A 144,179-nucleotide genomic window follows, 5' to 3' on the forward strand; every position below is an offset into this window, starting at 1 on the left:
AGATTAGCATAGTAGGATGTCAAGGGTGAGAATATTTGTCCTGGACATCCGACATTAATCCCCATTCCTTGTGCAAGACCTGGTTTTTATGGAAAGAAAAGTTCCTTTCTCTCTTTAGAATAAGTTCCCTTAGCTTTCACAGTTCACTTCTAGTTGGTTTAAATACAGTAAGTTTTCTGTTTGGACTGAAACCTGCCAATAACCACCGAAAAATCTCACTTGTCTTTTATATGTTAACATGTTTTATTTACCTAAAAAAAAAGTCTGACTGAGTTCAATATTTGAAAATTCTAGGATTTGGGAAGGAGGAAGGGAAGCTATATTTCAAAACCAGAGAAACAGTTCAGGAAATTCCAGTCAGCTCCACTCCTTGGTCCTGTGAGTCTACTTTAATTAGCACTTCCAGCTGTCCAGATTGTTGCTAAGAAGATAGTTCTAGAGAACTAGATCAGCAATGTCAAAAATGTTGATACCTCAGGATTTGAGAACAAAACCAGCTTAAATGGAAGAATCTGTTAATTAGACATTGAGACGTTCAGGAGTAATCCCTTTGCTGAGAAACTTGATAACACTGGTATCCACTATTTTGCTTTTTCTTAAATAAGTTACATTGAAAGGCTTCACCAAATTGCATATTTTTTTTCCTAATCACAGTTTACTTCCTAATAGTAGTTGACAAACAAGAGGTTACAATCTTGACTGGTGTTTAAAAGCTTTGCCGATCCTTCCCTTTAAAGGTTAATTTAAAATAAAGAAAATGGGCCACCTTATTCTCTCATGGTAGTTCTGTAATAAAAGGTTGATTGTTCAAGCAGCAGCATTCAATTATTCTGTTTCTGATGCTATCTACATGTAAAAAAATCTAGCTAGGCTTAGCTGGTCCCTGAAGGCTTTCCAGTTCTAGCCCTCAGTGCAAGGATGCAAAACAAAAATTAGAGCCTCGCAATCAACATTCAAAATGTCAAGTATTATGTTGTCAAGTTAAAGAATGAATTTTCTTCCAGGAATATCAGATACAGAAAAGCTTCTGGCGTGTTTACCCCTTTTTTTAGTGAAACTCATTCTTTGAATATGTTTGCTGGAGAAAAATAATCTAACTAGGGAAGACAGAGTGGCAGCCAGTGTTCAGATAAATTGCCCACAAGTGTAGCCCTCCAGTTCTTGTTGAATTAATCATGATACTAGACCTCTACAACAGACATTGAAAGCATACAGTATATGTATGTAGCATACGGTATAACTGAAGCAGAAAACAATTAGTTCCTTATCTGTGTTTTTATTTTTTTTTCTCCCCTACAGGAGCTGGGATGCTCAAATAATAGATGTGCAGACCAAGAGCAATGAAATTTATTGCTCTGATTCTAATGGTTGAAAGAAAACCAACACTGACCCTCAAGAGTTTAGGGAGCAAAATAAATAGAGTTTTAGAATTATGCATGAACACTGAGAGGACTAACATCCTGCAAACATGGTGAGATCCAGTGTAAAATAAATCACTTCTCAAAGGGAAAGTGATGTGAATGGCTTGAACAACTTTGAAATTAGTGTTAATTTTGATAGCAGCATGAATTTTAGCCCCACATTTCCTCACTTTTACTTACTGATCTTCTAGGTGGAAAGCTGAAAAGACAGGAATCTCTCAGAGGGAAAAATAAATGCTGTTACAGTGGATCCTCACAAACGGCAACAGGGGCTTTGCAAAGTAACTCTGGCATTGGAAGGAACCTTGGCAGTGCTGAACAATCAGATAAAACACTTCTTACTTGTAAGCCAGTTGAAGCAGGCCTCCTAACAGACCAGTGCACAGGTATGTTCTGTTCCTTTAAAATATCAACTGTCATTTAATAGAAAGGAATAAAATAGGAACACAAAAAATACAGAATGCTGTTAATACCACCAAAAAAAAAAAAAAAATTATGGTTTTGCCAAAAAGTGTAAAATTCCTTGTTTCATGATTAAAAAGTTGTGTTCAGTGGTTTGAATGTGTGGTTTACTAATGGTCTTTTTTTTTCCTTACCAAAAATAAATAAATAAATTAAAAGATGCTATCTGTATATCTTATCATGTTGAGTGACAGGCATCGTGTTCTGATGACCTGCAGTTCATGTTTGCAAAACTCTGCCACATTTCTTCTGCCATCTTAAACAAAAAGTCACCAGTGTTTAAAACATTTACATTGAAAGGCTTCATCAAATTGCATGTTTTTCCTAATCAGTTTGCTTCTTTTCCTAGTCAGAGTTTAGAGGACATGAAGGCTCCACAGAGCCTGAGCCAAGATACACATTCCAAGAAGCCCATGGAGCCTGTACTGTGACACACTTATACTGTGAGTGGAGGCACAATAATGCACAAGAACAGTTCCTTTGGGTAATTCATGTTTCCTGTATTTATGGCAGAAACTCTCCCATACTCCTCCTCCTCCCTCCCCAGCTGCTTCAACCCCTTGCTGAAAGGTAATACCACAAAATCCAGCCTTTGTTATCCAGTAGGAGAGCAGCAGTAAACAATTCATGGACAATAGCCACCAGACATGTGGAAAACACTTCATTTTTACTGAATGGCCACATGCAAGTCCTTTGCTAATTAGAGCTCCTGAACATTGAAAATAACTATAATCTGTTTGCTTATTGTTGAAACCCCATGGTTTTGGTGGAATGGAAGATCTCTTTAGAAGCTCTTAAAAGATCCAGAAATGTTTGGATTTGTTTTTTTTTAAAAACCACTTCAAACTGGAGTAATTAAAAATACAGGTTAAGAAACAGCTCGACACTGCCAGGTACTAGGTCAATAATGACAATAGTAGTAGGACAATAATGACTTTTATGGCTTTTAAAAGTATTTTGTGTCGTTCAGCCTCTTGGTTGTTTGGCAGACCCCAGCAAAAACCCTATTTCCAGCTCTGAGAGGGCTGTGTTATCTCCTCGACTCTTGTTCCCTTCCCGCGGCACTTCGCGGTGGTTCCTCTCCCAGGCGATGGCAGCCAGGAGGGACAGTCACCGGCAGCTCCAGCAGGGCTCCTGCCAGCCTTTGCTGCCCGTGGAGCCGGGGGTGACAGCCTGGAGGGACGATGACGGCCGGCCCATGGGGCTGTGGCACACAGGACGGTGGCTCAGCTTGGCTCCTCGGCTGCACTGGAAGCAGGCGGGATAGCAAGTGTGTAAAAGTCCTGGATGCCAGGAGATGGTTTTGAGAGGGGACGCGCTTTGACCCTCGTTCCCTAGCGCCGGGGATGCCTCGCACCAGCAGCGCCGGGTCCCGCCCCGGGGGCACGGCGGGAGGGCTGGGCGGTCTCGGGGCGGGCGGCCCCGCTCCGGATCCTCCCCCCGGCCCGGGTCGGGGCGCCCAGCACCCTCCTCCTCCCCTTCCCCCGCGCCCGGGTGGGGGCTGCCCGCGGCGCCGGGGCCACACAAAGCGGCGAGCGGCGGTGCCTCCGCGCCGGCCATGGAGCCGCCCGTGCCGCCTCAGGAGCAGCCGCCGCGCCCGCGCTCGCACACGGTCACCACCACCAGCAGCTCCTTCACCGCCAACCTGTCGGCCAGCTCCAGCACCCTCGCCTACGACAGGGAGTTCCTGCGCACCGTGCCCGGGCTCCTCATGGTGACCGAGATTGTGAGTGACCCGGGGCGGGGGGCGCGGAGGGGCGGGGGAGCCTCGGCCGGGCACCGCTGGGGTGAGGGATCGGGGCGCTCCCCTCCGCGCACCGCCCGCTGCGCCTGCCGGGGCTCCGTGCCCGCGGGAGCAAGAGAGGCTCCGCGGCGGGGACACGAGCGTCCCGCCGGGAAACTGGAAAATCAGCGCTGGGCACACGCGGTCTGTTCAGCCTCCCGTAGTATCTGCGGTATCATCACGTCCCGTAGAGGAAAGACGAGTTTTGGCAGACCGGGAACTGAGTTTTGGAGACTTTTCTGTAGCCACATTGGTTGTGTATGCTTCGCACTTTATAGCGCACAAATAGTCATGACGTGAGTGTTAATTAAACAATTTATCTTTGTTTCCTAGGTCAATAAAAAATATTTCCATACGCTCTTAGTGCCTAGATACACCTGTGGAGAGTGGGAGATTAACTGGCACCTTTTGGGTTTGGTAGTGAATTTGTTTTTTGCAGGTAGTCCATTCGGTGTAAATGAACGTACAGAGGGCCAGGCAACGCTAAATTCACTTGCCTTAGTGGTAGGTGGTGAACAGCACAACGCCAGGATCCCTCTGCAGGCCTGGGGGCCCTCAGTGTGTCGAGCAACAGACACGCAGCATCTCCTCTTAAAAATGATGTGTTTAATTCCACTATTAATGATTAAAGATCTTAAAGAGCTGGCTGCCCCAACTAACTTTTTGAGTTTCCTGTGTGAAGTTTTTGTTGTCTTGAAGCTTCAAGGATTAACTTCTCAGACCACATTCGTTTTCAAGGCTTGAAAACATTGTGCTTCACCAGAGCAGTGGAATGGCTGTTGGTTTTGCTGACTTCAAAGTTAAAATAACTAGGCAAAGCTTCAGGCCGATATGTGATGTAGGACCTCTGGCAGGAGCAGTACCATTGGAGAGAGGATGCACTGAGATGCCAGATTGTTGTGCAAGCCAATAGTGATGAGGCTGTGAAGTCAGAGCCTGCTACCAGCTGGTACCCTGTTTGCCAATGTCCTTGGGAGTTCTGTCGATATCTAGTTGATAGGTGATTGTAGGCTTGTTTTGGCTGTTAAATACAGAAGATGTTTCACTGTCAAAGCTGTGGTAGATCTGTGAATAAACAAGTTTTTGAAAGAATAGCTGCTTTCTTTTCCACTCTTTTTCAGTTAGTAATTACAACAGAGTTATGTACCTTTCTTGTACTTTATCTGAAGAGTGATCCCACTGAAGATTGTTACAGAGGTGCCCAAGGCTTTTCCCAAGCCCTGCTGGAATGCCATATATTCATCCTGGCTGTGAATACTGGATCAGCTGCACTCACATTGAGCTACATGGCCACAGGGCATGGACAGGCTCTTGCTTACTCTTTGTTGGAAGTGTGCCTTCTAGTTTGTGTTGGCAGGTTGTGCAGCTTACCTTTCTAAACAGTGATGATGCTTTTTAGAGGGATTTTGTTTTTTCTCAGCCATTCCTAACTCCTAGAATAACTGTAAAATGTGAAGATGAGCGGTACCTGACCAACTCAAAGGAGCTAATAAAAGTCTGTAAGGTAGATTAATTGTTACTGGTTTGTGATGGTGTATTTTAGAGAACAGAGTACTGTTCTGATATGAAATTGAAAATTGTAGGGCAGGTCCTACAGAATATCTACTGATAGATAGTGCCTTTAAGGAAATACTTCTAGTTCTTAACTCCACTTATTTTAAAGCAGCTAAAGTAGCTGTTCTTCCGTGAAATTAAAGAAAAACATGTTAATGTAGACCTTTATATGGAATTAGCTGAAATAACCTCAGGTACTAAAATCAAATAGTGAGTTTACACACACACACATATATATATGTATGTGTGTATGTGTGTATGTTTGTATGTATGTATATATATATATATATATATTTGGCATCAGGTTTTGGTTAAACATTTTCCACCAGTTCGGTATGTTTTTTGTTGTTGTTTTGTTTTGTTTTTTTTCCTGAGAGAAAATATGCCATAACAGAGCATGACTAGAGATCCCAAGATCTCTATTTCAAAACCTTCTGTGCATATTCAACATTATTGGAGTTGGGTACCCTAAATCAGCCTGTTCTGATTGTTGTGTCTTGCCTGCACCAATTGGACCTTCAGGATATTTCTGACCCTTGGTACTGATCCCCCAGCTTATAGCACGATCCCTCTGCTAAGGATTTTCAAACCTGTAAATAAGAGCAGCATGTAATTCAGTCTCAGGAGTTGCAGTCTGGTAGATCCTTTCCAGTCTAATCACTGAGCTCTAAAGAACAGCTGCTGTGATAGGACCATCCCTTTGCTTCTGGTGCCCTTCTCTGCGACACCTTTGACATGGACAGGGGAGAGAAGTGTTTTTAGTAATATCTGCTATCAGTGCAGCTACTCATCTGCCAGATCCCATGTCCATGTTAAAGCTGAGCTAGGGGCATAAAACAATGGTGCTAAATGCTCTGAGAGTTTGCACTGTGGGGCTGCATAAATATTTGATTATTGCTGCTGTCAGTCAGCAATGGGCCTCCAGCAGGAGGGGTGCAAGTCTGTGTCTCCTGGCTCTGAAACTGGAGCTCTCTTCTCTGTGTAGGCAAGGGGCAAATCTGTGTTATTCTTTGACCAAAAAGAATGGAAAAGCAGAAAGTTATCACATAAATGAAACATTCTAGCCCTATAAATGAAGGATCTTGATCAAGTTTTGCTCCCACTTCCCTAATTTGCATACTGTGAAGATTAATTAACTGCTGTGTGGATTTCCATGTGTGCTGGTAACCAGCCTACATCTGCACTGAGACTGTGATTTAATGGCACAGTAAATTCAGCCTAACAGTTCCTTCTCAGAGATTCTTTGTAGTCCTGCAAAGCACTGCTCTGCTATTAACTCAGTCTGCTGTTTCAAATTTGTTCAAAATGAGTTAGCTTTATAAAGACAGGTTTTATGATGGATCAGGTATTATCTGTCCTTTATGTGGCTGCTTTAGAGCCTGTGTAAATGTGGGATGAGGCTGACTGTGCCTATTCAGCAATAATAGAGTTATGTACCTAAACCTGCTTCAGCTTAATTCTGTAATGCCTTTCAGTCTAGCACTGCACACATCTAGAATGAATGAACTCAGAAATGCAGCCTGAAGTGTAGGCTAAATTACCTGGTGCTGACAGATTTCCATTGCCTTTGACGTCTGCCTCCAGGACCAGAGCAGGTGCAAGGTTTCCTGCCACTTGCTTGGAAAAAACTGGGGTCAGTTTATTTCAGTGGAAAGAGCAAAATAGAAAATGCCTCTGGGTTTCTGAGAGGCCTTTGGAAACTGGTGTAAAACGTAACTTTGGTGCATGGAAGGAAGTCTAAAGCACTTATTGCTGGACAGGGCAGGGGCTTCTGACTCAGGAGACTTGGATTTACTGGCCTTAGTTGGCCACTGACTATTGGAAATTAATTTATCTGAATCTCTTAACTTCTTAGAATATCTCATCCTTTCATGGAATATGTGTACTAATCTTTGTAAGGCTTACTGAGATTCATTGGTGAAAAGTAGTATAGAAGATGTAAGTGGTGTTACAGAAAGTCTTTAAATGAGAAAATGAGATGTCAATTGCTGGGTTGACACTGAAGTAAAAATACACCGTATAAAATGATTGATACTGATTCCTACAGTGTAGCACCACCAGTCCCCCTGGAGGATTTACAGTTTCAAAATGAGCAAGTACAGCGATTTCTAGAGATATCTTTTGAGTGTTTCTTTTCTGTAAAATGATGGCCCAGAAAAGCTACGTTTATCTTCCTGGGACTTTTATGGCCAAGAAAAATGATGGCTAGTGATACCTTCTCAGAGCTTTAAATCAGCTTCTCCAGTCAAACATTATGGATCACTTTGGGGAAGTGGAGAGTTTTGTGGTTGCTATGGATGTAGTTATAAAAATATTTACTTTCTAGCAGGATGACATTGATCTCTTCAGATTGTTGCTTCACATCAGTGTGTTGCTAGATGAAGTCTCTTGTAAAACTTGCACTACTGATTTTAAGGCTTGTGATAGGTATTTGACCTTGACAAAAACAAATACTTATATAGCTTGGAAAGGTTTAGAAGGTTGTTAGGCTGCTGCTGCACATGAGATATTGTGATGGTCTAAATTTTAGTAAGTTGTAATTACAGTTGCATTTCTTTATGCTGTTCTATGCACATTATTCTTTGAAATACCCAAAATAAAATAGATATTTGAAATAGAAGCCTGATAGCAAATTATGTACTTTATTAGCAGCACATAAAATTGTGGTTCAAATTTATGTTTCTGGACAACAAAAATAATTTTGATCACTGGTTCATTATTCTTCTTCAAATGTTAGACCTTTGAAGGTTCAATTCATAAAGGAAATATTGTTGACTTTGTTTATTCTAGTAGACTGGTGACCCTCAGAATATTAAATAGATATTGAAAGTTATGTCAGATCTAAGATATTGAGGTTGCCCAACCAGAACAACTGGAAATGTGCAAGTGTTTGTTCAATAGATGTTTTACCTTTTTCTTTTTCCTGAGAGATGCATCAAACTCATCTACAGATATTCAAGTGTTGAATTAAGTCAGCAATAGTCATTTAAATGTTAAGGAAAATAGAAATAATACAGTGGGGATGATCTACCATGAAAAAGCTAAAATACTAAAATTGCACTTAAAGCTCTCCTTGCATTTAGCTTTTTCTTTTAGTCTTATGCCCTCTCTGACTGCAGTTTAAAGTTTTATGTATATATACCATCTTCCTCCTGCCCTCCCATTTTGTGGAATGACTCAGAAGAATAGCTCAGAAGCATGAAGGGAGTTTCAAAGAGCCCTTTTCCTCACCTGAGTAGCAGCAAGATTTTCTCTTCTTTCAGGAGCGGTTGAGATTTTTTTCTTTTTTCTTACAATGCGATTTTTACTCCAGTCATAGTGTGTCTGCTTGCAAGTAGTTGACAACACTGAGCTACCTCCTGACGTGTTGAACAAGTGCTTTGCCTAGAGGAGATGTACACAAGCACATATTTTAATGTTATTCACTTTGAATTACTGAATGGAAAAAACCAAACCCTGTAGTGACTAGTCAGTCACTTCATCCAGCAGCTTCATGTTCCTATGCATGAATGAGAAAACACACTATATAAAGTCTCAGCTTTCTCCTTTGGTCTTGATCAGACAAAACTCTCGCTGAAGTCAGGTTTTAGTTCTGCCTTTTTTAGGTGGTGTTACCCTTAGCTGTCTTTAGTGTACTGAATATACACATCTATACGATTTCCATCTTCCTTTAGGATCATGTGGTTATTTAAAGTTCCGTTTCCTGTAAGGTCTTTGGTTTCCTGGACAAGATCAGGGTGTTTCCTTGGGAAGGGAGAACTGTTTGGGGGACACAAGAAAACAGAACCTTTTGAACGTGTTCCAAGTGATGGCAGAGAAACAGTGTTAGGGCTAAAGTGGTAGGAGGGTGAAAATGTCTATTAAACTGAATGAAGATACTTTACCAAAGGTCAAAAATGCAAAATATTCTCAATACGTCACAGTTAAGGTACAACACGTATGAAATGTCATTATCTCTTCATGAGAAGAATGCTTTAAAGTCATACTTAAACATCTAATTTATTGTTGAGTGGGTAGTGAATATAATATAAATCCTTCCTCCTCCCCCCATCCCAAACTCTAGAATTATTTTTTTTTCTTTGGTGCCTTCAAAAATTCTTATGCACACAAACTTAATTTTAAATAATCTTTTTGGGCTTCAGTGGCCTGTGTCTGTATGATAGTGAAATGTGCAGTTCTCCCATTATTCCTAATGGAATAAGCAGAGCTTCCCAGGTGCTTAGCTTTAGCATGATGCTGTGGCTGGGTGTGAGTCATGAGGGTAAATGCTGAGGTGACCATCATGGTCTGAGGACAAAAGTCGATGATATAGTTGCAAAGAGACTCTGACTGCATTACTGAAAGTTGCCTTTTTCCAGATATGTACAGGAGTCCCAAATCCCTGGGTAATCATACTATGGGAAGTCTGTGCCTGATGGAGATCCCTGATAATGATGGAGACACCTGATGGTGCATTTTTCCTAACATTAATTCAGATCCCAGACTTGTCTTTTCTTTGTGGTTGTTAGTTTGGTTTTCAGTTGGGATTTTTTTTCTCCCATTGTGTTATATTCTTTTTTTTCTCTTTCTGCACTATCATTCCTGCTTTCTGTTTGTAAATATTTATTATACACTATTAAGACCACAGATTAGAGGCTCTTGAAGCAGTGTTTGCCTATCCAAAGAACCCTGTTTTCCATGCAGTGTATGATGAAGAGGTGTATTTATTGGCACTGTAGTAAGAATGTGAGCGGGAAAAGGACACAGAAAGAAGTTGCCTATGGGTCACACTCAATTCTTGAAAAATCATTAATGGCCCCCAGGTTTCTGAGTCCATTAACAAAATGCTGCTTATAGAGCAAAAGCAGATGCCTTTCAGTCCCTGCCCTTTGGATGGGAGCACTCCTGTGTACCTGGGGAGCCTGCTGATGTGTCTGCTGTGTTCTGTGCTCTGAACCACCTGTGTAGCACCAACAGACAGGGTTGGAGCAGTGGTGCCTCAAAGATTCTTCTTAAAAATTGCATTCTCAAAACCACAGAAAAGTTTTCTTGGAGACTGTGAACCTTTCAAAATGGCAAGTGTGGAGGGAATGATGATGTGTTGTTCTTGTCTGCTGATTGCCTTCTCATTCAGCCTACTGTTCTTTTCTGTTCTCTTCTGGGAATAACAGTGCCATGTATTTTGTTTATAATGGTCCTGTAGATAAAATGCATATATATATACATATATATATATATATATATATATATGGGTTTTAGCTTCATTTTATTTTGCATAAAGTACTGTACTGTGTGTATTGATATTGTATTGTGTGATATTGCTGCAGTTTTTTCCCCTTTGAATTCTGAAAAACAGCAGAAAGTGTGTCCTTGCAGAGAGGACCTAGCCCTTTTTTTTCTAGGGTCAAACAGCAAATAGCTTTTAGCATCCATCAGGCCTTTGGCTAGGTAGTTCTATTCCTGTGGCCTGAGCCGGTTCCCCATGGAAGCTGCTGGCACTAATTCACCTGCCTCTGAAAGGACCAGATCAGGTTTAAACTCTTAAAACTCTGGTGTAGGAGGGACTGAGTAAGGAAAGAATCAAGTCACTGCTTTCAGTGGCACCTGGGACTGGTCCAAGGAAAGTACGGTGTTATGCTTAGGTTAATGAACTTCAGGAGGCTGAGCTTCTGGTTTTATATGTATTAAAACAGTATCCAGGCTTTGCCAGATCTCTTCACTGCACAGGCTCGGATCAGTCTGGGTCGTGACTGCATTTTTGCCAAGCTAGAGCGCAATATTGATTGTTTACACTGACCCTTTTTGTGAGGTATGGGTGTGCAGATGGCATTGATGCAACCACAGGTTTGCTGAGAGAAAAATCTTCAGAGCAAAGCAAAACCAGTTTCAACAAATTGGAATTGTTAGAGGCATGCAGTCTGCACGGTTTGTTCTGGGCAGCCAAAGTGTTTCTGGTCTGATTTAAGATGTGCTAAAATCAGATTCAGTAGAACTGAGACAAAGTAAATAGGCATGGTAGCAATCAGCAAGGTGTCTGTCTCTGGATATATCATAATCTAGTTATAAAGAATAAATAAATTGAAAACGTTCCAAGTAGGACCCTGGAAAGAGGCCACATAGGAAAAGCAGCCTCTCTGATCGTACTCTGGTAATCACTTCTTGTGTTTAACTGGTAGCCTAATGGGCACAACTTCAAAGGAAATCTGTCAAGAACCTCTGCTTCATACCTGAAAACAAGAAAGGTTTGTATCAACAGCTTTAAATGTGGCTGCTGTGTCCAGGCCTGAATTTAAATATATTCAAGGTGATGCTGTTTTTGCACAGATCCATTTATTTAGCCTCAAAGTTGTACAGCTGTTAACAGGCTCCCTTTTCTTCTTTCTTTTTTTTTTTTTTAATGTTTTTTTTTCAGTCTGTCCCTTTAATATATATTTTAGCATATGTTCTCTACATTCAACAATATTGGTATTCCAAAGGCTTTGGCTCCTATGGCGGGTAATGGCTGAATGGGGCAGCACAGTTTTGAGAAAAGTATGAGGAACTGTAGGTGAAACTTAAAAAGGGAGACAGAGTGTTGCAGGCAGGAATTCAGCACTGGGGAAACAGGGGAAGAGGTAAAAAAAAAGCCTCTAACAAAAGGAAAACCTATACAATGTGTCTTTAAAATGGCACTTCAACTGATAACATCAGCTTTGGTTGTGCCCAGCCAGAGACAGCCACTGTAGGGCAAACTGGCAAGGGTCTGGTGAGAAGGTGAGTCTGTGGTGGATGCCTGTTACTGCTGCTGTGGATTGGAAAGCATAAACAAGTGCACAGTTGTCCTTTACAGGCTCAGGACACAACTATGATACATGCTGGGGAGAGTGATGCTATAATTAATTCAATCCTTAGCGGGGAAAACAAGACCGAAAAATTACAGTATTCATGCTGATTTGGTTGTAGTTTAGTTTGTAAACTGTGATGTACCTTGCTATCAGGGACCCCACGTGCTTATTTCAAAGAGTGTATAGGTATTTAATAAACAATTAAAAAATTATGTTATTAAGGTCTTGGAAATTAAGAAGCATCAAAATTGGTTTTACCCTGGCAGTGTTGATTTCATATTGAATTGTGTGCAGGTACTGGAATCCAGTCAAAATCTGGTTGATCATGTTATTTTTATCAAGAAACTCCTGTCATAGTCATTGCACAGAAGAGCTTTTCTAGGCGTGACTGGGATATTGTGCACACAGCATTGGAGGAAGTCATGTGAGTAAGGAAAGGGATTATTCAAAGGGAGAGGATGGTCTCCTGGCTAATTGCTTCCTTAGAAAATTTGATTTTTATCTTCTGCTTGTACCATAATGTTCCTATGGGATGCTAGACAAGGCAAGTAAGCCCTACATTTCATTGTGTTCACTTTACTCCTTGTTTTCTGAATCCCCAACCTTGGGTCTGAGTTGCAGAAAAAGCGATTATTGTCAGATGTGTCTGAAAGTGAGTAGGAGCTCTGTGTTCTAAAGATGCAAAATGCAGTGCCATAATAAACACTGTGGAAAAAGAGTTTTCCAGAAATTTGGCAAGAATTGGCTTTTGATCCTAATTTTAGTGCACTGTCTACAATTGGGATAGCATACTACTCTAGCTCATAGAGATGTGTTTAAGAGTTTATTGATCGACTTGTGGGACAATACAGATAACACAGAGTTTTTCAAGAGCCCAAGCAGATGCAAAGCTCTGAGCTGCAGTTCTGCAGGCCACACAAGTAAACAGGCAGAAAGCAAAATAAGGGAAGGCTTTAGTTCTGAAGGAGGCTTTCCCTTCTGTTGTATGCAGGTGGTGGTGTGGAGAAAGGGAAAGTATGTGGTCAGAAAATTATAGATTATACCATACTGTGTACTTAACCAAGGATAGAATTAAGATGTGTGAAGAACTTGTTTCTGGAGGTGTTGCATATTTAGCTGCAAGTATTTCAACATGTTTGTCTCTCTCTCATCCACCCCTCTGCCTCTGTCCCAAGTCCTTCTCTTTTCCATCTCTCTTCTGTAGTGGGTTTGGTTTTTGTCGTCTCCCCACCTCGTTTCTTCAAGCCCTTTTGTCCAGCAGCTCAGGGCAACTTGCCAAAGGCCTACTTTGCATGATTTTCATCTGCTGTTCTTCAGGCTTGACAGAGAAAGTCAACATAGAAAATGCAGCTTCTACACTAAGAATTTAGCAAAATGGTGTTTTAAGAGAGGAGGTGTTGGGCAACTGAAAGAACAGGCTCTGCTCAGTAAGAGACATCCGTCTTTAATGGTTTCATAAAGCTGTGGGTGAACAAAACTATGAAAAATACCGTAGTATTTTAGAACTGTATTAGAAATACTGATAGCGATACAGTGATTTAGGAGGTTGTTGGTGAATATTGTGACATGTTTAGTTCTTGCATTCATCCAGAATGCAACTTTTTTAAAATGAAAGGCATAAAACAGACTGGACAGAGCTGGATTTTTTGAGACCAACCACAATCTTGTGGTGATCACAGTGAAAGATGAAAAAGGCTGAAAAGCTCTTCAATGTAAGAGATTCAGGATGCATGGAAAAGCAAGATCTCTGTTGGAATTTCTGATTGATGCTTCAAAACCTCTGTATGTGCATAAGCCATGTTCATTGGACTGTGCAACACAGTCACAACAGTTATTGTGGATTGCCAGTTGACCTCCAATAAATATTTCCCCTTCCCCATGCTGTTACTAAGATATAGCACAGTACAAATCAATACATTAATTGGTGTTCTTTTTATTTCTCCTAATGCATGGGAATGAGCTTGGATGCCGTATAAAATTCATGCTAGACAGAAAAACAGTTGTTATTGGGAAACTACTATATTTAGTTTTGGAAAACCACAATCCTTATTTTACTCTTTTGAGTACATTCTTATATTGCTGGGACTTAGCTTTAAAGGGCAGTGTGCAAGAGGAAAGTAATGACCTACTTGAAGAGACAGCTTCTCTTGCGGTGTGTTTTCTGTTTGAAATATGTAAAGATGTATAAAATGTGAAGGTGTATAAAACTAATCTTGAATATACGACGCAGGCCTGTGGAACTGTAATTTAATGATGAAACTTGCCATGAGTGAAACAGTGATAAACAGCTATATGTTACTAGGTACAGTTTCATTGTTCCATTTGGTATATTGAAAGAATTTTCTGTTTAACTTCTCAGCAAAAATGGTAGGAATCTTAGCAGGAGAATGAGGTTTCCAAGCATTTTTTTTCAAACTGGAGATTTCTTTCTAGACTTTGGCAATCGTGAAACGTGACCAGACACTTGTACAAAGAACTTGACATTCTCTTTATGCAGTAACAGACAACTATCTAGCTAATGTTTGCCTGAAGTAAGCAAGTCAAGATAATGTGTTAAAGGTGAGATGGGGTCTCTTGTAAAGTGTTTTACCAGCTCAAGTTAAAATTAAACTGAGTACACAGTGATAAATGAGAAAGAATTCTCTAAGCTTGGTTATATCTAATTTTCACTTTCTTATTAAGCTCTACAGTGGAATGCTAGTCTTGGGCAAAAAGCAAGAAAAAACACAAACCAAACCAAACATCCCTCTCCCCCCAAAAAAAAACTCCCAAAAAAACCCCAACCACCCTATAGTATGCCTGAAGTGATTTTCACTCTATAACTGAGATTCATTTCAAAATGCTTCAATTTAGGTCTCAGTTTAAAAAAATGGTGGATTTTTTAAAGTGAATTTAAAAAAAAACCACTTAATTTTGACTTGTGTTGGTTGTTGTTTCTGTAGATTACAGATTATATGGACAATGCACACAAGCAAGAAGATGACCCTGAGAACTGGTGCAAATACAGTCCGGATGAGTTGATGGGAACAAAATCAGATTAACATCTGATGTACACAAACAATATTGTTATGAAGAGAAGGTTATAATGAATCAGTTCTTGATGCTATTAAAACCTGTTGTGAATTTCCCATTGACTTCAATCAACCCCACATATCTGCACACGAAATGAGAAGAACACAAAAGCCAACCTACCGTGAAGTCTGTGTGCTCTAATCAGCGCTGACATTGTTTGTCAGACTCCTAAGGACCAGCAGCTCCTTTCCGAGAGTCGTTTCCTATCCACTTGTTAGCATCTGGTAAAGGGCGGCTCTGGTGTTGCTTCCGTTCAGCGCTGAAGAAAGGGGTATGCCCAGAAACTTTCCCCCCTGGTTTCTTCTGCCAGGGCTATGGATTAGTCCAATAAAAGAGATCACTTCCCTTAAGACCTTTCCTCTCCAATACCCCTGCATGGAGCCCTCACTGTCAAATTAGATTGAGATTAGGAGGAGCCTAATTAACAGCTTTTACCATTGACTGTGGGAAAATAAAAGTTACAGCTAACCCACTTGGTACAAGATTACCCCAAAAATTCCCTGTTGTGCTACCTGCTTCTTGTGCACAGTTTCTTTTGCTTGAGCATCTAGCTGATAGATGATGAAAGGGGAAGCTGTTCAGATCAGATCCATTGCTTGGACATGCTCTTTTATAACCCAATTGTCTAATTTATGTATTTCTTCAAAGCTCCCTATAGTCAGGTATCCCACAGTACCTTATTTTGTAATGAAGCATTGATAATTTTTTTTTCATCCACATCGTGATTCGATTAAATCCTATGTATAAAAACAGCTCAGCATCACAAGTATCAATCTAAATGTGTTTATTCAATACAACAAATGGGTTTGTCCCTTAGCTGTCCTGCCTTAGCACTGGATTATCAAACGATATATGCCTTTTCCTGTATCAAAGACAAATTGCTATGCGTGCTGTGTTCTTCCTTTTCCCTTTGTGTGAACTAGCAAAGCTCCCAGCTTGTGATGTCTTTCAGTGTTCTAATTCCTTTTTGGTTTCTTGGTTTTATGTGCTAAGACCTGCAATACTGTTGGCAGTAGGAGATTACACTACATGACTCTGTGTTTGCGCACATTTCATCATAGTGGGCTGAGTTTTCAGTGTGTGTGGATGTGAGCATTTTGATATAGCAATAATTCATAGCTTGAATAAAGGGGTATCTGCAAAGTACTACTTTTTTTTAGAACTACTTTATATATATGTAATTTTTGTTTAAGTTATTTTGAGGTTTTTCTCTTTTTGATTTGAAACTAGTAATATCAGGCTTTGCAGGGAAAATGTGCTACGTATCTCTGACTGCACACAGACTTTTTGAACAAAAAGCTGCCATGTCATTATACAGGCTTTCCCTTCCCCCCCCAGTGGGAAAACAGGAACTTCTGAGGGGGCAGTAAATAGCTGAAATACTCAACAAAGAGCACTTGAACAAAAGGCTGGTAACACCTCTTTATTGTATCTGCACTATTGCCATTCTAGAGAAGAAAATATTGAGCAGAAGAAAGCCGTGATCCAAATCTGAGGAAATAGAAAGAGGAAGAGGTGTGGAAGTTAGCTAAGTAGATATAATTTAGTTGATTGTGTATATTGGGATGCTATAATATAAACAGCGCTACAGGAAAAGGCTCGGATTTTTCAGAAGAGCCTTTTGGGTGGGAAGGGAAAGCTGTAAGCTTGCATAGATATGGAGGCTTTTTATTCAAAAAGCTTGTGTGCAGTCAAAGATATTTAGTGTGCTTTTCCCCCAAAGCTAGTGCAGAGCACACCCTTACTCTGCCTGTAACCCCTCAGCAACTTGGCTGTTGCTACCTTACCTGGAGCTCTCCTCCTCATAACCTTGGGGTGTGTGCTGCATCACTTGCACTCATAAATCGCAGCTCAGATGCAGACAGCCTTCGACAAAGCCAGTGGCTGCATTTTTGGATATTGGTACTTTCAGCTGCCTGCACCGACCCAGCAGCTGACCCGGTCACAGCTCCCCTCAGCTCAAGCCATGACGTGCTGTGACCTGAGCGCAGCAGAGGTGGTTGACTTGTAAACTGTTCGGTGGTGGAGTCTGACAAGGTGACTGCCCTCCATTTATCTGCCTTTCTTATCAGCCACTGGTCGATACTGTGGGAGCCTTGTCTTCCCTTCTCACAGCTTAGTCTGTGCATGAAACTGTACCCTGAGACACTGGAGCTGGTGTCCTGGTCTGCTCACTTGGCTTTGGCAGTGCAGGAGACGGGTGGAGGTTGGATGGGATGGAGAGCAAGGAGTGAAGGGGATGGTGGAGGTTGGATGGGACGGAGACTAAGGAGTGCAGGGGGTGGGTGGAGGTTGGATGGGATGGAGAGCAAGGAGTACAGGGGATTGTGGAGATTGCATGGGATGGAGAGCAAGCAGTGCTGTCCCAGTCCAATAGTTTGATGCCGTGCTGAGATTTCCCTGAAATTTAGAACAAAGTTCTAGCCTGGGCTAGGACTGTGGGCACACTTTGCTAGGTACGTTTTGGGGCTGTACCAGCTTTTGGTCTAACAACGTGCTCATCTCTCAGGGAAACTTCCCTGCTGACAGAGGAGCTGGAAGGAGAATATGTGGGAAATACCTTTCCACTAAGAGGTGTAATTGCTCTAAACACTTTCAGGCATGCGAGATTCACTAATCTGTAGTAATCCCTGTAGTTTGTAGCTGTTCTGACATCTGCGAGCCATATTGCAAAATCAGATTTAGAGGAGAAATGGAATCAAAAATTCTTGAAAACTCAAAATATATTAGCTGTGTTATGGGGACAATGAAGCATGAGTGAAAACAGTGAGAGCAGCAGCTCTTAGCATTTCTATGTTTATGCATTACGGGAGGCAAATACAGAAGTTCTGGTTTCAGGCTGATAGCTCATAAATGCAGACAGCTGACAAGGTCTCCATGCCTTACTGTTCACTGCAGTTCACATTCTAGCCTATGGTGATACCACAAACCAGTGATTTGTTTACCTCAAATATACTAAGCATTAGAGTGCAGTAATTGAGGAGCAGCTTTGTCTGCAGTCACCCTTGCAGGGCATTAACCTCTGGCACAAGAGCAGAGCAAACATCTGAGGGACATTAAGTCATTTCTGCTCACATATTTAAATCTGGATAAGCCAATGGATTGAGGTTTTTTTTTTTTAACTTGATTGGAGACTTTTTTTCTTGCACTGGAAAGCTGACATTTGTCACCAGTTGTTTTGTTCTTTGTTTACATAAGGCCCATTGAAGCAGTTGGAGAACATTATACCCTGCCTCACACACAGGCATGTATACTTAATTTATGACTTTGGTAGTTTGAATTTCGAGTGTCAGGTATCCCACAGACCTTTTTACTTTGTTCTTTTATGCTGCATGCACTGCTTGAGTATTTATTGTGGAGAGCAGACAGGCTGTGGGAAGTCCTTCAGGCTTGTGGACTTTTTTCTTCAGAACCTTGAAAATAAAGTTATGGAGCTTGAGAAAAAGGAGTTCTCTAAAAGCATGACTGATGTGTACAGTTGTTTTACTTGTTTGGCCAATTAATTTTTTTTCATTTGGCATTAATATTTTCACTAGCATTTAATTTTTCATCCTGAAGTTGCTTTAGTACCCTAAATATCTCTGCAAAGCATTAAATGTGGAACAGTGGTAACAAGCTTTAAGTAAGCCTCTGTTAAAAATTTAATGCTGTATTTGTTCTTGATTCCTTCAAAGCCAGCTCTTTCTACTACTACCACAAAAAGAATAGAGAGAAAGATAAAGCAGAATTAAAAAACCCAGTGTAGCTTGTTGCCAGAAGGAATGCTAGTATTTGTGATTATCTCTTGTTCAGCTGTGTCTTGTCAACAATTTTGAATATGGCTCTTAGTTCAAAGTTAGCTTTGATATATTGGTGACAGATGGACATTTTGGAAAAGGACATGACTTGTAACTGACTTCAGAAAAATTCAGATGAGAAGTAGGGTTGGGGTTTTTCACCAATGAAAGCAGTAGACATTATAGCAGCTTTTTTTAGAGACAAGATGAATTTTATCATTGCAACATTTATGCCAAGGTGTCATCTCTTTCCAAAAAGAGAGTTGAAAGAGAGTTGTAAGTTGAAATCTTTATGCTATTGGCAGCGTGGCCAAAATGGTCCTTTCTGACAGTGAAGTCTTTGAACACAAATGCCTATATGCAAGTGTTAAATATTTATAGGCATGCAGTTCTTCTGTGTTGTTATTGCAAAGTGTACTCAGGAAAGAAAGCAGTTTTGCCAGAGAAGGAAAAGGATTTTTCATTGAGGTGCTTCTACAACATCAGTTGTAGAAGTTGTAGGTTGATCAGTCTTTGTAAAATCCTTAATCTTTACCTAAAAATGTGAATCATAGTCCTAGGTTTGTATTATTATACCTGGGACTCGATTATAGAAGTAGTCAAGAGATACAGTAAGCTTCTAAATGGCCAGACAACAACAGATCTGAATGCAGACTTCTTTTCTTATATCTTTATCATCTTATTTTCTCCTCTGTTTGTTAGGCAAAGGGAATTATTTTAACTTTTGATGACTAGAAGATTCTGTCTCACAGCAAGAAAGAAGTCTGAACTTTACAAAATAAATTTTTGCAGTTTTCAGCTGTGGAAATTAAAAGATACTTTCAATCTAAAGATTTTTTTGAATGAGCAGTTAAAGGTTTCCTTCTGTTTAAATGGATGAGGAACGCAGCAACAGATTTTCATAGCAGATACTCCCTTTGAATTTTCCTTTGCATCATATCTGGCTTTATGACTTTGTATCTTAACTATGGGAAAAATAAAAGTTATTCCCAAAGAAGTAATAATATTCCTATTTTCATGTAGCAGCTGAGACTTGTGAAACAATGCTGCATGCCCACTAATTATAGGCATCTCTATTTACATGGCCTAACAGGAAGGTGGAGATGTAAAAATAGCAACAAAGAGCCAGTGACATTATTAATAAAGCAGCTGTATACAGCATTGTTCTCTTGAAAAACGTAGACACAATTTAAACAAAGTGAACTACATAAATAATCATAATTCATAAGTGAGCATTGTTAGGAATTCTCCTTTAAAAATAGTTCACTTTATTAATGTACAAACGATGGCTAAACGACTTTTTTTTGCGGGTGTGTATTTCACATGCACGTATGTTAAAAGTAACTTACAAAATCATTGCAATTTATTGAGAGGCTGGCATTTTTCTACCCTCGGGAACTATATCCCTTCGGGGAAGCTGGGAGGAAGGAAAATAGAGTGTTGCAAAACTTCTTTCAAAGGAAGAGTTTGTATGTCAATAGAAGAGGCAATATCAAGGCTGAGGAAGACTTTTCATGTATGTGATTCTATCAGATCAAAAGAACAAATCCTTCCTGCCATCATGCTCCATTCAGAAACAGTAGTAGTTGTAGTAATAAAAAAAAATATTAAATAGCCACATTGGAGAAGACACGTTCAGACAGACACAAATGGCCCTGTATATTTTGAATTCAGAATCTGCTTCTGCCCTTTTCCAGTTTAAGTAATAAAAGAAAAAGTAAAATGAGATTACAGACATTTAGAGATTACTGCATCTTTTTTCTGGTTTTTCTGTACAAGGACAATCCAGTGATTGAAGTCCTCACAATGAACTTCTCAAAAGCAAGATACAAACATTGTATTCAGTGAACAGGGCAGGTTAAGCCTGCACATTTAATTTGTGTAAGTGCTTTATGAAGGAGAGGTAGTATTCAGAGCTCAAGGGCTATACTGTGGTCTTCACCTCCAGAAATATGCCTCTACTACCTTAAAGCCCATAGTCCTTCTCAGGAAAACGCTCATGTGTTTGTGAACCAGTTGTTTGTGTAAAGGAAAAGGAATATGTTAAGCTTTTTGTCTGCCCCACCCAAGACTCTGAGCTGGAAGGGGGCAGCCCTATCTCAGAGTTAAACTTCAGCTGCACTCTGGAAGTCCTTTCTGTCTTGAGGAGACATGTGAAATCCATCATCAGCTGACATTCTTGGTGAGTGTGAGGAAGCTTCTTCCTTTGTCCAAATCTCAGCTTCATGTCCCAAAACAAGAATTCAAAAAGCCTGCCAATGTGGTTTTCCTTTTTTATTTTTAACTTAAATTGCCTCAAAGGAGCACTGCAAGCTCCTTTAAATCCTTCCACCAAGTAGCTGATGTTCCTGACTCATGTGAGCGACCTCTCAAATCTGCACATAATTTTATTGTATGAAGACCTAAAATTTAAATCAATTAAATCATATGGCATTGTATGAGTGCAATGATAGGTCTCCTCACAAATCAACTCAATAAATTGCCCCTGCATCTCATGTGAGTCATATAGGATTTATTTTTACTTTTTTACTGCCTGTATGAGGACAGGACTGTTTAGAGAACTAACTTGAATGTTAATTCTCAAATAAATCAGTTACAACTTCTACTCAGAACTCCAAAATGTGTTAATATTCGAATGTTAAATAAAAAGTCATTCAGCCTTGTAGTTCCACCAATCTTGATTTATAAGCAGGCTTTTGAAAAGGAAAAATTATTGGAATTTGAAATTTAATTGCTACTTTTAAATCTGAAGGTGTTTGTACTGAATCTTCAAGTTTTTTCTCAAAAAAAGCCATCACCTCTATAGGTTGCACAGAAGCAGCCACTGGGAAACAAAGAAATACATATCCTGTGTCTTGTGTGTCTCCGTGTGACTATTTTGCTTTGTAATTGTCTGCTTTAGAATTCATCCTTGAAGGCATGGTTAAATGAAAACTTGCTCAAAAAGTAACTGAAAAGGCAGATTATTTTATATTTGATTCTAATGTGCTATTACTTTACATTCTCCTTTCTCTGCTGCTGAAGGGCAAAATGCAGCAGCAATTCCAGTGAGTAATTCCCAGCTCCACAATACTGCAGTGTTTGCTGTAGGAGAACCACTTCAGTTTCCTGACAGGGCTGGGAGGAGAGTGTGAATTTGGAACCAACAAGCATTTCTGCACAATATCAGTGTTTCTCTCTAGGAAATTCTAGGTGGTGGGAGAAACCCCTGCCACGGCCAGGCCTTGCTGAAGGGGAAGGAAAAGGGAGTGGCAGCAGCATTCCTTTCAGTAGCATCCCTCGGGACTGTGAGAAAAGAGGCTGTCTCCTCTCTGGGGTGTTTAGATGCTCCTGTCGACCTTTAGAGATTGAGCCCTGTGCAGGTCATTGCCTTGCACTGTGTCATCGAGTGCCCTTCCAGAGAGGTGAGTTAGCTGCTTAGGCCAGGCTGCTTATCTCCAGTAGCGTTTTGTGCCACCCCTCTTTATTTTTACATTACACTGTGGCCCTGATGGAGCCACTGATAGCAGCCACCAGCGTGGTCCCAGTCAGCTGCAGCAGCTCTGAGCTTGCAGGATTTTCTCCTGGCTGCCCAGCTCACTGTATCCTGCATCAAGGTGTTTCTTTCAGACTGTAGAACGTGACAGGCACAGACAAGGCTGTCTTCTGCTGCCTCTTTGTAGATTAAATTAATGTATGCATAGTAGCCTGTATAAATGACTCTGTGTGTGCAGATCCCCGGGCAAAACACAAGACTGAGTTAGAATTTACAGGCATGGGTAAGCAGAACTGTGCTCCTGAATGCAGCTCTCAAACTCCAGAGCATTTAATGTGGAAAGTGCCCTGGGACAAGGACCAATCCTTATGCTTTGTACACATTTTAATGGCCTGTTAATGATCAACCTGCACTCTACTGAGAAGATAAATTTCATGATGATATAATTCAAGCCAGATTCTTCATAGTTGCTTGAGATTATTTCTTGTAATTCTGCTTTAGAAACAAATGATATATTGATGTGGCATGTGATCATCTCATCCTATTCTGTCGACACTTTTACATCTTGCAGTCCTCGGCTGCCAGAGATGTTTGCAGGAAAGGAAGGCAAATTAAAACCAGAAGTAATGGATCTGGTCAGTGGTCTGTTTAGCTCAGTCTCTAATAATCACTGATACTGAAAACTTAGGAAGAAGTGTAAGAAGGAGCACATACTGCACTTTTCTTATCTGTTACGGTTTTCTAACTTCTAGAAAACTGCACATGTAGGAATTTCCAGTGCTGAAGATTGCTGACTATCCTGACTATCATGTATGTATATAATATATACAGACAGGCCTGACCTGGAGTGTGTATGATGTTTCCTATGGCATTCTGTGATTTGGTTATGTACTGTGGGTTTTTTCTTCTTTTTGATTTTGTTTTGTTTTAAAAGACCATTTCATTCTGTTTGCTTTTCATCTTTTTGTGTGATAATTTAGCAGGGTGCTCCTTGTGTCACAAGTCCTAACCTACTCCTCACTCCTCTCTTTATGCCACCTGACATTCTGCAGACTTCTGTCATATCCTCTTTCAGTCTTCAACAGAAAATTGGATCTTTTTTTCCAGCTATAATTTTCTTTTCTTGTAGGAGCTGTTCTCTGTGCCTTGAATAATCCAACTGAATCATTTTGTAAGTGGAAGGGAGGAATGAGCAGAACATGCTCAATGTGTGGGTACACCATTGATTTATAAAGCACTCTGGTGTTTTCTCTTTGGTAGAGGTTTTTATTACTTCTATTTTTTTCCTAAGAATTCCTAATCTTTCATTGTAACAATTCTGATGTCATGAACAAAATTTACAACCTGAACAAACTCTTATTTCTTGTTAACCTTCTGAATATCCACTACTCTGCCTCTAGTTATTAACAGAACTTCCTGAGAAACTGTAAGAAATCTGTTGTAATGATTTCATAATTTTGATGTGGTATGGTTGTGTTTTCCAGAAAACATCTCTTGGGTTTTTTTAATATAAGCTACCTCCTGAAATTTACTGTGTTACTGGTGTTAGCTCTGGTCTCACACATTCCATGCATATTTCTCAGGTGAAGCAACCTGTAATATGCTGCTGGCATGGACAGCAGGATTTTCTTACTGACTCCCACCCCTGAGTTATTTTTCTGGGATGCCAGATGCAGTGAGCCGAAGCACCATATCACAGGACACTCCTCATGCATGGACTGCAATAGGGAAGGAGCACCTTTGTAATTTAGACCTTTTTAGTAGGTGGTAGATTACTAAGGTGACATGAAATTGGGTGTGCTGCTGCATTTTGCCCAGGTGCTGTTGTCTTTATGCCTGGGCGGGGCCCATTCTGATTAGAAAAAGAAGTTTCTCAGTTGCACACCTCCCTCTCTCCGCTCTTCCCAATGAGACTTTATGGTTTCTTGGGCACCCCTGAGTGCTGGCTCTGCCTCCCAGTGTGACTCCTTTTGGAAGTGCAAGCTGATACCCTTATTTACACATGCTGTGGCCAGCTCAGTGCATCCTCCCTGCATGGCTGGTCTGGATAATGAGCGTCACCATCTGAACACCAGGACTGGACTTTCTTTACTGGCTCACACATGAGGAAGTCTAGTCCCCAGTTTTTTTAGGCAGAGGTGCTCCTGGACTCTTTCTGGGGGATTTGGGGTAGGTGTGGGAGTACTTCCCTGCTTTGTGGAGCTGTGGGAAAGGCAGCAGAGGTATGTCAGTCCTTGAAGGGCTTTGTCTGAAGTCTCATTCCGGAATAGGTGTGTTCACTATTGAATGAAGTGTCTGCCAGAAGGCTTTGACCCATTTCAATCCTGGGTCAGGAGGTTTTCTGACATGTCATAGGATTTGGACTAAGCTCTGGGGTGAGAGAGTTCAGTCTTTGATGAAGACATACTTCTGGAACATATTTTAGCACGTGCTGCTTCCAGCAGTTTTCTTTCTTAGGAAATCTACCCTGAACAACAACTCTGGGGAGCAGGGTGGTTATCTCAAACCATGATCAGCACTATTTCTAGCCCATTTAACCTGTGGTGAGGGGTGTCTGCTGGTGCTGCCACAGAGCCAAGAGCATGACAGACATTTTGAAGACTGGTGGGAAGATTCAACACTCAAACTGGTCGCTTCAAAGTAATTAAACAGGTATTCAGACAGTTTTTAGAAATTCTGGGAAAGCAGAAGAGGCTGAATTTTGGACACTCATTGGGAAGAAGTGTTTTCAAAGCTAGGAGAGGCTTGAGACCTTAGCTGTTGCTTAAGTTTGATTCAAATTATAAAATTGGTATGTCCACTATGACAACTGACATACTTCTGTGAGCACTGTGGGTTTGAAAAATTTTTTCTAGCAAGGCAAAGCCCTGAAAAATCTAATAAGGAGGGGACAGTAGTGACTGGCTGATGTCAGATCATTGTTATGTTTGGTGATTGAAAAACAATGTTTGAGACTGGGAAAGAGAAGCAGTAGGGTAAGGCAATGTATTGAATAGATTATTGCAGAGTACATTCACATGGCCCTTGAAATTTCAAAGACACTTAAGCAAGGTTCTTATATCTTTAAAAACCATGGCCAAAAAATATTTTTGAATTTCCTCATCTTTTCATCTTTACTCAGAGCTAATAGAAATATTTTAAGTTTTCATCTTTCTATTTAAAAACATGCTCATCACCTTTTGTCTGACTGCAGCACTAATAAGATTTTTATATTTTGTAGTTTAGTCTGGATTGATGTTTGATATATCCAGTAATTGTAGATTTTCACCTTATTTTTTCTTACACTTCTGTTTTTGTTTGTTTTTGGGTTTTTTTTAAGTAAAACACATCAAGTGTTGACTAGTTCATGGATAAACCTACAGTTGATATTGCTTTTCTGCCTGGTATGGAAGTGAACCTGTTAAAGTTGCTTTGGGAAGACACTCAAACTTTGAATTACCCTTGTGAAAGATTTTATATATTTATATATATATGTCTTATTTTGAGTGATCCTTCTCGATTTGCAGGGGTTGCACTGTATGGAAATTGCCCTGATTTTACTGCTGGGCAAAGTGCCCCTTTCCTAAAGAAAAAAGCAATGATTGTGCTCGCTCTAGTGGCAGAAGGCAGAATTGTTGTATGTCACTTCATGGATGATCTGTGAGAGCACAAAAATTCTGATTTAAAGATGCTTTTTAAGTGCAGCACAAACATTTACTCCATTTAGCCTGAGCTGGACAAACATTAAAAATAAAAAAGTAATTGTGTATCTGTAAATGATCTGCAAATAAATCAATAGATCTGTAAAATAAAAGCAGCTAGAAATAATACAATTAAATCTGCCTGTTCCTATGACTGTCCTGGGTATGTTTTACAGGAGCAGTAGAAGGAGAATTCTCTTTTCCTGACTCCTTTTTTTTTTTTCCTACTTAAAAAACACACCAGCAGCGCCATCCTGATAGGTAACCAAGGGAGAAAAGGATGGAGGTTGAGACATTCACAGGCTGCTTGTGCTGCTGCTAAGGTAGCTCCTAACTTGTGATTTAGTAATGAAATTATGATGTGCAATAACTTAGAATGGTCTCTCTGTCTTCTAGTCATAAATCTCCTTTGCTAGGAAGAAGAGGCAAGATGTCTTGCTTTCTCCTTGCTGGATGCTGTCCACATTTAGGTGGCTTTGCATACAGGAGGCAATTCGTGCTGCAAATGTACAACTCTTTTAGTATCCATCTGCCATCCTTGTCATCTGTGCCAGCAGCAACTCCATATAAATCCTGCAGTGCTTATGGTTACAGGAAACATCTCTTGGATAAAGGATAGGAAAAGCTTCTGGCATATATATATATATATATATATATATATATATATATATATATATATATATATATGGCTTTGTTTGGTTTTGTTGTTTTTTTTAATTGATGAGAATCGGGTTTTTCTTCATGTCACTTCTGCTACAATGAGACTTATTTTATTGTGGAAAGGATGTATAGACGTTTTTAACCTTGTTGCTGAGTTAACCACTCAGGAGAAATACTGGAAAATTCCAAACCCTGCCATCAATGGAGAGGAGTTGTTACATCGTAGCATTTTTAAACGCAGGTTGCAAGTACAAAATTTCTTTTGCAGTTTTTAAGCTGCTTTAAAAAGTGAAACTGGATACACAGATTCAAGCTCACACCTGCTTTTATATCTGCTAACTTGTGACAGCAGCCAAGATATGTCTCATGTACTAACAACAAAGGCTTTTGTTTTTTAAGTGACTAAATAATCTGATACTTTTGAAGTTCTCAACACTGCAGAAGAATTATGGCACTTATTTATGGGCTTGAATATATAATTAAGCATCTAGTTTTTAATCTGCACACTGAATAATGTTGGACTTTGCTACTAAGTTTCTTCCTTCTTATGGTGTCTGCCAGCTGCTGAAGTAGGCATTAGTGCATTTGACATATTAATGCATTTTAGTAATGGAGGTACCTGATCAAGCAGCAGCCAAATGACCACAAAATAAATGTCTGAGTTTAAATCAGAACCTGCCATAAACAACAGAAAACTGCTTGCCTTTATCTTGCACTGAAATCCCTATTCCCATCTGACTTGAAAGACTGGACCTGGTTGGTGGAGCCCTTATAGTCTTGGGACCCAGCATCCCCTCTCATCCATTACCACATGCATTATTTTCTTAGGCCTTCTTGATGCCTTTCCCTCCCCCTTTCCTGGGCCCATTTCTTCCAGGATGGTAGTATGTTCCTGTAATTCTAATTAAGCATATTCTGACTTGCTCATAAATTAAAATCAAGTACTTAGCTATTACTAATACACTCTAGCCTACCTGGTTATAATAAATAAAGGACAGGCCTTTCCCACTTTCTGGATGGAGCTTTCTCCCTTTCTTTGAGCTGACCTGGAGCAGTGAAGGTGGCTGTGCACTGTCTGCTCTCTGAATTACTGCAGGCACCCCCTAGCTGTTGCTGATCTTGGCTTTCCAGTATTGCTTACCTGTCACTCAATTGCCAGATTCTGTACACTGGATGCTCATCGAGATGACATTTGAGTGCAGTCCAGTTTTTCCCAGTGGGGAGGTGTGACACCAAACCAGTAGGAGAAGTGGCATTCTCAGCTCCAGCAGATACAGGAGTGTCGCCCAGTTTGTACTGATCTGTTGAACAGCAAACCTGCCATGTAAGGGACAGTCAGAAAATTACGAGGCAGCTGTTTAACACTGCAGAAGCAATCTCAGTATTTAACATGCTGAGAATACAGGCTAATCACAGAAGGCTTGTCTAGATGTCTGCATTCCTTTGGCTCCTCAGGTATTTTGTAGATGCTGACGGCCAGCATGAACTTTTAATCAATTTATTGCGTATGTTTACATATGCAATGAAACCATTTGCCATATCATTTAACTAAACGGAGTGAATTGTTGACCATGAGCTGATCTGACCTTTTCAAGTCTAATCAAGAAATCTGAAATATTATTTTAGCCTGTCAGCTCCAGTAATATGCTGTAAGAGTATCTGGATCTAAGTGAAAATGTCAAATGTGCTCTAATATGCAACCCATCAAAGTTACGATGCAGGAACCAGTTAAGAATATAAATCTGCAGCATCTGTGGTGCATCTCAATTGCCTGTGTGAGTTGTTCTGCCATTGATACAAGCTACCTAAAAACATGGATTAAAAGGAATTCTTTGGAATACATCTGAGGTGTACAGCCACCTAAATATTAAAATGATCTTGAAAGAGGGGTGATAACGTCAGGTTAGAATACTACTGGAAAAAACAGGGCCTAGCATGAATACTTATGCTCTAGGGAATGTATTGCTAGCTTTAGTGTGTAGTAATGTAAGATTAATGGTCTCATGTAATCTCAGAGTTTTCCTTTTTAATTTTAATAATTTGCTGCTTGTGAAGATTTTGCTCTTTTGAATAATAATTCATTATATAAATGAGGTTCTTATCAAACTTATTGCAGTTAGTAGTAAAAAATTTTCGTAGTCTTGTGCATTTCATGAAAAATCTACTTCTGTATTTAAAACTGTTCTAAAAACCAACATTTATAAGCAGAGTATTTAATGGTCTTTCATTCCTTTTTCTCACCTTTGAAATTTCTGTTCTTGGTATTTTATAAGATACTAATATTTAGGATAAATCTGCCTTTAACATTTGTTTATCAAGCACAAGATCAATTGTTTTTCAGTATAATTTCTGGATGATGAATTTAAGTTTGGATTAAAGTGGATGAGTGTAATGCAAAACTACTATGTATCTTAAGAAAATGGCATTTTGTTAGCTAAACAGTCTATCAAAATTGTTTAGCCTTGCAACACTTGTTACACTAAAATTGAGTTGGTTTTTATCTGATTGTGGGTAGTTCATTCAATTTGAGGTGCTATTAACTGGATTGCTACTATTAGTAAAATGTTGTTGGAAGTAGAATTAAAATGAACTATGGGAAGCACTGGTGAACCGGTAACTTTGCACTGAAAATAGTGTGTTTTAAAGGATCCACTTAACACTATTTGAACTGTTGTTACGAGGCAATGCTGCCCTCCCCTGGTATGCTGTGAAAAGCAGGAATTTTAATCCCAGTCTGAGTCGGTTCTAGAGCTTCCTATTGAAGAGAAATTGGTGGATTGGTGAAAACGGTGGGGGGAAAATGCTCTTAAACAGACTTCCTATATGCTTTCTCTATAAAGAGAGAAAGAAAACTCCAAACAAACCATAAAACAGACATTTGTGCAGTGTGTCTATGTATGGATGATGCAGATGAATGTACAAATAATATATATGAAATCTACTGTCAATACACAATAGAGGGCTGAATTAAGTTTGTGTGGCAAGTGGGAGGATGAATTGAGGACAAAATAAACAGGTGCAAGGTGGTAGGAGGACCAATTACAAGAAACTTAACAGTATAGTTTTGTCTTGTAAGTGTGAAATCTCTAAACATTATAGGTACGTTCAATTCTGCAATAGAGGAGTAAATGTGAACATGGCCAGCAGTTTGCATGGGAATAGGATCAGCTCTTGTGCAAATGAAGCTGTAGGAAAACTGTCATCTGCTGTCAGGGTCTGTTGATTACAAAGATATCACCACAAGCTTGGGAAATCCCTTCACTGCACAGTCCTGAAAGCTGAGGAAGGTAGTCCTAGAAAATATTACTGTTGCATAGTCTGTTCTTTAATGTATTTCCTCACATGTCTGGTACTAACTGCTGCTGGAGATAGAATACTGGGGTAGAAGGTTCTTTGGACTGTCCAGCTGTGGCTATTATGTGTTAAATGTGTTGCTATCTGCTTTAATTTTGTAATCCTTCCATTTCTCATTGCTAGGAAATTTCACCATAGTCCAGACAGCAGAAAGAGATAAGCCTGGGCAAAGCTTGAATTTTAGTTCTCACATCTGACTTTAGTAAAGTGTGTGGGGTGGGCTTTTTATTTATTTGCATGTTTTTAAGGTACAAAATATCACTTTCTTTTTGTGGTTAAGATTTTTCTAATTTCAGGACAACTTGAAAAACACACAACTTTTTTTTTTTCCTGTGGCATATGACTTATGTTTCGCTTGCTCCTCCTTTTAATGCCTTGGAGATCACCTAACACTGGAGAGAACTGGAGAGTATGTTAAGACCTCTGGTTCACGTATTTCTTGGTGTCTTAGATCTGAACAGATTGCCACATCAGGAGGGAGGTTTTTCCCCCCAGACTGATTTGCTTGAGGAATTTGCTTGAGTGTGCATCCTTGTTTGCTACTGAGGGTCAAGTCACTTGGGAGATGTTTTAGGAACTGTGGAATATAATAACATTCCCAATCTGACTTGCTCTTCTCTAGTTACAGTTACATGTTGTAGTGGTGCTGATATTTTACTACAACCTTTCGCAGTAAGGTCTAGGAGTTGTTCCGTTCTGTGGTGCCTGCCAATCCACAGAGTAGGTGTGGACCATCCTGAGCTGGACCCCAGCTGGTAAGTTACCTGTGACTGTGGCAGACAGAACCTGAAGATCCCAGTGGTCTTTCACAGGCTGTTGTTTCTAAAGTGACTTTGCCGGCAGCAAAACAGCAGTATTTGCCTTCATGTACAACAGCAAGCTACAATAATCAATCCTTTTGGGAGCTAGCTGTAAAACAACTGCAAGGATGGCTCCAAATTGAGTTAAATCAACAGATAAGATTCCTTTCCCTTTGTGATACTCTGCCACAGTTAAACCAGTTTTATATGTTCTTTTTTGTTAGCTCGGTATTTTGCCAGCGCAGCATCCCAATTCTGCGTTCATGTGGGTGGCAATGGTGTCACTCCTTGACCTTGAATGAGTGTATGAGGTGTAGAACTATGTAACAGTTTTATTTCTTCTCCATAACTTTTGCAGGTGTTGGGGCTGCTGGTGTGGACGCTGATCGCTGGAACGGAATACTTTCTATACCCAGCCTTTGGCTGGGTGATGTTTGTGGCTGTGTTTTACTGGGTTCTCACTGTCTTCTTTCTGATCATCTACATGACAATGACCTACACCAGGATCCCGCAGGTGCCATGGACCATGGTGGTAAATACACACATTCTTTGTTGTTTCAGGTTTGCTGGGTTTTGAAGAGAATAAAATATTGGTGCATAGTACATGTATATTTAACCAACTCTACTTGTACTCTAAATATCAGTGCATTCTATATACGTATTTAACCAACTCTACTTTTGCTCTTTGCAGATTTTTCCCTAATTACTGTGTGGCTGCATACCTGCAGTGTTTAACTTTCATACTACCCAGACACTTTCATAACACTTTTTCCATGATGTTTCACCATTTTGTTCAGCAGTTGTTGCAGTGAGTTGATTTTTAATGCATATGTGTGTGACTGATACTTAGGCACAGTGACCTCTTTTTCTCTCTGTAGTGGTCACATCCCATGAAGAATGAGTCTGTTGCTGCCTCTGAGCTAACAGACCTGGCCATATGGCTTAAACAGCAGAAATCCCTACTGGAATCAACACCATGCATTAGAAACAGGACTTGGGCTCTTAAAAGATGAGTCTTCCTCTGCTAAAGTTAAAGCAAGGATAGTTCAGAGGTAGAAACACTCTGACAATCCATATGTAGTCTACTGTGAAAATGGTACTGAAAATTACATATATGTAAAATATGTACCATGTAATCCTTTGCTTTGAGCTCAAGAGTTAAAGCAAATCAGATAAACAGCTACTGTAATTACAGAAAAATTTCACAGGCACTTAAAATGCAGATCCAGTTTTTATGGTTTGAGCAAACCTGGCCAGCTCTAACTCTCAACAGTATATTTTTACCTCATTTGCATAACAGCCTGGTCTTCAGGATAGTAGATCCTAAAAGTCACTGCCATTTCAGCCAACTGTCTATTTGTGACCCATATAAATTTTATCTTTGCATTTGCTGGATACAGTGAGATTCTGTTTGGGTTTTTTTTACTAAAATTTTTGACTAATATTATTGATTAGAATTCTGTTATTTTTATGATTAAATGTATTTGACTTCTGTGTTGCTAACAGCTTGTTATCAGCTATATTGTGTATGTGACTAAAATTGAATACTAGAATACTCTTCTCTTTTAGTGTTCCCATTTGCTGCTGCAATAAATAGCCAGCTATAGCAATTGCTAATAAGAGCAACCAGGATTATGTTCAGATAGCTTCTCTATTTTCAAGTTTCATAACCAGCAATTACCATTAAGGCTGTAACACTGCTATAGAAATATTGGATTATTTCAATTATAGCAGTAATGTGTCTGGGTACATTTAAAGGTGTGGGGTTGTTTTTTTCTTTTTCCCCATTGCATTGCATGTAAGTAAAGTACATTCAAGGGGTAAGCATCTTTATATCCATTTGAATAAAGCTTTGGTCATTACCCTTCTTTCATCAGCACATAAATGAGTTGCCCCTAATCTATGTGGTAGACAAACTAGAATATTTGATTTGTCTCTATTTCATATTGAGCGTATTTCTTGCTCCGAGTTCCAAATATATTGTAGATGTACATAAATCTAAATCCAAAAGGTAGTCTCCCTTTATATAAAAGGGTCATATAAAGAGAAAATAAATACAAAATAAATAAAAGATGCTTGTGTTACAGCTTGTTTTGCCCTAAGGTATTAAAAGAGCTTTTGGGGACAGCCCTTGAATTGGTCCTCTGCTGCTCCTATATGGCCAAGAGGAACGTTGAGTCTCTTTTCAGAGAGTTGCTTTTAAAGTCTTTGTTAGAAAGACCATGACACACCTTTTTGAGTGAGTTTACACCCACCTTTACCCTATTCTCTGAAGAATTCTGAATTTCAGTATCTGCCAGTTATTGCTCTGTCTCCTTAGGCAACAGTAAGCTCAAACTGTTCCTATTGTATGCAGTATCCAAAATTACATCTGGACCTCTCTGTCATAAATTCACTTTTTGCAGGTTAAGCACATTACCAAATTGCTTAAGGTGCAGTTACTTTTACTGCAAATTAATCCAAAAGATGTGCTTCAAAACTGACTCTCCTTCGTAGTGCAAGTTTTTTGCTAAAACAATCAATGGAAGCTTTTAAAATCTGGTGAATTTGAATTTAAGAAGCAGATGGTAATTTAGCATGAACCATTTGGTTTGAGTAATATATTGGCAGTAAAGGCCCAGTCAGCTTGCACTGCATTCCATCTTCCCCAACAGTGTTATTTCCCAGAGCAGCACTTCTCAGAAATTATGTGCTTTTTTCTTTTCTACATGACAAGATATTGCAGGGATTTGTAGCTTTCCAGGGTAATTGAGTCTTTTTGGAATGGGAAATCTGAAAATAACAACAAAAATACTCTAGGTAATCAAATTTGGAGTTTCTAAATCGGTGCTTTACAGAAGTTCACCAGAACATGCCAATTGTTGGCATCTCATCCTAAAATTGACTGTTTGATATTTTATTGCTGTAATGCCCAGGTAAAACAAGGGGTGAGATCTGTGGATAGATGTAGTACCTTTTATTAGGCAAACCGACATAGGTGAGGTGAACCTGCCCTCGTTTGTAAGTGTGTGAATCAAATCTCAAGTGCCAGTCCTTGGACTCCATCTGAGTGCTGAGGCACTGCCCAGCCCAGTTTCCTATGGAAGGATAAGTGGATATTTTTCCACTGTTCCTTCTAACTTCTCTTCTTCTCTGCAGCCTTTTTTTAGATTTTGCCAAAATTGGTGAAAAGTTAATTAAATTGTGGGTAATTGGCATAAATTCCTAGCATCCACTTAGTAACACGATGCAAATAAGTAAATTGGAGCTGCACCAGTATGGCAACATTTAGACCACTGGAGCAACAGAGCTGAGGGTTATATTTGTGTGACACTCTGGAGTGCAAAACTGGGGTCAGAAGCTGAAGGGAGCTGATTTTGTACAGCGTTAGGACCAGGTCTATATTGAGTTACCAATCCCTGAAATTCTAATTAGATGCAAAGCATGTCACAGGCATTCCACTGAAACATGGCACCAAAATTGTGTGCCTTAGACAAGTAGCAAGAGCAGAGTTTGAGGGGCTTTAACTTTTTTTTTTAATTAGAAGAAACTTCCATGACGAAGTAGTGAGAAAGTAAAGGACAAAGTATTAAAATCATGTAGTTTAAAAAAACCCTCATGCATTTTTCTCTTTCATCTTCTTAGACATCTGTTCTCTCTGCCTTTCCTGTTCTTTCTCACATGCAAAAACCAAACAAACTTTTTGTTTGCTCTCTGTAGTGTTATGTGAGGTCATTCTTCTGTGCTTTGCTTCTTTCTTAGTAATAAATATAAGTACCCTGGGACATTAAATTTGCCTCTTGAAAAACACAGCATCTGCCATGGGTCTTGATGACCCATGCAGTCTGTTCAGACTGTTCTCCTTGGATTTACCTGTTTCTTTTTCCTCTTAAAAACAGGCAGAAGGGAAAGGTACTGAGAGATGGAAGAATACAACTGAGAGAAAAAAAAGTCACCTTCTTTATCTCCTTCAGTAGTGTAGAAAACAAAGTTTTGGAGGCTTTTTAAATATTCTCCATATGCCAGGAGTTACTGATTCCTATATTGATATAGATTAGAAATGTAATCAAAGTGCAGTTTCGTCTTGTTTCTCTTTTTTGTTTGTTTTTTTTATCATGTAGTGTCATATTCTTACCGCCTAACCCTTAGATTGCGGTAACCAAACTGAGTCCTTATTTTCACTTTTGGTAAATCAGAGCACACCAGCTTTAAGACTTTTCTGGATTTAGTGTGATGAAGAGAACAGTTTGTCCAAAATATGGTCCAATTTTTATACATCTTCAAAGCAGTTAAATTTTAATTTTACGGATAGAAATGTGGAAGAAGGCAAAAATAGTTAAGAATGACATTTCTAGTGTATGTTGCATGTGTTCAGTGTATTTCAGAATAGAGTTTTGTAATGCTGGAAAACAAATGCCTGTGCATATTAATGACTTATGTTTGTCTTTTCATCAGGGTCTGTGTTTTAATGGAAGTGCCTTTGTTTTGTATCTCATTGCTGCCATTGTGGACGCATCTTCAGTTACCAAAGATCTGGACAATCACAATTACAACAGCTGGGCAGCTTCTTCAGTGAGTTCATTTCTTGTTTAAATCAATTCTGCATCCAATAAAGTTAGAGCAAATAAAGGCTCGTTGGAAGCATGGGTTGAAGTTGCAGGTGTTCTGCATTTTGAAAAGCTGCAGAGTGATACACAAAAACTATACATAGCTACAATTTGTTACATAATTTTTAGAGGTGATTAGAGATTTCACCAGGAGATGACATTCACATCAGAAAGGGCAGTAACATTTTTAAGAGCTCGCTGATTTCCTCCCTTGCCCCCATTTATTACAGGCTCTCTGGCTGAGGTCAGAGCCTGCACATCAGAGCAGACAAAAAAGATTATGTGAGCATTGAGTCACCTCAGTGCACTTGGACAACTTCAGAAGCAGTTTAAACTAACTCAGCTAACTTTGCATACTTATGGATAAGATGCATTCAGCTTTCTGTGGGCTGAGCCATTGTCCACATTGCCCACCCAGCACCTTGGGGAAGGCCCTGGAATGCTTTTGCTGTTTCCACAATGGTATTCCTGTTATGGCTTCAACCTTTGATAGTCTTTCCTTTGAGTTGCAAGGGCAACAAGTGAAAAATTATGTAACGTGATGAAATCACTAATTTGTCTGATGTTGCTATCTTAGTACTTAGATTTAGAAATCCAAAACAGTCAAAGTGGATGAAAAAGAACTTAAAAACAAAAAGGATCAGAAAAGAGTCTTGCCACTTTTTGAGTTAGGTGAATGCATTCACTAGCAAAAGTAAGGGAGTTGTAAAAGAACGTTTTTCATGTTGCGGCAACAGGAGTCAAATTCAATTGTATACAAGAATTCCAAATTATTGAGTGTTCATGCTTCTGCAGCTGTTCTGACTATTCACAAATCCTGTCTGAAGCTTATTTTATATGGCCATGAACACAGGAACTCAAACACCTGCTCTGTTTTTGTCCTGGGAATTGGATGATTAAATCCCTGCCATTTCAGTGGTGCTCAGGGTCTTCTCCTCTTGGCAGTTTGTAGCTACAGATCTGTTACTCAGCCACTGCAGCTGACAGGAACTTGCTTGCTGCTAGATAAGCTTCCATGCTGATTCAGGTTTTATGCAAAATGCATGAATGTTCAGTGTCTCATGGGAGGTCTGGGTTCTCTTCTAATACTTCCTAATAATGTTTATCTAACACAGTGTCTAAATAAACTATTAAATGTGGATTCTTGCTTTCAAAATCCATTAAGGGTTTCATGGATAGAGGATTTAGCAAATCATCTATCCCCAATAGTCATTTTGTTAGAAAGATTTTAGATGGAGCTTTTATTTAATAAGAAACAAAATGATTGAAAAAAGAAGGATGCTACTTTTTTTATTGTAATAAGATTTTACATCATCATCTGCAGTTTTTTGGTGTTGCAGATTAAATTTGCATTAGACAGTGCTCACCAAGAGCCCTCTGCTGAAAGGCTTAGATTTACTGCCTGGATGAATGCTCAGCAGGGCTTACCCATGCCAGTGATGCCACATAAGCCAGGAACAACTGTAGAATCATAAAATAGTTTTAGGCTGAAAGGGACTTCTTGGAGGTCATCTGGTCCAACTCTCTCCACTCCTACAGCAGGGCTAATTCATATCAGGCTACCAGGGCCTTGTCCACTTGAATTTGAGTATTTCCAAATATGGCTATTCCACAATGCCTGTGTGCATGTTTGATTACTCACACTGTGTTGTTGGGTTTTTTTTCCCTAATATCTTATTGAAATTTCCTGTCCTATAACTTGTGTTTGTTCCTTCTTGTCCTATCATTGCTCACCTCTTAGAAAAGTGGTGTTAGTCTTACCTGCAGTCACAGCTTTACTGGATTCAGTTACCAGCACAAAACATTCTGGTATTGTCATTAATTCCGTATTTAATATTGCCTGTTTGGAACAGCATGCAGTGATTAACAGGAACTTAAGCGCTGGTGCTGAATTAGACTTTATCAGTAGAAGTGAAATAAATCTAGCCTTCTATGGAAGGCTTATTCTGTTACCAATTTCTGACAAAGTAGTAATATGACAGTGCGGTTGCTGTCACTGAGGAATACCTTTATTCATCAGTAGAGGACTCTGGAATTGGTAAGCTAATCAGCAGTGCTGTTTGAGAACATGCCTGGGCCTGCATTTGAATCCAAGCTTTCTCTGCAAGCAAACAGATGCACTGTGAGCCATACAGGTGGGCTGTAGGCAGTATCTGGAACACAGCAGCAGGGCAGCAGTGTTAGCTTGAGCTCACATTGTCCCACAGACAATTCCTCAGCCTCTAAAAGTACCAAGTATGTAGATTGGTGGCAGTCCAATCTGTAAGATCCGTACTGAGGCAGTATAATGAGGAATTTATTAAAAAAAGTTGAAACATGTCATGTTTTGTCTGCTCAAGCCTATATTTCTATGCATAGTATAAGCTTATTTTTACACAGTGTTGACTGCAATGGCCATGCAAGTACAAGGAGGTGAGAGTGTGCCATTTTAGTCAGCTTGCTATTTTCCTTTTCCCCCAAGTCCTATAACTGTTTTTTTTTCCCTTAGAAATTACAGTGTTCTCGATTGTATTTATTTCCTAACCTATTTTTCCCCTCTCTCTCTCTACAGTTCTTTGCCTTCGTGGTTACCTCCTGCTATGCTGGAAATACGTATTTTAGCTTTATATCTTGGCGATCACGAACTTTGCAGTAAATACTTTGCTAAAGTGAATTCTGTAGTGTAAAGCACCTTGAGGATTATTCACTTTTGATAAAAGCTTGGAAGAGGGATGAGGTATTTTTGAACATTTCTGTTAGACTTGACACTATATAAACTGAGATCAAATTATTATTTATAATAATGCCATCTTTAGAGACATTTAACCCTGACTTTGTACTATATAATAAAATTTCATACTGCTTCTTTTAAAATTAACATGGTATTTTTCTAGATGTTGTTTAGTTGTTATTACTAAACTTTAATAAATCTTATTCAATGTGCCACATTTGTAAATGTAACTTTTCAAATGTTACAGGTATACTTTTGATACTGAATGCTACCAAAACTAAGATTGATATTGTATAATTATTGTGTGAAAAGTGACGTTGTGCAGAAAAAACAACTGAAAGTTAAAGAAAATAATAAATAAATGATCCAACTGTACTTGTTTTGTAAACTGGGAGTAGAAGGTTGCTTTTTTAATTTCTTTTTCAGAGTTTAATATATGCTACCAACAATTCTGATGATCCTGTCAGTGCTAAATCTAACAGCTTCTCACATTGCAAGGTGGCTTTTGGAACCTGTTCCTGTAGGTCTGAAGCTCAGGTCCAAAGCTGAAGAAATCTTGTGCCTGGAACACATTATCTTTACAGGTTTTTCAGATGCAACTGGCTCCAAAGCATGAGCCCAGACAGCACCCCCTTGGTGCTTAACCTTACTGAGGGTGTCACAAATCTCCGGCTAAAGGTAACACTTCTTGTTTCTCAGCAGACTGTGCTTGTTTGGGTTTTCTTCTCCTCAGAATCTTTAATCTCTCTTAGTAAAATCTGGGCTTTTAAATCCTATTAAATGATATATAGATTAAAGCCACAGAAGAATTGTCAGGACACCAGTGCTACAAGCAAGGAATTTCCTCCCTCCTTTACTGTCTACTGGCATCACCTCTAACTTGTTAGTTTAACAAATGAAGCCGGTATTCCTATTTAAATAACTTTGAATCAAGCAGAAGTATGACAGGATATGACTTTCAAAGCAGATACCTTTGAAAATTACTTTCAAATACAAATTACCTAAGGATTTTTTTTTCCAGGAACTACATGGTAAGTGAAAGCTTGTGATTGTTTTATGATGTTATTTAAAGTTTTCCTCATTTAAAACTACTGGTGAAGCTTTTATTCTTGGATTAAGAAGATTTGAACTCCTTTCTAGTCTTCAAAAGCTTATTTGGTTAATAATATATGGTAGTAGAGAAACCTTACTGCTTAAAAAAACCCTTCTTTATCTCTCCTTGTAACTAAATGGTGTGTGATTACTTACATATGTGCCTTGCAGAAGATTTATCAGCAGACAGCTAATTCCCTTCTCGATCACAAGGTTTTCTTCTTGATTATCTGTCAGTCATAAGATTTCAGTGTAAGGGAAGCCAAGATATTATTTAAAAACCTATACTTGTCTGCAAATTGCATTTGGCCTACACAACATAGGTCAGACTTTCTGCTGCTTGCTAAATTTTTCCAGTTGTGAGAAGGAAGAATGGCTACCAACTCTGCATTTTATCTCCACAGATAAAATGTGTCATTAAAATCCTGTATGCTCTTTTCCATCGCTGGGGAAAAAAAAAAAAAAAAAAAGAATCAAAGGCATTGAAATGATCCAAGTGCCAACTGATATAGTGTGACTAGAAATATAGCTGGAATTAAAATTTCATCAGAGATTTCTTATCAGTAAAAAAGCTTCTGTGGTAATAGAAAGTCTTTCTTAATTGATAATTAATGTATCTATTTCAACTCCAAAGAATGTAACTATGTTTGCACAAACATTTCAAGATTTTGTAGTAAATGCAATGGTCCAGTCTAAACTCAAAACCCTCTGTCTCATTTGTGGGCAGAGGTAGTAAGAGGAGTAGAGCTAAGAGGAAGTTTAGTTTCATCCAGTTTACCTAAAACGGTCATGGCAACATGTCAGAGTAAGCCCTTTAATGTAAGATAAAAGCAGATAAGTAGTGATTCTGGCAAAATATCTGCATGCTCTCTGAAACTTCAGTGCTCATCCTCAAGGGAAAATCTGCAGAATGACTTCCAAAGACAAATCTGTGAGTTGAATCCTTAATTCTGAATTAAAAAAAAAAATACATACTAGGCAAAAATTTGCTTTGTACTTTGCCTTGCTTTTTTTTTTTCTTTTTTTTTTTTTTCTTCACAAACCATAACTTACCTGCCTTGCTCTTTCCTTTCAGGAAGAAAATTATCTTACTTCCCATGCTCTTTCTCATCTGTTTAATTTCTCATCTGTTGCCCAGATACCAACTGTCTTGTTTTTCAAATATTCTGAATATCTAGTTAAAACTAGGAGGAATCAGCACAAGCCGAGCATTCCTTTAGGAATTTGCTCCTCCAATTTCAGGCCTGAAGAAAGGCGTATGCACCCGAAAGGTTATCTTCCAGCTCACTAGTCTCAAATATTGATTTGCAAACTCTGAGTTAATGCGCTTGTATATTCTAATATTGATAAAGAAGGTAACCTAGCTGTGGTTTATCATATAACAATTAAAACAAGGCTTGTATCTGCTGTAGGTTAGTACTCGTAAGGTTGAAAGAAGCCTTAAAAGAACAACTGGTAAGTGATGAAGTCATTAATGAAATTCTTAATACAGATATTTAGAAGAATAAACAAACTGCTAATAAAGTTGCAAAATGAAAGTATTTGACTTATAAATAATTCGTGTCAGACAAACAGTCTGAAAAATCTAAGTCGCATATATAAGGGTACTTGGTGTCAACTTATGGCCATTAATTTTCATTTATTAAGGAGTTGTCAGTACCTCTTTTCATCATCATACACAATGTACTTAACAAGACAAAGTAAGTAGCATGAGAACTGTATTAAAAACTTCAAATGAAGTAGAGTTGATTGACTTTTCTCAGTGCTTAACAGAAGAATGGCTGTATTGCTGGGTAGAAAATCTGTCTGTTATTCTACTTGTATTAATTTATTTCTGTTTCGCTGGCCTGAACTCAGGTCAGCAGGGCCCCAGTCACACACACATTTTCAAAAGAAATAAAGAAGCTTAACCAGCGTGTAAAACCCCTGTATTTTCTAAATAGGAAGTGAAGAAGTTACTGGAACCTTCCTCCACAGGGCTTATAGAAACCTATAGCTATGCATGCTTCCGAAGAGGAACTGTAAGGAGAAGAGGAAAAAAAAAAGCAGCTGTTTAAAAGTGGAACAAATTTTATTTTTTTTCCTCAGCAGCTAGCATTTTACCCTTGTGGCGGTAGCCAGTGTTGTGGCTTTGATCCCTAACGACATGAGATAAAATGTGGTGGGACAGGGAATACCTCTCATTGCAATCACAGGATGGCTTAATTGAAGTCCAGAACTATATATGGCTTACTCTAGTAAGGACCATTGCCCACATTGGCAAACCCATTTTGCTCAATAAATTGCTTACACTGGGACCTTATGTGTGTTTGGGGTCATCTGAGCTTACACGTCTTCCCTCTCAGGACAATTTTAGCTGCTGAAGGAACTTAATACTAAATATGAACAGAATCTGCATCATAACTGCAGAACAAAGCAGCAGAAGACGGGGTTACTACTCCAGTGAGTACAAAAGTGGCACATGCCCAGCTCAGAGGCCCCGCTATTACCTCACTTGTCAGAATGCAGAACAAGTTATTTTTAAACTTGAGGAAATATATAGCTTCCTTTGCTGCGTTTCGTTCGTATCGCTGGATGATTTAATTCAAACCCCGGCCCTGAGACATCTGGACAGTCATTACAGTTTTACCTGTTGCTGCCCATTTAATGCAAATGGTTTTTATCTTTTATGAGGTCGAGAATCATGGGGGGGGGGGGGGGGGGGTAATGTTTGGCAAGAACGAGTGCCTTGTGGGAAGGCTCTGTTTGCAGCTGTACCTCCACAGCAAAGCTCGGGAGCGGGTCCCCTCCCAGCGCACCGCCGCCAAACTTGGACGCGCTGCGGGGTTTGTCACTGTCCCCGCCGAGCTCTCCCCGCTGGGGCGGCCGGCTCCTGTTCGGGCAGCCTCCCTCCGGCCTGTTTCCATGTAACCCAGCTGCGGCCGCCGCTCCCGGCTGTCCCGGACCCCGCTGTCCCGGCTGGGCGCGGCGGCGTCTCCCCCGCGGCAGGGAAAGCCCCGCGGCTCCCCCTCGGCCTCCCCCGCCCGGGGCCGCCGGGGCCGGGCTGCAGCCTGGGCGGGCGGGGAAGCGCCGCGCTCCGCCCGGCCCTGCCAGCCCCGGGGCGCCGCCGCCCGCCCCGCCCCGTCCCATCCCGTCCCATCCCGCTCCCCGGGCCGGGCCGGGCAGCGGCGAGGGCAGCACGGACGCAGCCATGTCGCACGGGGCTCGAGTGATCCGCACCGGGGTGAGCAGCGGCGGCCCCGCCGCCCCGCCGCCCGTCACCGTCGCCTCCTCCTCGGCGGGCTCGGACGCGGAGCTCATGGACGGCGGCTATTTCCGCTCCTGCGCCGGCATGCTGAAGGTGGCCCAGATGGTAAGGGGCGAGCGGGGCGGGGGACGCTGCCGGGGCTCTGCTGGGGCCGGCGGGGATGGCGGGGATCGCGCTCATCCCCGGCGCACGGTTCTTGCGGCGGCGCGTCCGCGGAGCGCCGTCGGGCGGCTTCGGCCCCTCGGCTCCGCAGCTCCCAGCAGCACGGAAAGCCCGCGTTCCTCTGGCAGAGCGAAGCGTTGCCGTCTGTCGGAAGCTGCCTTCGCCTCTTCCTAAGGCAGCAATGAGCGCTTCTGACCAGACGGACGTGTACGAGCCCGAAGGAGCAGTGTTAACTTTTTGCCATTAACAGCGATAGCGCCGTGATGCGATGGCACATCGTGCTGCAGTGCGACCCCTCATTCCGTAGCGTGGGTAAGTTTTTAGGAGACAGCGGGGCCAAGTGTAGGTGCCCATAGCGACCTGGTACAGGTGGGCACCACCTCTGAGGCTGCAGCTCCTGCTGGCTCCGTGCCCTGTCTGTCAGAGACCTCCCGCAGTGACACAGGGAGGGATGTGGGAGATGTAGGGCTGAAATTCAAAAGCAGTTGATGGTGGAACGCTGCCAGGATTTGAGCTGATGCCTTAAATCGGTTCATGAAATTCAGCTCCATGCAGATGTGGAGAAGATTAACAGATGGATAAGCTCTTTCTCGTTTTTACGGCCCATAATTGTCTGTGGGATGATTTGTCAGCTTAATTACAGTAGTGGCAGTGATAATGCCCAGGAAAAGGCACGATAGACATCATGCACCGATACCTCCACAGGTACCTTTTCATCCTGCAAAAACCTGTGACAGCGTTTTATCCTGAAGTTGTTACTTTCATCTTTTGTAAGCTCCCAATGCCTTCTTTCCCCCTGCCTGTATTCATCCAGTCATTTTTAAAAAGTTGTGCAGGTTATTAGCACCCAGATTTCTAAACTGGCATTGAAAGTTAGGTTTCATTATGTTCTGAGTAGTAGCATCAAATCCCCGAGTTTCTCTTCAAAAGCTGCCCAGTTTCTTCCAGTTCATTATTAGCTGTCAGCTGGCTTTAGAAATGACCCTCAGTAGCAAGAGATGAACTGACCATGACTGGTTGTGGCTGCCTCCACCTGCTGAGCATCTGCCCTGCGCTCGTGAGCTGTCCCTCACTAAGAATTCTGTGCAGTAGGAGCACAAAGAGTTGTCTGCTGCCTTCTTCTGGCTTGGGTTGTTACCAAACCATTGAGTGGAACTGGGGAATCTTTTCAGGAAGAGACAAGTGAGCATGTGTCTACATTGCAACTGAACCTGTAGCCCTAAAACAGTAGACTTGTGCTCTGCTGATTAGCTGAAAGTCTGTTTGCTTTCACCACTGTGGAAAGAACAGTTCCTTTTATGGAACTAGAAATAACTAATCCTCTGCCCTCCATCCTGCTGTGGTGTCTCTACAGCTCTGAGGTGTGACTCCTAAAGCTACCACAGCATGGTTACTCGTGCTGTAATGTCACTTTCTGCTGCATGTATTAAGTGCGTGCATTCTTTACATGCTTTACATATTTTCATGTGCTGGATGTAAACCTATGTAATTTTATGTAATGCTTCGCATACTTTGCATAAAGTTGTATTTTATCAGTGCAATTCAATTTAAAATTCATCCAAATTTAGCAAGTGGCTCTCTGTGGTGACTTTGACAGAAGTTAAAATAGTCTGAATTATTTTTCCTTTGCACTCTTTCAGCTTTGCCTTCTTATATTTTTCTACTTTTTATCTTGCCTGTACACATCAGTAGGAGTTACCTCAGGTATTCAAGGAACTCTGGGCAAATGAACTTCTGGCAGTATCACGTATCACAATAGTGTCTTGTCAAATAATTCCATAAGAAAACCAAATGTTTGTGCTGTAGCATGTAGAAATAACCATGATACATTAGTTCTGGATTTACTCCTGCACCAAATAAAATAGGGAGACCTAAACAGTTTTACAAATCTGTTTCATCTCTTCTCAGACAGCATTTGTACCCACAGGTCCATTTGTACAAGCATTCAGTTCTCCTAGTACAAAATGTTGGCAGTAACTATTTTTTGGTAAGGATTTCTTTATGCTAAATCTGTAAACATTCCTGCACTAGTGTTGGTGTGGCTAGTGGCTGTAGTCTTACTGAGAAGGAGAGCCCTTATGCTGGCAAAGGGCAAAGGTAAGGTCATTTGGGTTAGATATATATCACACTAAATTGTGTGCTGGGCCTCTGAGTGGTTGTGGTTGTGAAGAGGAAACGTTACACATTTTGTTCTCTCTTCCTCAGTCCCCTTTACCAAGAAGTAGAGGATGTGATAGAGAGCAAGAAAGAAACATTTCATCATTTACTGTAAAGTTAAGGGCTGTCTGCTGTGCTTGCAAGCTAAAAAAGCCCCAACGATTGTATGTATATGTGAGTGACACAATTCTAATATATGACAAGAACATGCTATGGAAATCATAGGAAGGAAATAGGAAATAATGTTACAGCTGTTCTGCTGTAAGACAGAAGGACTGAAACTCAGGAATATTGAAGAGATTGTGCAGCCTGAACTGTTGCTAATTTTTGGATGTTACCAGTGCTTTCTCTTGAAATTCTGGGTGCTGCGGTGTCTAGCATAGAATGAAATTTAGAAGAAAAAAGTGTTTACTGCCTCTAAGCCTACACAACTTCTTTTACTTTTTTTGCTAGAGAATTTTTTTAACCTTGTAGAATGGTCATAGCTTCTTCACAGCCTAGGGAACAGTCTATAAATATGTTGAAAATAAAATGGAGGAGAAAACATAGTTATGCAGACTTGTGTATTTTGTGTGGCAGTAAGAGAATTTGAAGGCTGCTTTTCTATGTGTGACTGTTACTAACCACAATTGGGGTCCTTTTCAAAATCCAGTCTGAATTGATTTTAACAGGAAATTGCAAAGTATTTCAACATCTAACTTACCCCAGCTTGTTTCACTTGATGCTGTTAATACAGCCTTTGCTTTTTCCTTCCTTTCCTTCTTTTTTTTTTTTTTTTTTTTAATTTGCTCTTTTGCCAAGATCTCTTAGGGATACATGCAGGATCCCACTCTGCCCACCTTGGTTCTGCAGCAGCAGTGTACTAAGCAAGTGTGTGAGTGGGTGTGTATCAGTGTGCACAATACACATAGACCAGAAAAATTGACTTGAATTACTTGAATTTTAGCCAGCTTGCCAAAATTGACACAGATGGCACACTTCAGCATTCTGCATAATCTGTGCTGGTTCAGTTGAGGCACATTTGCTTTGTGTTCATGCCACTGCTGGCTTGTTTTTTTGTAAGCCTTTGTAGGAGCCTCTGTTGCTTAGCTTGGCAAGTTCTCAGTAGATGGGTTCCTGGGAGTTTTTTGAGGCATCCTGTGCCAACAGGGTCGGGGGTGTGAGTGTGCGTTTGTATTGTCACCAGGGTGTCTCAAGTGCCAGCACTGATGGATTGAAACAAGTCTGGTTCCACTGAGTTTGTCCCGGAGCCCTCATGGGCTTCTTACATTTTTACAGCTGAAGTCTGGAGGATGCCACTGACAGTGGAGGAGGTCCTGCTTTCAGCACAGCCCATGTTAGACAGGGGAGCCTGTAGAGGTGTCCCACTCTCTTCGGCACTTGGTAGGAATGGTTGTATCACCTGTCCAAAGTGTCTGGTGCAGAGCTCTGCAGGAATGGGACCATACAGACTGAAGAGGGAAGAGAGGAGCTGAGAGCTCACATGTAGGAGAGCCATCAAGGCACAGCACATGCCTGTGTAGGTCTCCCAGGATTCTCAAACTGTTCTCAGACCACTCCTTTTGCCTGAGAGGTGCGGAGTGACCCATGGCCTCTTTTGCCTCTCTTTCACTTCCCCCAGGTTGGGCCAAGCTAACTTTGGTTCCAGTTCAGACTGGAGGCCATTGTTCCCACAATGACACCACTGTTATGTTACAGCTCCATCAGGTAGGCACAGCCTTAGAACTCAGGATGTTTTAAGCTAAAACCAGTGCTGATTCTGTCAGCTCAATATGAGCCAACAGTTTCACAAGACAGAAAAAAAAAATTACCTTCTCGAGGGTGAAGGAAAGATTTATAAGCAATTGTAATGTAAAGAAAAAGGATAAACTCAATACAAGTTGATTTAACAACATCATTTTAACTTGTTAAAAATGTTAAAGCAATAGCTAAAGCTTTTCTGCAGAGTATCTATTTAATTTCCAAAGTATGCCTTGACAAAAGCAATGACATACTTGACAAGTGAATGGCCAACAAGACAGTCAGTAATTCTGAGCAACTTTGAAGTGTGCTGAAACCTCTCTGGGTTATTTGTATACTAATACATAGTTGCATAATAGTATTCAAGAGAATATTCATTCATCTAACACTGAAGGCAAGGGAATGAAGGTGGTTAGGTTGCTGTAGCCTAGTTCCATTTCTGAATGTGCTGTATAATATCAGACAAATTTACTGGGGAGCTATATTCAGAAGAAGTTAAAATAAGAAAAGAAAGCAAAATCTGTTAGTGCAAGAAAACAACTCCTAATCAAAATCATTGATGCAAGAAAAAGAAATTCATGAAAGCAAGTGCTGCTTGGAATTATTTGAGAGCTACTCAGTCTTTTAACTCGATCTTGAGACTGAAACATCTTCTGCCCATGGAGTTGATTGAAGTAAAACATCTAATTCCATGCAGTAGTGTATCAGTGACACAATTTTGCCTCCATGGTAATAAAGCTGCTCAGTCAGAAGAGAGGCATTCTGGTGATATGCAGAGGTGCTGAAATTGTGAGCCTGTCTGTGAGTCCTGTATAGACAGTGCTTTCGGGGGGATTGAGGAAAATCACCCCCAAAATGTACAAGATAAACTACTGGCTAAGCAATGAGACACGTTTTCTGAGGCCAAGGTCAGAGCTGTTGTAGCTGCTCATTATTTTTGTTGTTCTGCTGGAAACTGCAATAAAAGGGCCTTGCTGGGCGTGCTGAACAGAGAGAAAGAAAAAAATTATCTGAGTCTTAGATGGCTCCAAAGTAAGCTGGAGCACTCGAGTAAGGAATGTCCAAGCTTGGTAATTAAGCCCAGTAGGACTGGGAGGTCCTGTTATTTCCCCTCTGACAACACCAAAGCTGGCTGCCTCAGCCACTGATGTTTTTTCCATGCTGCTGCTCTGGGTGCCCATTTTTTCTCTGCAGGTGTTTGTGTAAGAGCTGGAAGCAAACGCAGTGTTCTCTGCATGTTAACCAGGGAGTGCTTGCTGGCAGGCTGACACACTTCTGTTTGATGAGGTGAAATTTCACAAGCAACACCATTTTAAGGAATTTTTCCCTTCTGTCTTGTCTCCATGCAGCTGTTCTCAGCTGCAGTGGTGCAGGTGTCCACCAGGTTACACAGTACCAAGGAACTAATGGAGGTTTACTTCAGCTCCCTGGTTTTCTTTTTCCATAAGTGTTTTTAGGGAACAGTGCAGCCATAGAGGCTACTGTGGGTACGAACAAGTGTCTGGCATGGAAAGGCAGGAAATACATAAGTTTGAAATGGTTCCATGTGTTTCAAACCACGAGCTGAAAATGTAGTCCTTTTGCTTTTTTCACTTGGGCAGGGGAAAGTTCTGTACATCTGTTTTAAATTCTATCTACCTCTTTTAGGGAAAAAAAGAAACTTGTAATTTTTCTGATGTCAATTGTAATTTTTCTGATGCTCTAGAAGGCTAAAAAAAATCAACTCCAGTATATTTGCAAAAAAGCAATTATAGTCATTGTTAAACACTAGGATATCTCTGTTCTGAATGGGTCAGTGAATGTTTTGTTTGTTGCTTATTAAAAGAGGCTTTCTAAAAGCTCAAAGTTGGAGCCATCTTTCACTGCTCATTTGGTGCATCCATTAGGATTTGTTGCAATACATTCATTAGCAATCTCTGTACATGTAGAGGTGATTCTTTCTGTAGAGGTGATTGAACAGGGGTCAACAAATACATTTTCTGAAATAACAAAAAAAAAAGGGAAATGAAGCATAGAAATTTACATCACCTGAGATGTGTTTAGTATGCCTGAAAGAGCAGAGTGAAGTATTGGCAGTGGTTTCCTGGTAAATTTGTTTTATGAGAAGTTAAATTTTAAGGCACCATTTAAGAATCTTAGGTCATATGGTGTCTGTGGATAATAATGTGTGGTGGAAAATACGGGTTCTTACTGCTCTGTGACTTCCTTTTAAGATGTGCAGAAGCAGTGTGTTCCCTGTTCTCACTTTGGAGATGGTGTCCCTTTGAACATCCTCCTCTCCTGCCACAGAGTGACAAATACCAGTGGATCCTTTGTTTACAAGTTCAGTCTCCATCTGCTCAGAGCCTGTACATGACAAAGAGCATCTTGCCAAGCATCCTTCCTTGGGTTCCAGTACTGTAGGGGCTGGAACAATTTGTTGTGTCTCCCTGTGATCCAGCAGAAGCCATCACTGAGAGAAGCACGCCTGACCCTGAGGCTCTGGTACCTGCTCTGCATTACTGGGGTATTGTCCCCCAAAGCCAGACAGTGTTTCCCTCTATGAGTAAGTGTTTCCTCCGCTCCCCTCCCTGGGGAGTCCCTGTGAGGTGTTCACTCAGTCCTGCGGCTGAGCTGTCCCCTTTGTGCTATTGTCACATCATATGTGCTGTGGCCTTGTCCTCCTATTTTGTGGTGGTATGTAAAGTATACAGCAGCCAGAAATTGCTATTTTCTGTACACAGAGTTCAGACTCTGAAGTTGCTGTGATTTCCCTTCACCCACCTGCGAGCTTCCTCTTCTTTGCGTAACTGAGATTCTTACAGGGGTCATTGTGGCTGAAACAACTCCCTGTGCTGTCATGATGGTCATTTGATGAATGTAATGGCAAAGACAGATGTGCCTGACTGGTCAAGGCTAGGTGGCTGCAGCTTTAAAAGCCAAAACAAACCTGGCTGCTGTTACCACAACAATAGCAGCAGCTGCAATGCTTAGGGCTTCCTCTTCTGCTCACAGCTTCCCTTAAGGAAAATGGAAGTGCGATGATGACAGAATTGAGAATCTGCTTCTGGGGGAATTTTCTTATATTTTTGGCAGTTTGTTGTGTTGTTTCTTTTTTTTTTTTTTTTTAGGAGTACCACTAATGAGTTCAAGACACAAGTGCTGACAGCTGGGCAAGAAGTATGCTGTTAACATGAGATGACCAGCAGCAGCTGCAGAACTGCAGACTGACTTGGCCTATTTTCCTCGAGTCTGTAATCATTCTCTGCAAGAGCTCTTTTCTTTGTTTTGGAAAAGCACAGTCTCCACTTGCTGCTTCTCACCTGCTGGCTTTTTGAGCCCTTTCAGCAATTGCTTGAGTATCCAACTTCCTAGCAGACACAGGAGTGCTGTCCCAGCCTGTTGGAGAGGCCTGTCAGTCTCCAGGCGCTCACTGAAAGCTGTCAGCTGTGACAGTGCCACAGGGGAATCTCATCTCTTCTCATTTTTTCCGCTTTTTCATCACCCTTCACTCCTCTGGCACCTTGCTAAGCCTTGAGTATTCACACTTAGAAAAGGTTGTTCTCTGGTGTGCAAAGACCCCCCTGATCCAGCCAGCCAGGTGTGATGATACCAGTTCATCTGGGGGTCGTCATGATGTTTTCAAGAACTCTCACCTATATTTTCCTGATGAAAGTCATGATATGCCAGCACAGCTAACAGTGTGCACTTCAGTGATGTAAATGAGTCCTCCTCTTATTCAAGGAGACTTTGCTCAAGGCTCCCTTTCCATGGCTTAGCAAAGCCCTTGCTGGAGATGATAGATTAGAACTTTTTAATTGCTGTCTGTGACTGCCAGATGTCAGTGTGGTGATCTCTGAGGCAGAGGGAGATATGCCAGGTGTCAACTGAAGATCTGAATCAGTCAAGCACTAAATGCCTCAGACAGTGAGAAGGGGTTGTGTTGTGAGCAGCATCTGTAAGGGTGAGCAATGAGCAGATTGCTTGCTGAGGGTTGGCAGACGAAGGCATGACTGTGCGCTTCACGTGGTATCCCCTGATCTCAACAACAACTGCCAGAAAGATGAGATTGCTTTTTATTTTTTCATGCATTTAATTTGATAGGTTAACTAGAATGATCGTTGTCATGGGGTACTGGTTTTTGTGTTGTATGTTCCTATCTTACTTATAACTGCCTCTGTGCTGCTAGATGTGTGTTGGACATTCAGAACATGGTGGGAACTTCGCTGCCTGTAAATGTACACAGTGTACCCTGGGCTTCTAGCAGCAAGCCAGTCTGAGCCAGGCTTGGTTGGGCTCCTTCTCTGTAGGTGGTATTGCCATGCACAATTGGTGGATCCATTTTTAGACAGCCATGAAATCTATCTACAAGAGCTCGATAGCTCACAAGTATGGATTAAGCTCTTTCTATATTGTATATATATTTATATATCACTGCCAGTATGGGACTTCACTGGCTTTTAATGGGGAAGCAATACAAACAAGCTAGTCAATATATCTGAGAATGGTGCAGAGTGGAGTCTCAGAGGTTCCTGCAAGCAGTTCATCTTCCCAGCCAAATAGAAGGAAGTATGGCAGGTGAGGTGGGCAGTCTCCTGCAGTCATTCTCCATTTACACAAACACTGTGGACTGCCTTCTCCTGTCATTCTGTCTGACTTTCAGATTTACCAGATGGGAAGAACAGTTGACGTGGCTCTCCGGGGGGATCTAGATGTTGGAAGTGCTTGACTTGCAGAAGAGAGAAGTATCAATCACAGCTTACTGTGCAATTTTTAAATCTGGAGAGATTTGGTTATACTAATTCCTCTCATTTTTGGTTGCTAGCACCAGATACACCAGTTTCTCCTAGGGGAGTCTGGAGATTCAAGTCTCTTACAATTTTTTTTACTTTGTGAAGTCTTTTGAGATGTGATTTAGAGATTCTCCCTACTATGCAAGATACATGATCTTTTACAGTGGGGTGAACTGCTGCAGGAGCCACCTGCATATTATGATTTTTTGCAGCAGTAAGGTAGTATTCTTCTTAATGGGCTTGTCTGTGTGTGACACAGGTTCCCAGCAAGCATCACAACTGGGGGGAGGGCAGAGAGCACAGGCTGATTGATGGTATCTTTGCATCTACAGAAAATTAACAGTTATACAGAGGATGTGTCTCTGCTCTTACCTGAAAGAGCAGGCTTGTCCATTACTCAGGGATTATTACTTGGTGGGAGGGAGTACTGGAGTGGGTGGCTGGCTAGCTGTTACATGGGGGCTGTTGCCTGCACAGAGAATTCATTCCTTATTAATAAATGAACAAGCTACAAAGTGCAGGGTTCTCCTGGCTTTGTCCACAGTTGTATTTTCAGTTGCTGCAGGTGGCACCTCTTTGAAAGTTAGAGGGAAAGCAGCTGTGTTTCCCAGAGTTGGAGCCTTGCTAGGGCATTTGTTGTATTAAAAATTCTGTTCCTATCCTTGCAGACATGCTAGCAGTCAGCTGTGCCATTAATAGTGTTTTGCAGTTTTTTATTTCCAATAAAATAGGATTTTATGTGTTTGGGGAATTGTTTGTAACTTGCATTATGCCAGTTCTGCAATGTTACTCAGTTGCTGCAATACTTTGAGGGTCGTGTGTGCAGCTTTTATGTAGATTGAAAAAACTTACTGATAATGCTTTCACAGTTGGAATGTTTTAAATTTAAGTTGATTTTTAAACAAATTGGAGAGAAGAAGAAATAAAATTATGAGGCTGTTGTGGGTAACAAGCTTTTATTTTTTTCACTAATTCACTGCCTGATGAGAATATAGCATACTGTTTGCCATGTAACTATGAAGTTCTCAGCTTTCAGTAAATAACATGCAGGACTGTATGGAGCCTTTCAGTGTGTGCAGGCAGCTGTGGGATTGAGGCAGGGAGCTAGTTCAACTGGCAGGGGCGGGATGGAAGTCCTGCATGCACTGTGATCAGGACTTAATTGCAGCTAGACATGACAAAGAGTTACCTTTTTAATGATGATGGCTAAGCCCTGCAGCAAGGGCTCTTCAATAATGTCCTTCATATGCTGGTTCTGGGATTACCCCACACCCTTTTCTAGCACTGAGGCCTGGGCCTGAGCAGATAGATAACTTCTTATTAATAGATATAGAACACCACTTGCTTGTACTTAGGATTGTCCTCTTATCTGTGTTGTAGAGGGTCTGAGAAGATTATTTTGCCTTTTCTCACCCTCCTACCATTTTTATCTTCAATAAATAGCCTGTGGAAATAGTGGTGCACAAGAGAAGTGACTTATCAGAGGCCAGGCAGCCTCCTTATTTTAGCAAAGCAGCCAGACAAGAAGGAAATCTGCCCAGACGCAGGGGCTGAGAGATGATTGTGCAACCAAAGACTGACTGCTTCACAGAGCCATGCACTTGCAGGCAGCTGATTTCATCTGTCATTAACAAAGTTCCAAATGGACTGTGCCCTTTATCTTCTTTTTCTAGTAGGGGTTTTTCTCTTGCAGCTCACATTTCCAGCACTGCCCTGGAAGAAGGAAATCTTGATTATAGCAGCAGTCAACATTGCTGCTTAAATTAGCTGAACCAGTCTTGCATGAACTGCTGTTGTAACCTTGGTCTGTGCTTTGCTCATCTTTTTGATTTGGGAAGCTGTTAAAAAATTACTTTACTCCATCCAGAAATATGTACTTAATAATATGTGGGTGTTGCTTCACTGTGTTGAGGTGTAACATTTGGAAATGTACAGCTGTAGTCAGTGACATTTCTCCAGGGCACAGTTATCCCGATTGGCTCTCGTAGGGATGGAAAATTCCATTTACTATCTTGGCTGTTGTCACAAGCTGGAAACTTTGACTTTTTTCGTTCAAATACAAAAAGCATTTAGCTCTTATTATATATATTTTTTTTTTTAAATGCTGTGATGGAACTGCATGAGTGCTGTCCCTTGCTCCAAATTTGCAGACACTGTTTCTGTACGATTACTTGCATTGAAACTTGGGTATGTTTTAAGACAGAGGAAATCAAACAAGGTTTTATCAATTCTATGAATATTCCCCCTCTTTTGAGATTCAGGAGGAGGGACATTAAAGCAGTAGAGAGGTTCATCAGTCTTCCAGCAAGTACAGTGGATGAAAAAGAAGAGCACTTTCAGGTATTACCAACAGGAAACTGCTGAGCCAGAGTTGCTGCCTACAGTGTTTGTACAGGTGTAGCACTATGCTGAATTCTGTCCCCTGGCATGTTTCCCCTGAATGGTGCTAATTTTTGGTTAGCTAATTTCAGTACATGCCCTGATGCAAGAGAGTGGGAAAGATAGTTAGGAAATATTGAAAGAGGGAATTTGGGCGCATTGTCATTTATAGAGGGGAATTTGGATGGGAAAGAATGAGAGATACAAAAGCAGAAGAAATATGGAGTGTAATGGAGGGAAAGAAGAGGAAAGGGGAATAAGGAGCAGGAAAAAAAGGAAACACTGGAGACAAAAAGTTGTCTCTTCCTATGGGAGGATATAGTTGAGGGGAAAAGTCAAGAAAAAAAATATTCTGAGAAACACAAAGATGTGATTGTACATTGCATGGCAAAGTAATTAAATGAAAAGATAACAGAGCTGGGTGGATTATACATGAGGATGTGTATGTCACAATATTGTGGTAAAACTTTGAGATAAGACTTATAGTGTTTCTCTGTAACTGGGTACCTTGAGGCAATTTTGCTTCTTATTAATGTTATCTTTCCTCCTGCAGTTAGGTTGGCATTTCACATCTTATTTCTATATAGAGAAAGAAAACTATTATCCAGAGCTTAAAGTTACAGGGTAAGGTAGCGGTTTCAGCCTGGCAATTCAGTATGTCATTTTGGGATTTGTAAAAACCATGGTCTGTGTCTTTCTGCCATGAAGATTTTTAATACTGCTCTTTGTACTGCCACAGCAGCTAGAAATCCAGATAAGGGGTAGTCCACATGCAGTGAGTCAACCCCAGCTAGCAGCCAAACACCCAGCCAGCCTCTCACTCACTGCCCCCCCCTGCAGGATGGGGACAAAATAGAAGGAAGGCAAAAAGACCCCTGGGTCAAGGTAATGACAGTTTTATAAGGAAAGCAAAAGCTGCACACACAAGCAAAGCTGTGAATTCTTCCTCTACTCTGTTTAAGGCCAGGCTGGATAGGTGGTCTAGTTGAAGGTGTCTCTGTCCATGGCAGGAAGTTGGGAATAGATGTCCCTTCCAGCCCAAAACATCTTGTGAGTCTGTGATTCTGTATGTAATGGTTGCTTGGGAAGAGAAATGCTATAACTGAAAATATTCCCTCTAAACCTCCTTGTCTTGAGCTTTTATCACTGAGCACAACATGATACGGGCTGGAAAATCCCATTGCTCAGCTGGAGCCAGCTGTCATTGCCAATGTCTTGCCCAATGCCAATGTCTTGTGAGCTGCTTTGGGAAGAGGGGAGGGAGAAGAGAGGCAGAAAGCCTTGTTGCTGTGTGAGCCCAGTTCAACAGCAGTGGAAACGCTTCAACGTTTTAACCACAGGAAGCCCAGCTCCTGTGAGCTGCTGTGAAGGCATCTTGTGTCACACCCACACCAGAACACCACCACTGTGCAGGGGCTTGCACAGCCACAGTGGGGAAGGGTAACCTGTGCTCCACACTCACTAGCACAGTGGTGAAAGAACTGCTGCATAGGGGTGACTGAAAATGTGCAGTACTGAGCAGTCAGGGATGGTCAAGAGGATGAGTAGTAAAGGAGTCCTAGCCCTAAAGATTAGAAAACAGTTTATTTGCCATGTCTTGTGCATGGTGTGCTTTTTGAATCACTGCTCAGTTGGTTATATGTGGATAAATGGCAGGAAATAAAAAACAATTTCCATTTTACAGTGAGCTAGGACTCTCATTTTTCCTTATCTTGTGCACTGAGGTAGCAACTCATAGCAAGTCTCAGAAGGTGAACCTTTTCCTCCTTTTGCTTGTTGTGTGGCTTCCTCCTTGGATGATTTTCACACCTGCTTGTCTGCTACATCTGTGATCTGTTGATTGTTCATTTGGGCTTTTTGGAGAGGGGAGCAGGGAGGAAAAGGATATGGGTATTTTGGTATGGTTTTGGGGGGTTTTGTCCTCTCTTTTTTTGTTTCTTTCTTTGTTGGGGTATTTTTAGTGAGCATCTATTTTCATTCACTCTGTAAAAGAAAACAATTATCTTGCCCTAGATATTTATTATCAGTCCTCAAATTTTTTGCCTTTATTTTACATGTCTGAAGTGTTTGAAGGTCCAGAACTTTAGCACAATGCATGTGGAGTCTTTAGTAGTCCTCATTGGGTGACTGGAGGAGCTGAAGTGGTAAAATACATGATTTACTGAAGTTCAGACAGAAGTAGGGTTACAAAACTGGGGTCAGGATTCAAGAGTTAGTGACTTACAATTCCTCCCTTGTGTCAATGTTTGCCTGTGGAAACGGCAACCTCAGAACATTAGGCTTTCCTTTAAGAGTGGGGTTTTGTCAGTACTGGAGATCATGCAGGATTTATGTTTCTGCAGGTAGCTGTGCCTATGGAAAATTCAGTTCTCTCCAAATGCTACAGAAGAATTAGGTATTGGCAATAAAGCCAGGGCTTTATTTATGATATCCATTATAGCAGGACAGTAGAAAAAGATCGTACAAAGCACTTGCACAGATTGATTCCTGGGTTATAAAATTGTTCTGTGGTCAGATAAATGACAATCTTCTACCACATGAGCAGAAAATGCTTTGTGGTGCCAGCTGGCTTGTAGGTACATGCAGAGGAAAACAAGCCCTTTCCTTTGTTACCCTCAGGGCACTAGTGAAGGAAATCATACTTGTAATCTCTGCACTGGTGTGCACTCCTGCATGCCCCTTCCTTGGAGTAGGTGGTTCCCTATTTGAACCTTCTTCGAAAGTTTTTTTCTATGTTCCTTCTTTGAACTTTCTGGCTTGGCCTGGGCTTTTCCATCTGTGCTGGTGCACTCCAGCATGGTGTGTTAGTGCAGGAGAGCCCAGCCCATTAGTCCTGAGGGGCAGGCAGCTCTTGGGCAGCTTCACTGGTGGCCTCTGGGACCGGTGACAGGACTGGAAGCCACAGGAGGACCCAGCCAGCAGAGAGGCTGAGGGTTGTGTGGCTGGCTTGCTCTGGGTCTCAGCATCATGCCCAGCCCTGTCCCATGGGGACAGGGTGTTTGGAGCCAAGCTTTCTCTGTAATTGCATTTTCAGGACTACAGCCACCCAAGAGTGAGCACAGGGAGTTAGAGGTGGAATTCAAACCATCTGAAAACAGGAGTACTACACCATCTGGGCCTCATGCCATGGGGCTTTTCTTCAGGATGCATTTGCCTTAGGAGTAATTGGAAGTTGGATCTCCCTCCTATATATGATTGCTTCTTAATATGAAGGCATGATTCCTCTCCTTTCATTGAGAAGGTGTTGAATTTTCCTGCAGTGGAAGATTCATTTCCTTGAAGTCTTGATATACATTTTCCTTGTTTTTTACTGAGTGTAATAATGACCAGTGAACTCCAGATGCTCATTCTTTGTCAGGGACAAGAAGGAACAAGGAGGAAAGTAGATGATTTTTAAAAAGAAACAGCATTTCCAGGGAACACTTCCAGAAGCATTTAATAGCACAGTGGAGGAGAGTGTATCCCTCTTGTCCAGTCCTTCCCTATCTTCTCTAGCCTGAGAGGTACAAAAGAGAAGTGTGCCATTCTGAACAGATGGATGTAATATCTATGGGCAGGAAGGAAGATCCAGAGAATTACAGGTTTGTCAGCTTCCTCTCAGTCCCTTGGGAGATGATGAAGAAAATCCTTAGGAAGCATTTCCAAACGCATGAAGGACAAGAAGGTGATCAGGGGTAGTCAACACAGATTTACAAAGGGGAGATGATGCTTGACCAGCCTTACTACTTTCTGTAATGAGATGACTAGCTTGGTGGACAAGGGAAGAGTGATGGATGTGGTTTACCTTCATCTTGATAAGGTTCTAGTCTCCCATAACATCCTCACAGACAAGCTGACAGGGTATGGATTAGATAAGTGGGCAATGAGCTGGATTTAAAACTGAACAACCTGGCCTAGAGGGTTGTGATCAGTGGTACAAGGTCCAGCTGGAGGCCAGTCACTAGTGGTGTACCCCAGGAGTCCATACTAGGGCTGGCACTGTTCCACATCATCAGTGACCTGGGTGATGATGCAGAGTGCACTCCTGGAAAGTTTGTAGATGATGAAAAATCTGGGAGGAGTAGCTAATGAGCCAGGGGATTGTGTGCTACCATGGAGAGAGAGATCTTGGCAGTCTGGACAGAGAGGAGTCTCATCAGGTGCGACACAGAGAAATGCCAGGTGCCGTATCTGAAGGTGTTTGAGGGTAAGCCCCTGCACCAGTGCAGGCTGAGCTTGCAAAGCACTTCTCCAGAGAAGACCTTGGGATCCTGGGGAACAACACACTGACCACGAGCCAAACATGTGCTTCTGTGGTGACGGTGGCCAACAGCTTCCTGGACTGCTTTAGGAAGAAGACCACATCAGGAAAGAAGAAATTGTATTTCATTTTTTTGGTAGATCTGAATTAACTTCAAATCAGAATGGGGTTTAGGCTTGGGAGGGTATGTCAGTGCCATTCAAGAGGCAGCATTTTGCACATAGCGAGGATGTGGTTACCTCATCTTCAGCTCCAAGTAGGGAATAGGATGCAGATTCTGTAAAAGTCTGGCAGGCTCTGTTATGTCTTTTCTGTCAGCTAAGTGCTGACTGCCTTTAGCCCACATTGCCTTGACTGCAAGACAGTTCCTGATCTATACCAGTGTCCCTAAACGTGCTTCACAACTCACTTCAAATATCTGGCCCAAAGGAGAGTGAAGAAGTGGATTAGTTTAAGCTGATCAACTTCTATGAAACAGAGTAAATATGGAACTTTATTTAAATCCATAAATCCCTCTTTGGAGTTGATTAATGCTTATGGTCTTTATTTTGCTTCTCAGAAACCAGAAAGCACTTAAATAATAGTGCCCTGCAGTGTGTCCTCACCCCTTTTTGCAATGCAGGTCTGGAGTCCAGATGTGTATTGTGGAGCACACTGAAATCTTCTATGAGACTGACCATCATTTTACCTGTACTTCTGGTCACACTGGCTTGCTGGCTATGGGTTACATCTGTGTTGTTCTCACAACCTGTCAAATGCTATATTGAAATGGAAATAGCAGTGTCCTGGATTTTTTTGTGCCTCCAGTTTTTATTTTCAGGGTGTATAAACCTGCTCCCCTGAGCACAGATGCATAAAGAACACTTGTAAGATTTGATCACTTCAGTGCTTTGCCATTTATTTCTCTCTCTCTCTCTCTGTGCCACAAACTGACTTCTGAGATAGACGCTCAACTGTATCCCAGACAGCTACATATTTATCACTTTATCACTCAGTTCTCTGGAAACCACAATCCCAGGGGCAAAAAAAGGTGCGGTCATCACCAGGTATATCATGATAAACCAATACCGGGTGAAGGAACTTCAATATTTCTCAGTTTCAAAGAACAAGTGATATTGTGTGGCTCTATTACCTGTATTTGTTAGCATTCTTCTTTCAACAGGTGAGTTTTAAACTCTGACTGTACCTGCAGGCAGACAATATAGCGTGGCAGATGTGGTACAGCTTCATATAAAGTTGTTGAGAGGGTCCCCTTTGCACCTGTCCTATGAAACAGAATCACGTACCTATGAACCAAGGACCCTCTTTAGAAATGGCAGGTGAATCTCATGCTGCAAGATTTATGCTAAGAAGGTAAATCTTCGAAAGAAAAATCTCTTGCTGTGCAGTGATTTCTTCCTATCTGTGTGCTGAGGCATATCTAAAACCAAAGAGAGGGGAATCTTTACTAATTGGATTTGGAGTTTAGTTATGAAGAGCTGTTGAAATGGAAAGCGTGTTTGTTCAAATCCACCATTCTACCCTGCCGGGAGCTGAGCAGATTCTTCATTGGTACCACGTACCAATTTTCTTATTTCTGAGGATTGTGACACCTCTGATGTATTTTCTGTCCTTGGATGACTCACATTCTTCTTTATGCTTCTCAATTTTTTATACCTTTTAACTGAAAAGAAAAATACTGCTATGCTTCCATGAAATTGAAAGATCTCGGTCTAGCTTAAACAAAGGGGTTTTTCCCCAGTGCTTTTTAATATTTGGATGGTGGTTGTACTTCAAGAGACCAGTCCTCCTTATCCTTTGTACACTGTAAAAAAACCTGCTAAAGTTAATTGTTCATGCATGAAATGAGCCAGTGGGCAGATTTAATATTTCTGTAAATTAATGCTTCCTTCTTGATTTTCACAGTGTAATTGAAACTGGGAACTGATTATTGTGAAGACACCTGAATAAGAGAAACTTCTTCTGGCCTTCGGTGGTTAGAGAATGTTGTCCTCATCCCACCTTTATCCACGAGCAAGACTTGGTGCTTGCTGTGACTTGTTGTTGAGTCTCCCTATAGAACAAAATTTCATTAAATTTAATTTTGAATTATGGAAATAATAGCTGAGTCTTGCATCACTTTGAGTGTTCTCCTAGATTATAGGGTAAATCATCTGCTTCTGATTGTTTGGGTTATTCAGTGGCTAAGTCAGATGACTCTGCGTATTTGACATTAGGATTCAGAGGGCAGGGCATCACTTGCAGGGCTAATATCAACTCCTAATATCAACTGCCACAGCAAAACTAATGGGGCTGGACCAGGTCTGACAACAGTTTAGCCACTTGTGTGGGAAAGAACCTGGAGCACTGACTTTTTTCTTTGAAGCCAGTTTTGAGGTGGTTCACTGTCAAGACATTGATGTGGCTGTTTGGATGGAGTTTGGTGAAGGAGACAGGCCCTTGTGAAGTTTTTACATACAGACCTTTTGGTTGCCCTTGTACACGCATATATTTAGCCTGTCCACTTAGAACTGAGCAGGTGAAACTTGGCTAATCCCTGGGGAGAATCTAAACTATGTTGTTTGGGCGTAGGGGTTTTCTTTTTTCTCTTTTAATCTTAAGGAAATTATTCTGATAATGAATGCAGTTGGTTAGGAGTTTGGAAGATGAGTGTGCAGGAAAGGATGGTACAGTCTTGAAGTGCTGGCTTCCTCAGATAGTTTTTAATGTCTAGGAGAAACAATTAAAATGTGAATCATTATAGCTTCTAGCTGACTTTGGATGAACTAAAAATTACAGTGGCTGAAAGCATGCACTGATTGAGTCTGTAATAAAAAAATATTTTAGTATATTCTCAGCAGATTTATTTCAATCACCCAGGTTAGCCAGGCTGGTGGAAGCAGCAAGATTAGTAAAATAAACAAGTAGCTTTAGATTAAAGAAAAAAATTAAATAGCTTTTGTCGTTAGCAAGAATACAGCTGAAAGAAGTTGTACAATAAAGCTTTATGGTTTTATGTGGCAGTGTTAACTTGTGAAAGTTTTGGGGATGAGGTGAGTTAAATCAGTTCCTCCAAATGTTCATATTATTTACTCTGATACTGCCTTACAGTCCACTAATACTTCTGCTCTGTAGGTGGTAGAAAAGGAAGAGTAAAACTCTCGGCTCAGGTCCTCTGATTTTTCATGTGAAAAATGTCACTAAATGAAAGGGAAGGTGCAAGTGTTCATGGACACCTCCATTTTCACAGCTTTCAGTGAGCTCCTTCTGAAAGTCTCTGGGATTCAGATTCTTCAGTCGCTAGTGCAACTCCAGGCAGTCAGTTCCATTTCTCTATTTGAGACCTCTGCTGTGGTACATAGAGACATCTTCAAGTTGAATTCCTCAGGCTGAAACTGCTGCTTTCCTTCTGGCCATTGCTCCTTTCCCCAGTCCTAATGGTTGCCTCATCTCATTTATCAGCTAGTTATAAAACCTTATTATCATGCTCCTTACTTTGTCTTCCATTTTGATGGGACCATCCCATTTACATTAGATATTTGTCTTCTAAGTGCCATTTTATTGTGCTTAAAATTATCTCCAGGACCCTCTGAGCACCACAGTGAAAACCTTGAATGTGCCTTTTGTCTTCCAGATCTCACTGCTGATTGGATTCATCAGCGTAAATAACTCTCCATGGACAGATTACAGTGCATACAGCTTCTTTCAGATTGTCACCATGTGCGACTTGGTTATGATTTTGTTCTTCTACATCATGCACATTTTCAGAGTCTACAGGAAGCTGACTTGTGTTAGCTGGCCACTTGCGGTAAGCCTGGGTTTCTCTCCTCTTTGGGGGTTGAGGTCTCACTTTCTCAGTCCATTCCCTTGTGCTGTCTCACAAAGATAGGCTGTCTTTCACTCAGTTCTTTTTTGCCTAGTGTGCAAATCCTTTTGTTGCTTGCTTTCAGTTCAGCAGATTCTGGAACTGTAAGATTTTCAGCTGATTTGGATTTGATTCTGCCCTCCTTTACACAGACATAAATCTAGATTTACTATATGGAAGGCAATAATTTTATTAAGAGACAATCGAAAGGAAGCTACTGATCATCAAGCCTTCAGCAGATGGGTCCTAGCTCAGGTCATTTATAGCAGCTCAGGGATTGCTAAAGTACCAAATCATAGCATTAGAATTCATGTACTACATCCTGTCCCAAAATAAATCCTGCGAATGCTATTTAAGTCAGATGTGCCTCTTTTGGTACGGTTTTAGACAACTTACACAATAGCAAAAAATAGGAGCCTCGGCCTGATTGCCGTAGCCTAGCCATTCCTGGGATATCCTGCAGGATGTTCCTGCCTCATTCCTGCATTTCCCATACACATCCATCTCTCATATCCTAGCAGAGAACCAACAGGCAGCACCAAAAATGTGAGACCTGAACTTCCTCAGTAGCTCTGGCTCAGGTCAGCTAACAGAAGAGTTCTGTATCCTAGCATGAGATGATGGATTTTAGCAACCTCTTAGAATATGTCTCCCTTACATATGTTAGTTCCACTGAAGAAGGATCAAAGGAGTGGGGAAAACCAAGTGGAGAGATAGAGTGGAATTTTGAAACCCAAGAGGTGGTTGGTGGTGGTTACTGGGAGCTATGTAAGTAATTTACAGATCTAAGATAACAGTTTGTCCATCCATCCACTTATAACCAGAGAGAAAAATTTAATTTTCTTTTTAGTTGAAGAATATGGTTAGACTTCTTTTTTTCAAATGTGTGCTGTCACTATATGTTTTTAAAGGTACTTATTTATCTGGAGATAGTACAGCTGCAGGGATTGAAATAAAGGAGCGAAGTAAGCTAATAAATTACTGTTTTGCAGAGCAGCATTTAGTGTGTGCATTGCTGTAACAGGACTATGCTATTTTTGCCTCTGCATGGGCTGCTTTTGTTTTTGGTTTTTGTTTGGTTGTTGTTGGTGTGTGTTTAATTATTCCTCAATGTTCCAGAGTTTAAGGCGCTGAAGTTTGTGGCTGCTCAGCTTCAGAAAGCTCTATAGGATGTGGTGCTTGAACATTGCTGCTCTGTTACAAAACAAACAACCTCATTTTCAGTCACATTTAAGTATCTTTAGAACAGAAGAGGAAGACATGTGAGAGAGTCTGGGAAACTACAGCTAGCATTTGGATGAGTTTCCTGGCAGGATCATTACATTGCAATCAGGGGCGTGATTTCCAGCCAGTAAAGCTGAAGTGGTTCAAGAGGTTGTTCATTGCTGACAGCTTTTAAAGCTTGGAAGTATTTCTCCAAAGGGGCACTCTTCCGGCCTTGCCGGGGGGTAGTTCTCCACCTAATGTGGCCTTTGACAACTCTGTTGCAGCTTTGCCCATCCCTTGGATTCCTCTAAAGTAGTAGCCTGTGTACACTGCTTTGTTTGATGTCTCTAAGGAGGCAATGGCATGTCCCATTTGCCTGCTGCATCATGGGCTAGTCAGAGGAGCCTCCTTATGCATATAATTTATTCTGGCAAATGCAAGGGTTGAGGTTTTGATTACCCAAAAACAAGCTTACAAATTAGGAAAGTAACTTGTGGTCTCAGAGCCTACTTTACAGGAAAAAATCCTCCTCAGCTCTTTTTAACACCTGAGCAGAGTGAAACTGGTATGGTAGACTGTTCATTTTCTGGGCTTTCCTTGGACAATTTCCTTTTGGGACTATATTCTGTCTTTTGGTTTGAGACAGAATCTCTCCTCTCCTTTGTATTTGCTCGGCTCATGCTGGTAGTGCAGTGCAGGTAAAGGAATCAGATATCCACCTGCCCCACCCCACCGTGCACAAGAAACAACCTGTGTTCAGTGTGAAAACACCTGTACTGGTTATCATAAGCTTTGTGAGGATTCAAAATCGAAATCCATGGATACCCCCTGCTTGTAACAAGGTAAAATTGACCCCTGGACTGGTACTTATCACACCAGAGAAGAGTTTAAATGTGGTGCCTTGGTTCTCTCTCAGAAAACCCCATGGCATCATGTTTGACTGCAGCTGTGCTTTTCGTGGCTTCCCTCCCTTCTCTGTGGTTTCCAGTCTCGGTTGATGCAAGTTTTCAGTAAATGCAGCAGAAGATCCAGTGCTTACTTTCTAAGATTATCAGAAGTAGGAGCATTTGATTTTCCATTTATGCCATTTTATATAGGCCAGAGAAATATAGAAATATGTCCTTAAGGTTCCTTCCTTCCTCCAGAGCCCTCTCTTTAAGTAAGGTGTGTACTTGATGCAATGAAGTAATGTACTGTGCTGAATTGAAAGGGTTGCATCCATACCCAGTAAACAAATCCTATTCTACATTAGTAGACCTAAGCTGTTCTTTTTTGAACAGAAATTGAGGTTTGGTATAAAACCCACTCACAAAGTGAGTTGCTGGGTTTTGGGTTTTTTTTCTGTTTTGCTTTTTTTTTGTTGTTTTTTTCTTTTTGACTATGTTTTGTCCTCTGGGTTTGAGGATTTGAGTCATCCCTGCCAACTTATTTTCTTTCTGAGACATATCAAAATGCTTTCCATATAAGTTTCCCTTCTGATTTGTGCTGTGCTTGTCTTTACAGGAGTTTCTTCATTATTTAATTGGTACAATTCTGCTTCTCATTGGATCAATTGTAGCAGCAGCCAAGAGTTACAATATAACTGGACTTGTGGCTGGAGCGGTAAGACTGTGCTTTTTAGGCTTGACACTTTTAAAATTGCAATATATATTAAGCAGGGCATTGGAAATCTATTTCTTGTACCTCTGTTTTCTTACAGACTTGTTTCACTTGTGTCTTGGTTGGGTGAACGACCTTTTAGCTCATTTCAGTGAATGTTCTGTAACACAGTGCCAACAGAAATATTTTGTTGTCAGATGCTGGACTCACCACTAAAGTTGATATTTGTCCTGACAGAGCGCTGAAACCAAAGGCTTCTGCTTTAACTCATAGGAACTAATGCATTTAGGTGAAGAAGATTAAGTTAATTAAATTAAAAAATTAAAACTAAGACAATTAACTTTTGACAAAAGACTGTTGTAGCAGATGAGGTTACCTAAAGGATTTCACCCCCCTGTTCGGCTGTCAACGCTTCCTGTTCCTGAACAGAGCCGTGTTCAAAATAATTTCTACTGAGCTAAAACCCACTGGGGCTCTGAGCTGGCTTCTGGCAGGTGCTCTCTGCCTCTCTTGGCTGGAAGGCTTTGCAGAGAGAAGCATGACTTCCAGTGTGGGTGACAGTATTTTCACAGCAGCAGGACCTGAAATACAACTCCACCAGAATAAAGAATTACTTTCAGAAACTTAGTCCTGATGATGCAAACAGACTGGAAGACCTACCTGACTTGTTTATTTGGCAGATAGCAAGGAAAGACTTGTTTGAATGGGTCAGTAAAAGAGCAGTAATCAGAGTGCTAGAAACAGACTTTTCTTTGTTGCAGAATCCTAGTGAGAAGTTTAGAAGTTGACACTCTGTGCTGCTGTCCAGCTTTTTCTCCCTCCTTGTGTATGACTCTCAGTCTATCTTTCAGTTTTGACAAGACATAAGCTGCTATTATACGGCTTCTACAGAAACTTCTGGATTTTTAGTGTTTTGACAGAATGGAGTAAAAAAACACGCTTCTTTTTGGGTCTGTTAATCCTATAAAATGTGTAGCTGAATATACAAAAGTGCCCATACATGCATGGAATATGTGTCATCAAATGCTCCATAAGTGTTTGTGGTTTGTTTGTTTTCTCATCCAGACTTTCGGGTTCCTGGCTACAATACTTTGTGTTATAAGCATGTGGTCATCCTACAAGGTTTCGTGCATCACACAGTCAACAAGTAAGTATCGTGCTGAGTAACTGCCAGAATACTGCCCAAAATGAATATTTATAGTTTCTGGCACAGGGCTGTGTCTACCTGGAAGGATTTATTAATGCCCTGGTTGTTGTGACTCAAAATTACTCAAAAAGCAATAATTCCCAATTTTCTGTCACCACAGACGTTATCACACCTACTGACAGCTGTTAGCAAATAACTACAAGACCAAAATAACTTGCTTCTAGCAAGTAGTGAACATGGCAACGCCTTTTTTTCTCCCTTCCCCACCCCTTAGCAAAAGATTTCCTGTGTGTTGCTTAAGAAATTGGATGAATTTGTTTGTGGCAACACAAGTGACACTGTCTTCCTTTTCAAAGATGCATCTGTGTGACTCCATCACCTGTGCAAGACATCTGCTTACCTTACCAAACAGGATACCAAAGAGGAGTGTTCACTACTGAGGAGAGAGCCGTGGGTATTTTGTTACTAGCCTGGACAAGCTGGTAGCTTTGGAAGATCTACTTGAATGCCTATGCAAACCAATGTTGTGAACCAAAGGTTTTTTGCTCCCCCCACCTCCCCACACCCAAAGAAGTTTATAATGGAGAACCTGCTTGTTTTGGAGAAAGACAACTTCTGTCTCTCAAGCTGGGCTGTGGGGCTATTTCCAGCTATTTGCAATAAGTGTATTTAAAACTCATTTGGACAGTCATTTGGTTCTTCTTTCAGAGGGATGGAAAAAATTCCTTCTGATTTCCTCCATCTGTTTACACGAGGGGAATCCTGCAAATTCCTACCTGATTCTTAACTTCCAAGGATTATACGTTTAACAAAGGAACAGTTACAAACTAATTTGTGCCTGGATAAGCTGACCCAAGCCTTTGTTACCTCTTTCCATCAGAACTGTGGACTTTTTCTAACATCAGCTCAGCCAGCATCAAAAGTTATGAACTGCAACTTGAAAACATCACTGTAAACACTTCCTCCTAGCCCCAACAGCACACGATGAAATCAGGGATTTTCTCCATGAATTTTTAGCAATCAAAGATTATTTGTAAAAAATTCCCTTGCCAAATACAGGAAAATATGTACCCAAGAATATACATTTAATATTTTATGGGGTCTTTTTTTTTCTCCTTTTCATAGTAAGACCACTTCTGTAGAAAATTTCTATGCATTTGCTATAAGTTATTTGCTTTGTAATCTTAACAGTGTTTATGGAAAGCCCATTGTGAATGGAACAATGTGATTCTTTCTCTCTCTTACATGTGGTTTTGTCACTTCCTCTGCCTCAGCTGGAATCTGTGCTCCTGGGGACTCTGCCCAGAGCCTGGACAGACAGAACAGTTCAGTCTTATCCAGCCTGGTATCATCATGAAATTCTATGTAACTTCAGGGCTGAGACAATGCCTTCTTGGCACCTTTGTCTTTCCTTTTGCAATCCATCTCTGGTGAGCTGGGAATTCTTTGCAGGAAAAAAGGAAGCATGAGCTTTTCCTCCTCCTTGGTGCTTCTCCTTTCATGTCTAGCTGGGAAGTAGAACTTGGATTATTCTGTCAAGATCACTGCATGATGGTGCAGCAGAAGTTGGGTTTATACATTTTACCAGGGACACTCTGAAGAAAAAAGCATTTTCTGGCCTGCTGTATATTTTTCTATTTGTCTGAAATTCTGCATCAATATTGCTAAGTAATTTAATGGCTTTCTCAGAAAATTCCGTTTGTGCCTCAGGGCAGGTCAACATATATTGCTATTTTGTTGCCACCTTTTCTTTTTTTTTTTTTTTCCTATCCCTATATATGTATCTTTACTTAGAATTTATTTTTAACTCTGATAATTGGCCAACTGCTAACGTGTCAAAAATTTTAAGTGAATGAAAATAACTGAGCAGATAACTTGAAGAGGTAAGAATCCCCCTCCTTATGGTGCAGTTTCCATGATTCTTTTTTATATTCCTTTTCAGAAGTGCCCTATTTAGAGCAACACAGAGCAGGAAACTATTTGAAAGCACAAAATTGTGTTTTTGGTGGATGAAGGTACATACATTCACATTAAGATAAAGTGCTTCAACATTAATACAGAGGATTATTCAAATCACACGAACACACGGTTATGTGAGTATCTAATTTTTTGCAGCAGGGGTGCTTGATCACCAGTCCTCCTGCCAAGGCTGACTTTACAGTTTTTGGAAACCAGTGGTCTGACTTTAATTTGGACGGATATGACAGATGTTTAAGGGTACAACTTCAGCTGTTCCCCTAGAAGAGAAGGACTGTATTTATTTCTCCTTCACCTCCTGAGGTATCCCCTCAGATCGACAGTAGGAACCTTGCCACAAGCTTTAAGCACACTTGGCAATCCTGTGCCAAGCCAGTGTTCTGCTGCAGACATCGTGAATGCAGCTGGCACCTCAGGGCTTCGGTGGCAGTGGGGACAAGCACCTGCTAAGGACTGGGGCAGGAGCCTGAGCTTGCTCTTCAGAAAAGGCTGTTTCCACTTTCTCCTGGAACCATGCCCTCTCTCCTGGCACTATACAAGCTTTTTTTTTTCTCAGCCTCTCACATCACTCTGTCACTTGTCACCATATGGAGAAAAAAAAAGTCCAGGGGGAATTTCATGCAGTCTAACAACCAAAGAATTTCTGAACTATGTTCTGTGGTCATCCAAAGGATATGTTTTGCTGTAAGCACACTTGCAGTGATCAAGAGATGTAAGTTACCAGTTCCCTTTTGGTTTTTGTGCCTACTGGCAGGGCTAAAATATTCCTGCAGCTTTGGCTGTTGTGACAGTGCTGGGTCCATAGACCCACCAGATGCTCCTAATCAGGATGCTCTCAGGCTGGAAGACTGACATCTCTGCTGCCAAAGTTTCCTTGCTTTCCCCAAGTCCTCCTTGTGAAGCGTGTCTACCAAGAAAAGCACAGATTTTCTGTTATCACCAGCTCCACCGGGGCTCGTTGAATGACAGCTCCGTCTGGCAGGGAATTCAACACCTCTCTGCTGTACCTCTGCCAGCAAAAGTATCTTAAGTTTCCTTCAGTGTCAACCTGGCTCTGAAAGCTCCATCTGTCTGCAACTTTGTCAAATATGGGATTCCAGCTGTTTTAGAAATAAACTCTGTTAGCTATTTGGGTGATGTGGAGAATCAGACTGTTGTCCTGGTCATTTTTTTCCTTTCTCCACTACAGCAGTGGCTTTCTCTCAGGGGAGTATCAGAATGCATCCTGTAACTGGAGTATGGTAGGTAAGAGCCACAGAAAAACCTGTTCCCTGCTGTTGTGTTTGGATGTGCTGGTCTCCAACTATCCCACCCCAAAGTTGTCCATCCTCTTCAGCTCCAAGATGAGTGTAGTTTATCCTTTGAGGTAACACAGAGTTTGGGATTCAGTTTTTACTGAAAAATTAAAATGTAAATGTTGGGAGAAGAAAATTGGTAGTACAAACTGTTTCATACTGTGAAAAAAACCCAAAACCTCATGTTTGAGCTCTAGGGGCTTGAGATAAGCTGGAGAGTGAATAGTGCTTTTGTCAGGTAGAAACCAGGAAAATGAGAAGGGGAAATGAAACGTTTTCAAAAAGAGGAAGAGTGGCTTTGAAAAGCTTGCGGACCTCAGTGTTGGATGAAGACACTGCAGCTTATGTGACCTGTGTAACTTGCACACTTTTTCTGTTGCTGAGAATTGGTTGCACTGTTTAGAAACAGTTCACTATGTGAGGTTTAAAGGAGGTAGCAGGACACCAGGATAATGATAACTTGTAATGAAGTGTGTGGGTGGTGGTGGAGTGTCAAGTGATGCTCCATAGAAGAGGACTCAGAACTTACTAGGACAAAAAGGGGCAGGAGAGAAGGAAGATCAGGTGCAAACAGCAGTAGAAAGCTTATGAGGGGAGGAACTAATGTGAGTGCCCTGTGCACTAACAGAAATGGTGGCAGATATTAACAATTTCATGTGCTGGTTATTTAAGGGCAGATCTGCCTGGAGTGACAGAGGAGTCTCTTTACTGCTTGCCTGCGCTTTAGACCCTGTGTCTGGGATTTCCCTGTTCTACTAAAGCAGTGTGGGGAGACACAAGACCTGACTGCAGGCTGTAGAACGTGGCATCAAGTTGCCATATGCTCTGTCCTAACTTAAAATTGCAGTGGGCTCCACTGTGCTTAGAGACAGCATGGAGCCACGTGGTGCTGCTGAGGCTGTGTGCTGGCCAGGGGCCTTGGCCATCGCTGCAGCAAAGTATGGACCTGCTTTTAGACTGAGTGCCACCAGAAAGCCAAGGAAAGCTGGATTTACATATCACTGGGCCCTGCTGCGCATGCTGGAGGTGCTGCTGGTTGTGTGAGCCAGGGAGAAGTGGGTACCAGGGTAAGGGAGGCCCACATCCTGTTCTTTCTGCGTGCAGAGATTTACACCCAGGTGGCAGAAGAGAGTCCTCACCACAAAGCTCTAGGGTGCTCTTAAGCAACCCACGTGTTTGGGCTGTTTCAAGTTTCACACTGGAGCAAGTGCAAGTGCCATGCCCTTGGCTTACCTGTCGCTCCTGTGCAGACACACAGGGCTGCACACTTGGGAGCCCATCCTGTTGGGAATGGGTGGCTCTTGGTTCCAGTCCTGGTCCCAGGGCTTGCTTAACCCTGCTTCATGGGAGCAGGTCAGAAAGTGGCACTAGTGCTTGTTATCTTCCTCTCCTGGAGAAGAACAATTACTTTTTTCCAGCACAGCAGCAGCTGGAAAACAGGAAAAGAATGATGTCCTTTCTAGAGGTCACTGATTACCCACAGCGGGCTACTCCAGAGTTTATTTCTGTTCTGCCTGTCCCTGAGCTCAGTCCATCAGCCTCAGCTGGTCCCCTGGGTCAGCACACTGTTTTCTTATGGCCAATATGGCAAGTACACTTTGGTGTTTGTTACTAGGGGCTGATCAACATACAGTGGGTTCCCACCATCCCAGAGCTTGTGCAAAATGAAAAAAAAAGGGCCGTATTTCTAATTAATTGATTATTTATCCTCTTGTTATCTCATATCTGCACTGTTCTAGTGTGTAAATGACTTGCAGATTTATTACGGATCAAACAAGCTCCCATCACCTGCCTGAACCAGTCCCTGTGCCTTGGGGCAGTTAGCAAAAAAAAAAATCTGTCTGCTTTTTGCCCTTTACCAAATCTCTGCCTGAGCTGTGCTAACAGGGAAAGTGAAGCTGTCTGGCCATGCCCAGAAGCAGCACTTCACAGGTAGGAAGACTAAAAGTTAGGGGGAAAAAAAATAAAAGGGGAAGAAGAAAACAATAATTAAAAGAGTTGCAGCATCACAGGAGTTTCCTGCCACCAGGATGAAGTGGCTGCCAAGACAAGCTTTCAGTTTTACAGGGAGGCAGAATCTAGATACCAAAATCCTTGGCATTGATCTGGCTTAGTGCTGTGAAAGCTTGGCTTTAAGGTTCCAGCACTGAATAGTCAAAGGCCCTATCTGACTGTGGCTGCTTGTAATGTGCTGCAGGGGACAGTAGTATGATAGGGAGGGCTCGTGAAAAGGAGGTTGTGAGGGACCTTGGCTTTTTGTGTGGTGATGGTGAGGAATGAGGGCAGAGCTAAAGGAGGAAGGGCAGATGAAGGAGCTAAAATCAAGGGGTCACTGCAGAGTAGCAGCACGACCCAACCTTTCCTGAGGGAACAACTCAGAACAGAGCTGTTCCTTGAATTAATATTTTTATATCGCTTCCTGAGCACAACACCACCTCCAGCAACACCTGATTTTTCTATATTGCTGAACTCCAGCATTACAGAAAGGCACATTAGTATTTTTCAAAAGCAGTTTTGTCACTGGGTAAATTCTGGCTCTCAGGTGAGATGTTTGAGTGAAGTATGTCCTTCAGAGCACTAGCCAGCCATAAAGGCCTGAACTTTTGAAGCAGAAAAAAAGATTAGGGCATAGATAAATTTGCTTCAATTAAAATTAATTTTTGATAATCCTGGCTTGGACTGAGTTCAATTTAGAGTGCCCAAGATAGTGTAAATTTCATTTATTGCTCTTTAGATGTTTGCAGACCTAGAGTAATAGCAAGACACAAATAAAGGAATAAACTGCAACCTCTAAAGCCTAAGCCAAAGAGCAGCAGTCCTGCCCTCCTCACAGTGATAAGAAGTTCTGCCTGCAGTGCAAAGTAACCCAGGAATGCCTGGTTGTCCTGGTGCCAACACGGGGTGCTGCAAAGCCCCTGGGTTACTCTTCCTGGCCCTGCAATGATTTTGGCCCTGCCTGGTGCACAGAGGCACTGTCACATGTGTCACTTCAGAGTCATTCTCCCAGGGGACTCCAGACAGCTGGGGCCATGCAAAGGTGGGCAAACAACTGTGCAGCAAGCCAAGCACCTGGGAAGGAGGGAATAGCACACAAGAAAAGGAGCAGGCTGAGTGCTCTGTGCTTGCATGTGTGGGTTTGTGCAGAAAAACAGTCCTGTGTGGGGGTGAAGGAAGCACCTGTGTGTTTCTGTGAGCGCTGAAGGGGTTCCCAGAAAGACAAGGAGAAGACACCAGCTCTTGGGGCAGAACTGGCATGCTAATGTGTGTGTGTGAATGGTGTGGCAGCTACGCAGGGTGGTGGGGCATTCCTCCCCGCAGAGGGGAATATCCCCAGGCCACTAATGGGGAGTCATTGCTAAATTATGTCTGAACCACTTGTTCTTTTCTTACATGTTTGCACTTGTGTGGGAAGAGCAACACAGACAGGCAGCCCTTTTAACACAGGAGGAATTGTAACAAGAAGGAACTGGAACGTGGAGAAGAAAACTCCACAGGTGTAGACTCGAGGCATACAACCCTTCGGCATACGAGGTCAGACTAGGAAATTAGAGACAGCACTCATTCTGCACCACTTTTGCAACTCAAAGAGAGTAAATATCATTGTCCCAGGAAAAAGCAGTGTATCTTGGAGACCATTTGCATGGGACTAGCCTTAGAACTCAGTCACTCTCCCCTGCACATCCAATGAAGGAAGAGAAGGGCAAGAGTGAATCACAGCAGCAAGTCAGAGTGCAGGAGTTACCCTTCCCCTCTGATTCACCCTCTGGATGTGCCTCCTCCTCCATCAGCTACCAGGACAGCTTGGCCTCTCAGTTGGAACATCTCAGGGTAAAGCTGAGTAGACACTGCTTTTACCTTCCCATGTGCATCTGGGGAAGCATTCACCTTTTAATTCTAGCACTTGTATCTCAGCACAGAACAGAGCTGGTGCTGTAGAAGAGCTGGGTGGATGGGAAGGGACCAGGCTAGGAATTTGATACCACCTCAAAGCTTGTAGCTAGCCAAAAGCACCCATTTGCAGCTTCCTCCTATTATTACATCTGCAAGCCAGCTGTGATGGTAGAGTATGATTCCCCTCCTCCCCCTGCCAGCACACACACACTTACACCAACACAATTTTCCTTTGTTATCATTAGTGGGGGTTATATGAGGTTGACTGGTGCTGGGGGCTTTGTACCACCACTAGTATGAATTACAGCTCTGCTGGTGTAACAGCTCCTTTTACATCAGAAGTGCTTTGTCTGTCTAGCATAGTCTACTGTTATTGCTACATCTGTAAATCGCTCTTAACATAAAGCTTAATGATCTGCATCCCCCTTTTCCATGAACCCCTGCCAAACAAGAGCACAATGCTGCAGCTGTAGCTATTAAGCTACGGTGGCAGCAAAGCACTCCATTAATACCTCATGCTCAGCAGTTTGTGATGCATAAGAGCTGAATAATTATGCCCTTGTTACCCTCAAATGAGAGGCACAATTGCCAGAAACAAGAGTTTACAATTAAATAAAAAAAAAAAACTGTATCAAGTCAAGGACAACATTGGTTCATTCATAAAACAAGCCTTTCTGAGCAAAAGGACGATGAGGCAGAAAACAGGCTTACATTAATGAGCCAGTTGTTTCTAGAGCTGTATTGTACCCTCTCAGAAAGGCTTCTACAGCCTCTTTATCCCGGCTGTTTTGAGAAACTAGCAGGCAGAGATTTAGCCAAAGCTCTTGTTGCTATGAGTTGCACTGATAGGCAGGTTTAGTTTAGGTTTGGGATACAGGAATAAGAGGCAGGCTTTAGCAATGTGAGTATCAAAACCCAGTGCTCTGGAGCATTTGAAACTGAGCAGGCAGGCAAAAGAGACTGAAAATGGGTGTTAATAAAATAGGAGTGATGAATCTGTCCTCCTTCTTGAGGATGCCTTGCTGCTCACACGAGGATAGCAGATCCACACCTTTGGTTAGTGGAGTACAGAAACGACAGAACAATTAACTGTTCCTTCCTTACCTAGAGCTCAACATGAGCAGGGATTTCAGAATCATGTCTGCACTGATATTTCTGGGAAAGGAACAGCTGGTGCAAAGGAAGTAGTTAAAAGGAGGGCAGACAGACTTGCATTATTTTGAGCAACATTGCTCCATTCTCTAAGCAAGTGTAGAGCATATGGTAACAGAAAACTTGTCATCCTTTTTATCTTACCATATTATGCTTCCTGTAAATCCAAGTGAGGACTAAAAAGAGAGCTCTGACATACACCCCAAGCTTAGAACTGCAGAATAGTGTCTGTCTCCATGCAGCACATCTAGCAGTGCATACCTAACTGGGGATTTGCTGTCCCCATCTGGCTGGATACGCATCATGCTGCAGAAGAATGTGCTGTCACCTCCTCATGAAGCCTGACTCTCACCTCAGGACTTGCCAACTTCAAAACAGCCAAGTCTGATTTATTTTCCCACCAGTAATTCAGCCAAGAGATAATAGGTCATAAGAAACAAACTGAGTAGTGATCAGGGCACGTGGGCTGGTCAAAGCAAGTTTCACTGGGATGCCTGGAGAGGACTGGAATTACAAGAAGTCCCGTCTGGCACGCTTTACAGCTATGGTTGCCAACATTTCTGTTTGTGGGCCCTGATTTTTTTCCAGCATGCATAATTTGAATTTTTGGATAATAAGCTTCCCTCATTTAACTTCTCAAGAGTCCAGGAAATGCACAGGTACACCCCACTCCACTCCTCTCCTACCTGTGATCCACAGACCTTTTATTGAAAACCACAGCATAGTACAGACCACAAAGTTCTCCAAGACTGCAGTGCAGTATTTTAAGTGCAGTGTTTTAAGTGCAGTGTTTCAAGGCAGCTGAAGCTCTACTTGAATTTTTAAAAACATTCATAGGCAGGCTACAAAACACAAGTAATGCAAGTAAAACTCTTTCAAACTGCTCAGGCAAAGTATCTCCTTGAGACAATACTGATAAGATTATATTGCCAAAAATCCTTCAAGCTATATATTGAGAAATAAAAAAATTAATGGAAAGAGTATCCCTAAAACGCACAGTTCAATTTATAGCCACACTGACAACAGAGGGACATGGGGGCTTCAATCCCGCTGGAAATACAGGTGGGAAGAGGACGGAGTCCTTCAGACCAAGTAACTTCAATCCCAGGATCATCTTTGCCCTCTTGTGGACAACCTTCCCTCCTGCAGCTTCTCGGCAAGTTCCTGTGCAGACGGCAGGAACAATGCAGAAGGTATTTCTGCCCTTCCCCATGCTTCCTTCCGCGGGCTAAGAATAGCCATTCCGAATCCAAGGGGTAGCCACACCCAAAGCCCAGCCAAGCACTGACCCTTCCTTCGTCCCTGCATGACCGAAGCTGTGGGAGAGAGCAAGTGGCTGGTCCTGCTCCTCGCTGTAAGGGCAAAATCATCCCGAAGCCAGGAAATAGATCTGTGCCTAGACCGAGGGATGGACATGGTGAGCAGGTGGTGCCTGAGCACTAATAAAGGAAAGCTGCATGCTACCAGCCCATATTCTGCCCTGCTGCACTACATTCTGGTCATTTACAGTGAACCAACTTGCATTACACTCCTGAAAAGGGGGTTGTCGTTATTCCAGCAATAACACGACTTAAACTGTGTGGTCATCCTCCCAATTATTAAATCTAGTATTTCTGAGTTATTTTCTCAAGGTGTAAAATCCACCACTGACATACCTTTATAATACATTTAGCTTTGTTTTCTTGCATCTAGGTAATTCAAAACATTTGAGACCGTTTTCCCTTTTGACTCCTTACAATTACACTCATCTCTGGCAACTTCATCGAAGAGACAATTTCATCTTTAAAATTATTTCATCTTTTCATGTTAAAAAAAGAGAAAAACATACTGTGGCAGTCCAGTTTCTGTGCCAACAATGAAGTGAAATTCTCCTCCTGTGTACAAGATGACCACCAGGCAATAAGTGATCTGTAGGATTATGAAACAAGAAAGTACTCTCCTGCCAAAAAAACAAAACATACAGGTTTGTTTCCTTTTCCTCACTCCCTACCACTGAAAATCAGCCAAACAATTTTTTAAAGATCAAGCATCTCTCCCTCAACTAAGGAAGTCAGTGACCTGCATTTTTCTACACCAGAAAAAATTATTTGCTCTCAACACCTTTTGCTAGGTTGTGCTCCTTCCTTTAGCAAGTCTGCCCCTTTATTTTTTGCCGTTCCATGTAACCAAGAAAATAGGAAGCAGCATCTGGATTATGTTTGTCACAGTAACTTAGAGACCACATATAAAGGCTACTGCAAACTACTCTGGCTGGACCCTGTGGTCCGGGACAATACTGACCTTATCAGATCTTTTTTCCTGGGAACTTCCAGTGAGACTATCCAGCCAGTTGGACCCTCTTCCCCAAGAACAGGCAAACACAATGCAAGGTTTTTCCTCCAAACCAGGAACAAAGAATGATGTTATTTCCTATGGCTGGCTTTGGAAGAACTGCATAGTAGCACCAAATCATAGCAACAAAACCAAGAAACAGTTATTTACTAAACCTTTATTTTAAAAAATTATTACAAAATATCTTATAAAGTTCCTTAGATCAAGAAAACAACTCATTAAAAAAGATGACAGGTTTAAAATGATAAAAAATACTTAAGCATTTAAAAATTATTTAGATGGAAATTCAAGGCAACACTGGAAACAAAACTATGTAATTCTTACCTTACAGATATATATAAAATTAATGTATTATCATCCTGCTTTAACAATAATTAAAAATCACTTAAATTCTTAATGGTATTAAAAGTGATACATAGCTCTGTCCAGCATAGAATTTAATATCCAGAGAGTTGTTTATGATTACAGCAATAGACTAAAAAAGAGATTAATTTCCATCTTACAGGCACTATCAGCATCTTGATTTGCTACAATTTTATAGAACCTTTGAAAAATTTCACTAAGAATTTCCCTTCAGTGTAGAAAGCTTGGTATTTTATTGCAGGAATTTGAACGAGGATCACCATGACAGCCATTATGCAAAAACATCTTGTGCTGAGCTCTGAGAATTGTGTGAGATCGCTTGCTGCTCTTTCACATTGGAAGGTGCAAAGGTAGAACTCACCTGTAACAGATCACAACCCTTCCCTGCTCTTTTGAAGCACAGGGTACAGGTAGTAAGGCACAATTCCTTCCCATACTCAGAACCAAAGGGCACTGGTAGCACGGTGATTTTAACATGGGCTAAACGCCAAACACAAAAATTAACATTCATAAACTACACAATGCCCAGTACAGATCTTCACAGCAAAAGCTCACAGTCCAGCCACTGTGACAAGTCTTCACATAACCTGAAAAATCCTCTCCACCGATTCTCAAGGCATTGTGAAAAGGCCTTGAAATGGCTGCAGAGCCTTCAAGGCTGCAGAGCTTTAACTTAACAGGTTCAGCTCGAAAACACGAAAGCTGAGTGTCCAAGCAGGCTGCCAAGCACTGTGGTGAAGAATAGAGAAGACAATCCCCAGATAGATGTACTGGGCCAGTTGCTTCTTTCCAGCAGGCTTTACTACCAGTTATGACGCACAGAGATGTTCGCTTTACCAACAGAAGAAATTTGAGGCAGTTGTATCTAACAGCACTTCTGCCAGGGCTCCCATCACTCTCCTGAACAATCCCTAATCCACTTAAGCCAAAATCAACCACCTTAATGGAAGCAATTTAAATAGGTGGTTTTAATAAGGTCAGCTGATTTCATCAGAAGCAGGCTGGGAAACAAGCAAAGGGCTTTGCTGACAAAGCACAAGGGGTAAGGGACATCCAGCCATACACACAGAGCTCCTGCAGAACCAGACATTTAATCCAGCGCCAACAGCATTCTCTAGGATCAGTCTAATTAAGAGACAGACATTTAAAGCCAGCACCTGACACCAGAGGCATCAAAGGGGTATGTCAAGACTGCAGACCAGTCTGCTCAGTCACTGCAGCAAGGAAGCCTCTCCCCCACCTAGACTGGGAGGGCAGAGGAGCTAGGAATAATAGGGAAAGTTAGGATATAGGAAGCTAAAAAAGTAGTTAAAACAAATGACCTTACAGAAGCAGAAAACACACACACACACACACAAATCTGCTTCTCAACTATTTTACAACAGTGCAAAAACACCTTAGGAGATGCAAGGATTAACAGCACCTCATGCATGTTAGCCAACAACTGGTTTGGAAGCAACATTTTAGAAAACTGCCTAATTTTATGTCACTTCTTCGTAAGTATTTAACTACTATGTGACAGACTATTGCCAGGTAAACTGCCAAGGCCGGGAAATGACTTTACAGATCCCTTTGTGTATCTCCAGGAATGGACACCAGTAACAGATCAGTTAGGTGGGGAAAAGTCTATAGAAAAAGCTACCAAAACCCAGACTCCAATTAACCTATCTTCAGGCTGAGAAGAATAACAGGAAAAATTACCTCAAGATAAGTCCGTTCACGGTGCTGCATTGCTTAATAAATACTTAGCAGCACAGTGTTGCTCTTATACTATATTTACAGCTACCAATTACAGATGAAGATTTAAAGACCATAGACATTTTGGTGTGGAAAAAAATTCAGTAGGACTCTAGGCAATAAAAAGAAACCAAAACAAGACTATTGGAATGTTACTTATATGGGCACGGTCACCAGAGTAAGACATTGCAGATCATAGAGGAGATATTTCTCATTGTGGATATCACTGGTAACACCACTTGTAAACCAAACATATCTAATATCTAATCTAACATATCTAATCTACCCCAGTTATTAGACAGCTACAGCAAGCACTGACTGAAATCAGGTTTTAGTGCAAACAGACACTAATAAATACAAAAAAAGCCAATCAAAGAACAAAACTGTCCAAAGAGCATTTCTTCTTTACAAACCAGAAATTTCTATGAAGGAAAGTATCTCTTCTATGCATAGGTCTAAAACCAAGCTACAGGTTTAACTTGGTGCTTCATGCCACCTGGCAAAATTTTACATCCTCCAAGCAAAGTGTAGTGTTAGGGTTAAGTCTCAGGCCATAGAGAGAGAGAGAGAACATCACAAGCTCACACTCATCAGAAAGTGTCAGCAATGGAAAAAAAAAACAACTTTGACTTGCTATTACAGTTCGTGGTCTTCTTCTCCCTTTTCCAAATACAGCTCAGCCACTTTCTGGTGGGCTTGGTCTCAATGCTGCCGTAAGAGGTTACAGGACTGGGAACACACCAGATTGGGATATAGGTGAAATGCAGTCAACACCTGGGAGACACATCAAATATCTCAAGCACTCAAACAAGAATTGTTTTTGCATAATCAGCTTTTTCTCATTTGCTTTAGTATTGTGGAACATCTCCTGGCTTACAGTAATCTCTGCTTTTGAAGGATTTCCTCTTAAGAGAGGAGTAGCAGTCTTGCTTTTACCTCAGACATCAGAAAAATGCTTTTTCAGCACTTCATTTCTTTTACAGCCATCAATATCTGGAATGACACATCCATCACTTGTCTGATATGTGTCCCTTCACTAGCGTTCCTTGCAGTCCTACAGACTGTCACTTGTAAAACAAATCAAGGGGACAAGTGCTTATTTACCTGTTTACCAACTGAGCTACTCAGCAGCAAGGAGTCTCAAGCTACTGCCACATTTATAAACACAGAAAATGGTGAGGTTCAAAACCATTTTGGCAAAACTTAGCATTATCTACACATAAACAAGCTGCATGTGGTATTAACCTTGCAAGTAATATCCACCAGGATAGAACCAACATGCTGTAAGGTTTTTCCTGCTGATACTCAGATTGCTACTTCTGGGGTTGCTTCATGTAAATATTTATTCTTTATCTTATTCCTCTCACTGATGGCTCTTTGAGTTTCTTCCTGCAATTGTTACAGCTTTCGAAACCATCTGAAAGAAGATTCTGGTATACAAGTCCAAACTTTGACAATCATGGGTGCAAAACTGTCTCTTTAATATACAGGTAATTTACATTACCTTCCCCATAAACCCCTTACAGTCACTATACCATTAAACTGATCTCCACAGACAGAAGTAAGACATAGCAGTAGTAAAAACAACCCAAACCCCCTTACTTAAGGATAAACATTCCTGTAAGATTCCAGTTAGGTATCCCTTTTACATTCAGTTTGACCAGGAAGTACAAAAATGAATCCTGCAGTGCTAATTTGTAACTTGCAACAGAAGCACATGGTCCATTTAACCGGGAAATATCTTTAGGGTATAGCTCAGAATTTATGCCTCAGACATTAACCTTTATTAGTCATCTCTGTCAAAATTGAATCAGCACACTGCTGTCCTGAAGTTATTCTGTTTAGACCCAAGCTTTTTTAGTGCCTGTCATCCCAGCAGGTGGCAGGCCCAGTTACCTTAGAACATGATGCTCAAGATGCCATTACCTGACCCAAGAATCCACAAAAATTTGACGAGCAATATGTACAAAATCGATCATAACAAAGAAAGAGAAGTCATTACCTACAGTGCACTGAAAGCTCATTTTAGATTGTTTCAATTAAAAAAACAAAACAAAAAACTGAAACTACTTTAGGAAGCTATCTTTGTTTATTCAATGGCTGATTTTCTCTGGATTTCCCTGGAGCGTTACCAGGATTTTCAGGGCGTCCATCGATGTTTTGTTTTCGCCTGAGATAGAGCTCTATACCACATTCAGCTGCAAATGCAAAAGTTGCAAAAAATCCAAATACCTGTGAAAGTGACAGAAATATGTGATTTTAAAAGGCATAAACAGTAATTGTATCCTAATATTGTTTGGAAATATTTGCTGTACCATTTTATATACATTTATATACATTAATAATGCTTATATATTAGGATTACAGTTTTCCTTAAATCAATAGTTCCATTTAAATTAGACACAGATCAGAAATCATAATTCTAGGATGTTCACTGCTGAAGTTTTCACAGTTTTCATTCTCTCTTTTAATCATTTAAACATTCGTTCTTTTAATCAAGTGTGAACCTTATACTGTGTTCCAATCAACCTTTAATCCTGAAAGTATATTAGTTTCATTGCCAAAATCAGTTATTAAAGTAGCACAGCATATAGCAGACTATTTATTCAAGAGAGGGATGCTGATTAATGAGAGTAAATCAAGAAGAATAACGCACAGAAGGTGAAGGAAGAGAAGATCTGCAGAGCCTGGGTCAGCAAGAGAGAATTAAATGACATTTTGTGAATGACATTTCGTTACTAGTCATGGCAAGATGAGAAGTGGTAAAGAGAAGGCAGCTTTTTTCAAACAAGGAATGAAATATATGCATTATTCTAACTCTACATAAATTTTACACAACTGGTTTGGACTGAAGTAATTTAACATTAATAAGTATTACAACACAGTAGTTTTTATTTTTCCTGCACTAGAAAAAAAAAGCAAAGCCGAAACCTGATTTATGCTCAAACTATTCGGTCTAAATAGATCTACATCACATAAGATGACTATACAAAAGTGTGTATCTCTGATAGCTGATGCTGCCTGTGGAACAGAATTATCTTGCTTTCTTTTCCCAATAATTTTTTCTCATTCAAGAACTGGATCTTTTAAACTCACATGTTCACAATTCCAAGGTTACTCAAAAGAAGTATTCAAATGACTAGGGAATTATGACATCTACAGCATCCCAAAATCCCTTTCAGTGCCTTGCCCTGAGCTTCCTCACTGTTCCCTGGGAGGCGAATGCCCTGTTGCTCTATTATTTCTGTCACTGAGGAAACTGCTGCTCTTATTGCAGACTGTGCAACTCAGTGTTATCCACATGTGCTCTGTAAAAGCAAAAGACAGGATTTCTTGATGACTTTGTGAGGGGGTGACATTATGAAAAGACGATTGAGGAAAGCCAGAAATTTCAGAATTAGGGTTTCAGAGAACTGGGCAAGCTTCAAGAGATGATAATGTTGAACAGCAAGAGATGACAGGAAGTAATACAAATCTGAAGCAGCAGGCAAAAGGTAGGGAGCTGCAAGTGCACACAGAGCTTTCCAGAAAACCTGAGGAATACCAGATCTTTGGATTTCCTATGGTAAGCTTCTGGAAGGTCTGAAATAGCTAATTCCTCCTGAAACATCACAATGCACTGAGTTCAATTCCCTACCCAGCTTCCCCTCTGCAAATTGAGTGAAGTTTAGAGGGCAGACAAATTAACATAACAGATAAATACAAAGTAAATCTTGTCATTTTAAGACTTACACATGCAGCACTTTCAACAGCAGAGCCAGAACAGGTTGCAGAAAACACTATTGATGCTAACAGAAAGCAGGCAGCTATGACAGGCACAGCCCAAAAATTCTGCAAATATATATATAAAAATATTTATCATTTAACTGTAGATAGGATACCTAAAAAGAACAAACATCGTAACGTCAGCTGAGTTGGCTTGCCTATGAACTTGTCTATGAATTTGATGCTAGTGGAAACTTCAGAAAACACATTTTACAGCTACATTCCAAATGACATTCAACATTATCAGCTATTTACACAGCATTATCAACTATTTAAAGGAGTCTGGCCTGTTTTTGTTTTTAAGTATTTAACTGATTTCATCTAACCTTTTTTCACAATCAAATTGAAGCATGAGCTTTATTCCCTAAGTAAAACATTTGAGAAATTAGAAACTGTAAGTAAATGTGTTCATTCAAACCTTTTACTACACTCCCTTATCTGTACTCTCACATAAAGACACTACTGTTTGCTCTGAAGGCAAATAGGAAGGGACACTTGTGAGACAGAATAATGTTCCTACTGACTTTGCAGTGCAACTTTCTCCCACTGCTGGATTTTCTGAAGTATAAAGCCATAAACTGTAATGTCTATGTAATGTAATGAGTTATGATTGTTGCCAAAAAGGAAAACAGGGTAAACTGCAAGCAAGGATCATGCTGGCAGTAAACTGTATTCCTTATATGTGCACATACGCAATGGCTATGCTGTAGTATTAGTGGCATTAATGTGGAAAGACTTTTCCACACATCCTAAAATCCTGCAGGTAGCCAACTTTGAAAAAGATGTCAGTATAAACTCTCAAAGTTGGCTCATTTTAAAACTATAAGATACTTTAATCTACTCTTTACATGGAGAAGAAAAGGAGATTAATTTTGCATATGCTTTTTATTCCACAGCAGACTTTATGCACTTAGAACAGTTTGTTTTTCCAAAATAAAAAAGTTTTCTTACCAGTTTCTGCACTTTATCTTTCCCCAGTGATTCATACAAATCAGTGCAATACAGACACAGAATCAGGAGGCTCAAAAGAAAGGCACTGCAGCTTACGAATTCAAAGAAGTAAAGTCCACTACAAGTGCTGCAATCATCCACAATTTCTTCACAAACAACAGCCACAAAAGAAAAAATCTGCAAGCAAACAAATAACAGCATGCTTGAGTCGGATCAAGTCTCTAACAGCTTCAACAAGCAGACATCTCTGATATCAAGATTAATAAAGCTAGCTGTGACAAAAATTCTCAATCTACAAAGAGTTTGGTGAAGTTCTGCACAATTTTCTTACAGACAGAAATAATTATACAATGACATGGTTTACACTTGGCTGTTAAAGGTAGTCAATAAAGTACACTCAGGTAAGGTGAGCACACAGCCGAACAGAGGCTACTTGATTAGACAGACAAGATTCCTGTTTTGTGGTTTTGTGCAACTGGCAGTTGGAAGCAGATGAGGCAGTGTGGAGAACAGACATCCTGCAAAAATGCTACTGCTTACTACATACTGAGCTGCACTCAGTTCTGAATGAATTTGGGTTCAGGGCAGTGGGGGAAACTGGACAGTACTGACACACTCAGCCACCGCCCTAAAAGTTCATGGCTGATGTTACCTGTCTTGATAAAACTTCAGAGAAAGTCCATGAACCCAACACTCACGTGCTTGTGACCCAGTAATGACAGAAGCTCAACTGTTCTTGTAGGAATCAAAACTTTACAGCTATGCTCAAGCTATGTCAGACAATGTTTAATCTATGCAGAGCTTTATTTTCACCTTCCTGCCATAGTGTGGTTTGAGAAAAAAATTTGACTTACTTCCTGTACAGTCACCATATCCCTGCTGCTGGATTTTCTACTATTTTATTAAGGAAGAATATTGCTTTATTTAACTGTTCACTTATTTTGACCACTTCTTGCTAGCTTCCTTCATCCCATAAACTTGGCATAGCTTTCCAGATCTTCATAGTAAGGAGTTCACCAAATTAAAACAAAACCATGAGCAAGATCAGACTGAGTCATAAAATTGAGACTGATATGAGAATGATGATCATATTTTCAATAAGAGTGAGTGGGCAATAAAGAGGTTAAACATTCTTTGTTAAAAACAAACAAACCAACCTAAATTTAAGACTCAGAATTGTTCTTGGAAAATATGAAACCAGTTTTCGGTTTCAGTTTTCTCACAGTAAAAGCAAGAACAACGATTTAGCAGTAGGAAATGTAAATTCCCCTTACTAAGCCAGGTCTCAGAAGAGCACATCAGAGAACCATGTTTTGGAAATGCAACAATATAAAGTAAACAGGAGCTCAGAGAGGGAAAGAATGGGAGCTGGGAAACTTCAGTATTACTATCAGGCCTCCCCATGTTTCCTTTCTCTCCCACAGTGTTTGGCAACACAAACTTCTCAGCAGCCTTTGCACCTAAACCAGTGAATTACAATATCAGTCCAGAAATTTTTTAACTTTCCAGTTTTTATGGTTTGGTGTTTTTCTTGTTTTTGTTTTTTTTTGCATTTCTAAACATGTGCTTACAACTGCATCCAATGACTTTCAATTTCACATTTTTCACAAGGTCAGCTGTGAGATAGCACTGTACATGAAAACATCTCTTATTTATAAGAACTGGAAACTGAATGCCATCACTTTCATTTGGGATGAAACAGAACAGAAAGAAAATAAACCTGTCCTTCAAAGAAATAATATATCCAGATAACCATAACATGGTCTAAATAACTGAAAAAAGCTTCTCCACTGAGTGTACAAACAGGTTGAAAAAAATCCCACTTAAAGAGCAGTTATAAAGGGTTCAGTGTCAAATAACTGAGATTTACCAAGTAGAACCCTGTGTGGGACTTGCCCGAGTCAATATTCCATTTTTTTTTATTAATAAGTTGAGTAACAAAATAGAGTACAACAATTAAAAAAAAAAAAAAGTTGGCTTGAAGAACTTTGAGTAAGTGCTTTGATTAAGTTAATGTATCAGCAGCACATTTATAAGATGCTAGAGAGCTCTTCTTGGGTTTCTTAACTTGCTCTTTGATATCACTATCAGGAAAAACCAGGATTCCTCTGTTGTCCTACTACCACAAAAAAAAAATAGTTTTAAACACCAAATGCATTGTTGGAGAAGCAGTTCTTTTGGATTTTTTAAATTTTGTTATTAGTCCTGTCTGTACACCAGAAGTTAAACATAAGTCTGTCTCTTACCAGCAAAAAATTATTCATTGATACTGACATTACTGTTACAAGTTTGTAAATAAATGTCAATTTTGTAAAGAAGATTTAACAAGTGAATTGCTACAAAAATAGAGCAGATCAATGAACCTGCCAACAAGCCTGTGAAGATGCTCGGCAGTGGGATTCCCAGTACAAAATCTTCTAGTTCAGACAGGTGCACATATTAATTCTCTATTAAATCTGCACAATTCAGGCTACTAATCAACTCAAAAAGGAGCTGATTTTTAAGCCTGAATTACAATTTTCCTTTCCAGCTAGGGAATTTTGACTAAAGTTAAACAATAGTTGATGACAGCTTGTCCTGCTTTAGGTAAGAATTAGTTTCTACCTCAGTCTTGGCACAATACACACTGTGCCATTTACCATTGTGCAGAATTTGAATCTGTCATGGATTAACAAAAACATTCCACCTATTTAAAAATAAAAAACCAAACAAACAATCCAAACACCACATCGTCCTAGAAACCTGTGCAATAACATGTCTCCCAACATCCTTTTGGCACTCACATTTGTGACTTTTGGCAGTTGTATTTTCCTTGTTTCATTTGCTCAAAAGAACTGGCTAAGGTTTCAGTGTATGCTATTGTGCATTTAAAGAAAAGTATTTCTTAGGTCTAGAAGATAGTTTTCTGCAGGTGATTTCAGAGTATTTTATAAAACCCTTGATCACCTCTACAATGAACAGAGTCTGCTTTCTGATTGCAACATCCTGTTTTAGCAGTCCACAAAAGAAATTATCAGGGCATAATCCCAGTAACAACCACTATTGTAACACAAAGTCAACAGATGTTAATGATCATTGCTGGCATTTCCAAAAATCAATACTTTTCCCAAAAGAGGAACCTTCTTACTGCAGAGACTGAGGCTTCCACCTTCAAGACTTTCTGGGGCTTGTTTAAAGCGTTTTGACTGAGACTTCAAGATCTGTGCATTTTGATAAAGGTTACGAAAAAGGTGGGAAAAATGTTGGAAATTAGGTGGGTGAACAACTGTAACTCCATTTTCTTTTTCCTCTCACCGACAAATGGGTGCAGGTCACAAACTGCTACTTATTTAAGTAATAAGCTGTCAAGCAGCTATTCATCCTGTTTAGGATAATGATAATTTTTCTGGTTTTGTACTTAGAAACCATTTTAAATAATTAAACAGTTTAAGGCTTTGGTACATCAGTAAATTTGCCTACATAATCACTTATTTTATTTTAGTCAATGAACCTCCTTATACAAATGTGCTGTTTGTCAGGGAGCAGAACCCAGCAGATCTTGCTTTAATAATCTCCAGTAAATGAATTAAAAGTTTAGGTTCCATTATATTTATTTAAAGCATTCTTGGGTGTGATTTCTTTAAACACCCTTAGAAAAGTTTATTTTTGGCAGTGTTACAACTTTACAAACAGTGAAGAATATTACATTTCTGGTTGAGGGTTTTGACTGCATGTGAGATGAAGCTTAACACCCAAACGTCCCCTTTTCTGCAATGGTGAAATAACAAGAAAGGGTTGGAAATCACCTACAATTCCTGTGAGCATGACACATCTGACTAAAAAGCCACTGTGTTTGCACTGCGTGCAAAATGCACGCTGACACATTTCCAGTCAGCTGCCCTTTACCACCATGGGTTTCACTCATTCCCTGACAGTACGTAAGAGTGATGCTCCTCACATCCTTATCAGCAGTCACACTGGTACATTTTGGAAGAGCCCATCACCAAATACTGAACAGACCTTGCACCAGGAGCCAAAACGCTTGATTCAGAAGCAACAACATGTAGTAAAAAAGCCAGAAGAAAAAAATAGGCCTTTTATTTCCTGGTGGGCGCAGGGCTGCCTGATATGATGTCTCCTGCAAAGGGCCACCGTGATTATGGGTTTCTGGTGCAATTTTCTACCATAAACCATGGGAGAAATAGGCTCCTTAATTTTAGCGTGGACCGTACAGACTGACAGGCTTAGAACAGGCTGCAGGAGCAGCAAGAGAGGAAGGTCTGCAGCTCATGACCCAGCAATGCCTTCCCAGTTCTACTCCCCTATGGTGAGATTCAACCAAAAGCTTCTTCCTCCTCTTTTCACACAATCCTGCCCTCAGAAGAAAGCACTACATATCCTGCGAGGCTTCCCTCTGATTTTGAGCCAGAGTGGGTGGTGTTTAAGGCCAGCAGGTAGCTGCACCACGGCGGCTGCAGCACCGAGCCTCGGGCGCACGACGCCGACACCATCCCATGTCAGCACCTCCTCCCGCAGCTCAGACATGAAGAAGGAACACTACCAGCACTTCCTATATAAATCCTACCACAAATCACTTGAAACCTGCATTATAAGGCACCATACCATCTTTCCACCTAAGTTACAAGTCTGCACAACTTTAGTGACTCTATTCCACGTCCCAAGCCAGGACACCTTCCCGGCAGAGCCAGCCCTTTCCGACCGGCAGAACCCATTCCCGCGAAGCCTGTGTGCGGCCATCTCCTCAGCCTGCGCTGGTTCACAGAGCAGTTTAATTTTTAAGCGGCGGGGACCGCCCTAAAGCCGAAGGTCATCGCAACACGCTCGTTTCCATCCCAGAGCGGGCCACCCCCGCCCCGCTGGGCTCAGCCCCAGGATACTCTCGGTGTCCCGGTCTCTCCGGCCGCTGGCAGCTATCCTGCCGGGACTGCTCCCTCCGCGCCAGGCTCGGCACGTCCCGCACGGCGAGGGGAGGAGGGCACTCACCGTCTGGACCACCTTGGCCGGCAGCCGCCATCCCCACAGGTGCCGCAGGGTGCAGCCGAAGGGGCAGCGGCGAGGCGCCTTCGCCTCCGGTTCCGTGGTCTGGTTGTAGACGGTACCGTTCTCCATGGCCGGGCCGGGCCGCCGGCTGCCAGCTCGGAAAAACCGAAAGCAAAAGGGCGACAGGTGGGGCGGGACGGGGCGGGGTGCCTTCGCCTCCGGTTCCCTGGTCTTGTTGTGGACGGCGCCCGGGACGGGCGGTCCGGGCCGCCGGCTGCCAGCTGGGAAAAGCCGCGAGAAAAAGGGCGGCATGTGGGACAGGAGGCCCCGGGACGCCCCGGGGGGTCTGGGGGGTCCCCCGGAGGCCCGGGGAACCCCGGGGGACCTGGGGAGCCCCCCCGGGCCCCGGGGGATCCCGGGGGGCCTGGGGGAAACCCCGGGGGGCTTGGGGGCCCCCCCCGGGGCCCGAGGGATCCTGGAGGGCCTGAGGGGCCCCCCGGAGGCCCTAGGGACACCGGGGGGCCCCCCGGAGGCCCCAGGGACACCGGGGGGGCCCCCGGAGGCCCCAGGGACACCGGGGAGCCCCCCGGGGGCCCGGGGGATCCCGGAGGGCCTGAAGGGACACCCGGAGGCCCGGGGGACACCAGGGGGCCTGGGGGGACACCCGGGCGGCCGGAGGACAGCGGGGGGCCTGGGTGGCCCCCCGGGGGCCCGGGGGATCCCGGGAGGCCTGGGGGGCGGTGTTCGCTCCAGCGTTTCCTCTAGCGGTTGTTCCCGGCAGGGCAGGGGCGCTCCCCCTGGCGGCCGCGGGCGGGGGCGGCCCGTGAGGGACGGCCCGCGAGGAACGGCCCGGACCGCGGGGCCGCCTCAGGCCCCGTCTGGGCTCCATTCACTAACCGGGGCTTGGTAGGTAAAGTTTACAAGATTATTCATTTGTCACACGAGATTACGGTATCGGAAGAGGGTTTTAAACCAAAGCTTTCCCTGCTTACGTTCACAGAATCAATTAGATTGGAAAAACCCTCTGAGATCATCGCGTCCAGCCTATGATGGAACACCAGCATGTCAACCAGACCATGGCACTGAGTGCCACATCCAGTCTTGCCTTAAACACCCCAGGGGTGGTGACTCCACTACCTCCTTGGGCATCCCACTCCAGTGTCTAATCACCCTTTCTGTGAAGAAATTCCTCCTAATGTCCAACCTAAACCTCCCCTGAGTGCCTCTTGAGGCTGTATCCTCTTACCCTATCATGAGTTGTCTGAGAGAAGACCCTGCGCCCCACCTTGCTACAACCTCCTTTCAGGCAGTTCTGGATATCACTAAGGTCACCCCCTTTTCCCAGGCTAAACAACCCCATCTCCCTCAGCTGGTCCTCATAGGACTCGTGCTCCAGACCCTTCACCAGCTCTGCTGCCCTTCTCTGGACTCGTTCCAGACCCTCAATGTCCTTCCTGAATTGAGAGGCCCAAAACTGGACAGAGCACTCAAGGTATGGTCTCACCAGTGCTGAGTACAGGAGAAGAATCATTGTCATTGAAGACATTCCTTGTTGTCAATGAGAGAAAACACTCATATCCCCAAGCCTCGTCTAATATACTCCCATACCATTGCCCAAATCAGCTTTTAAAAGAAACTCTAATTTTTGTTGCATACTAAGAGTAGATCGAACATTTTATATGTAAAGCAAAGGTGTGTTATGCTTGCTTATATATTATTGATGTGTTATCCAAAGAGCTATTATGGTCATTCATATTCAGTTATACTTGTTTAACTTCAAGGAAATGGAAGATTGCTGCATGTTGTAAAAGAGGAGGTTTGCTTGCTTAACATTAGGTGTATAGGAGCAGATTCCCTGCTTAGGGAGCAGATCAGGCTGTTTGGACATTGCTTCTCTTTGAGAGCCACAGAGTGCAGTGTGTGCTACAGAGCCCCGTGAGGCTGGGGCTACTTTTAACTCTGCCAGGGCACCCTCTCAACTGGGCACATGCAGAAGTATGGGCCAGACCAAAGCAGCTGGGCCACGCTCCCTGCTGAGTGTGTACCAGTAGGCTGTGTGCCCGACTTCTCCCAGTAAGAAAACACAATCCAGGGGAATACACAGTGTCCCTAGGCAGGAGCATCCAGATCTGTCTCTGCCATAAACATGTTTGGCTGCAGGAATTGGCTTGGGAGGCAAATGAATAGGGCAAGTCCTGTGATTCCGAAGGGGTGGGTGTTTCTGCTAAAACAAATGAGGTATCACCATGGGTGTGCCCTAGCTTCTGCCTGGGGTTGGGATGAGTCTAACAGGGCTTGGTTGGCAGCAACTACAGGACTGAGCAGGTAGGTGTAGTCAGGAACATTTGTTTATAAATCCCTAGTGCCTTCACTATCTTTTTTCACACTAGTACATTATAAATTAAATTACATTACAGAGGCTGGAATCTCTCTTCTGAAGGAAATTTCCTTCTTGTTTTCTTCCTTCATAATTTTTCACAACTGGCTGAATAACATTCCAAAGCCACACAGCATGTGTCTAGGCTATACTGTGGTGTGACAGGGACAGGACTTAGCTAAGATAGAAGCGGCTGTCATGTGTTTTAAGGTGTTCAGAAGCATCAAAGGCTATTTTGTAACCATTCCTTTATGAGTCTTTAGAATGCCTTAATGCTGAATTGATTATGAATACAGATATTAGTACTGAAGACAACTGTCTTGGGGACAGACTGCTTTTCAAGGAGCCACAGAAACACAAAACAAGACTATGAAAGATAAAATAGATGGCGACCTCTTTCCAGTTTCTACTGTCTTTAACCTGGTTTTCCTGTTCAGGCTCTCTCCAGGAAATACATATCAACGATGCATGAATGATAAAGGTTACCTTGCCATTTAAAGCCTAACTTATTGAGGTCAGTTTATTTATTTGTTTATAAGAGGCTCAGGAAAAGCAAAACTACAGCAAAGCGAGGGAACTGTAAGGTCATGTGACAGAAGGAATGAAAACTGGATAACAGCATAGTTGATATCTTGAAAATACTTAAAGCATTACATTATGCTGTTCTTCACAGAAGTACAGCAGGTGCTCTTCACCCTTTTTATCACACTAACTTTCTAGTAGAGTATTTTCCCTTTAAAGAGGGAAATAAGACAGGTACTGTAAGTAAGAATAGGGTTTAATACAAATAACAGTAACTGGCTGACTGTGATGTGATGTAATTCCCATTCCAGGTATACAGCTATTAATTTATTTTTGGTTATGTGTTACACCTGACAGTTTTCCAGAGGAAGAAGTCTTTCTTATCCTGCCATAGCCTCTTCTGGAACAGCAGGAGCAGAGCTAAAGGCAGGATGTGGTGGCAGAGAAGCAACCCCATAGTTAGATGCTGAGCTGTGGTAACATCTCCAGTCAGCCAGGCACACAGAGGGATATCAGTGGAAGCAGATTCGTGATGAATGACCTAGTTTTCTCCCTCATTACATCTCCTCCAAGGCACCCTCCATAGTGACCAAAAAGCAATACCAATGGAGAAAGCCGCCTCAGTAGAGGAGATGGCAGTGTACACAGCATAGCTGTATGACAGTTGCCACTTCTTGCCCCCATGTTGAGATAATTTCAAAAATGGTGGCTGGAGTTCCTTGAAGCAGTTGAGTAGATGCCAGCTACTGCAATAAGGGGGCTCTGGGCCACAGCTGCATTGCTGTTTTCATCAAGTGACCCCCAGTGGTTTGGCACTCTCTGTGTGCTGTGATACAATGCAACACCAAAGCCTGAGTCCCTCACACTCAGAATTGGCAGCACCAGCCTCATGAATTCATGTTCTCCTTTTCCCACTTTCAGAAATGCAGTTATGGGTGGTTTTGCTTTTCTTTCCAGAAGGCAAGGGAGGAGTAAGTAGAGGAATGGGAAAGCAGCTTGGAAGCCCAAACCACTGAAGGAGACGGACGTAGTTTCATTGGAAGAGTGATGAGGAAGAAGTGTGTGTTACTGCACAATTCAGGGAGTTCCACTTAAGACAGCCTGTCTGAGGCACATCTCCCTCCTTCATTTTGATGTTCTCACATGGGCATCTGAATATCTTCTCTTCAAGACTATCCCCATGTATAGCATGAAGTAAATATATGAAAAATACAAAGTTTACAGGATGATTAGCTAGCAAATGGAATATTCTAAGTACTACAATGAACTCAGAGAAGACTTAAATGTACTGCATCTGCTGAACTTCCTTTTCCTCTTGAGGCTCTATTTTTGTGCTCAGTATTGCAGCTGAACTTCACAAACTGTGACAGGCCCAAATGTGTGATTTTTAAGCAGCTGAAGATGAAGAATTAGCATTTTTAACAGCTATTACTAAGTATCCCTTATGGCACTACAGATGAAATCCCCACACTTACCAAATGCAAGCTTAGTCCAGCTCTTCTCATTGTTTTTTTGCATGCATCTGCATGGCACAGAGAAGCATTAAACCATGAGATATTTGATAGGCAACAGTTCTGCTAGGTGTTCCACTGCAAATTGTTTGCTCCCCAAGAAGAGATGCTAGCCCAACAGGCAGCAATTCTTGCATTTCAGAAGTATCACTAGAAATTTAAGGTTAATACAGTAGCTAGTCCATAAAACCTAAAAGCCATGTGCACATTTCAGAGATTGTAATTTTCAGCTGAAAAATATGACCTGCCTGGAAATAAAGTGGACATTTACTCAAAAATTTCAAGCTTAAAATTTGCAGAGCAGCTTTATTATAACCAGTATACTCAAAAGAACTGATGTGGGAACAGGGGACAGAAGGAGAAAGAGAAAATTTACAAAATTTCCCTGAAACAGTTTCGTTTCAGTCTAATCAGCAACTTGTCTACATTCAACTAGCCTTCAAAGTCTAAAGAAATTTAGTTGATTTAAATTGCAGCATTTTTTCAGTGTTCATACTGAAAAACATTTTTAAAGTATGATTATTAAAACTGTGCCCTGTTGTTATATTACCTCTGCTTTCTGCATCTTATGTGCTAGTCTGAAACTTTGTGTCCAACAGCACTAAAGACAGAGAAGTGATTGAGAGAAAAATTCATGTAATTTGTACTGTTACTCTTTTAAAAATTGGGGTAATCCCAAACCTAATCTCTCCCCAGCCTAGAGCAAGAAGATATTTTTGCCAAATTAGCTTCAGTGGTTTACCCAATTTATTTAGTTTGGTGCTTACTTGATGGTGAAAGAAGGAGAACAGGGAGCAGAGTTTACTGGCATTACCTTTTGTGAAAAGGGCCATCTGTCAGAGAGACTAGTTCTGCTTTATAGTTGTGGTAAATCCCATCTTAATTGTTTACTCTCACCAAAGCAGTAGCTGGGGGAGCAGCAGCTCAAGAGGAGAAAGAAATCTGCCCAGGAGCCTTGGTCTCATGAGAGGGAAACAAGTAAAAGACATCAGGTTACACAGACATATTCTCAGATATTTTCCTTTTGTGGTAAATTTTCCCCCAAACAGCATGAGCAGGCTGCAGCTAGGGAAGTGACAGCAGCATTAAGAGAATTTGAATGAGGGAAGCAAGCTACTTTAGTCTTTTAGAATGAAAAGGCATGGTAGGGGGCAGTCTTTGTGTAAATAATAATTTGTAAATAATAACTTTAAATCAAAACAACCCAAAAACCCCAAAGCTATGTGGCCTTAGGGAAAAACACATTTAGGAGCGTCAAATACACAGAAGTGACATCTGTTTTAAGAAGTGAAATTATAATGAGTAATTTGCAAGGTTTTGCCCTGTCCCAGCCTCTCCAATAAGGGCACCTGGTGCAATAGCAATTAGTGCATTATGTGGCAAATTTTACAGCTTCATAAAGGGTTTTGTGCTTTGACAAATGCTCAGATGAATTAACTTAGAGATTGCAGGAGTTGTCTTTCAAAAATCTGGACAGTATCCACTAGTTTAAAATGTAAAACCCAGTTGCACCCTAATGACACATACTGCAGTTGTGTGGAATGGGTCCTGCTTTCATCATCAGAGAATCTTTTCTCTCAAGCATGTTCCAAATTCAGTTTCAAGTTTACATACCTAGACAAATGTTCTGATACTGATGCATGCCATGCATCCATAATTAGAAGCCTAATTTTTTTCTTCCAGACAATTTATTCTATACAGCTGTTCATCAGCAGGTCACGAATTTCCCCATGTGTCACCTGTACTGAATTGTTGACATAAGCAAAAGTTTAAGGACTGCAGTTAAATACATAGTTAAGAATATCCACTGAAACTTCTCAGTCCACAATTCAATCTTCTATTTTAACAAGTGTGCTTAACTTGAGGGAGTTAAGTCCACAACAAAATATACGTTGTTCTTAAATGAATTTAGGTATTTTGAAAATACGGAGGTAACTCGGGTCAGGGGAGGTGATCCTGCCCTTCTACTCAGCCCTAGTGAGGCCACACCTGGAGTGCTGTGTCCAGTCTTGGGCTCCTCAGGACAAGAGATATGGAGATACGGACCAGGTCCCGTGGAGAACAAACATGAATAAGGGAGCATCTCTCTCACAAGGAAAAGCTGAGGGAGCTGGGCCTGTTCAGCCTCCAGAAGAGATGCCTGAGAGGGGACCTCATCAATGTCTGCCAGTATCTAAAGGGGGGGTGACAATGGAGCCAGACTCTTCTTGGTGGTGCCCAGCAACAGGGCAAGAGGCAACAGCCAGAAGGTGATGCACAGGAAGCTCTGCTGGAATGGGAGGAAGAATTTTACTGTGCAGGTGACTGCACTGGAACAGATTGCCCAGAGAAATTGTGGAGTCTCCCTCACTGGAGATACTCAAGAACTGCCTGGAGGCAATCCTGTGCCACATGCTCTGGAATAGCAGGGAGGTTGGACCAGGTGACCCCACTGTTGTCCCTTCCAACCTGATTCATTCTGTGAATTTGCTAGAACCACTACAGAATGCAAGAACTGAGGAAGAAGAGTACTACCACATCCAAAATAGAGAGATTTCTAACTAATCAGAGAAATTAATATAAAACTGATTTTAAAAAAACCCAAAAAAACCTAGAAAACCTGAACTCATTAAAGTGTCTTGGCAATCATTTGATTAGGATATACCCTTTACATTTCCTAGTCTGAGGCTGTAAGTAGAAAATAATCACAACTTTCACAGAGGAAAAAGTGATGTTCAACATTTGTGTACTGAAAGCTTAAGTCCTAACCTTGGTCAACTACTACTTAGACAACACACTGCAGCCAGCAGCAAGATCCTTAGTCTAATGAGTGTGCTTTGAAAACATTGCAGCACAAACCACCCAAGTCAGATAAACTAGTTTCACTCCTAGGAACAAACACTGCAGACTTATCCCCTTCCTTCCAGAAACAATGTTTTAAGGAAGTTTAAATACCTGCGAGATATTATTCACTGAGAGGTAAAAATATAAAAGCATGTTTTAAGATGCTTTATACCACATCCTTAGATGTAACTGTAAATGAACAAGAACACCATGGCTTCAATGGAAGTTATTTAAATTTGAATGCAGAGAATACTTTATTAACTGATTACAGTTTTGATGACCAATTTTAAACCATAAGTAGTGTGGGAAACATAGTGGGGGACATTAAGGCTGAGCCATATATATATAGACAAATCTGGATACTGATATTCTGTACATTTAACCTCTGCTTTTTCTTTATACATCTTTTATTCAGTGTCTGAAATTAATCAAAGAGGAAAAAAACAAAAAAACCCCAGCCACTAATTTAGTCTTATACCTGAATGCATTTTTGCATGGGTTTTTGAATGCAGTGTAAATTTCAGTGGAGATGAAACAGGTTTTTTTAAACCATATTCCCAATGAAGTGTTTAAGTATAACTGGAGTTTGTTGCTATTACAGATTTGTGCAATTATTTTTCTCTTTTGAAAACTAGCAGTAGTTCTCTCATGTAGAGGTTAATCTATTTAAGATAGTATTAAACTTACCTAACAGATTGGGAAATCAATATAAATTAAGTGCCTGTGGTGTGTATCAGTTTTCCTGTTCTAAGCAACCCCTATCACTTAAGTGGACATACTTGCAATTTTACAGAATTACACTGACTTTTTAACAAAACCCAGAAAAAAAGAATTAATTTACTGTTTTTGCACTGTGAGCAGTGCTCCTACACAATGTGATAACTGTTTTCCATCTGTACAGCTCCCTTTTGTAAAGTTGGGCAACACATATAAAAGAAAGACAGACATCAATGGTTGGTGTTCTGAAAGATATTTCAGTTCTTTAGTTCCAGTCACTGAAGGAAGAGGCAGAGGCAAGTTTGAATTATCCCAGAAAACTGAACAATTGGTTTTATTTGGTGTCTTCAAGATGCTTCGCCTTCTGTGGGAGATGTAGATGATGTAGGAGAGACCATTTCAGGTTTTCGTGAAATTCTGTCCAATTCTGCCTGAACATCTGTTAAAACTGGCTTCTGACCTACAAAACAAGTGTGTATAATTCAGTCATGTTTATGAAAAGCCTATGGTATCTTCAATTCTCAAATCAGACAAATCCTAATAATTGTTACTGCATGCTTTGGGTAAAAAAATTAAGGCATAAGGCCAAAACCCTAAAGAAACAGAAAGGAAACAGTACAGAGAAAGTCATATCCTTAAAGTATAAAACACAGAAGACTATTAAGTCTACCAGTTATGACTACTTCTATACAGTTTTCTGTATAATTTGTTTTGAAATAATGCTGAATGTAAAAATCAGGGGTTTCAGCAAGCCCAGCAAAGTCAGTTTTGTGTACTAGGTCAACACAAACCTGACACCACTGCTCATGGGTACACACAGACCTGCAGATGGCAAATCCCTTTCTCTCCTCACCCACTTATCCCCTCCCTAACTTGGAATGGCACAAACATTTGTGCAGCCACACTCTAACTTAATTCAAACTCAAAACACACCATTTCCCCCCACCCTTTTAATTCCTCCTCCTCAGTCTAGGCTTCTATCCCGCTATGTTCTATAGCAAGAATGGAGGAGACAATATGGGAAAAGGCAGTGCAGTATTAGGACTCCAATTCTATGACAAGGGTGCACAGCATCTGTAAAAGAATATTCGGACACATATGCAGTTGTAGCAGTGTCCCAGCATCCTTTCTGAAGCTGCAAATTAACAGGAACTATCCATAAAGGTAATTTTGGCCAGATGTACTTTGCTGCTCTTCAAATCAATTAACTAAAGATAATACTGTATTAAAATCAAAATAGCTAATGTTCCAACTAATAAGCAGAGGAATTTCCCAAAGCTGCTGAGGAAAAAGTAATTCTCAAATCCCAAACTACTGTCTTAACAGACAGTTGTCAGATTTGAAGAGTGCCGCATATATCACTAAATACAAGACAGAAAACACTGAGGATGATGACAAGGCCATATCAAAGCCAAATTTATTAGCATTTATGATAACTCCTTGAAAACATAGTCCTTTCTGATGTTAAACTGGCTGTAATCCTAACCCTTAATTTGTTGCAGAGTAGGAAATTTCTAAGAACTGTTTTGCTCCTTAATGATTAAATTCTGTCCTTGATGTTTTTGCCACAGCTCCAGACAGAACACTTTTCTGGAGTGCTACCTCTGTTTGCTTGGCATCATCCAAACCTGCTGCCAGCCACTCCCCACAGGATTTTTCAGTGGGTGCTCTCTGTGCCTCATATTGCGTCAGCTGCATTTGTTTGAACAATCTCCATATGTTGTTCAAACTGGCACTGCTGACTTTGCCTACAGCACATTAGGAAGCACTCAGACTTTGCTTAGCCAGAGTTTGCACTTAGAGTTTTGCACTTAGAAAAGGGAAGTGTGCACAGGTGAAAAAAAAAGTCAGGGTTAATCTACACAAAATGTTAGTGGGAAGTGTGAAGTACCAATGAAACACCAGCATTCTCCCCTAAGTGCAGCATTATTAACCTCTGGGGAAGCAGGGAGTCAGTACATTCCTGCATCTAGCTTTAGCACAGTCACTATTACACATTTCTAGACTAATAATATTTTTAAATTGCCTCATATATAAACATCTGTCAAAAGAAAACACCGTAAGTATTTTTACAGGCTGTCACTAAACTCAAAGCACTTACTGCATCAGAGCTAGAACACTAGTTATTAATCTAAAGCTATTTTAATACTGACAGTATTGTCAAAAAGAATCAACTTGAAATACAGTCCTACCCTATTTAAATAAGACTAGAAGAGGCTTATGGCATAAGCTATTTCACTGGGATGGTGGAAATAGGGGAAAAAATCTAGGAACTCATGTAGATATGATTCATGCTTAAACAACTACATGAAGGTTTTCTTTGCTCCTCCGAAAGCCACAAAAATACAATACTAAAGTGCTGTGAAAATAAAAGCAAAAAGCCATATAGAATATAAAAGCATTTCTATATATCTAACATTCAGTAAAATACAGTAGTGTTGATAATTCTGATAAACTATACTAACAGGAACAATGCATCACTCAATTTAGATTGAGTTGATCTTTTGTCATTAATCATACCTGACTTTTTTGCTGATGGTGGTAAGTTGCTGCCAGCACTTCCAGTGCCACCTCCTCCTGGACTGCCACCAACACCACCAGGGCCACCAGGAGAACCAGTTTTCTTGCTCAGGAGACTATTGAAGAAGTTAGCCAGGACTCCTTCAGATGTAGCTCCAGCTACAAGGGGAAGAAGGAAAGAAAAAACACAACACAAAACCAACACAGATTTTCTAAGTAAATACTGATTTAGTGTGTTAATAAATCTAAATAAGAACATTAAAGCAAGCAGGCAAAGCAATTATTCTACTTCTCCAGGTACATTTGTGCCTTCATAAGAAAAGGTACCTTTCATATTGGGATCAATCTTTTTTGACCCAGTGGGGATAGGTGTAACACTGGCAACATTCGATGTTACAGATCTATTTGGTGTCCTAGGAGATCCACCAGGAACTCTTGGTGAGGCATCCTATTAAAAAAAAAACCAGAAAACAACAAACCAACAAACCCAAACTGTAAGAACAGGTTAAATGAAGCATTTTGCTATTTCTCACAGCTCCTAAGCTTTTGTATTTTAAATATAGTATCTCATGCAACTGAAATGACACAGGATTAGATTTTGCTGATTGTGTACAAATTTTTTCACACTTGTAGAAAATACTATTAACTTTAGTGTAACTAAAGCACAAGAGAAGCTTTTCATTTCATCCCTATGAGAAACCTGAAAATCCATCTGTTAGTAGTGCCTCTGACCATAAATTCATTCTAACATACGAAAAGGAGACCCAGGCCCTTTAGCCCTTACTGTCAATACAAGCTGTCATGACTCAGTGTGGAGTGTCATAATTTTAGAGCACTATGAGTCTTTAAATACTATGTAGTTTAAAACAATTAGATCAAACAGTATTTGACAGTGCCATTAAAAGCAAACTTCTAAATAAATAAAAGTTAATGACTTTCATGTGATGGTATTTAAAATTTTTGTTACTAACCACTGGCCTTCCTGCAGCAGTAGGTGGTTGTTTCGCCAACTGTGACTGCAAAAAAACAAACATACACGTAAGTGTTAGATGTTACAATGACTAAGAATAAAACCCCAAGTTTGTATTGAGAATGTTGTTAAATTAAACTCTTGCTGCTTGTTTCATAGACAGAAAATTACCTGCTGCTTCATAAGAAACACTTGGTCATCCTCTGCTACAATTTCTTTTTCATGAACAAACTGCAATACAAAAACATGAGCATAAATTTGACTAAAAGAAAGAAAGAAAGGAAGGTATTTTCTTTTTTATCTTCTGGTGAATATGACCAAAACATTCAATGAAGTACATGTATAAAATACTGTGATTGCTGCATATCATATTTTTCATATTTAAGACTGCTGCTTCATGATTCAATTTAGGCCAAGTTAATTAGAAGTGAAATAGAATTATCATTAACTCTTTTGACCTGTCAAGCATAAAGCTGTAGATACATTTGTAGAAAGACCCACTAAAAATTAATGTAATTGTTCAGTGAAAAGGAATTAAGTAAATGTTCACAAGGCACATTCAGGAATTTCAGGATCAGTAAGAAACATTCACAGATACACACACACTGCATTATGCAAATGTCTCTGCTCATTTCTTGAGGCCTCACCTCAGTATTACTTTATAGGTAACTATGGCACACATGACTCTTCAGCTGTGTTGCACCACACTGGTGTAGGAACTGGACACAGACATCTCAGATTGCAATTCAATGCATCAAATCACAAGCACTCTCTTTCCAAATAAATTCATCAAAAACTTTTCCCAAGCAAGCATGGGAAGTATCAGTATCAAAGTTTATAATCCAGGCCTGAAGTTTGTAAGCATGCAAAAGGAAATATTGTCAGTTATATTTTCCTTGGATACCTATTTAGCATGTCTTGGTAATTACCCTTAAGATTTCAGAAAGGACATAGTATTAGTTTCCTCCACTAAAATAATTCCCAATTGAAAATAAGATCAGTTACAAAATCTTAGCTTTGTTAGAAAGAAGCCATAGAAATATTTGCCTTCAATAACTTTTGAGTTCATGGGAGTCCACTGCTGCAGGCATTTTGTTCAACAACCTCACATATGTTTACAGGTCATTCTGTCAAGGCCTTTCATTAGATAGCACCAGGGAAAATACACCGAATGTATGTAGAAGCTGTTTGCACATGTTTATTTTTGATTTTACACTGTCTCAAGCTTTCTTATTTTAAATACTCCAAAAGAAACAGAAAGCATTATGAAGTTATAAACAACTCAGAGCAAAATGAAATGTTCTTAAAGAAAACGAACACAACCTGGGAAACAGCTAAGTCATATTTAGGCTTTTCAATACCAAACATGTCTTAAAAGCAGATCAAGTGTATTTGTAGTCTTAAACAATGTAACAGTAAGGTGTAAGCTGAAGAAGAGCAATACAGAACAAAACCACATAATGATCTTTTTTGTTAACTGAAGAGCAACTTTAAGTACAAAACAAGAACATTCCTCCCCCCCACCCCCAGTACATCACACTTTTGATAAGCTGGAAGCACAGTCTCAATGAAAGAGAAAAAAAATGACAGGTAAATAAACAGCAAAGAAGTTAAATGCAAAGACATCTCAGTGTACCTTTCTGACTGGTGGTTTTGTTATGATGTCTTCAAAATTGTCATCTGCTTTTAGTGTCTGGAAATTCTCATGCAATATTCCTATCTTCTTGTCATTATCCCAACCTGCAGGACTAGAGAAGGGATTATTTGGCTTAAAATTCTATTGCTGCTTCAGGCTATTCTTGCATGCACTCCTGAACTGCACACAACTGAGAGCCAGGAAAGCTGTCACAGTGCCCATTCTCCAAGGCAAGATTGATCAGTACAAGTAGGTAGAGACTGGTTCACCATGCTTAACATTTCCCTTTGGAGCAGTGTTTGTAATCTTCATCCACTGGAGAAGTGAGTGTTTGTAATCTTCATCCACTGACACTCACCAAATTCCAACTCATGAGAATGTTACATGGAACTTTAAAAGGCATAAACCAAAAATAAATGCAGCTTTACAGTATTGCAGATTCATTTTGTAGTCACATACACATAATAGTGCAGATAACTTACATAAATACCGCATCTTTTTCCACAACAACAGCTGGAACATTGAAAGGAAATCCGTACAACTTCTGGACTATATATTTATACACTAAATCAATGTTTTTGTTTTCTTTTACTGAAGTGTAAATAAGTGCTGCCCCATCTAAATAAACATGTTAAAGAAAACTTTGTTTAGTGGAGAGTAAGAGAAACTAAAGTAACCTTTAAACTATCAAAAAAGGGTCAGCTACTTTGTAGAATTTTGAAAGGGAATACAAAACCAAAGCAAAACAGGTCAAATAACTTCCAACGCTTCATTCTGAAATAAGCTATTAAGTAACTTAAGTCAATCTTTCTTTTTTTCTGCATTTGTTCTAGGCCACCTCAGCTCTTGATTTTCAAGTAAAGCAAAGCCTCTTCTTGCTTTCAAAGCCTCCCAGTACCAATGGTTTCACTAAATGCCCTTAAGAAGTCTTCTGCTTTTAGTGAACAAAAAATTTCAAGCCATATCCTTGTATCTTCTCATTATCCCACCCTGCAATCACTGCAGCACTGACACTAGCAGCTTCAAAAATGCCAAATATCTTCTACTTTCCCATCTGCATTTTTTTTTAATTAGGGGAACAAACTCTCACATTATACAGCGATCTGCTTTTAAAGGAAATGAAGGCAAATGAGTTTACTATGTATCAGTTACTAGAAGACCAAGAGAGTGCTTAGTATTCTAGCATGGTTCAGTATCAAATTAACACATTTTATGCACAGGATTAATAAAAGAGTAATTTTTACTATGGGATTATAAAAATACCAAATTCCCTAATTTATTTCTACATGCCTGCAATTCAAATCCTAGAAGAAAGTCATACGGTGGGGTCTGATTCCTATTCTGTGAAATTTAGAACAGAATTGCAAGTTGTACATGGCATATGCAATTATGGAGGCTAATCCCTACTGTTTTATATTTTTCTGCCACACACAAGAGTCACTACATAATGCCATTTTGAAAAATTAGGTCTTGGAAGCCCTTTGAAGGAAGTGCCATTTCAACTGAGGTCTCTGGCTCTTGAACTAACTTTTCCATCTGTCACCTGCTGTCCCTCCAATAGCATTTAAGCTTCCCTTTACCTCAGCACAAATGATGACAGACACAATGTAAGCATGTTACTGGCATCTAAAATCTACATCTCAGCATGTCTATCTGAATAAACAACATTAGACTAGTATTTTATACACTTCTAAAAAAATGAAGTTTAAAAATAATAATAGCAGAGCAACAGCTTCTGGGCATTGTCTCTGTATCAATGCAAGAGAAGTCAGTGGACCTTGCCTACAGCAATTCACACCTCTTTCCTTCTGTCCTAACCTCATCCTGTGGAATTACTGAGCATGGAGGAGACTGCATATTTGGGACAAAATAACATGCCTTATGTGCATCTGGAGAAAGATCATACTTAAATTAATTATCTTGTTGGTATTTAGGGATCTTGTCAGCTAAAATGTGCTGTTCTGAGAACTGATTTCCTAATTAGGGAAATACAGGCAATTCCTGGTAAGGGGACATGTTAGAAACTCTTGTAGCTCTGTAAAAAAAAAAAAGGTACAAGAAAACAGAAAAATTTAATTAGATGTTGCCCACGGGGGTAGCTGAAGGAGACTGCAAGCTACAGTAAAAGAGTTGCATCCTACTTTGGTACAGACACAAATATTCTTCTAAGCTTGTCATAATTAATATAAACATTGACTTGAGTAATTGTATCATCTTTATGATGTGTTAAAGGATACACTGTAAGCAAAACCGTCTGATATGTGACTGAATGAAGTCGAAGTGTTCATCTCTGTAGTCATGCTCTTTTTCCAGAACACTGATGGCATCACACTGTCAAAATAAACACAAAATTAATATACTGCTAAAATAGCAGTGCTGCTACACATCCAGTTCACAAGGGGAAAGGGAGATGGAGTGGGGTGGGGTAGTGCAGAGGAAAACAAAACCTTCTAAGATAGTTTAGAAGCACAACTGAATGTTTTTTGTTTTAATTATATATAACCAGATGGACATATACTGGAGTCAGCATAACTTGAGAGTTCAAGTGACTGGAACTTTTCATGCACTCTCCCTCCCCACTCCAGTGCACTCCCCATTCAAAATCTCTGTTGAAAACTTACCACTAAGTGACATCACCATTTTTTACCCAATGTTTTTTTACACACTGTGGCATTAAAAGACAGTGTTTTTAATCCAGTTACTAACTAGCTCTTTGCATAGGAAGGCAAAAGCAAGGAATATGGAAGCAGGAAAAGAAAAAAGTTGTGGGGGTGGAGAAAATAATAGAAGGAAACTAGGAGGTGGGAAAAACATGCTGTTCAAATGAGAGGGTTAGCTTTCCAGAGAAGGAACAGCATATGCATCAAAAGATTTTGGCCTTCCCTGGGGGACAGCAGAGGCTGCAGATGCAGTATGCTTAATGCCAATGAGAACTGAGGAGCCGGGGGGAAAAAAACAAGAAAACCAGATGAAAAATAGCCACAGGAGAACCACACCATTATTTTCTTTAATATGGTTAAATATCTAACAGAAACCAAAACAGATCACATAGACCCCTAAGAACTGAGAAAAGTTAGAAGTGCAGCACTTCACTAACTACAACTCTTGAAGAAGTTATCTTCAGAAAAATAGCAGAAATATTAAAAAAACCCCACTATTTTCAGAATATGGAGCACTGTGGAAATCAAGGGGAATTCTAGTTGCTTATTGACTAGCTCATTTCTGTGAGCAAAATCAGGTCTGAGGTATTTCTCAATTCCTTGAAAACTGGTAGAACTAAAGGAAAAGCTAATTCCAATAGAACATTAAATAATGGGTTCCAGAAGATAACAAACCATCAATATTAAACACTTAAAGAGTTCTTAAGTGAGGTATTCAGAATAACTCAATAACCATCTGCTTCCCACCCCAATCCACAATTGACAGAGTTACTTCAATAAAATATGCAAAAGACCTAAAATGTGAAACAAACCTTTGTACAAACTACTACTACAGGAATGCCTAAGTTACATGTTAGTGTATCTGCACCCAGGGGTAAAATCACACTGTCATCTTTGTCTTCCTGTAATGAAGTATTTCTTCTCTGTGGAGAAGCTGGAAAATCCTCGCCTGGTTCTATATACTCCTGGAAGTCTCTTACCACTGAAAGTAAAAAAAGTTACATTAAAACATCAGCTGCTTTATTATTTCAACAATGATTTCCACTGCCATTGATCTCTAGCACTGTTGATTGTATAGTACTTCTGCATCTTGGTGTAGAAAAAATGGAGCATGCACCTAGTCCTGGCTAGATCTTGGCTCTGTGCAGCACAAGGGAGAACTAGCAAGTTTGAGATAAGCTGAATCAGCTGCCAGAAGAACATGATCAGATAAAACTGCCTATAAGGCCAATATGAAATAATTTTATTTTTTTTCATTTCATTATGAAATCACTAGGCAGTTGCTACTAAGGATTGCTGTTTGATCTGCTTCCTAAAGGACATAAGTTTCCTTCCATTCTTCTTGGCAAAGTTAATGGAACAATTTCAGAATAAACATAATTAAGCCTCACACAAACTGCTTAGCTGTGACTGTATACTAGGTTTTACTTACAAAGACCCTTTGTCCACACTTCACTCTCTGTACAGTGACTCAGTAGTCGTATAAACAAAAAATAATAGAAAACATAAACACTACTTTAAACTAGCTTTATAACTAGTTAAAAGCATATTAAACATTTGGAATGCTTTAAAATTATTAGATATTACTTTAAAATGTAGCGAGCAAGGTAAGTTACACGCTTTCTTTTTTTCTAATTCTTGTTGCAAGTCCTTGTCATGTTCTGCTGCACACAGCCAAGCCTCTAATTACACATTCACTTACTATTCCTACAGTCAGGAATGCAATGTGAGGCATAAAATGTCTGAATTTTTCACATCACATGTCCTGTTCCACACAGCAGAAACAGGGCTCTACCACACCAAACCACTGCCTTCTATTCCATGAGTAGCACATCCTGATTCAGCACAAGAAGTTGGGCAGCAAGGCAGCTCAGCTGCACCATGTGCAGGGCAGTGAACTACACCAGAACATCCTCCCTTCTGTGTTAATCCACTGCTACCTTCACTAAACTGACTGAAGCCCTCTGAGTTAATACCTAGAAAAGCATCTGTTGCAATTAACAGAGCAAGATTTAGTTCAACACCCTAGAGGAAAACTTATGTTGGGTCAAGATTATTCAATTTTTCTGCAGATCTTGGAGTTTCCAATAACAAAAAGCACATGCACACGTTATCATCTCAAACTGTCAACTCAGGCTCTAATTCAGGGAATGCTGCTAATTCAAGTCTGGTCTGAAGAGTTTTAAGATTCACTGAATGTATCTGAAACCCAGAGTTCTCACCACAATATGCCAGTCACTCTGCAATGTCTTTACTGTATAGTATCCTGTCCTGGGATAATCACATAAATCCTCCAGTGGATTCCTAAAATTCCCAATGTGTGATCATAACATACTAATCTTTATGTAAGTAGGGAAAGCAGTATAAAGGAGGAATAATTTAGTATATCACAGATCCAAAACTGTGTAATACTATCTTCCTTAGAAAGATAAGGTCTTCCTTAGAAACACAATTTCATTAAACACAGATTAATTCAGTGAAGAGGAAGAGCTATTCCAACCTGTCACACACAGCTATGTATCCCCAAATGCCTTTCCGTACCAGCTCTAGTCCTCGCAGGGTCTGTCTTTTAGTGGAGTTCAGCTGCTAGAATTGAAGACAAACACAGCAGCATGCCTCCAGAAAACCACACACACAAACCCTCAGTAGATTTCAGTCCTGGTAGCAAGTTAAATCAGCTCTCAGGAGCACTGAGCCTGACGCAAGAATCTAGTGGGATCCCGTAGCCAAAAGTCAGACGTTCCCTCGTCCTTTTGGCAAGCTCCTGCCCGCCTAGCAATGCATGAAGTCACCTCACAACGGGATCAAAACAAAAACCAGCTTCCAGTCACAGCTGGATTGTGTTCAGGGCCTCTGTTATAGCCAGTGTTCAGACGACTTAGATCTGTAAGAATTAGACCAGATGACAGAAAACCAAAACGGACAAAACTAAATGGAGGAGCATTTTTTTCTTGACTCCTTTCATCACTTACATTTTCTGGATTTTGTAGTTTCTCTATTCTGTTCACTCAGTCTATATAGAAGCAAAACTACCAGCTATGCACCTTTTATAACATACTGCATCCATACTTTCATCCAGCAAAATCCTATCCTGAAAGGAATGTTTAACATCCCTTGAGGGAATGTTTAACACACATGCACTAATATCCAAAACCAAACCAAAAAACACCTCCAAGAGAGCTCAACTCCTCCCACCTGGAAGATATGATTCTCAAGGATACTTCCCTTAGAAGAATCTCTCCCTTAAAGGGACAAACAAAACAACTAATATTCCCCATACCTCATTTCAGAGTTCTACAACTCTCACCTTACATTCCACTTCATCACAGCACAGCTACAACCTGCATTTCTAAATTAGCGTAAGCACTCATTGCTTAAAAACGTACCAGTCAGAGTGCAACTTCAGACTTAAAAAGAATGTTTATTCATGCTATTTGATCTCAATACGCAGCTTTCTCAAATCTCTTCCTTGTAGTAATTCACCAAGAGATGAATGGGAAAGATTCAAATTCTACTACCCTAAGGGAAATGCAAAGGGTTGCTCAAAAGTAACATGGAGCTATAATGTGAGTTCATTCAGCCAGTTTAAGAAACCCTGCAAAATCTTTGTGTTCTGCATGTTTAAAACTAAAAATACAAGACACAGACAGAGCAACAAACACATAGCTCTGTTAACATCAATAATAATTGCAACAAAACTCTTCAAGTGGAAAGGGCCCAGACATGGCCATGCTGCCATAAATCCTCTCAAAATTTACACTTTTGGTAAGCAAAGAACAGGTCCCAGATTCTCTGACTGGCTAACTACAGGAACAGTTAAGAAGCTGATGTAGTGATCTGCCTTTAAACAAATAAATGAAAAATTAATTGAATGCTTAGAATTTTTTTTTTTCCTGGTGAATCTTATCTACAAAAATATTTAAAAAGCAAGACTAATTTCAGCTATGTTCATTCTGAAAGTTTTTTCCCCCCCCTACATTGTTATTCTGTTAGAAAGACTAGTATTGTTCACATAGCTACTTGAGACTTATCTGAAGCTGGACTTGCTTGATAAGTTCTAATTTTAAATACCACTTCCAAAGAATGAAAAAGACTGCAATGGAGAGATTAAATGGTGCAGAAAGCATTAAGCATATTTAAATGGATTCCCGTGTATTTGCAGAATACTCACACTTTTGCTCCATTTCTTTCATTTCTTCAGGAGGAATTTTTAACTTGTCAATATGTTCTCTTACAACACTTGCCCATTTTTGTAAAGAATCCAGTGCAGTCCAAGGTCTAGACATGTCTACTACCAACATAACTAGAGTGTCCTTTAGAGAGCTTGCCTCCATTGCAAATTTAAGAAGACCTTTGTGATACAGGTCACCATCCAAAATCCACACATTACATCTTGTTTGGTCTACAAAAAAAAAAAAAAAAAAGAAAAACATTTAATGAGATTTACTTAAAAGACACCACTACATAATGGCTATTGAATGTTCTTTGGACATGTAAAATACAAGGAAGAAAGCAGATGATGTTTTATCAGTCCATTGAACACGCATAATGACACAACAGTCTGCAACTTTTGGGGAGACAAGCTCCTCCCCTTTCAAACCCTGATGTTTAATAGCTGATAACTGAAGATTTTAAAAACATTATCTGAAAGAGAGGATCCAGAGGAAGCATTCAACATTTCCAAAACAGTTGATCACCATTTTTGAGTAGGAAAACATTTTCTTCAAGATGCAACTTAGAAGAGAAATATTGGGTGAACTCAGTCATCTTTTTGCAGCCATTGGCCTTCTCAGCTCTCATGGACTGCCATCTCCCTTTCAAAACTCCATCTGACATGGCTGGATAACTCTTAGAGCATAGAATGTACCTCAGCCACTCAAAAAAACCTGAAGAGCTGTAAGTTTTTAATGACTGAGTTTACTTTTCCAATTTCCAAAAGGACAATCACCATACAAACAGACCATCCCACTGTTTCCCCCCCAAAAATACCACAATACTAGAAATTCACAAACACTTGTGCAGTATAAGAAGAAATGCTGATTCAAAATTAGTTGGCTTAATGTAATTACATGTCCTTTCAGGTAGATTTTTATTACTTGGTACAGAAGTTCTGAGGAAGACATTTAAAGAAAACTCCCAATATTCCTACATCTGGTTCCAAGCCATCTTGGAGACCACTATCCAGACATGAATGTCAGGAAAACATGTGATTTCAGAAAAAAAAAAAAAAGGGGGGCCAACTTCTTCTGGCTCTCCTTCAACTGGGATATTAAACAGGACCTTAAACATACTTTCTCCTTTCTAGCCATACTTTCACCCAAGTTTTTGGATTTTCTTGTTTGTTTTTTTAAATCTCCTTTAGCATTGTGCACAATTTCCTACCCATGAGTTGATGGCAATAGTCTTGCAGATTGCGTGCCAGCAAGACAAAGGTTTCTCTGTAGGTTCACATTAACTACTTGCCACAACAATTGAAGTGGAAGATAGAAGCCTGGTCACCTTCTCCACTAGGCCTGAGGAACACACATCTATTCAGAATATTGCAGTTAAGTCTGCTTCCCTGGTCTTTTCTTTTGACAGGTTCCTCTCTTTCTCTACCACTTCAGTGGTCATTCCTGATATCTACCAAATAAATTACACAGACAAACTTCCTTATGATACAAATCACTTTTGGCATAAGCTGGATTCCTGCATACTATAAAGACAGAAAAACATCCCACTGTCATTTCAAATATCACTCTACTCAACCATTGCTTTCAAACTGGTTTAAGATATTGTTACAAATACAGACTCACCATCTCGGTCTTCATCATGCACATTTAAATACAAATACTCCATTCCTCTTCCTTTTTTGTACTCCTCTATTCCTTGAATTTTTCCTATTAAGCTCGTTTTACCTGCTCCATCTTCACCTGAAGAAACAGAAGATATCACTCAGTCTTTAAGCACAGTTACATATTAAAAATCACCTGGGGCAAAAAGAAAACTGTATCTTAACAGGGTAACTGAGCTCACTGGAGTTTTGAAACACAGCAGGTTTTGCCCCTATCATCCATCTGTCATAAGTGCATGCTTCAGCTTCAAATATTATTTCTACTTATTGATAAATGCAATTATGACACCAACAATGTCACCTGAAATAGGCTTTTATACAGATCTTTAAAAGCATATGCTAAGGAGTAGTTAAACACCTCAAACAATTTCAGTCTTTTAACTACAATCAAAGTAGTAAAGAAGTTTTTCTAAAATAGAGTTTAATTCATAGTAAGCTCCTCTTACAGTTCAGAACTCTCTAATTTCTAACAGCACACTGAATAAGGCAAATCTGTTACCTCAGCTTTTATGAATTGGTTTCATTGAATATTTTCTCTTTTACAGCTCTCAAGGAATTTTAAAAAGAAGTGACAAACAGTAAGCCCACTGCCTTACAATACATTTGTGTGTATTTGGACAACACAGAGACAAGCCCGCAATCCAGATCCATTCACTCCTATTCTCTCCCTTCCAAAGGGAGCTTGGATAACCACTGAACCTTACAGCATATGGACAATGTAAACACTTAAACTACTGTCAGAGACCCTTCTTGAAAAACTTCATTTGTAATCATAGGTCTCAGAGTTGGAAAACTTCATGTACATTTTTTTCCAGTTCAAAAGAGTAATCAAGTTGAATTTGGACATAAAGCAAGGGTTTGTCAGTTTGTTTTCTTCTCTAATTTGCAGAATGATGAGTATTGTAACAGACATGACAAAATTCTTGAAAGTCACAGCTTATAAAACTGAGGTTTATCCCAGGTCTCTAAGAAACACTTCCTCAATTTTGTGTCAAACAGAACATTTTTTCCCAAGTCTCTCCTATAGAGGAAGAGTCTAAACACTTGCTTTTAATCACATAACAAAGACAAAAGTTCAAGGGCAGTAATTTTCACTGCTAGACATAATGACGTTTTCCCTGTGAAAAGAACTGACCACGATCTTATAGATGTTACTATGGCTACATTAAAAACACTATAGCTATAACCACTGTAAAGAACAGAGATCTCACACTTTGATAGACTGATTTTGAATTTGCTTAACATATCATCCCCAAATCTGCCACACTAAGTCTTCAATTTAGAGGATAGCTTTATTTTCATATTTCACTAACACTGGGAAATGTAAGACTGCCTACTCTAAGGTGCCATGGGAATTTTACTCAATAGAATGAATGCATTTTAAATGAAATACATTTTGAGAAAGAGAGAGAGAAATAAGACCAGCACTGAAGTTTGAAATCTAGTTAAGTATAGACAAGTTAAATGAAAAAATAAGTTGCATTCCTTTAACTTTTCCTTTAATTTAAGGGTTCATTTGTGAGCTCCTGTATTAAATCAAGATGCACATTAGCAAACAATTACAGCTAGTTTTAAATAACCATTGGAAAGCAATGCTATTTTCTAGTCATACATCAAGCGTTTCCTCTTGTAAGAGTATTTTAAATGACTCTGATGAAGAGTGAAGAGTTCAAACTTCATCACCATAGATGAATTACAATTCCTCCTCTGCCTTCACCTCTGTACTTACCCAAGCTACTTAAAATTGTCATCTACAAATAGCTGAGAAGACTTTATTAGCTGCTGCTCTAATGATATGAACCTGATTTGCTTTTGCCAACCATGTCTTATGATTGATTGTGCTATTTTACCTTTCTGAATTGGCAGCTTCAATTAATGCATGCCAGCAGAAGGCTCAACAGGTAAGACAAATCAAGATCTGTTACTCCTTTTAATGAGGGGTTGCACCAAAGAGCTTTCTGAGTTTTTCAGAACAGTTGACTTCCAGCTAAGTTCTTTTGCATACTAGAGTTTGATTCACACAAATGACAATAAAAATTTCTACTTGCTTGAATTTGGGAAACTTTACTATCTCCTGTGTGTATCTACCAACTCTTAAAGTAGCTGCAACAATTCTAAAAAACACCCGTGGTTGTAAAAAGTTCTGCATCTGATAAAATATACAGCTAAACAGTCTAAATTAAAACATACTGATGCTAATACCTAGACAACTATTGTTACAAAGTGCTCATGCTAAGCAATATAAGCAAACTTGAAATATACTTCCCACAAGCCCCTTACTTGTCATGGCTCTGTGTTATTTCCTCTCCAACCCTGTATTTCCAAATGCCTAAAATAAATTGGAGTTCAATATTGTTAAATTAATACCCTATGGCAAAGTAAGAATTGGAATTTTATTTTCCCCTCTACACTAAAAGAAGCTTTACCAGTACAGCACAAGACAAATTGATTTGAAGTAAAATGAGTACCTCTGGACACATATGCACACACAGCAGTAATTTCAGCCTTCCATCACAGATCTACTTGAATTTAATCTGTTCCATGAGGAAGCCTGTCTATTCTCTTGTCCTTAGCAAATATTCACTCATTTCAAAACATTAAGATCAGGCAGGTGGATTACTGACACACATAACAGTTCTGTACAAGTTACTGCATGAAGAGAGCAGCACTCATCTTTCATGAGGGAAGCCAGAATGATGCATCAGTGAAGTCTGAATTTAATAATACATAAACCAATTAGTTTATAAACAGGATGACCCATTTGCAAGGGTACAAAATAGCTGCCTAGCTAAATGCGCCCTAGCTCATAGGAGATCCAGAGTTCTTGACATATTTAAACCAAATTAGAGTCAGTATTATTTTAAAAGCTGTGAGGAAGTAAAAACAGGACCATCATTTATGACACAAGGACTTCCTCTTTTTTGCCCAAACAACTGATCATAAAGGTGAGGAAAAGATAATTGTCTTGGCCAAGAGAAGACAGAATCATAACAGAATAGTTTGGATTGGAAGGGACCTTCAAAGGTCAGCTAGTCCAACCCCACACTAGTGAAACCCAGCATGCTAAAACTTGAGGTTTCATCTACGTCTACTTTCTATGTTGCATATGCCTTTTGAAATCATGACAACTGCAAATGTATTTGTATCCTTGTTATTATTTTTCCCAACCTAGTCTTCAATAAAAAACACTTGAAAAGTCAACACACTTCGAATATACTGAGTTATGCTAAGAAAGAGCAGCGGCAGATTTTTGCTTTGTAGCTACTCTTCAGCAACAATATCAAAACAGAAAATCTTAAACCAGTGTTTATCTAAAACTCCTAGACTGATTTTAGAAATCTCATTATCAGATTAATTCTAAGTGCTAACTTTTAAGACTTCTCAAACAAAATTTATTTAATTTACTTAAAATAAAATTTGAACAAAATCAAAAAATTTTACTGTAATGCTTTACCTTGTACAGCATTCTCTCTCCCCTCCAGAGGAGAGCGAAATATATGCGAGGAAATTAAAGTCTATTAGCTGTTGGAGGTTTGATTGATAATGCACAACATACTGATATAATTAACATTAATTGCTACCTTGGGCATATAAGAAAGTATATATGTTAAGAAAATATGTAAATCACAATAAATATATGGCTTTTCAAATTACAAACCTTAACACATTTAACATATTTACCTTTTTTTGTTTGTCTCTGGATATCTCTAAAGTATATTAAAAAGTAATACTTCTTAGTTTCAGACTAAGGAAAACTTCATATCCCCTAGGCTCAAACATTACTGCTTATTAATATTATGAAATAAAATTTTTTTCAAGTGCTACTGAAGCAATATAGAAAACAGAGCCTTATGCACCTTCAAGAATAATTACCATCAATCTCCACTTCAGAATTCTGGAAATACAGAATGTTATTTTTAACTGTGGGATAATTAAACAACTGACTTCCATACTTAAGCTCACAGAGCAAAACATCTCTGACATAGCATTTCAAGGGAGAATAAAAATCAGGTAGATTTTGCACCCTTCTTTTGCAAATAACATAAAGAGGCTTCCTACTGCAGTGTAAATACTAAAGAACAAAAATTCTCCATTAAACCAAACTGCATTCACACATTAATACAACAGTGAGGAAACAGAAGTGATGTTTCTAACAAGCAGTGCTATGCACCAAAGCTGAACACAAGTAAAAGAAAAACAACAGATTTAATTTTGCACAAAAGTCAGGCTAGGAAGCAGTTGAAACAAAGCCAAACCAATCTGCTTACACACAGTATTTCACTGTCTTGTTAACAAAATGGAAAGTCTTATACCCAACTAAACAAACGCTGTCGCATTTTTTATCTGCACACTGCTGCTACTACATTCCTCTGATGAGCTCCAGTCTGGAGTTGTGAAAGCTCCTCTGTCCAAGGTGCTACTCTGTTCACAAAATAGATTTTGAAAACTTCCTTCTTGCTGCTGCCCCCAAACATAAAGGAAACTGTAACAATAGAAACCCTCCCCAGCCTCCTCCCTACTCACTACTCCAGGCAAAAAGCACTTTTACTGAGCAGAAAATCAAGTATCACTACATGTTCTGCTACAATACAGAATTTAGCAGAATGGTCCCCCCCAGACAGGAAGAGTGGGCAATGAAGTGAATGAATCTCCTTCTGTGAGTGCAGGCAAACAGGCACTGATCTGTGTCCTGCCACACCAACTGTTCAGCCATAAACTATTACATTAGCGAGGACTTAAGCTCTCTGTTACAGAACTTATTCAAACTTTAAATTAACATTTTCAAATTCAAAATATTTACTACTCATGCTATTTCCACATTTCTTTCAGTTTAGCAAATGAAAACAGAAGTAGAATTTCACTGGTCCTATAACAAGAATCCTTTAACATTTCTTACTTGTCACAGAAATCTGTGAAACATGGAAGAGCAATCAATGTGTTATCTCCAGGACAGGCATGAGCTTTGACTGCCTGTTTAAATTGTTCCTCCATTGTAAAGTGTCCAGTGTGTTTAAAATATGTCAAGGCAAAGAGACAAAAAGTGAATATTTATTTTGTGTCATCAGTATTGGTAGCCTGCCCCTCTTCAATCCAGGACTGTGATTTTTTTTCAACAGCTCTTTGAAAAACCCTGGATGCCGTACTTGTTCGTAGTCTACAATCCTAGTGGTTCCTTGAAGGAAGATTTTTGTTTGAATTTTAAACCCATCAATTAAAATTCAGCTTGATATGGGAATTCTACAACTCATCTCTTAAAAAAACACATTCAAACAAGGCCAAACAAAACCAGAAGTAAGGGTTCCAATTAACATCTTCTGCATACCCCACACCTCTAAGCATACTTTTGTGAATCAGCTTTATACTTTTTACAATGCAAAAGACTGCTTCTGGATATAAAAATGCAGAATGTCCAATATGTGTAGCATAAAATACTGAATATTTTTATTAATAGAAAAAAAAAAATCTATCTTGCTTAAATATGATAAAACAAAGCCATCAAGTCTAAACAAGAGTTAACAAATGGGGTTAAAATGCCTTCCCTGAGTCCCAGAGCAATCTCTATTCCATACCATGTGGAATGCCTAAATCCTGACACAGTGGCGTAGAGACGTAATGATCTTCTTCCTACTAGAACCAAGCACATGTGCACTATAGCGATTTTCAAGATAAAATACTTGTCACAAGCTAATAACTGCCTTTTCTACAGCTGCATATTAGTGAAAGAGGCTTGTTTACACATTCTATACTAATTGAAGAATGTCCTTTACAGAACAAGACCAAAATAATCAGAGTAAGCCAAATTCAGTTTGCTTTCAGAGAATTAAAGAACAAAATTTGTTATGCTGATGAGAGCCCTCTATACAATCTCTCAAACCAACATGGAAGTGCACAATAAGTAGGCCATAACAAGTTTACAAATAACTTGTCACTAAATTTTCACTTGCTCATTGAATAAAAATTGTCTCCCTCTTCAAGTTTATTTTACTCTGCCAGATAAATCTTTCCCCTCACATACAGTTCACTCGGTGTATCTGTGGCACTGAAAAATTAAGTAACTTTTCTGAGGAGCACCTTAATTGCAGGGCAGCCTTTCAACATAACAGAAAGCAGATTGCAGATAATTCTTCCGGCAAATATTTTGCCATGTCCTGCACCTGAAGAATACACAGCCTGACTGTGGAAATATGTACAGCAATTGTGTTAACAGTGTTTGGAGAGACCCACAGTCAGAGAAAGGCAAATATTGCAGAGAATTCTACAGTGACTATGAACAGCATCCATTCCTAACTCATTCCTTCTACTTTAACATAGCAGGAAGTTGTCTAGTGTATTTTATCCAGGTTCACTACCAAAATAGAATAATCCCATGTTACTATCCATGCGACACCTTTATTAGTACTCCTGCCACTAACCTGCCTGAAAAACACAAAAGCACAATTCCTTTCAGTGTTCTTCACCTTTGGAGCTATTTCTGAGATAGATCCAGTAACCAGCAGCACCTCTGACACTGCAGAGACAAACTAAAATAAATGCAATTCGAGAATTTCAGAACTTTCCATGCTGTTTTAAGTGATTTCTACTACACAGCATCCTTGTAATTTTGGATTTTTGGAGGGGTATTATAGCAGGAAGGACAACAAAGACAATACACAACAAAGAAGTTGTGTATTTAATTCTAAAAAAATGTAGCTTCAAAACAAGCAATTAGAATTTTATCTAGGTCAATGCCCCATCAAAACAATTGACACTTTAGAAGCATAACTCTGCTGACCTAAACACAATTTGACTACATTTGCAAGGCTTTCATTGCATGCAGAAGGTGAACTGGTTGCAAGAGGACAAAAAGAAACTCTCTGAATTAACTCCTGCAGTACTAGGGTTTTTAAAATATCTGAGATTAATAATATGGACAGTATGAACAAGCAGTATTTTATCAGTTTCAATTATCAAATTATAAGAATTAAGCTGTCAGCTTTTGGAAAGAAAAAATGAAAAGAAAAACTAATTTTTATAGTGTTGAGTACAAATTTAAGTAAGCAGATTTTATAATCTCATGAAAATTTGCCATATCAAAACTTAATTTTCAAGTTCTTTATATTCCACAGGTCCACTAGAAAAAAGCAGCAAGCTAAACCTGCTCTTGAAGATATATTAGGAATGGCTGCTACTGCAGAAAATGGTACACTTACACTCAGAAAAGTGTACCTGTAAATTACCTGTGGATTCTGCTTCTTTCCAAGCATCCTTACTGGATGCCACTGGACAGGAGCAGAGCTCCAAGATTCAAACAAACAGGCCTAGCCCTGGTAAGTGAGATGTCTGGGATAAAGAGAATATGTGGACATGAGGCAATTGAACTCTCACTGCCCAGTAAACTCAAAGCTTTTATCATCAAGTCAAGTAAAATGCATACAAAACTCAAGCCCACTAGTGATTCACAAGAAGCATAATTGTGTAATAAGACACAGAGAGGCATATGAGTCTCACTGGATGGTTTGACATTGTTAAAATTGTAGGCAAAGAATATACTGTGCTTCAGAGACAGAGGAATGTATTAAACACAAAGCCAGATTGAAAACAACTATTCAATTCACTTGCCAGCTGGGAGCCTGCGTTCTGGTGCATCCTGGAATGACTTTGAACATTACTGCTTGAATGCATGCAGCAGTTTATTGGATAAATTATTAGTTCAGGTCTCTGAATCCAAGCCTTCACACATTCCACAGCACTATGGATTCCATCCATAATCTGCAATGGTGAGTTGTCAGCTGCTCCCCTCTACTCCACTCGCTGATGTATCAGAAAGGGAATGAACACAAGAGCTCCCAGTTATAAGCATCAATTCTCTCATCACAAAAACCATCTCCTGTGATCAACTAGCTTTATTACACAAATGAGCAAAAGGCAGCCCAGGAGAAGAAGAAAAAAGAGAAAAAAATTAAGCGAGAGCAACAAAAACACACTGCTTTGGCTATCTGCAAAAAGTAGCTAGAAATGTCAATGAGAGCACTCAATATCCTTAAGAAATCATGGACATTTTTACATTTTCTGCTGGTAGCTATGGCCACTATGACAAAACTACCTAGGAATCAGAGCATGAGGGACTTACAAGTTTAGAAAAGCTTGCACTTTTATTATTTGTTCATACAAGATGAGAAGCTTTCACACCACATGTGGTGCCAATCAGAGTTTAAACTTTAAAGAAAAATAGTTATTGAAAAAATGTCTGCAAGTGAAACAACTTTGGAGAAGTAAAACTGTAAATCAATTAATTTTGGGCTGATTTTGAGCAAATGATTACCAACACTATTTGTTAACCTTCACTTCACAAAACTATGTGCCATATCTAGAGATTAACATTTGGCATTCCAGTCTCCTCTAGTTAGATAACTCCAACTGCTTTCCAGGTTCTTAAAAATGAGATGTTAACACAGCTAAAAATAAATACTGAAATAGCAGAATTTGCATGCCAGACATAGGTTTCCAGAACAATTAGGCATACAACTATATGCACTGTTTGAAAAATAAAAAAGCTGTAGGCAAATTAGAAAACCTGTCCTAGCAAACAAAAGAACACTACATGGTGGGTTTTTCCAGTTGGTTTTTCAGGGTGGGGCCATGAGATATTGGAGGTTTAAGGGATTTTTTTTTTTAATGCAGTTTGTATTGAAAATAAGCACTCATTTGTTACTATAAATCATATTTAAGTAACCCAAGTTACTTAAAGTTTTCACCAATATGACTGCTTATACAGTAAATATTCGCCACAAAGTGACTGAAAACTATCATGATGCTGGTCAGCTTTACACCTTTTGCTTAAAAGTACTGAAAGTATAAAGAAACTTAAAATTATCATGCCAGGAAGTACTCTGTATTAGTAACAAAAGTTGGTACAAAACTGTCTAAAGGAACAAAGCTTGAACATAGAGGAAATGTTTGGTAACAGAGAAACCATAAACACAGCTCAAAAATCCAAACAGATAGAACTTCACACACTGAATCTGTCCAATACAGAATACATAAGACCTCTCCATTTCCTGTGCCACTCTGCTTCAGGAGCAGCATCATAACTTGCAAGTGAAGAACAAAGATTGCATATTCTCATGAAAAACACGGCCATGGTCCTCACTGGCCAGTCCTCAGACCTGATATTCTTTTTCCTAAATACATGCCAAATCTGGGGGGTTTTTGCCCCCTGTTGGATCAAGGCCTTCCAGTAAATACAATTTCTAAGCAAGAATTAGAATTTCTTCTATAAATCTGTACATTTTCAAAAAAAATGCATCAGACAAATAAAGGAGAAAAAGCTTTTACATGAAGTCATTCTATAAGCTCTACATAAATGGTAAAAAAGGAAATTTATATACAACAGGTTGTATGGCACAAACTAAATGAGCATTTGGAAACAATCTATGGTATCCTTTCTAGCTCTGAAGGAAGCAGTCTCCAGTTACTGAGCACTAAGGATTACCTGACTACGAAGAGAGAGGAAAAACAAACAGTGTAATCTTCTTGACAAGGATCACAGCTTGAAGAAGAATTTTCTAACTTCAGCAAGGACAATCATCCAATTTAGGTTCAAAGTGTCATACAAAAAGCTGCCAATCCTTATGAAATATTTATTTTGTTTAATATCACTGCAACTTCCAATCTCAATATCCTACTTAATTACATAACATACAAAGCAACAAATTAAAGGGTAGTAAGTCTTGTAAGAGCTACAGAAGACCATGCTATCATCCTTGCACAGTCTTCTCCTTCTCAGTCAGTTTTAAGTAACCACTCAGCTTATCAAAACAGGAAGAAAAGGATCACAGTGATTGCTTTAGGATTACAGAAGGAAAAAAAAAGCCCAACTCGAAAAACCTCGAGAGTATAAGCCATGAGGCTACGCAGAATCATAGCGTGCACAGAGTCTGCAAAAATATCTTTACTGAGTTTTAACCCTGTTTCTAAATATTAACACAGTTCTTCCTGGGGACGGGGAGGCTGGCAAAAGGAGTGGAAGAAGCAGCTAGTTATAAATCCATACACCTGAACTCATTATGTTGTCTACTGGTAATAGTATTTAATAGTCTTTGAGGCAAACAAAACAACAAAAACCACACCACACTAATAATAATACTAATAACTATTCATACACATACACTTGCGACCATCCACTTCTCTCTCTCCTCCATGAAGCTTTTAATTTTGACGTATCGTTTTCCTTCATGAATTGCAGCTGAGTGTCTCATTACCGCCCTATCAAAGTCCCCTTCCGTACCTCTCACCTTGCCGAGGGCCACGCTGGACTAAGGCCCTGGGTGGAGATCCCAGGGCGGCAGCGCTGCCGCTGGGTGCGAGTGGGCAGGGCAGAGCCCGCACGGCCCTCCCCGGGCCCTCCCCGCCCTCCGGCCCGCAGGCAGCACCGTCATTGATGCCGCTCGGGCCATGGGAGCGGTTTTTGTGTCCGCATGACACACCGCAAGCGCCGGCAAGCGGCACCGCCGGCTCCGGCGGGGGAGGCTTCGGGAGCCGCACGCCTCCCAAAGCCAAGGCTCACGTGGGAGAGACAATAACAGCTCCCGATCCAAGCCATCCCCCCCTATGGAGCCAGGCTGGGGGAAGGACAGTGAGGGTATTATGGCGAGGTACCTATGACGAGGCTCGCATCTAAAGTATCTGTGGACAATCTCCAAAAAGAAGCAAAGCCATGCAAGGGAGGAAGCGGGAGGGTTAAGACAGCGCCTTGCCACCCATCACCCCCCCTTCCCTTGGGGCGCTAAACAAGGGAAGCTGCAGGCGCCCAAGAGAGCTCAGGAGCCCGCCTGTGTGCGGCGGGGATGGGAGAAGGATCGGGATGCTTTCCTCAGTCTGTGTGCGGAGGGAAAGGCAGAAGGATCGGGATGCTTTCCTCACCCAGCAGGAGGACGTTCTTCCCCGAAGGCAGCTTGGAGCGCGAGCGCGTGGACACCTCGCTGAGGATGCAGGACCTGGCGAGGAGAGACGACAGCGCTTAGGAAGGGTCTCCTGCTTCCTGCCGGTCCCCACCCTCGCCATCTCCTGGGAATGGGGGGGGGCTACGGCATGAGGGGCGGGGGGCAGGGCAGGAGCTGCCACTGCCAAGGGGAGGTGCCCCCCCAGCTCAGTGACTGAGAGGCACTGAGCGCCAGCGGGGGCGGGGGGATTATCCAGCCCCCTTCCCCTCGTCCCCCGCAGGGCACCGAGCCGCTCCGAGGGCGGCGGCCAGCGCGCCCGGGTCCGCGGGGCGGGGCGGGCACTCACCAGAGGTTCTGCCCATCGTCCTCATCGCCGCCCGCCCGCAGCTCCGCGTTGTTGTTGTTGGCCGTGGCCGTAGAAGCGGCGGAGGAAGCAGAGGAAAAGCTGGCAGCCGAGCCGAGCCCGGAAGAAGAAGAGGAGCCGAAGGAGCCGGCTCTCCCCACCGCCGCCGCCATCTTCGCTGCTGCCTCCTCCTCCCTCCCCTGCCCCGCCGCCTCCCCGGGACGCGGAGCGGGCGGCGGCGCCGCGGCGCCGGCGGGGACCCGGATGTTGGGAGGGGCAGGGGCGGGCCCGGGGCGGGGGCAGCGGCGCTCGGGCCTCGCCCCTCGGCCTCTCCCGTCAGCCGCCTCCCGAGCCGCCCCGGCACAGCAGCGAGCGGCCTTGGGCTCGGCTGCCGTCAGCGCCGCTCCCCCGTGTGAGGTGTTGCCGTGGGCACGGGGCTGCGCCGCGCCGCTGGCTCCCGGGCAGCCCCGGCCCTGCAGGAAGCACCGCGCATCCGAGAGAAGTAAGTGCGGCTCAGGGGCAAGGTGTGCCTTTTGGGGAGAACAAGGTGGTCCTTCTCTGCAAAACGCCTCGATACTTGCTCTTCTCTCACGAGTATCGCATGAGAAATCGGAAAAGATGGGTCACAGCACCATCATTTTAACAGTTCGACTTTGGCTAGAAGTTCCAGAAGAAGTTCGCAAGTGTGCCAACCCTCTCTTTATGTGTTTCGTAGTGTAACACAAGAATGGCGGTAAATTCTGTGGAAGTTCAAGTGGGTGAGTTTTGTCCCTTAAGGGGAATTCAGGGAAAACCTAACACAGGGGACGTTTCCTCGTGTCCCCCCTTTTAAACAAAGGATGCACATTCCCAGAGACTCGGGGTATACGGAAAGGTATTGGCTGTATTAGCGACCTATGTACGCCAGCAGTTTGCACTTTTATTTTTCTTGCTGCTGTGTTGGACTTACTTTTCCCGGAAAACACTGATTTTAAGTAGCGTTTTGTAACAGGAAAAAAAAAAAGTTTCTTAGCCATACGTTTCTGTCAATGTCTCTCTGTTGCTTTGCAACCCAAAATACAGATGTTTCTTTCACATGTTTGTTGTTTTAGTAGGGATCAGCTGTTGTGATGGGTAGGTCACCATTCATGGAAGTGTATTTCTTTCAGGTACTTTAGCTATAAAATAAGTGAAACTATGGTAGCCATGTGCTGAATTGGAGGTATCTGTCACAGTAGATGCACAGTTATTGATCAGAAGTGTATGGACAGAATGTAGGTGCAGAAGACTGTCAAAGTTTTGATGTTGATGCATTATCCAGTAAACAGGAACCACTGAATAGAGGAATGCTGCTGAAAAGCTGCCAAGAAAAAACCCTTTCTGCATGACCCTGCAAGGCCTCCTTATGACCTGCTGTGAGCTGCCTTCACCTGTTATCTCTGGTTTTCATCACCGTTGGGTCAACTGACTTAAATCACAAAAATACAGAAAAACTGATTGCTGGAATGGCTGACTAACACTGCTAATTTAATGAGCTGAATCAGCTTGTGGAAAGTGTTTGACAAGAGGCAGAGCCAATACAAGGGAGGGAGAACAGAGTTGACTAGAGAATAAGGGAAGAAGAAGGGTAAGGTTTGAATTTGGAAAGAGTGGGATGGGAATGCCTTTTCAGTGACAGTAAACAGATAAGCTCAGTTGCAGATTGAGCTCATGTTCAAAGAGAAGGGGAAAAACAAAAAGAACCCAAACAGATTCTTGACACATTTCCTAACAGAAAGAGCTTCTGAGAATCCAAATTTCAGCCAGCTACTTCAATCAAAAGGGATAACATTGCTTTTAATATATCCTGGTGTGTTGTTTTTAGATTTTTGTGAAACTTTATTAAAAAGGGGAGAATCACTGGAAATTTTTTGAATTAGTTTTAAACACCTCACTTGCAGAAGCACTGAAAATAAGGAGTTTTAAAGTACTTCATGTTGCTTGTTATTTTAAATTATGTTCCTTATCATATTGTTGATATGTGAGCTATATTCAGTTGAGATACATAAATAATATAACCCTAGGATGTTTTTGAAATTAGAATGTAGATGACAGAAGTAATATTTAAATATGTGAAAGTAGTAGAAAATAAAAGGCTTCAAGGGAGAATGATAATAAAAGCTTGCTGCTTTGTGGTGAGTTAGGAACTTACTGATGTTGAGAAAAGATGGTTCAATTTTCCTGGTTTTTTTACTGTTATAGAGGCTAATAATGCTATCTGGAAAAAAAAAAAAAAATCTGGAAACTAGAAAGCTTCCAAGCTAACAAGGATTATTCACAGTGAAAAAGAGACCACCTCTTTTCTTTCTCCCCTCCTCCTTCCTCTGACATCCTTTCATTCTGGAGTCTTTTTAAGGTGGCTTTCACTGCCTCATCCTCTTGTCGTAGAGGATTTTGCTGTGTACCTGTTAAGGGATGTGTATAGTTAAAATTCCCTGAGGATTCACTTACCAGATTGTCACACATGAACTTTTGATGGTGCTTGTGTGATGTGTTTTCTACCTTCAGCAGAAGGCATCCCCCTCCCCTCCCATTCTGCCCCCTCTCCATTTTATTTCTGTCTCGGGAGCTGCAGAGGAGAAAGTGAAAATGGAAATGCTTGGTCATCATGCTCTCAGGTTAGGTTACAAAAAAATCAGGATGGAAGCAAAAATGTTGAGAGAATCAAGCCTTCATCAACTGCAGCATGCTGATAGAGTATCCCAATTAAATTATTCATAGAGTTCGCTGTACAGCATGATAGGAAGAGGAAATTTAGGAAAGCTGCAATGAAGCAACTGTAGAAAAGCAGGGGGGAAATCAGTAATATGTTTTTTCCTTTCCTATCCTGTGAAATAAGTTTCTGTCTGCAAAAATGATCTTGTGAATATATGGGAAAAACCACTCAGTGTAGCATTTTCCAAAATGTAGCTGTGAATAGGAATGGATGTGCCTAGCAAACATTAAAGCCTCATTTTCTCCTACTTCATCCAACCTGTAGCTATTTAGCCAAGTATATAAACAATAAGGTCTTCCCTACTATCACATTTTAAATTTTGAAGTTAAAGTTTTTGATTTGATACTATATTATACTAGTGGCTGTTACACTTGCAGAGATAGGTGTATGACTGTACAATACAAAGGTAATGAAGAAACAGATCCATCAACTGTGATCAGAAATAACATTTTTTCAGCTGATGATCGTTACAACCATTCTAACTGGAAACAGCACTACTAACAGCTTAACTACACACATGCACAAGAGTAAACTGCAGCAACATCTCACTGGTCAAATAATGTAATTTCCTAATACAGGCAAGCTCTCCATCCCTCTGTGAGCTGCGCTGGGGTGATGCCAAAGAGCAGACCCTGGGAGGGAGTCAGCTGTGTCAGCTGTGCTGTGCTGACCAAGGAGGCACCAACTGGGAAAGATGCCTCCTGTGCGCAGCTGGCTGGTGATCCCACGAGTGGAGTCTAGGTCTCTCTCACATCCTGTGCCTTTTCACTTTCTGATGTGTTTTGACTATGCTGTGCTTGTTCTTAACAGGGGGCTCCTTGTTGCCTGTCTCTCTTCACATAAAAACTTTTGTCTGAGTTAGCAGTGTATGAAATTCAAAAAGCAATGATACAGCTTTCCTGTCTGCATCTATTGTCAGTGGCCAAATACTATAAAATTGGTTGCAATTTAAGAAGGCATTTTTTTTATAAGCCTATGGAAATGAATTGTTATAGTTCAATTACATTTAAAAGATACAGTTTGGGTTCTTATAGAGACGTTTGCCTTTAAGGCAAAACCAGCTTCTTGGCAATGTTGACCTTGTTGAAATCAAAATTACAGAGTTCACTGTGCGCAATACATACTTGTAGTTTACTGTGCAAAAAACTTCCCTTTGAAAAGGCAGCAATGAAGAGGCAGAATACATAAAATTTCCAAAAAGATGTTTTGTTGCCTTTGGATGTAATGTATTCAAAAATACAAAAATAAGCCTTTTAAAGAGAAAGACAGGGTGATTTGTCATCATTTGTTGATTGGAATTTTTGGGAAGTTAATATGCAGAAAGCATTCATGAAGTTGGTAATGATTTCTGAAAGAGTCTTTTTTGCAGTGTTAACAGCCAGTCTTCTGAAACTTAATCTTGAAAGTGAATTACTGATCTTGTTTACAACATTCAAGTTATTCTGTCAAGAAATTAAAAAAAATACTGTATGACTTACTTGAATAGTTTCAATAGCATAATTTGCAAATGGATTACTTCAGCACAGAATTAATATTTCAATTTGTATGCTGAAATTTGTTAATTTAAACTCTCTAGATAATACTTTAAAAAAACAAACATGTCTTGGGAGCCTTACTGGGATTAAGCCTAAGAAATACTAGACTCTGACCAGTTTTGTGTATCACATTTCTATTTTTCATTTGACCAAGCATAAATCTTGTTATTCATCCAGTTGTGGTTTGTGCTGGTTGGTAATATAAGCTCTATATACCACTTCTAAATTTATTTTCTACATATGGCACTGTAAATTTTTAAGAATGGTGAGGACTAGCTAAATGTGAAACAGTATATTATGGTCTGCTGCCATAGGAGACAAAAACTCTTTCATTTCACATAGGCAATGTTTGATTTCTTGAATCTAAATTTGTTACCAGAGCATCTTAAACATATGTTTAAGTGCATCCTTAAATTTTCTTGAAATCAGTGGGATTTTAAATGTGCTTTACATGTCTCAGTGACGATTAAAAACATGTGCTTACTATGAGTTTATGGAAGATAACTATGGAGGGTCTGATTTTCTGAGATCTGGGCGTCCTTGTTTTTCATTAGCAGACCAGGTATATTCCCTCTCAAGGCACATTCAGCTCTTTCAGGGCCACATGGTCTAAGTACAATTGTTCTGTTGGTTTGAGCAGGATAATTTCTTCCAAGAGAGAAATGTCTCAGGTGGTTTGGTTTGGTTTGTTTGTTTTAGTTCTTTAATATAATACTGTTTATTCAGGAAAAATATATATGAATGAATAATTTTTCAGATTACTGTAGAGGCAAGGAGCAGCAAATACTTCCTTGTGTTGTATTAACAATTCTGCTTTTTCCATGAGTTCTTTACCTTAGGGAGCTGAATGACTGTTTCTCAAGTAGCTGGTTTTCTTTATAGTGGCTTTTTGGTTGCCAGATGGCATGGCTACTTGGATAGGCTAACATAAAACAAGGAAGGATCTGTGTTTGTGATGTGGCAACTAGATCATGCATGTTGTCTCAAGGTGTCCGTGAAGAATTTTGTGTTTGCTCTGTCTTCAGTAGGAACAATAAGGTAAGATATCTTCCATTTACTGCAAAATAAGAGTGAAACATGTGATTTCCTAATTTTTTCCCTTTCACATTCTAGTCTTTGAAGCCCTACAGGGTTAAAAAATATATATATGTACTTCCTTAAAGTTAGGTTAGAAATCACAATTTTAACTAAATGGTATGTGGTTTCATATGTTGGAGAATGATATTCTTTTCCATATTGCTCTTGCTGTGAATGATATCTTTGGTGAGGATGATGTCCTTTTCAATAAAATTGCCTGGTAAAATTATCCTCCTCAGAACTGCATAAATGGATGACTTTGGTTAGTATAATCAAGTTATGAATTATAAAGTACTGTGTTCTCTGTGAGTTGGTAGAAAAACCTAGGCCAAACAGAAAATAAACAAAAATTGACTATATGAGGAACTACCTTAGAATAGCCTTAAAATGTCTTAGGATGCTTAACAGAAAACCAAAAAAAAAAAAAAAAGTTATTAATATGATAAGAGGAGAAATACTGGCAATGAGAGTTAAGAGTTCTTGCTTGAAAGCAAACCTAAAAGAAATAATATATTCAGTAAACAGAATTATGAAAATTTTTTAGCATGGAAGGAGGCCTGATTACTCTGGGGTTTTTTCGGCTTTTATATAAGTCCTGGCAAGATCTGTCCTTATGTTGTATTAAGAGATGTGATGCACAAAAACAGTGAGCAGAGCTGCCTGCAGAGTGCCAAGAATATGTGTTGTTGAGACACATTTTTAACACATAAGGCAGCATTTGAAGAATAGGGAGTGGGATACCATGGCATGAGGGGAGAGCATCAGATCTCAGCACAAGGCATTTATAGCTGTCCTCAAGATAAACAGAGCAATGAGACAGGGCCATCATGGCCCTTTGCCTGACTGGTTAAAAATAAGCACTGTACACCCTTCATATGTGTGGGAGGAGAGAAGACAGATGCTCTGTTCTTGTCCCCTTCATGGCACCCTCCCAGGTTCTTATCCCTGCCCTTCGCTCAGTGATGCCACACTTGAGGGAAAGGCCTCTGATTCTTAATCCCTGGATGATAGGAGCAGGTCTATGGATGTAGCTGAGGATTAACTGATTTTTTTAATAAATTATTTTATTCATAATAAAGGAAGAAATCTTGTACCTTGTGGACCATAAAAACTTTCTCATTACTTTGGTAAGAACCTTGACAAGATAAAGAAAAAGGATCAAATCTTAATTTGGGGAAGTACTATTCTATGAAGCTGATTCACAGCAAGTATACCTGAGTGAGTTAAAGTACTAAAGAAAAGTAAGGAAAGAAAAATTCTTGATTTATTCAACATTACCTGTTTTCTAAGAAAATCAGGGCTTGTTTTTCTTCCCCAAAAATCTTAATGGTTGTCCAGCATTATGTATGTCATTGGGGCTTCCTGTGTTTAATTATTTTCTCTAAATTCTTTGCAAACTGCCAATGCAACATCTATCTTTATGATGAAAATTTGCTAACACTTGACTGTATGACTACAATGGAAGTATTTTAGCTAAGTACTCTGAAGATTTTGAAATGAGTATTGATATTTATTAATGCAGTATTCCATGTTTTGGAAAGAGATGGAGATCAGCTGAAGCATTTGTGTGGCTCATATCACATTACATCCAAATCGCATCTGAAATCTCCAGTTGCTTTGTTTTGCCTTTGGACAGGCTTTCAGAAGGTTAGTCAGGAATGTTAAGGCCGTTGGATAGGTATATGGGCACAATGCGGGGTTAATTCTTCCCTTGACTTGAACTAAATCAAGTGAAACCCGCATTAAGCCAGAGGTATTGCCACAAAGCAAAATGAGCGTGAAAGGACAGCCAAACACAGACTGCTTCCTGCAGGCTGTTTCCTCATATTCATTCAGTTCTTCAGTGTGTGAGGAACACAGGAGCCAGGTACAGTGGCAATAGGACATTAGGATGGCAGAAAGGGAATGAGGAAGTACCACTGCCCTGCTTCCTCTGCGAAGCAAACACAGATCTTTCTAATTACATAGTCTGATTTAAGATATGTGTTACAGATTTTCAAAATATATGTTAGAGTATAAATCACTGTAAGGTAAACATTGTATGGTTTCCTATGGGGATAAATACATACAGGCTGTATATTCAACTTCAGTAGTATTTTGCTTGCTTTCATAAGAATAAATGTGCTTACACAGCTATTACGTAGTGATATTCAATAACTAAATCTAAATTTCTGCAGAAGGACACCCATTAAAAAAAAAAACAACTCTTCATTTTAAATGTTTTTCAGTGTGTCCTTTCTCTTAAGCTACTTCGTTTTTCACAGCCGCTTTCTTACTCATCTATAAAACATAAATGTCCCTCATCCTCCCACCCACCAAGTCACTCTGGACCGTTAAGGTCCTGGAGCTTCTGATCTTGTGGCACTTGGGGACATGATTTAGTATTGTCAGTATTAGGTAAATGGTTGAACTCAATGATCTTGGAGGTCTTTTCTCACCCAAGTGATTCCATGATACTACATTTCATTTGCTCTGTGATAAAGCTCTTCTTACGGTATCCATGTTTTGGAGCCCTTTTATGTCCTCAAATCCGTTTTTTTGAGGTTTATGTTGATCTTTGTGCTGGTCTTTCCTTCGTGCTTGTATCAGGATAGAATCCACTGCCTAAGCAGTTTCTCTCATTCCCACCCCTAGACCCCTGCCCTTCCTGAATTTGGAAAAAGTGCTGATATGACAGTGAAGCACTCAGTGAGATAAGTGGTAGACTTCCTGAAACTGTGTTCTCTGTGCAGTGTCTGCTAGTAGGAGTGACTTGCAGCAACAAATCTGCAGTGTGGAACGGAGCCAGAGAAACCATGAGGAGTGAAAGATGTCCAAGTTACCTAAGCAAATTGGATTGTACAGGCGATTGGAAATTAAGATAGACTGCTCTTAAAAAGTGCAGAACCATTGTAAAGTGTTCTGTCAATCTGCATTTCCTACTGTTTCAGCTGCATTTCTTCCCTTCTCAGGCATGTCTTAGGAACTTGGTGATGGTGATGTCTGTCATCTGCCACTACTATATTAAGGTGTTTCTTCCAAAACGATAAGAAGTGATGTGATTCTCATAATAGAATTGTCACTAAGCTTCAGAGTCATTGTAGTGACTTGCAGGGCTCAGCATTTCAGCAAAGCCCTTAGTGCAAATGCTGAAAATCTTTTCAGTTTGCATGTCAAAGATTATCCTAGACTTTGATATGTATGGAAAAACTGGAGTCTGTTCCATGGAAATTCTGCATTTCAGAAAGGCAAATCAGTACAGAGTCAGCGAGGAGAAAGCTTAGTGATCCATGGGATTGGGAATGTACAGTGGGAAACTGAGAGCGTAATTACACTACACAGTGAAGTATAGTATATAAATAATTGATTTAATCACCACTAAACTATTTCCAGAAGTGACTTTGTGCAGCCACGTTAGTTTGGCTCTGAATACATGCTGAGGAAGACTGGCTGTCTCAGTGGCAGGGCACATTGGTCTGAAAGGAATGTGTTAACCTATCTGCACAGCTCTTGGGACCAGGGGCATGTGGGTGTAGAATGTCTGCAGTGTCTGCTCTGACAGGCCTGGTGTCACAGCCAGCTGGGACCTCTTCACATTGCGTACCACGGTAGGAGAGATGTGCTGTAAAAGACCTTGCCTCAATGAGCCACCTAAATGAGTATTAACAGATTATATAATTTCTTTCTCTGAATGTATCAGCACAGAGGTAAAGTTCTCCTTAAGCCAAGGAACTGTGTTAATAGAAGAGCATCAACTGACTAGGAATACACTGACTCCAGAAATCAAACAGCATTTTCTGAGTAGTTACAAAAGGGGCTTTGCTCAGTTTCTGAAATAAATTAAGTGATACAACTGCAAGTGTAAGAGTTGAGTACTTGTAGTGATTCAGGAGTTTCCTTCTAGTCCTATGTTCCCATGTCTCACAATTCTGTTCAAGCATCAGAGTCAACAATACATCCCACTATTGAATCATCTGGGGAGAGCAGGGTCCTAATTATAACCTTGTGCAGTAATATTCTCCTCTTATCTTTCATGTATCTCTTATCTACGTACATATCAACCATATTTCAGTTAACACCATTGAGGTGTGAAAGCAGTGGTTTGTCTGGTAGCCAGAGTATATAACCTTGAAAATGTGTAGGGAATTAGGCTGCTTCAGTTGGACAGTTAATGAAGCAATTTTGTTTTATTGTGATCCTTTTTGTAGCAGTGATAGAAGCAGGGAGCTCTTGGCCAAATTTCTTGTAACAATATGCCAAACAAAATACATCATGATTTCAGTCATTCTAGCCATGAGGACCTGAGAACTGCTGAATTCAGCCAGATGAAAAGTCTACCTAACCTAGTAAGTAGATACTTATGGAAAAAATGTCCGGAGGCAGTCATGCTTACGGTGATTTTTCCATCATGCTCTTCAGGCCTTCAGTGATTAGGAGACTCTTTTGTTTAATGGTTACTGCTGACCTACTGAATAGAACTGCTGAATCAATGAAGTCATGATTTTTCTGATCCATGTACAGTTTGTGTCTCACAATATCTAATGAAAGTAAGTTTAGTTTATTATTACATAAAAATCCCACATTCCTTCCAATATTTATGTTGTGAAAACTAGTGAATAACTGTTACCAGGTCACCTTTTGAATAGAGTTCATTATTTAGTACATTGCTCTCGTATTATTCTCCTGATATTTTTCTAATTCTATCATAACCTTTTTGATAAAGGAATTACTAAATCTCCATATAGTATTCATAATATGCTTGTGGCCTGAGTGTTTAGAGGGCAGATTTTTCATGTTTTTCTCTGAAAAGTTTTAAATAAATCCCAGATATATTTGTTCTTTTAAGCACCAGATGTTTTCAGATTTCTTTCCTGGTGATACTAACACCCCATATATATATATATATATGTGTGTGTGTGTGTGTGTGTGTGTGTATATGTGTGTGTGTATTTTCTCTTCCCTTCTTGATGTGCATTGCATTTAATGACACTGAATAGCCTCTGGCATTTTATCACCCATTCAGTATTGAACCACCTCCAAAGCTTTTCATAGCCAGCCCTAGATTTCCTCAGTCTAATAGTTTGGTGTAATCTGATTTTTTTTTTCCTTTGTCTTATTATGTGTGGTTTTTTCCACATTGTTTATGAATATATTGAGGGCCCACATCTGTCAGCTGAGCCTAAGTCAGTGAATCCTGAAAAAGAATACAAGCAATATAAAATATGACTTATAAAAATAATTCAGCCTTTTTCTTCTTTTTCTTCTAAAGTGAATTTTACCATTTTGATTTTATTATTTATTTATTACATAATTAGATGTATTTTTAATTTGTTTTCACAGTGCAGTTCTGCTTTTCAAAGCACTTATAGGATAGCGGAAATAGAAGACAACAGGAATTCACTGCTTTCTGATAATTTAAATATCACACATGTTGATGTTAATGACTAACATTTTTATTTCATATTTCACTGTATGGGATTCTGGCACATACTTACAATTGAGGGTGATTATCAGGAAATAGCTATATAAAATAAACTGTTCTTTTTATTTTTTTAATGTTAGCATGTAAAGGTTGTCTTTGACTGTCTACAATCTCCTATTGGCTTAATCCACTATACTTACTTATTAAGCTATGAATACCTGCAAATCCTTTAAAGGATTAACTGTATCTGCCTGCTAAGCTTTCCAAGGCAGTTAAAAATAACTGCAGGCTGATTCTACTGACACACTAAAAATTGGACCTGCTCTACATTTTATGCTGTATTTGCTGCTGCTTTGACAGATGTGATACAGTCTGGAGGTACTTAAACCTTCTATGAAGCTGGGTTGGCCAAGTGCTCTCAATATCCCAGTTCTGACTAGCAGCTGTTTTTCCTTACAGCCCACAGAGGATCAGCATGTGCTTTGTCTCGTGAAAAATGCCAGTGACCAAGAACACACCAGGTGGAAAAAGAAATTCAGCTTAATATCAATTAATGAAATAAAGGTGTCCTTCTCTGAAGAAAAGGTTTTGGTTTATACATGTGTCTGCTGTGCAGCCCTTCCTGTTTACTATGTTTTTTTTCTAGCTGTACTCATTGACTTCAGAAAATGTGTCTCTTTTCCAACTTTTACAAAATTGTTATATTCTAATACAGTATAAGCATGTATGTGGATGCTGCTACGTACTCTTAGGAAGGCAGCCACACATACGAGATTCCTCACAGTGGAAGTTTCACAGGGAATTCACAGTTTCTCTCGATAGTCCAGAGAGTGCAAGAGACAGCAGCACACTAAAATATGTACTGTCTACCTCTATTCCTGCTGGCTGTCAAGGAGGAAGAGTTGAACTTCACCACCTGTGAACTTCACCGCCTTCCTGCCTTGATCCAGGAAGTTAAATAGTGCAATATATAAGATGGAAACTTTGAGGCAAGACTTTGCACTTTCCGTTGTCTTTTGCCGGACATTTTCCTTGGAAGTCTTGTATGGGTACAACAGAAATTTCTGGTTGCAAAAGGATACCATAAACTCCAGTGTTTTCTTGCTGTCAAAGGACAGAATAGGACAGTGATTCTTTGCTACAGTGATGCCTACATTCATTAGCAGATTGTTTAGGTTCCTGCACAAAAAAAGCAGAAGTGCATGTAACAGCTGAAACTGGTTCCCACACTTGTAAGAGCTGGAGGAATGTAACATGGCATAAAGTTATTTTCCCCCCAAGTGATAGGCATCAGGCCAATTAATACTTAGCTGGGTGCATGAAACCTGCATTTGTTTAAAGCTGAAGGGGGAATATTGAAAACGAAATTCAGTGACATGTAGGTACTCACAAGGGACTACTCTGTCAGCATTCGTTATAGAAAACTCCTGACTGTAAAACAATATATGAATATTGAATAATATGAACTTGGGTTGGCTTGCCAACCAGCCTGTCAGAGTCTAAAGCACTGACAGAAATGCAGAAAGAATATTGGATCCATCAGTGTGGATTCAGCCTTCAATCCCCAAAATTATAGCTGCTACAGTTCTTTAGCTTAGCTAGTCCAAGAGCTAAGTAGTTGCTGATTAATTACTTAATTATTATGCTATTTGGCAGTAGGAGGGCTGTAGATTTTCCTGCACTTCTAAATATGTATGGGAGCAACCAGAGCTGAAGCTTCTAGCTAAGACACAATAAGCAATATAACTCCATTAACATTAATATGTGCTAATTTATGTCTAAAATATGGATTAAAAATTGTGCTGAGACAACTTCATACTGAGCTATATTAGGAAATCACATTGTGCTTTTACTATTTCTAGCTAAGGGAAGTGAACAAAAACTTGGGAGAATTACATTTAAACCCCTTGTTCCAGTCCATGTCTGCCTGTGTGTGGCCCTGGTCTGCCTGAGGAAGAGCCATGGGTAAGCAGATACATTGCTTGTGATACTTCAGTGTTTCTTAGAACTGCAGAATTTCTACTGTGCCCTGCATTGCACTACTCAAGCAACAGATGACACAGACATACCAGGGAAATCGTATGGTTCTATTTATTTCAATACTAATTTTTCTAATTAGGCATATATTCCTTAATGTTTGCTTTTATCTGAACTTCACCACAAACTGTCAAGTTAAATTTTACTCAATGTGTATTTTTGGACAGAGTAAATGGACTTGTACAAAATGCACTTCCTAACATATTTAGTATTTTGTTGTGAAGAGAAAGTAGCATTCTTATGTTTTAAAAGAGTAATCTTGTGGAACCCAAGCTTGTCAGTTTTTTGCCAGAAACTTGCTGGTTGCCTGCCAGCTCTCTACCCATCCACTTGGCAGGTGGCCCAGCCTTCCAAGAGCTGCAGCTGCCTCTGCGTCAGGGCTGGCAGCACTTGCAGGGCTTCAGGTCCCTGAGCAGGTGTCCAGATGGACTCCCTCCCAAAGGGTCCCTGTCACCCTGGGGTGATGTGCTGTGCCTCCTGCCTCCTGGCAGGGCTGGAAGCTAAGGAACTTCCAGGCCTGGAAATGTTTTACTTTGTGCCAGCTTTCAGTAGTTCTTTAAGAAATTGTTTTGTAAGTGGACATCCTATTTCTGTCACTAAGGAGGGCCTTGTACCTGAAGACAGGGATGAATGCCTTTAACACATCACTTTGTATCAGTCCTGCTTCTGAGGAAGGTTCATGAAGAAATGACACAAAATGCAACAGCATGTCTAGAGGAATGTTGTTTTTTAAGTTGGAATTTGGCTTCTGACATTAGCATTAGGTTTAGTTGAGGTTTTGTGCTTCCCTTTTATCTTAGGAGACATTCTTCCCTGCCCCCCCCCCCCCCCAATAATATTTAATCTTATTTGAGATTCAATCAGACATCAGCAATGTCTTTTGGACTAGTTTTTAATCAGTTAAATATTCATGGTAGTTGATGCAACCTTGGTATTAATAATGTATTGTGAAAGAACTGTAAGAATAAATAGAAGCTGATAAGCTTTATGTTGGTGTGTACATGGTTGTTGACCTTAGTATTTTTTATCCTATCTTTTTAGGGCTGAGAAAAGTACAATTTAAGAGCATGGAGCATTCCAGGGTGTGTGTAACTCTTTGTATAAAAGTAAGTGCCAACTCAGGTTAATAAATAATAAAAGTGCACAAAGCAATTTTTCTTCCTTTTCCTGATTATTCTTTAATATTTTGCTGCATTTTGAATAGCTTGCTAGAAAACTTATCTTTGCTAATGGAGCTCTACTCCAAAAATAAATCAACTACACAATAATAGGCAGGGTTTCTGCTCTAGGTATTGCTTGTAGATTGCTACTAGATGCCATGTAAATCAATCAATCAGTCTCAACCTTTTGGAAACTGAAAGACACATGTGAATGTAATGAAGGAACTGTGATACACCAGATATTTTATAGACTGCTGTCTGGAGATGATACCTTTTTTATGACTGCCCTCAAGGAAATGTAATGAAGAATTTTTAATTAACATAATACAGGAAAGCTTAAGAACATCTTGTAATTGATTTGGCAAATAGAAACAGTGCTACAATAGAAGATGACATTCTCATAAAATTTCTTCAGCTTAGTAACTTTTTCAGCAAATTTGCATAGTGATTTTATTTCAGACCTTGCCCCACTAAAGGCAGAAAATCCATTTCCGGAGTTCCTATTGGGGTAGAGTAACAGTTTCAGAGTCTAGGTAGATATTATTTTGGCTTATACAATGTTACCTCACAGTGTAAGAAGTGAAGGACTAAACACTGCCTTGTTTAAAGAACCAAAGGCCCATCAAAATCAGTACAAAAGGTGGAAGCACTATAATTAAAAAAAAAAAAAAAAAGGAAAAAAAGAGAAAATATTCCTATCCTGTTTCTCAGCTAGTACAATATATTGGAGTGGAAGTTAGCTTTGTTGTGAATTTTGCAGATGCTTCCAAATAGCTGCCCAAAATGAAACCAAGCTTGATTGATTTGCCCCTGCACTACTGCAGCTTTATGTGTATTGGAAAGCACTGGGGATCTGTTAATAAAAAAATTGGAATGAAATAGAAATAAATAGTACACTGAAAATACTGAAAGTAGTTTCTCTTTGATTTTATTACTCTCTTGCACTAGCCAATATAAAAATTTTGCCAACATGGTTTTCACAACACTTGCTGATTACCAATAACTGCCTAACTCCATTTCTGTTTACAAACTTTATAACAACATGCTTACATAAAGTAGACTATGATGGTCACATCTTCAGCTACATCCTGGCATGGCTCCAATGGCATAGCTGTTGACTTCATGAGGATTTGGATACAAACTTAAAGTTAAGCCCATGCTTAACTGCTTTGTCAATCTGTCTCTCCCTGTCCTCCTGCTGTTATTATCATATAACATCTATGAAATTTAGCTCATGCTGACATATGAATGAATGTTCTTTGTACAGAAAGCTGTGGTTTCAGGCTTCAAGCCTGAAGACAAGACTGTATCCAGTGTGACTTCCAGAGTGGTGTGAGTGTGTGTGTGTGTTTATCTGTTCTCTAAGGCCACGTGTGGGACTCTCATCCAACCAAAACTTCTGTAAGAAGGGAGACTGCATTTCAGAATAAAACCTTCTCTGGGATTCCATGCCAAAACTTATGCTTTTTGTAGCAGTTGTGAATTAAGTCCTCTTCTTTATTGGTTTTGAATTTAAATCATTTAGAGGTATCATTAACTTGATAAACATTTTTTCATTGTATTTTAAAGCATTTACAGCAAAATACTACACCAGTAATAGTAGCAAGGATTAGAAAGTGAGTTGTATAACTAATATTATATATAATTTCACATACAAAACAAAAGTTATTACATAAAGGAAGGTATAATAAAATTACAACTGTAGGCAGTGGCTTTTATGAAGAGTGTAAGTTTCTCAAATACTTAATAAACTAAGAGATTTTACTAGAAGTGTAACTTGTGTTTATGGGATTTATGTGTATTCTTCCCGAAAATAGCATTCAGCTACGATAAGGTTCAGTTGTGCATTTATTCATGACCATATTAATGAATGTGATATTTCTAGATATGTCTATAGAGCTGTGGATATATTTAAACAAAAGGTTTATAACTGCTTTAATTATTGTGATAAACCAGAGCTAAGTGACAATATTGTCATAAATTAGAGGGAAAAATATTTTAAGCACACATTTCCTTAAATTTTATCTCCTAAAAAGTTAGACAGCATTTCTATGTATCTCTTCATAGTTTAGTATTTGCTAGATATACTGTTGTTTCCCCTGGCATTTGTGTTCTGTAAGGCAAGGGACAACAGAATCAAGAAATAAACATCTGAGCATGTCACAAATCCAATTAACTCTGACAAGGGCTAGTAAAGTCAAGTGAATAACAAAGCCCTGCTGTCTGGAAGCGGCTTTGCAGACAGTAGGACACCAGCTGGACAAAGCAAAAGTACTTCAGGCAGCTGAATTTTCTGCCTCCACTAAGACCGTCTTATACCCCAGTGAGGTCACAGTGCTATAGCATTTTCAAGTGTCAGATCTCATCTCTTCACTGTTTCTAAGCGGCAGGGAGGAGGAGGAGGGAAGCGCTCCCCTCACAGAATGTAAAATATGTGCTAATGTCATTACAAGGTAATGCAGCGAAGCAGAAACTGCAGTTACCACTGCACAGCCTCTCCTCAACCACCACCACAGTGCTGGCTTATGATAGAAACCTCCGAGGTGTTTCAGTGCAACAGTCCTTGGGCAGAAATTGTGGTGGTTTTCTAATCCCAAGGCCTGTATATGTTCAAAGTAGCTCTCCTTCTTCTAGCTCTTGACACATGGAACTACCCTATATCCCATTTAATGGAACTGAATGATTAAATGATTGCTTCACCAGTCTGCTGGCATTCATCCATGCTTGAGACTCAGAAATGTGGGGGAATTTCTCATCTGGAGTATCTAGAGACGTTCCTTTGGCAAAGTTATTTTTGGTTTTATCTTGACAGGAGAATCCACTCTCTGCCCGTCTGCCTGGAAATTAAAATCTTCACTGTGTGTAGAAAGGAAATACCTGCTCCGTTTACTTTATCTGTGTAACCCAAATAACACAATGTCACCCTTGGAATCTTTTCTTGCTCTAACCTATTTCTGTGTCATGCCACGTCATGTCAAGTATCCTTATGTAAAATGCTTTCCATTCACACTGTAGTAATGGAAGGAATCTCAGACCCATATACAATACTTTTATAATACTTTAAAATACAATAATACTTTTAAAATACAATATTTTTACTGTTAATTGTCAACATTATTTGCAGCTACTAATCATCTACTTTTCTAGTAGCCAGAAGAGTCAAATATGTAGTTTGTCAGTTTTAACATGGGTTATAAAACTGAAATAAACAGATGTCTTCAACTTTGGGATGGAGGAAGGAATATTTCTTAGGGAACAACATGAGAATTTGGGTTAGCTCATAATTCACAGTTAGTTTGCAGCTGAAATTTTGCACCACTTTTTTAATATTTTAATTGAAACTAAAAATATATTAACTTCATCAAAATTTTCTAAGGGGAGATTACTTTAGTTCAGAATGGGATTTCTGGGTTCTAAAAACCAGAAACAAATACACACAATGACTCAGTGATTAGCTCATTAAATTACTAGATTTAGAGCAGGAAGCTGAAAATGTTTCCCCTCTTCTGATTCTACGTGTTTCTATGTACTGCATCTTTTGAATCTTCCCCCCTCCCCAAAACTTAAAGAAATATTTGTTAATCTTGGAGTTGGTCCAAATTTTCCTGATACAGAGAATTTAACATGGGTGAGATGGGTAAATTGAAGTGTCAAATGGTCTCTGAAATCAGAAAAAGGAGCAAGGAAATAATAAAAATATGCAGAATTACTTCTACAGAAAATTAAAAATTAAACCTATCATCATGCTTGTACATTTTTCTAACTGCATTGAAGCTTGATCTTCTTGCTACAACTTTGGACACAAATAGAATTTAGCAAGTGGAGATATGCTGCAGAAGCAGCACAGGCATATGCTGACATACGATTTCCATATGTCAGTCCACAGTGATTCTTGAGCTCCTGAGACATATTTTGTTCTTTAAATAGTTTTCCATCTTTTCAACATTTTGGAGCACATTGACTATTTTCATTATGTTTTTTTCCTCCTTCCTTTGAAGCCACATGCATTTACAACTAACTTAGATTAGGCAGGAAGGACAGATAGAAAGAAGCTAAAATAGCTTTCAGAAATTACTACTACAGTCAAATCTATTTGGAACTAAAAGAGCCAACACAAACAATTGAAATAAAATTAAGTCTACATTAATCTTTATAAATAAAGAAAACATGTGGGTTAGGATTTTTGTCCTGCATTCACCCAGGATCACATGCAGTATTTTGTTCCTGGAATGTAACACAGCAAGTTAAAATTTCATTAAAAAACCAACAACCCCCCCTTTGTATTTAATAATATATCATTAAAACCTGAGGTTTTGACTTGAACTAGAGACTGAGTCAGAACCTTACAGACTCACACAGAGAACAATAGTAGCTGCCAATATAGTATTTCCTGTTGCTTTTCACAAACAAAAAAGGGATATTTCTGTATGATGTGCAGCATGAAGGCATTTAGATGCAAGTTTTACAGAGACCTACAACTTTAGGCAAATAATAGGTAAAACCCCCTCTTATTTCTTAAAAAAACAACTCCGTCACCATAGACTTAACATCTTTCAACAAATTGCATGGCAGTCTTATGTCCCTAAGTTCCTAAAAGTTTTGGAGGAAAAAATACTTCAAATTCACTTGAATGCCTATGAGAGCTTAAAAAAATAAAGAAGAATAAATAGAACATACATAAAAATTCTACTGCACACTGTTAAGGTAGAAAAACTGTACTTAATACATTTCTTTGGCTTTTGCAACATCTCATATAGGCTTTATCAGCAAAATAATTTGTTTCTTTAGTGAAAAAAAAAAGCTTTATACTTCTCAAGAGGGAAATAATGTATTTCTGAATGTCTGGAGAAATGCTGAGAATAATAACTACAACAAACAAGTCATTAGTATGAATTTACTTCTTCAGTGCCTGGAGACAATTTCCTAATAAGCTCCAGCCTCCTAGCTGTTGTAAACCAAGGAACCATCCAGTATTAGACTTTCCTGCTAAGTGTGCATATCAGCTTGGGCCAGTACAGGAAGAATTCTTAAGGCTGGACTGAAAGAACAAATGTTTCCTCAAAACCTCTGATTCAACATAGGTACATTTGCTTTCTAGTTCTGTGTCTTAAAAAGGGTCAAAGCTCTGCAATGTTGAAGGGCATAAAGTAGTGCTTGACCCATTGGACATAAACACACATGTCATACAGACATCCTCCTGCTAGGAATAAATCAGTTCTTGCTTGCACTAAAAGGCACTGATGTAATCAAAAAATGTTTTAGAGATCTTTTACTCCTAACAGGGTAACACTGGAAATTTTGCCCCTCTGCAAGTTATGGATTAGGTCTTAGCATACTTTTGTTGAAATAAAGGTACTGCTGTGAATTTGAGAGTTGAACTGGAAACCAAAGTTCTGTAAGGTTTATGCTGGTCTTCTCTACAGGAAGGTAAACAACCCAAAATGCTGACATGTGAATAGTTCTCCTCCCACAATTTCTTTGTTTGCCAGAGTAGCTGTAATTTCTTCTAGATTTCTTCTAGATGACACCAGAAGAGAAAAATGAAAAAGATTATACAAAACCATGTTTGGTTTCTTTTCCTAGGAAAGACTTATGTGGCACAATTTGGATGATCTCTGGACTTAAACCCATTACCAGGAAAAAATAATGATGCGATTTTGAGAGCCAAATGAAGAGACAACACATAATACCATATACAAGGAAAATCAGAGGAGATCTTTAACAAGTAAAGAGGAGGTACATGATGCAGCCATTTACCCAGGTACTAGAATGTGAAGAAAAGCAGAGTACCTAGTCTGAAAAGGGAATTACAGAAATTTATTGAGGATATTGTGGCATCATTCCTCTAAATCCCTTATACTCCACAGTTCCCTGTTTCTCATTGGTATCCCCTTGCTCTCAGAAGTTTTGCACCCACTTGTTCTTTCCACATCCCAACATCCTGTCTGTCTAAGCTTGTCTCCTAGGCTCAGCATTTCTATCTGACTGTGAACAAAGTTGTCACAGTGGTAAACACTGTCAGAAAAATATCCTGTCTCTTTTTTATTCTGTATGTGAAAGCAAGGGGTAAGAAGGGTCTACTCAAGGTGTTTTCCTGGCACTGCTACAGTGCCTGGAGGGCAAAGGCTATTCCTCCTCCCCTGTGCCATCAAGCAATCCATGTTCCAGCACCAGAGTGAAGAGCAGGATATGAAACAAGTAAAACAGTGTCACTCAGAAACTGGAGGAGTGAGAAAAGAGGGCTTTCTTCCACCTGTGAAGTTTTTATGTACATAGTGGAGACTGGTGTGAAACATATGTATGTGAGACAGGGGAAAGGGGAACTTGGTGCTCCTTAGAGGACCCATGGTCGAGGAAGTTTTGTGAGAGAGCTTTTTTTTCAGGGAGTTTCAAAATAGGTGATGATGATGTGCACTACTGGGCCAGTTCCTACCAGATGCAGAATAACTTCTGTGTGAAAATATACTGGAGCAGTGAGGAACCTCAGTTCCTGCAGTTTACAGCTGTCAATCTGATCCTGCTGCTCTAAATGACTTGCTAAAGTAAAAATACAGCCTCTGCTGGTTTATTCACTAGCCCAGACAGAACAAATACATGCAATGCACTATAATTTTCCAGGAAAATACATTCAATAGCACTCTGAAAGTAAAAACACTGTATTTAAATGAGATTCACAGCAGTATGCTTTATTGACTTTGAGAGACAGATTCAGAAACTGAGGAGTACCAAACTGAGACTAATAGCTACACTCAACATACTTAGGCTAATTTACATTGTAAACAAGAACTCCACTGGCCCAGCAGAAAAGTACCTGGGGGTGTTGGTTGACAGCCAGCTGAACATGAGCCAGTGTGTTCCCAGGTAGCCAAGAAGGCCAATGGCATCCTGGCCTGTGAAAGAAATAGTGTAGCCAGTAGGACCAGGGCAGTGATTGTCGCCCTGTGCTCGGCACCTCAAGTTCTGTGTTTAGTCTTCTGCTCCTCACTGCAAGAAAGACATTGAGGTGCTGGAGTGAGTCCAGAGAAGGGCAACAAAGCTGGTGAAGGGCCTGGAGCACAAGTCCTGTGAGGAGCAGAAGAAGCTGGGGGTGTTTAGCCTGGAATAGAGGAAGCTCAGGGGGGACCTTATCACTCTCTACAACCACCTGAAAGGAGGCTGTAGCCAGGTGGAGCTTAGTCTCTTCTCCCAGGCAGCCAGTGACAGGGCACGAGAAAACAGCCTCAAGCTCTGCCACAGGAGGTTCAGGCTGGACATCAGGAAGAATTTTTTCACTGAAGGGGTTGTCAAGCATTGGTACAACCTGTTGCTCCAGGTGCTGGAGTCACCATCCCTGGAAGTGTTCAAGAAATGTCTGGATATGGCACTAAGTGCTGTGATTTAGTTGATATGGTGGTGTTTGGCCACAGGTTGATCTTTATGGTCTTTTCCAACCTTAATGACTCCTTCTTAATGATCATGCCATGTTTAAACATGCCTTGCTTTATTGTACAGTGCCACCTAGGGGGTAAAGGGTGTTAAACTAGAGTGGCAAAGGAGACAGAGCTTTATTAATAACATATAAAGCATTTCTTCTATTTGATTCTCTTTTGGAATATACTAGACAAACAAAGTGCTGCTGAGATTTTCATACTGTGGAATCTGGCAAAATAATTGTAATTTCACAGGTCCCTTTGGGGCTGGCCATACTCTCTCCTCTCGTCCATAGCTTGACATGGGGATGCCACAAATCCCAATTTTCTCCTCTGCTAGCCAGGTCTCCCTGGTATGATAAGTGGAGAGGTTATCTTCATCTCATTACAGCTGTAAGCTGGGTAGGAGATTGCTGTATTGCTGGGCTTGGGTCTCCAAGGACTGGAAATAGAGCCTTGAAAAGTTTGCTTTTTAAAGCCAAAAGCAGAGAGAAAACCCTGGTCTACTTCTACTTAATCTAGTCTGCTAAAGGAAGGTAGTGAACAAGGCAGGAATGAGATGCTGAGACTACTCTGAGAGCAGATACATTTTATTCCTCCTGAAAATTCCCCAACACTCCTTGAAATTACAAATTACAGTTGGCTCCCTTGGACTTCTGATGATTCAGTCTAGAAATGGGCAAAAGAAGCCTAGAAAAACTGCCCATCTCTGTACCATGTTTATTTTCTTCAAAATGAGATTTGTTTTAAAAGCCTGAATTGTGGTAATTTCTTTCCTGAAAAACCAAAATTCCAGGAGAGGTAATATTTTAGGAGTGTTTTGGGTTTTTTGGTTTTTTTTTCCCCACACACTTTTATTCTCTTAAATGGTATTTGATTTTATTCTGTATCTTCCACAGCAGATGGCGTGCCTGCCTCCCTGAGACCAGAGATCCCAGCAGAATGTAAATGATACAAGAAACTTGTATAACATAGAAACAATTGTATAATATAAGAAACAATTATGCAAGAAACGTGCTCCTCTTTCCTTAGAGGAAAGTAGTGATGCTACCACAATACTTTTGAAGGAGAAATGTCAACATTTTTGACTGCATGACTATGTGTTTGAATTGTATTAAAGGGCAGGTCTCTTCCTTTCCTTCACTAACCTCCACACACATAAGCAATTGATTATTAATAAGAGATTTTTTTTAAGTTCCTTTTTTAAAAATAATCCATACTGAAAAAAAAAAAGGCCAGCTGACAAAAATTGCTTTGTCTGCCCCCTAGAAATGGAAAAAGAGAAATTATTTTGCAAGCCACAGACATGGCAAAATGATGATGGAAGTTATACCAAAGCTTGCTGTAAGTACTCCTCAGGTAAACAAGTCCTGTGGTAAAATCATGGCATGATGGATAAAGCAAACTCTTACTACTCTCCTCTAGATGTCATGATGTGGAAGAGGAGCAGCTGGATACCAGGGCTGCCACTCTTGAAGCTAAATAGGTTTTGACATGCTCGTTAAAGAAAAGCTACAGTAAGGCACTGCAAATTCACCGTGGTGCCCATCCTGCTGTGACATGCTCTGGAGCAAGCAGGCTCCTGCTCAGGTGCTGGCAATAAACACGCCAAGCCTGGGAAACAGGGACATGGACATCCACACCAGGTCCACCTTGGCCATTCTGGCTTGGTCACTCAGCATAGATTTTTAATGACTTCCTTGATAAAATCAGAGACAATATGCAGTTACACTTGTAGCACAGCACTCTTCCATTTATAGGTTTTATTTCTTACCAAAACAACATGGTTTTTACATATATATGCACATATAAATAAATAGAATGCCAAC

The 144,179-nt window shown here is 40.4% G+C and overlaps 4 protein-coding genes across 6 annotated transcripts; 2 read left to right on the top strand and 2 right to left on the bottom strand.

The window, feature by feature from the left end:
• The first annotated feature begins 3,302 nt into the window (after positions 1-3,302).
• On the top strand, positions 3,303-38,527 carry CMTM8 (CKLF like MARVEL transmembrane domain containing 8). Its single transcript, XM_058833523.1, has 4 exons — positions 3,303-3,609; positions 31,199-31,372; positions 35,275-35,391; positions 37,978-38,527. Exons 1-4 carry the CDS (start codon positions 3,442-3,444, stop codon positions 38,059-38,061), a joined length of 543 nt encoding a protein of 180 aa, XP_058689506.1. The 5' UTR covers positions 3,303-3,441; the 3' UTR covers positions 38,062-38,527.
• Positions 38,528-42,326: 3,799 nt separating this feature from the next.
• Positions 42,327-69,083, top strand: CMTM7 (CKLF like MARVEL transmembrane domain containing 7). 3 transcript variants are annotated; one of them, XM_058832881.1, is made up of 6 exons: positions 42,447-42,580; positions 49,645-49,763; positions 61,539-61,712; positions 64,479-64,577; positions 65,640-65,721; positions 66,078-69,083. In XM_058832881.1, exons 3-6 carry the CDS (start codon positions 61,623-61,625, stop codon positions 66,089-66,091), a joined length of 285 nt encoding a protein of 94 aa, XP_058688864.1. In that variant the 5' UTR covers positions 42,447-42,580; positions 49,645-49,763; positions 61,539-61,622; the 3' UTR covers positions 66,092-69,083. The 3 variants fall into 3 exon arrangements, with proteins under 3 accessions (XP_058688863.1, XP_058688864.1, XP_058688865.1); XM_058832882.1 differs by lacking the exon at positions 42,447-42,580 and adding an exon at positions 42,828-42,949; XM_058832880.1 differs by lacking the exon at positions 49,645-49,763 and having other exon boundaries at positions 42,327-42,580; positions 66,078-69,082.
• Positions 69,084-76,504: 7,421 nt separating this feature from the next.
• CMTM6 (CKLF like MARVEL transmembrane domain containing 6) lies at positions 76,505-88,636 on the bottom strand. The gene is made up of 4 exons (XM_058833841.1): positions 88,167-88,636; positions 83,184-83,360; positions 82,200-82,298; positions 76,505-80,699 (listed from the first exon to the last, which is right to left on the bottom strand). The coding sequence occupies exons 1-4, from the start codon at positions 88,473-88,475 to the stop codon at positions 80,547-80,549; spliced, it is 738 nt and encodes a 245-aa protein (XP_058689824.1). The 5' UTR covers positions 88,476-88,636; the 3' UTR covers positions 76,505-80,546.
• A 6,980-nt stretch (positions 88,637-95,616) lies between these two features.
• On the bottom strand, positions 95,617-121,255 carry DYNC1LI1 (dynein cytoplasmic 1 light intermediate chain 1). Its single transcript, XM_058833840.1, has 13 exons — positions 121,001-121,255; positions 120,635-120,708; positions 109,695-109,811; positions 108,071-108,301; positions 104,712-104,881; positions 103,477-103,570; positions 101,722-101,857; positions 101,240-101,351; positions 99,775-99,834; positions 99,605-99,649; positions 98,961-99,081; positions 98,634-98,792; positions 95,617-96,573 (listed from the first exon to the last, which is right to left on the bottom strand). Exons 1-13 carry the CDS (start codon positions 121,168-121,170, stop codon positions 96,461-96,463), a joined length of 1,602 nt encoding a protein of 533 aa, XP_058689823.1. The 5' UTR covers positions 121,171-121,255; the 3' UTR covers positions 95,617-96,460.
• Positions 121,256-144,179: the final 22,924 nt, after the last annotated feature.

Source organism: Poecile atricapillus, chromosome 2 (assembly GCF_030490865.1).
Source record: "Poecile atricapillus isolate bPoeAtr1 chromosome 2, bPoeAtr1.hap1, whole genome shotgun sequence".
NCBI lineage: Eukaryota > Metazoa > Chordata > Aves > Passeriformes > Paridae > Poecile > Poecile atricapillus.

Coding starts and splice junctions, on each gene's coding strand:
- CMTM8 (XM_058833523.1), top strand. CDS start 3,442: ATGGAGCCGCCCGTGCCGCCTCAGGAGCAGCCGCCGCGCCCGCGCTCG. Junction 3,610..31,198: donor TCCTCATGGTGACCGAGATT/GTGAGTGACCCG, acceptor TAACTTTTGCAG/GTGTTGGGGCTGCTGGTGTG. Junction 31,373..35,274: donor AGGTGCCATGGACCATGGTG/GTAAATACACAC, acceptor TCTTTTCATCAG/GGTCTGTGTTTTAATGGAAG.
- CMTM7 (XM_058832880.1), top strand. CDS start 42,419: ATGTCGCACGGGGCTCGAGTGATCCGCACCGGGGTGAGCAGCGGCGGC. Junction 61,713..64,478: donor GTGTTAGCTGGCCACTTGCG/GTAAGCCTGGGT, acceptor TTGTCTTTACAG/GAGTTTCTTCATTATTTAAT. Junction 64,578..65,639: donor CTGGACTTGTGGCTGGAGCG/GTAAGACTGTGC, acceptor TTTCTCATCCAG/ACTTTCGGGTTCCTGGCTAC.
- CMTM6 (XM_058833841.1), bottom strand. CDS start 88,475: ATGCCGCCCTTTTTCTCGCGGCTTTTCCCAGCTGGCAGCCGGCGGCCC. Junction 83,361..88,166: donor CGGCCAAGGTGGTCCAGACG/GTGAGTGCCCTC, acceptor GTTTGCTTGCAG/ATTTTTTCTTTTGTGGCTGT. Junction 82,299..83,183: donor AAGATAAAGTGCAGAAACTG/GTAAGAAAACTT, acceptor ATATATTTGCAG/AATTTTTGGGCTGTGCCTGT.
- DYNC1LI1 (XM_058833840.1), bottom strand. CDS start 121,170: ATGGCGGCGGCGGTGGGGAGAGCCGGCTCCTTCGGCTCCTCTTCTTCT. Junction 109,812..120,634: donor GAAGAACGTCCTCCTGCTGG/GTGAGGAAAGCA, acceptor CTGTTTCTTCAG/GTGAAGATGGAGCAGGTAAA. Junction 108,302..109,694: donor GCATGATGAAGACCGAGATG/GTGAGTCTGTAT, acceptor TTTTTTTTGTAG/ACCAAACAAGATGTAATGTG.